The sequence below is a fragment of the Plecotus auritus genome (assembly GCF_963455305.1).
Source record: "Plecotus auritus genome assembly, chromosome: 10".
Lineage (NCBI taxonomy): Eukaryota > Metazoa > Chordata > Mammalia > Chiroptera > Vespertilionidae > Plecotus > Plecotus auritus.
Window position 1 is genome coordinate 32,124,169 of NC_137785.1, and position 144,179 is coordinate 32,268,347.

The window sequence follows — 144,179 nt, forward strand, 5'->3', positions numbered from 1 at the left end:
AGTCTCACACCTTCATTTATCCTGTTCTGGGCTATACTTCCTTCTCCCATGGAGTTGGTCCTGCAGGTGTTAGCTGCAGGTGCTTGGGGTCCTGCTGGCTTTTGCCTTGCTGCGCAGTCTGGGATAGTGCCCTGTGGCAGGGGACCCAAACTGCTGTTTCTGACTAATTAGATCAAGAAAAGACTGAAAGCCTCTAGAGAACCTCCTCTGCCTTCAGACTAACTGGCTTCAGTCTGGAGTGTCTGCAGGCAATCTTCCACCGGTGGAGTGAGAGGTTTTCCAACAGGGTGGGACAGTTGCTTCTGCCTGAAGTCTAATTGTTATTCTCAGTCTCTTAATGGACCTCAGAAACTCCACAGAGTGGGTTAGGGAATTTTCCAATAGTGTGGGTCAACTGTCTTCCCCCCAGGTAAAAACATCAGGATAGCACAGGTATGCCTGAGAAAGATGACCTCCACAGTGTGAGGGAATGACTCCACACAGGAAAGCAGGGTGTCTGCCTTCTGAACTCTAACCCCAACCCCAGAGCCTCTGATCCTGGCTTCTGCTCATATAGCTTCAGTCCACTCTGCCCTCCCTCTGCTGGAGCACAAGGTGAGTGGCTGCACACAGAATTTTGGGTGTTGGTCCTTTAAAAGGATGCCTGCATTTCCAGCCATCTCTCCCTGGCAGACAGCAACCCTGCTGCTTTTCACAGCCAGATGTTATGTGGGCACCTTTGTCAGTTCAGGTGCTCTCTGCTGGGGGACCCAGCTTGGGTATTAGATCCCAGAGTTCTCAGTGGCAACCCCCCCCAGCTGAGATATCTCTCTGGAACTTCAGCTGCTGTCTGTTGGAGTCTGGCCTGCCTTTTTGAGCCTCTGCCCGTCATACCAGACTCTATGCAGTTTCTGCTTTCTCTCCTTGGTTATCAGGGTTCTCTCACTCTAGTCCTCAGTTCATTTTTCAGAATGGTTCTTCTGTATTTTAGTTGTAATTCCAGGTTTGTTCTGGGAGTATGTCTGTGAGCTTCCATTTACTCTGCCGCCATTTTTAATCTCCCCACTTCTTTTCTTTAAATGGGCTATTATCTTTTAAAGAAATCATGTAATGAAAAATAATATATTTTTTTTATATTTACCTCCAGATTTACCATTCTGGCATTCTTCATTCCTCTGTTGATAGAAGTTTTTACCTAGTATCAATTTTTGGAGCCTGAAGAATTTTCTTTAACATTTTTTGTAGTATAGCCTTCTGGCGAAGAGTCTTCTCAGATTTTTTTGTCTCAAAACTCCCCACCCCCAACATTATTTCACCTTATTTTTAAGGATTTTAGTTGGGTATAGATTTATACCTTTCTTTCAACATTTTAAAGATATTGTTTTGTTGTCTTCTTACACATTGTTATTCATGGGAATAAATCTTTGATTATTATTGTGCAATGTAGCTTTTTAGGAGGTTGGATTGGTTACTTTTTAAAAATTTCCCCCTTAACTTTAGTATTCATCATTTTGATTATAATGAGCATAGATTTAGTTTTTGTGTGTGTGTTGATGTTATTTGGGGTTCATAGAGCTTCTTGAATATATGGATTGCAGCTTTTTCTTTTTAAAAAGTCTTTATTACTAGAGGTCTGATGCATGAAATTCGTGCAAGGGGCTCGGCCCCCACCATCACAGCGGCCACCTCTGCCTCTGCCCCTGCCCGCCATGGTGGCCATCTCTGCCTCGGCCTCCGCTGCCGTGGCTTCATCTGGAAGGTCATCTGGAAGAACATATTACACTTCTATTATTATAGATAGATATCCTCCTCCCCCCCATTACCCTCTCCATTCAGTACCTGCCCATCCCAGACCTTCACCATACTATTGTGTGTGTCCATGTATTATGCATATAACTGCTTTGGTTATTTTCTACCCATCCCCTTCCTACCCCATTCTGTCTGATATCAGTCAGTCTGTTCCATGTATCTGGACCTATTTTGATTGTCAGTTATTTTTTTCATTTGATGCCATGTATAAATGAGATCATATGATACTTGTGTTTCTCTGACTGGCTTATTTTGCTTAGCATAATACTCTCTAGGTTGGAATGACATTTCTGAAATAAAGAACACAGTATGATTCAACAGTAGACTAGAAGAAGCTGAGGACTCAATCAACAAATTAGTAGACAAGTTAGAAAAAAACACCCATTGCTTTCCGATCCACCATCTGTTGTGGAGTCATCTTCAAGATGCAGATTTTCATGAAAACCCTCATGGGGAAGACCATCACTCTTGAGGTTGAACCCTCCCAAGAAGAATAAGCATAAGGAAAAGAAGGTTAAGCTGGCTGTCCTGAAATACTACAAAATGGATGAGAAAGGCAAAATCAGTCGCCTTCATTGGGAGTGCCCTTCAAATGAATGTGGTGCTAGAGTTCTTATGGCCAGCAACTTTGACAAACATTATTGTGGCAAATGTTCTCTGACCTATTGCTTCAACAAACCAGAACACAAGTAATTGTATGTGGGTTAATAAAAGACATGAACTAAAACAAACAAACAACAACACCCATTCAGACCAGCAAATGGAAAAAAAGTTTAAAAAGCAGGAGGAGAGTCTAAGGGAGCTTTGAGGCATTATGAAGGCATGCCACAAAAAAAAAAAAAAAAAAAATGTGACAACATTCACATTATAGGGTACCAGAAGGAGCAGAGTCTGAGAAAGGAATAGAGAACCAGGTTGAAGAAATAATGGCAGAAATTTCCCCTAACCTGGTGAAGTAAAAAGTCACTCAAGTTCAGGAAACACAGAGAGTCCCAATCAAGATGAATCCCAAAAGAACACACTAGGCACATATTAATTAAAATTTCACACATAAAGCAAAGAAAGAATCTTAAAGACTGCAAAAAAGAGACAGAAAGTTACCTACAAGGGAGCTACCATGAGACTCTCAGTTGATTTCTCTATAGAAACACTTCAGGCTAGAAGGGAATGGCATGAAGTATAAAAGGTAATGAAAACCAAGGGACTGAACCCAAGACATCAAGGCTATCATTCAAAATAGAAGGTGAAATAAAGAGCTTTGCAGACAAAAATAAAAAGGCTAAAAGATTTTACCACCACCAAACCAGCACTGCAAGAAATGCTAAAGAGAGTGTTGTAAGATGAAGAAATAGAGAGAAAGAGAAGAACACAGGCATAAAAAATAAGAATGGTAATAAATAAGTACCTATCAATAATAACTGTAAATGTAAATCTCTTACATGCTTCAATCAAAAGACATAGGGTAGCTAAATGGATAAGGAACTCCTTCTTTTTTACCACAGCATAGTATTCCATTGTGTCGATGTACCACAGTTTTTTAATCCACTCATCTGCTGATGGGCACTTAGGCTGTTTCCAAATCTTAGCTATGGTAAATTGTGCTGCTATGAACATAGGGGTGCATATATCCTTTCTGATTCGTGTTTCTAGTTTCTTAGGATATATTCCTAGAAGTGGGATTACTGGGTCAAATGGGAGTTCCATTTTTAGTTTTTTGAGGAAACTCCATACTGTTCTCCACAGTGGCTGCACCAGTCTGCATTCCCACCAGCAGTGCACGAGGGTTCCTTTTTCTCCACATCCTTGCCAGCACTTGTCATTTGTTGATTTGTTGATAATAGCCATTCTGACAGGTGTGAGATGGTACCGCATTGTTGTTTTGATTTGTATCTCTCTGATGATTAGTGACTTTGAGCAGGTTTTCATATGTCTCTTGGCCTTCCTTCTGTTTTCTTTTGAAAAGTGTCTATTTAGACCAGTTGCCCATTTTTTGATTGAGTTGTTTATCTTCTTTTTGTTAAGCTGCATGAGTTCCCTCTAAATGTTGGAGATTAAACCCTTATCGTTGATATCATTGGCAAATATGTTCTCCTATGCAGTGGGCTGGACACAGACAATGAGGGGGTGGGGCATAAGTGGGGGGTGGAGGGTTATGGGGGAATAAGGGCACATATGTAAAAGATAACAATTTTAAAAAAATTATAAAAAAAATAAAAATAAAATATTAAATCTAATCCATATTAGTGGTCACCATAACCTTAAGAGAAATTGTTTCATGTGACAAAGATTTTTAAATGAAACTCTCTGTAGCCCGAAAATTATTTTGGAAGGAAACAAAGAGAAGTTTCCTTCAAAAGTCATAAGGATTGTAATTGAAAGTCAATATATTTGGCCTCTTGAACTAAAATAAGTAATTTGTGTTTTTGCCTCCCTGACAAAGTTTATATAAAGTTACAAAAAGAAATTGACAGCCAGTTTGGAATTGAATTGCCCTGGCCTAGAGCAAAGAATATCCTTACATGGCATTATTCTACAATGTTATTATAATTTTAGATATTTTACAACAGCATATTGTACAATTATCCCAAACAAACTTACAAACTAATTCTTTGTTTGGCAGCAATTAAAAAAAATGAAAGGATTTAATCCCTTTCAGAAGGAATTAAGGCGCTGGGAAGGCACTTGAGCATTCTATATTGGCCCCTCTTGCCTTTTGTGCCAAGAGAGACCCTCTTCTCACAATCCAATTGCCCTCAGCTGTTGCCTGAGCTTTCTGTTCATGCTGAGCTTGAAGCCTCGTGGTGGCTGGTACCATGGATCTGTCTCTCGCCCAATTGTGTGAGCTGGGTCCTCCCTGGAGAAGAAACCTGAGTTCCCCGAGATATGTGATCAGTGCTGGGGCCCCGCCAGCAGGCCAGGGGATCCCAAGGCAGATGCTGGGCGTGGAGGCCACGGGAGCATAGGCTACCAAGGAGACAGAACTGAACCTCACATCACCCTGCTTGGCCCCAGAGGATGACTGGTTAGCCAGAGACGGGTAAGATTCCTCAGGGAAGGAACAACCTAAGACAGGCACAGTTGCAGAGGGGCCATCAGGAGAGAACTTGGGGGTCAACAGAGGTGGGGCACAGACCCTCACCCCCCAACCTTGCAGGGGCCTGAACCCTCACCCTGTCTGAGGGAGGTCTCCTGCCCCCATGGCTGCTTTGCCCAGTTCAGATCAGGACACAGGTGACAGACAGTGACTTGGCCCAGCTCAGATTGGGACCCAGGTAACAGACAGAGACTTGGCCAACAGCAGCTGCCCTATATCTAAATCCAGCCTAGCACCAGGAATGCTCAGGGCCTACTCAAGAATGCAAATAATCCTTTCCACTAATATTTACAGGGTAAACTAAGATTGTTGGTAGAGTATTAAATTTGACAGTAAAATAATTTTCAAGTTTTCAGATTAATTTAAATAGGCTAATTGAAATAAGTGAATATTCAAGAAAATTTAATTGTACTGGACAAAAAGCTGTTCCTAAAGTGGTAACTAAAATTTCTATTGGTAGTTCATCTCATGGTAAAATTCTTGAACATGCAATGAAACTAAAGCAGTCATATTTTTGTGCAAAAAATTAAAATTTAAAGTTATCAAGACTGCATTATAAAATTTACAAAAGCCTCCATTAATCAAAAGAGGGGGGATAGTAGGGTAATATAATGTAAGGAAAAATATCCTATAAGTAAATTACATCTAGAAAATTTTTACTTAACAAAATTAATTTTCATTTGTAATGCTAACAGCAGACACCCATGAAAAACACACATGGTGTCTAAATAAGACAAAGGAAAATCGTTTGGGCAAAAATAAAAAGGATCCCAAATCAATTATATAGAAAAGATTCCTTTATTAACTTTTGGTCGAGAATATGTTTGTATATTTTCAGAAAACAACTCCAAGACCATGTGGATTCCTGCAACAGAGAGGAATTGACAGGTCTGCTCCAACCACGGGGACAAGAGGAGAAACAGTCCAGAGATGGAAGACGCTGACGACACCTTGCCACGCTAGCAGTCAGCAGCTGTGCGTTGCAGCAGGTTGCGTGGGACCAAACCAGAGAGGGTCGGACCTGCATTGCCACCATGTACCCACCATCCAGATATCATTGCTGACATGTACACATAAGGAACTGTTTGACATTGAAACGGGGACTCGGAACTGTTGGACATTGAAATTGGGACTCAGACATTTTTTGTTATTATATGTTTATTTCTAGTCTGCAGAGGCAAGATTTTTAAAGGAAAGAAATGGGGAAAAATAGATACAGAGGCAAAGAAGCATTGAACAGACTGTCAAACTACAGCGGGAAGGCAGGGGAGCTTGGGGGGGGGGCTGTAAGAGATCAACTGAAGGACTTGTACGCATGCATATAAGCATAACCAATGGATACAAGACACTGGGTCGGGGGCAGGTAAAGGCATGTACTGGGGGGTAGGGGAGGCCAGGGGGAGGTCAATGGGGGGGAAAAAAGGAGACATATGTACTACTATTTGTAATACTTCAAACAATAAAATAAATAAATAAATAAATAAATAAATAAATATGGATAAGGAAACATGACCCATATATATACTGTCCACAAGAGACCTACCGCAGAACAAAGGACTCACACAGAATAAAAGTGAAGGGATAGAGATTTTTTTACAGGCAAATGTAAATTTTTAAAAATCTGGGATAGCAATATTCATGTTTGACAAATTAGACTTCAAAGTGAAGGCCATAACAAGAGACAATGAAGGCCACTTCATAATAATAAAGGGACCAATATAAGAGGACATAACTCTGGTAAGATTATATGCACCCAATATAGGCACATGTAAATATATAAAAAAACTTCTGGAGGATTTTAAAGGAGAGATTAACAGAAATACAATCATAGTAGGGGATTTTAACAACTGACTGACATCACTGGATAGATCTTTTAGCCAAAAAATCAACAAGGAAACAGCGATCCTAAATGACACACTAGATCAGATGGAATTGACATTTTCAGAACATTTCATCCCAAAACTACAGAATTTACATTCTTCTCAAGTGCACAAGGGACATTTTCAAAGATAGACCACATGTTAGGACACAAACTAAGTCTACAAGTTCAAAAAAATTGAAATCATATCAAGAATTTTCTCAGAACACTATGGTATGAAATTAGAAATCAACTAAAATAAAAACACTCAAAAACATTAAAACACATGGAGGATAAATAACATGCTATTAAACAATGAATGTGTCACCAAAGAAATAAAAGAAAAAACAACATCCTTGGAAACAAATGAAAACGAACACACAACAACCCAAAATCTATGGGACACAGTGAAACCAATCCTGAGAGGAAAGTTTATAGCACTGCAGGCCTACCTCAAGGGGTCCCAGATTGGAGAGGGTGCAGGCTGGGCTGAGGGACACACACCACTGTGCACGAATTTCGTGCAGGCCTCTAGTCAGAAATAAAAGAGGTGAAGTATCAATGACACCACAGAAATACAAAAGATCATAAAAAAAATACTATCCTATCTAATAAAAGAGTAATATGAAAATTAACCATCACTCCGCTACACCCATAAGCTATGCCCACTGGCCATGCCCATCAGCCAATCAGGAATGAATATGCAAATAAACCCAACCAAGATGGCTACGGCCACAGAGAGCAGGAGGGAGGCTTGGGTTTCCCCGGCAATGGAGGAAGCCAAGCTTTTCACCTGCCCTTACCCGCCTAGGCCTCCACTCAAGGCTACAAAGTTTCAATGATAGAAGATACATAAATCCAAACAGAAATGGTGGCAGCCAGGGAGCTGGAAAGAGCAGGAGGGTAGGGTTGTCCCCGGCGATGGAGGAAGCCAAGCTTCTGCAGCCCTGGCCCGCCCAGGCCTCGCTTAAGGCTACAAAGTTTCAATTATAGAAGATACATAAATCCCAATAGAAATGGCTGCCACCACAGAGCAAGCAGAAGGCTTGGCTCCGCTCCAGGCTACAAAGTTTCAATTGTAGAAGATAAATAAACCCCAGATACCAGGGCCTCTGCTTGGGTCACCAGGGGGCGTGGCTGGCCTGCAAACCACCACAGGCCCCTCGCCCAGGCCGCCCCGCACCCCAAGGGAACCCCCACCCTGATCTGGGACACCATTCGGGGCAAACCAGCTGGCCCCCACCCGTGCACCAGGCCTCTATCCTATCTAATAATCTAATAAAAGAGTAATATGCAGATTGACCATCACTCCAACACACAAGATGGCTGCCCCCATGTGGTCAAAGATCCTGCCCCCATGTGGACACAAGATGGCCACTACAAGATGGCCAGCAGGGGAGGGCAGTTGGGAGGGACCAGGCCTGCAAGGGAGGGCAGTTGGGGGCGATCAAGCCTGCAGGGGAGGGCAGTTGGGGGGGGAACAGGCCTGCAGGGGAGGGCAGTTAGGGGAAAACAGGCTGGCAGGGGAGCAGTTAGGGGGTGATCAGGCTGGCAGGCAAAAGCAGTTAGGATGAATCAGGAAGGCAGGCAGGTGAGCAGTTGGGAGCCAGCAGTCCTGGATTGTGAGAGGGATGTCCGACTGCCCGTTTAAACGGGCAGTCGGACATCCTTCAAGGGGTCCCAGATTGGAGAGGGTGCAGGCTGGGCTGAGGGACAGCCCCCGCCTCGTGCACGAATTTCATGCACCGGGCCTCTAGTGAATGATAATATTCCAACAAACTGGACAACCTGGATGAAATGGACATATTCCTAGAAAAATATAATCTTCCAAAACTCAATCAGGAAGAATCAGAAAACCTGAATAGGCTGATAGCTACTGATGAAACTGAGGCAGTAATAAAAAAACTTCCAGCAAACAAAAGGTCCCAACGGCTTCACAGGAGAGTTTCACCAAATATTAAAAGAAGAACTAACACCTACCCTCCTCAAACTATTCCAAAAAATTCAAGGGGAAGAAACACTTACAAACTCTTTCCATGAGGCCAGTATTACCCTATTTCCAAAACCAGATAAGACACTACAAAGAAAGAGAATTATAGGCTAGTATCCTTGGTGAACATAGATGCTAAAATCCTCAACAAAATATTAGCAAATCGCATCCAGCAATATATTAAAAAGATCATACACCACGATCAAGTGAGATTTATTTCAGAGGTGCTAGACTGGCACAATATTTGCCAATCAATAGATGTGATACATCACATAAACAAATTGAAAGAAAAAAGTCTCATGTCCATATCAATAGATGCAGAAAAAGCATTCAACAAAATCCAGCACCCTTTTTGATAAAAAACTCTCTGCAAAGTGGGAATAAATAGAGGGATCATACACCAACATAATAAAGGCCATGTATGACAAACCTACAGCCAACATCATACTCAATGGGCAAAAACTAAAACCATTTCCTCTAAGTACAAGAACAAGACAGGGTTTTCCACTTTTACCACTCTTTAAAAAACACACACGTATATAGTATTTTTATTGATTTTAGAGAGGAAAGGACAAGGAGAGAGAGAGAGAGAAACATCAATGATGAGATCGATTGGCTACCTCCAGCATGCCCCACACTGGGATCAAGCCTGCAACCCGGGCATGTTCTCTCACTGGGAATTGAACTGTGACCTGGTTCATAGGTAGATGCTCAATCACTGAACCACGTTGGCCAGGCATAAATAACTGCAGTCAACAGGGGATAGTAGTATCTTAGGGAGTTAGTGTTTTGTTTCCTTCAGATAAGTACTCAGAAGTGGAATTGCTAGATCATATGGTAGTTCCATTTTTAATTTTTTTACGAACCTTCATACTTTTTATCCTAGTGGTTGCACCAGTTCACACCCCCAGCAAGATCACACAAAGGTTTCTTTTCTCCATATCCTCGCCAAAACTTCTTATGTCTTGTCTTTTTGATAATAGCTATTCTAACAGGTGTGAGGTGATACCTCATTGTGGTTTTAATTTGGCTTTCCCTGATGATTAGAGATGTTGAGCACCTTTTTCTGTACCTGTTGGCCATTTAAAAAATATATTTTGGCTATTAACCCCTTATCAGATATATAATTTGTAAATATTCTCCCCCATTTTGTAGGTCGAATTTTCATTTAGTTGATGGTTTCCTTTGCAAAAGCTTTGTATTTGATATAGTCCCATGTGTTTATTTTTTCTTTTGTTGCTTTCTCTTTTGGTCTCAAATTCAAAAATCATCATCACCAAGACTGATATGAAGGAGCTTACTACCTACAGTTGTTTTTTCTAGGAGTTTTATGGTATCCAATATTATGTTCTAGTCTTTAATCCATTTTGAATTGTGTGTGTATGTGGCATGAGATAGTGGTCTAGTTTCATTCTTTTGCATATGGCTGTTCAGTTTTTTCAAAACCATTTATTGTAGAGACTGTCCTTTCTCCATCATAAATTCTTGGCTCCTTTGTCATAAATTATTTGACTGTATGTGTGTGTTTATTTTTGGGCACTCTATTATGCTCCATTGAGCTTTGTGTCTGTTTTTTTTTAAAAATATATTTTATTGATATTTTACAGAGAGGAAGGGAGAGGGATAGAGAGCTAGAAACATCGATGAGAGAGAAACATCGATCAGCTGCCTCCTGCACACCTCCCACTGGAGATGTGCCCGCAACCAAGGTACATGCCCTTGACCGGAATCGAACCCGGGACCCTTCAGTCCGCAAGCCGACGCTCTTTCCACTGAGCCAAACCGGTTTTGGCCTTTGTGTCTGTTTTTATGTCAATACCATACTGTTTTTATTACTATGGCTTGAAATCAGGACTCATGGCCTCTCCAACTTTGTTCTTCTTTTTCTTAGCCATTCAGGGTATTTTGTGGTTCCATACATATTTTAGAATTGTGTGTTCTATTCCTATGAAAAATGACATTGGAATTTTGATAGGTATACATGAAATTTGTAAATCTTTTGGGGGTAGTATGGTTATTTTAATATTCTTACAGTCCATAAACACAAACTATATTTCCATTTCATTGTGTCTTCAGAGGAGAATGTGTGGCACTCAGTAGCAAAAAATCATGAATTTTCCTTATAAAAATATTCATGTAAGACTATATATGGAATGAAAAAAGCTTTTTTAATTTGAAATAATTATTGATTCACAGGAGATAAGAAAGAAACATATAGAGAAGTTCCACATACCTTTTCTCCACCATCCCTCAACTACCTTACTCAACTATAGTCTAAATATCATACCAAAACTTTGATGTTGGGAGAAACCAAGATGGCGGCATAGGTAAGCACCTAAACTGCTGCCTCGCACAACAATTTCAAAACTACAACTAAAAGACAGAACAGACACCATCCAGAACCACAGGAAAGCTGGCTGAGTGAAAATTCTACAACTAGAAGGAAAGAGAAAAGCTCACAGAGAATTGGAGGTACAGCAAACGGTCTTTGTGCGCGCAGAGAGGAAGGGTGGCTGAGAGCCTGGCTGACTTTCTCTGGCAGAAGGGGGAAGGAAGCCCCTGACCACCCTGAACCCCAGTTCTGACTGCACTGAACCCCAGTCCCGGGCGAAACCCCGTGGACCCAGGCTCATACAGGGGGAGTCTGGACTGTCAGGTAGAAAGAAAGGCACCCGGAGACTCGGAGAACCGGGGGAGACCCGGGGGAGCCCCGGCAGGCAGGCAGGGTTCTGGAGGCACGCGCGCCAGTGTGCACAAAGGCTGCGGAGGTTGCCACAGGCTTTCAATGTAGAAGGGAGTCCGAAGCTCCTGACTGCACTGAACCCCAATTCTGACTGCACTGAACCCCAGTTCCAGGCGAGTTCCTGGGGACCCGCGCTCTTACGGGGAGGAATCTGGACTCTCGGGCAGAGACTCGGGAGCCGGGGAAGGCAGAGGTCTGCAGGCACGCGCATGCCAGTGCGCACAAAGGCTGCGAGGTTGCCACAGGCTTTCCCTAGTGGAAGGGAGTCAGGAGCTCCTGACTGCACTGAGCCCCATTTCTGACTGCACTGAACCCCAGTTCCAGGCGAGCCCCTGGGGACCCACACTCTTGTGGGGGGAATCTGGACTCTCAGGCAGAGACTCGGGAGCCGGGGAAGGCAAAGGTCTGCAGGCGTGCACGTGTGCAAGGGCAAGGCTGACTGGAAGCCAAGACTGTCTACTCCACCCTGAGATTCCACCCCATCCACGCTGAGCACAGAGGCTATTGCAATTTGGCAAGTCTAATCCTATAAGGCTGTCTCCAGCACCAAACTTCTCCCAGCGTAGACACAGCTGATCCTCACAGCCAACTGGCCTGGAGGTCAATTCCTCCCAGTGATACCAACAACAATCGAGACTTAACTACAACAAGGCTGTACACACAGTCCACAAAGGGGTGCACCAAGAGTGTCCACCTCAGGTTAACTGGGGAGGCCGACCCACTGGGCCATATAGGAAACCTAGCACACAAATCTACCCTACCAACTCAGGGAAGCAGTGAAAATGCGGCATCAAAGAAACAGATCACAAATGAAAGAAATGGAGGAAAACAAACGACTGGATATAGAATTCAAAACCACGGTTATAAGGCTTTTCAAGAATATCCTAGAAAAGGCTGATAAATATAAAGAGACCCTCGAAGATATGAAAAAGGACCAACTAGAAATTAAACATACACTGACTGAAATAAAAAATATTATACAGAGACCCAACAACAGACTAGAGGAACACAAGAATCAATTCAAAGAATTGAAATATAAAGAAGCAAAAAACACTCAACCGAAAAAGCAAAAAGCAAAAAAAAAAAAAAAATCCAAAAAGTTGAAGATAGTGTAAGAAGACTCTGGGACAACTTCAAGTGTACCAACATCAGAATTATGGGGGTGGCAGAAGAAGAGAGAGAGCAAGATACTGAAAACCTATTTGAAGAAATAATGACCGAAAACTTACCCCTACCTGGTGAAAGAAATAGACTTACAAGTTCAGGAAGTGCACAGAACCCCAAACAAAAGGAATCCAAAGAGGACCACACCAAGACACATCATAATTAAAATGCCAAGAGCAAAAGACAAAGAGAGAATATTAAAAGCAGCAAGAGAAAAACAGTTAATTACCTACAAGGGAGCACCCATACGATTGTCAGCTGATTTCTCAACAGAAACTATGCAGGCCAGATGGGAGTGGCAAGAAATATTCAAAGTGATGAATAGCAAGAATCTACAACCAAGATTACTCTACCCAGCAAAGCTATCATTCAGAATTGAAGGGCAGATAAAGAGCTTCACAGATAAGAAAAAGCTAAAGGAGTTCATCACCACCAAACCAGTATTATATGAAATGCTGAAAGGTATTCTTAAAGAAGAGGAAGAAGAAAAAAGTAAAGATAAAAATTATGAACAACAAATACATATCTATCAACAAGTGAACCTAAAAATCAAGTGAATTAAAAACCTGAGGAACAGAATAATCTGGTGAATATAATAGAATCAGGGGCATAGAAAGGGAGTGGACTGATAATTCTCAGGGGGAAAGGAGAATGGGGGGGGGTTTCAGGAAGAGACTGGACAAAAATCATACACCCATGGATGAGGACAGTGCGGGGGGGGAGGTAAGGGCAGAAGGTGGGGTGGGAACCGGGTGGAGGGGAGCTATGGGGGGAAAAAAGAGAAACAATTGTAATAATCTGAATAAAGATTTATTAAAAAAAAACTTTGATGTTGGTGCAATCCATAGAACTTATTCAGATTTCACTCGTATTTGTGTGTGTGTGTGTGTGTGTGTGTGTGTATCATATACCGGTATATACTCATATCACCATTGCAATAGTCAAAATACTAGACCATAGCATTACCATAAGATTTCCCTCGTTACCTTTTTGTAGTTACACCCATCACTTTTTCCCTTATTCCTAACCTTTGGCAACTACTAATCTGTTCTACATCTGTATAGTTATGAACATTACATAAATAAAATCCTGTAGTTTTTGTCATTTTGAAATTGGCTTTTTTCTTCTACTTCACATATTTACATGTAAAAAGATATGTTTATATGAACAGCAATGTGTGTGTGTGTGTGTTTATTTATTTCTTAAATTTATGTAAAGGTTTGTATGTGAAAATAATTTTGGGGTAAAGATCAAGTATGTAATTGCTAGGTGGTGTGATAAGCTCATTTTTAGTTTGAAAATAACTGCCAAATCATTTTTCAGAATGGTCATATTATTTTATACTAGAGGCCCGGTGCACCAAATTCATGCATGGGTGCGGTCCCTAGGCCTGGTCAGTGATCAAAGCATGAGCATCTGGCATAGAAGGGGAGGTCCTAGCTGACCTCTGGGCCCTGGGCAGCACCTGGGCCCCTGGGCCCCTGCATGCCCCCCTCCACCTGAGTCATGGTGCCTGAGTCCCCACATGGAAATGCAGTTAGCACAGCATGGGCCTCTGGGCCACCCAGCGGTGCCGCACAGAAGCTGGGCAGGCAGCGCACTCTCTCCTGGCCAGCCTTGCAGACTGGCTGCTGTGCGAACCCACAGGGAGCCCAACCAGCCCCTGCAGTCCTGGAGGCTGCGGCTTGGGTCACCTGGAAGAAGGCATGCAGGTGTGGGGCAGGCTCCTCGTGGGAGCCTGGCACCTGAGTGTGGCCCAGTGTGCAAGCCCTGGTGTCCTGGGGGAGGGTAGCAGGGGGAGTGGGAGCAAGGTTGGCAGACACCCCGCATTCTCACCGCACCTCTGTCCCCGTCACCCCCACCCCCAGGTAGCTGGTGAGAGGTCACAGCATGTTGCCGACACCCGCCATGTTCTTCATCGCCTCCTGGTGGTCAGCGCACGTCACAGCGAGTGGTTGAACTCCAAGTCTCCCAGTTGAACTCCCGGTCAAACGACCGCCCGAGGGGACAATTTGCATATTAGGCTTTTATTATATAGGACTAGAGGCCCAGTGCACGAAGTTCGTGCACGGCGGGGGGGGGGGGCGTTCCTCAGCCTGTCATGTACCCTCTCCAATCTGGGAGCCCTCAGGGGATGTCCTACTGACAGCTTAGGCCTGTTCCCCATGGTTCTCTGCTCTCTGCGGGGCCTGCCTGCTCCACACCACAGCTATGGGCAAGCAGGCCCTGCTGGGTGCTGCCTGCAGGCGTGCTTGCCTGCTCCCGGTTCGCTGCGGCGATGGCCAAGGAGGCCCTGCTGGGTGCTGCCTGCGGGCCGCACTTGCCTGCTGGGCTCATGTTGCCGGGGAGATGCCACTAGCATCTTGCCCCAGCTGCTATGGGTGCTGCCATCTTTGTTGCGGAGTGATTGTTAATTTGCATATTACTCTTTTATTGGATAGGATTCCCACCGGCAATGTATGAGTGACCCAGTTTCACTGAATCCTAGCCAGCACTTGGTATTATATCTGTCATTTTAACCATTCTGATAAGTGGGTAGTAAAATCTCATTGTGCTTTTAAGTTGAATTGCCTTAGTGGAAAGTTATGTTGAACATCTTTTTATATGTTTATTTGCAATCTATGTATCCCCTTCAGCTAAATGTCTATTCATATCTTTTGTCTATTTTCTAATTCAATTGTTTTTTTTACTGTTGAATTTTTAGTTTTTTACATACTCTATATATGTGACTTAAATATTTTCTCCAAGTCTGTAATTTGTCTTTTCATCCATATAACAAGGCCATTTGCAAAGCAAATATTTTAAATCTTGACAAAGTGTAATTTATCCTTTTTTAAAAATCTTATGAATTGTGAGGGGTTTTGCTTTCTGTTTGTTTTGTTGTTGTTTTTGGTGTCAAGTCTAAGAACCCTCCACTTAGTCCTAGGTCCTAAAGATTTTCTCTTATGTTTCTTTTTTACTGTTACATTTTCATTTAAGCTTGTGATTTAAGTCCATTTTTGTAGAAGATTTGAAATGTTAGATCAAGGTTTTTTTTTTCTTTTCTTTTTGCCTATTCATGTCTAGTTGCTCCATCACCATTTATTTCAGCAGTTATCCCTCCTCCATTGAATGGCTTTTACACCCTTGTCAGAAATTAGTTGGGCACATTTGTCTGACTCTATTTCTGAGTTTTCTATTCTGTCCATTGATCTTTATCACTATCTCTGCCAGTACCATACTTATTGCAGTTACTAGTATATAGTAAGCCTTAATATTGGAGTAATGCTTTCCACTTTATTAATTTTCAATTTTTTGGCTATCCTTGGGGCCTTTTTTAAAATACAAATTTTAGAACAAGCTTGTCTGAGTCTACAAAAAGCTTGCTGAGATTTTAATGGGAATTATTAAACCTATAATTGAAGTTATAGAATGTACATCTTTAACTCTGTTGAGTCTTCCAATCCATGAACACGGCATGTTCATCCATATATTTTTCTTTAATTATTAGCATTTTATAATTAATCATACAGATTCTGTAAATATTTTGTTAGTTTTTTAAACTAAGTCTTTTTTTCTTTTGATTATTTATAAATGATACATATAGCATTTTTATTTTGGTTTCCATTTGCTTGTTGTCAGTATATAGAATTCAGTTGACTTTGTTGATTTTGTATTCTGTGACCTTACTCAACTCACTTATTTAGGTTTTTCCTTGTAGATTCATTCTTATAGACAACTAGTAGCCCATCGCGCAATATTGCGTGTGGTAGGCTGCCCGCTGCTTCTGTGGGAGCTGATGGGAACTGCAGTGTGCCGCCTGGAGCTGCACGGCTTCCGCAGGAGCCGGAAGCGAGCTGCCAGTGCCCACAGGAGCTGGGAGGGAGCTGCACAGGACCCACACCAATTCCATGGGAGGCGGGAGGGAGCCACGCTGCTTCCGTGGGAGGCGGGCCCGCCATCTCCTCTTTGGGCCTGCGCTCTGCCACAGAGGCTGCGGGCCAGCCCCCCTGTCCCTGTTTGTGTCTGCTCTGGCTCCAGGGGGCTGGCCTGAGCCAGGGCGCAGCAGCTCGCCGGCCCCCTTCTCTGTCTTTGTCTCTACTCTGGGACTCACTTGCGCGTGCAACCTCTTCCTGTTCGGTCATGACCCGTTATGGGGTCCTGGCCTAATTAGCGTATTTCCTATATATATCAATTGATATATAATTGCAGGGCTCCCGGACTGTGAGAGGTTGCAGGCTGGGCTGAAGGACCCCTCCCCCAAGTGCATGAATTTCGTGCACCAGGCCTCTAGTATGCTAATAATATGCTAAGGCAATTCAACCACTCACTATGGCATACACTGACCACCAGGGGGCAGACAGTCAACCAGTCGCTATGATGTGCACTGACCACCAGGGGGCAGTCAACTGGTTGACCAGTCGCTATGATGTGCACTGACCTCCAGGGGGCAGTCAACTGGTTGACCAGTCGCTATGATGTGCACTGACCACCAGGGGAGCGGGCCTAAGCCATCAGTCAGATATCCCCTGAGGGCTCCCGGACTGCAAGAGGGGGTAGGGAGTGTGGGAAGTTGGCCACTTGGCCTGCCCCAATCAGAGTGGAGGGAGCTGATTGGGGGTGGGGCCGGCTTGGGGGAGAGGCTGCAGGCAGTTGGCAGGCCAGTCAAGAGGACAATTTGCATATTAGCCTTTTATTATATAGGATAATTCATTAAAAAATTGATCCTTGGACAACATGGGGTTTGAACTGCATAGGTCCACTTATTCAGGGTTTTTTTTCCAATAGATATACTTCATATCCCTGGGTATTGCACCTGCAGATTTAACCATAGATGCAGAGAGTCTACTGTATGCATTGTTCTATGCCATTTTATATAAGGGACTTGAGCACCTATGGATTTTGTTATCAATGAGGGTCCTGGAATCATTTCCCTGTGGAAACCAAGGGATGACTATAGTTAATTTGCGGGGGGAGTCAAATGTTATACAGATTTTCAACTGTGCAGGGGTTGGCGCCCTAACCCCATGTTCAAAGGGCAGCTGGATTATATATCCATGTATATGAAGGATACATATATATATACATATATATATATATATATATATATATATATACACACACACATATATATGTATATGTATATATATATCCATACCCATCCTATCTAATAAGAGTAATATGCAAATTAACCATCACTCCGCTATACCCACCAGCCACACCCACCAGCCAATCAGGAGCTAGTATACAAATTAACCCAACCAAGATGGCGGTTAATTTGCATATCCAGGAATAGAGCGAAGACTGAAGACAGTGTAGAAGGAAGCCAAGTGTTGCAGAAGGGAGCGAAGCTGTGGAGAAGCAAGCAAGTGGGGCTGCAGAGAAGGGAGGGAAGCAGGTGGGGCAGGGGAGAAGGGAGGGAAGCAGGCAGGGCGGGGGAGAAGGGAGGGAAGCAGACCGCCACAGGAAGCCATATTGCAGGAATCTTCCTGCAACGGGCCTCTAAAATATATATATATATATATATATATATATATATATATATATATATATGTATATATATATATATATATATATGCATATTCTTGTAATCTTTTAAAAAAATTTTTTAGACTTTCTCTTTCACTCATGGATTATTTAGAAGTATATTATCTGGAAGTATTTGGAGATTTTCCTGTTGCTTTTCTTTTATTGATTTATAGTTTGATTCCATGTGAGGGCACAGTCCACAAAAGTCTTCCCTTATTTCTGACACCAATTGCAATTTCAGGGGTTTCCAAGACCACCATTAGGTTTGATAATTCATTAGAAAGACTCATAGACCTCACTGAAAGCTATCATATTCACAGTTTAATACAGCAAAAAGATACACATTAAAATCAGCCAAGGGAAGAAGTACATAGGGCAGAGCCCAGGAAGGAACTTCCAGTTGTCCTTTAACAGCAGAATCATAAACATTGTTAACTTTTCCTATCAACATGCATAACAATATGCATGGAGTATAGGGAAATAGGGAAGCTCATCTGAGCCCTGATGTCAAGAACTTTTATTGTGGCTCCTGGTTGCCGGCTGACTTTTAGTGCCCAACCTCCCAGGAGGTAGAACTGATACCTTAGTCTCTAGTTTCTTTAGAGGAGAACTGATGCCACATGGCTCAAAGCATCATAAATTCCACTGTTAGACTCTCTGGTGGCTGTGGTCTCCAGATAACAAAGATTCTGTAGAGATCACCTCCCTGGAGATGAATACAAAAGCCAGATCTCTCTTTGGTTAAGGTTAAGTTCTTTACTATATAACACAAGAACATACTCTATATGTTTGTTTTAAATTTAAAATTTGCTTCATGACCTAGAATATGGTCTATTTGAGAAATGTTCAATGTGTGCCTGAAAACATTATATATTCCACTGTTGTTGGGTGGCATGCTCCATAAATGTTGGTAATCCTATTGGTTGATGGTCCCATTCAGTTCTTCAATATCCTTGCTGCTTGTCAGTCAAGTAGTTCCATCAATTGCTGGGAGTAAGGTATTTGAGTCCCCAGATATAATTTTGATTTGTATATTTCTCCTTTAAATTTAAAACCAGGTTTTGCTTCTTGTATTTTGAAGTTCTGTTGGTGGTACTAATTTTCTTTACTCTGAAGTCTGATTTGATATTATTATAGCCATTTCTATTTTCTTTTACTAATTATATATTTTACTATTTATATTTACTATTTATATGTTTTTTGTTTTCAACAGACCTATATCATTATGTTTGACATGACATTTTTATAGTCACCATGTAATTGGGGTCATGTTATTTATTTATTGTGCCAATCTCTGCCTCTCACCTGGTGGTTTAGACCATTTACATTTAAAGTAATTATTGATATGTTAGCGTCATTTTATTTGTTCTTTGCTGCTTCCTTGTGTTTCTTTTTCTTCCTTTTCCTTGCCTACTTGTAAGTTGATCAAACATTTTTAGAGTTCCATTTTGATTTATTTATAATGCTTTTAAACATATCAAATTTAATTCAAAAGATGTAACCATTTTGTAGGTCAGGAATTTGAGAAAGCCTTAGCTGAGGAGTTATTGATTGGGGTCTGTCATGTGATTCCAGTTGGGTGCCAATGGGCTCCAGTCATCTGAAGAGATGGGTGATCATTTGGAACTTAGCTGGGGCTAATGACAAGGGTGACTACACGAAGACTCTAGCACTATGCTCTCAGTTGGGTGGCCTTCTTTGATGGAAACTACATTTCCCAGAGTTAGTTAAAATAGTCATCTGGTCCCCTTTTAAATTTCCTCTTTAGTATGAATTGTTTAGTGTTGTATAAGGAGTAAGATATGGCTAAAGTCATTCTTACAATAATTTCATTTGAAAAGTTCTCATCTAATGTGAACTTTCTGGTGTTGTGTAAGATTTGAACTATGGCTAACTTCCACATTCATCATTTTTATATGACCAGTAAGATATAGGCCATAGGTAAAGGTTATGCCCTACACCCTTCATTTTATTCATCGTTTTTTATCCAGTTAGAATTCTCTAATGTTGAGCAAAGAAGATGCTAGGTGCCTCCCTTTTTCTAATATAACTTTCTGATTTCATATAAGGCATTATTGTGGCTAAAGGTAATCTCACATTTGTCTGGTGTTATATTAAGATTTAGGCTGTGGTTAAAGACTTTGTACATGCATTATATTCAAATTCACAGTTTTCACAACATTCATAGAGTGTCCCTCTACTATGAATTCTCTGATTTGAACCATTACCATACTGATAATATTCAGTTTTTTTCTCTTCAGAATAAATTATCTCATACTGTGAAAGTGCTGAGTTGTTTGGTAGTATCTACCAAAGCCACCAAATATAGAAATGCCTCAGGACCCAGAAATCTCACTCCTATGTATATACACAGGGAAATACATATATGTACATCTAAAGACAAATATATTCACAAAAGCATTACTTATTATGACCCTAAGCTGTAAACAAAGAAAAAGTCCACCAACAGATTGGATGTGTTGTGATATACTTATATAATGAATAATGAAATTCTATACAGAATAAAAATACACGAATTTCTGCCACCTGCACTAATGATGAATTTAGAGACATAATAATGAATGACCAGGGTGACTACACGAAGTCAAATATGAAAAAATACATGATATATAATCCAATTTATATAAAAGTTAACAATAAGTAAAAACTATAATGTTAGAAATTAGAATGTTGGTTAACTCTGAGGAGGTAACAATTTTTATTCAATATTTGCAATGAGAAATACAATTCACACCTCCTTTCTTTTTAAAAGTTGTTTGTTCACAGTGTGGTTCACATACCAACTGTATATTACTGGTTCACAACAAGGTAGGTATTAAAATAAAAAAATAAGCAACTTTAAATATGTGTAGCAACTTGACAGAGAAGTTTTATATCTGATGAATCTAACAATAGAAAACTGGGGATTGTATTTTCAATGACTTTTGTCATTTAATTTGTCTAGTAATTATTTTGTGTGTATGTTTTATAGGCTAGCAAGCAGTAAGTAAATATGTGATATAGTACCTTAAACTGTTGACTATTATTACACTTGCAAGCAACATCATATACTGGGTTTACTATGACTTTAAAAGTTTTTTTTACTGAAAAAAGAGTCACACCCTTTACTATATCCCAATGGTTTCTACCTTGTGAGTTTTCTGATGGACAATGAGGTTTGACTTACAACTGAAGAACTTACGACATTCTTTACATTCATACAGTTTCTCTCCTATGTGAGTTTTCTGATGGCGAATGAGGTTTGATTTCCTACTAAAGGCCTTCCCACACTGAGGACATTGATTGGATTTCTCTCCTGTATGTATTCTCTGATGAACAGTGAGGATTGCCTTCTGGCGAAAGGACTTCCCACATTCACTACAACTATAGGGTTTCTCCCCTGTATGAATTCTTTGATGGAGAGTGAGGGTTGTCTTTTGGCAGAAGGACTTTCCACATTGATTACAAATATAGGGTTTCTCTCCTGTGTGAGTTCTTTGGTGTACAGTGAGGGTTGTCTTCTGGATAAATGCCTTCCCACATTCATTACATTGATATGGTTTCTCTCCTGTGTGAGTTCTCTGATGATCAATGAGGTATGACTTCTTTCTAAAAGCACTTCCACACTGAGTACAATCATAGGCTTTCTCCCCTGTATGTATTTTGTGATGCCTGGTGAGGGTTGCCTTCTGGCGGAAGGATTTCCCACAATCCATACAAATGTAGGGTTTCCCCTCTACATGTGTTTTCTCATGAAGAGTTAGGGCTGTCTTTTGACGGAAGGCTTTTCCGCATTGACTGCAAACATAAGGTTTCTCACCTGTGTGAATTCGCTGATGCTCAATGAGATATGACTTCCTTCTAAAGCTATTCCCACAATAAGAACAATGAAAAGGTTTCTCTTCTGTTTCAGATCTCTGATGTATAATAAAAATGGACTTCCTGCAGAGGAAATTCCCATATTTGCTATATGCATGGGCTTTCTTCTCCGTAAGATTTTGTAGATGGACACTGGGATTTGACTTTGCAATGAAAGGCATTCCATCTTTATTGTATTCAAAGAGTCTTTCTCTTCTATGAGTTCCAGTATGTGTAAATAACATTTCTTTCATAAGGAAGGAATTTTCACATTCATTATGTTCAAATGATTGCTCTGGAGTTTGAACCTTCTGATGTTTAATAAGCTCTTGTTTATTACTCAGACTCCTTTCTGTTTGTTTATAGAGATTTTCTGCAGTATGAATTTTCTCATGCTTTGTACTGAGAAGTGATTTCTCCCATCCATTACTCTCACCAAACTTCTCTCTTACAGGGCTTATATTTCTAATGACTGATTCTGAAATACTTTTCAAAACCTTTCCGTTAGGTTTATATTCGTGTAGTGTTGTTTTTGAAATAATATAGTTCCTGCCTACATTAAGTGTCTTCCCAAAAATATTATTTCTTTCCTTAATTGGTCTTTCATGGTTGCTGAATACAACTTGTCTAAAATGCCTATCTTGGTATTGTTTAAACTTCATTAAAACATCTTCAGCTTTCCCATCTTCTTCTAGAAAAAAATAAAATAAACAACACTAAATCTTGATATAAATGTTATGAATTAGATGTATATACAAACAATCTATTGTGGCACTATCTTTCTCACTATTGTGATCTACAGAAAGGCCAAAATAAATTAACTCTTGGTAGACAAAATGCATGGAACTTAAACACAAATCCTGCTGTACTGTTAAAATGAGGAATAATTGGCATAAGCAAAGAACACTCATATCTTTGATATGTTGTAAATATAAGTTACATCAAGCAGGTCTAATTAATATAAGGACAAGTAAGCAAAAGATGGTGAAGAGTGGCATTATTCTTGGAATGTGCAGGTTTAGAGATGATGGAGTGAGCCTATCAAGAGTACTAACCAGTAAACAAGGAAAACTGTTCAGGTGAAGATGAAAGTGTATATACTTATTTCCTCATGCATAAAAAGGTGTTATAACTTTATCAAGCACTTATTTCATTATTTTGAAAGAAACACTAATCTATATCTAGGCCCTAGCTCTCCATATAACTGATTTATTTTTTCTTGAAAGGGAAGAATTAGAAAAACATTTTCATTAGGAATTATAAAATAAACCAGAGGACAAAGCATACTTTCAAATGAACATAATCACTGATTGCTGCTATATCAGTGGGGGGATGGTCAGTAACTAAATTCTCCTGACCATCAATTCTAATTGTCCCTCCTTTCAATTTGCTGAATTACTTTTTCAGTGTTAGAAAAAGATGGGTTCAAGTTTTCCTCCCAATGCAGTAACATGCCTTAAACTCTGCTATTCCCTATTAGGACTGTGAAGGATTGGATTCTTCAGTATATGTGTATAGCACTCATTGACCTTACCTATTATCCTATACTAGAGGCCCAGTGCACATAATCGTGTGTGAGTCAGGTTCCTAGGCCTAGCCTGCAATCAGGGCCATGTCCGATGCCTTGCAACACCCCATGGCACCCCACAACGCTCGCCGCTGCCGCCCTGTGATGCTCGCTTTGCTTGCCTCTCCCGCCCCAGGACGCTCCGTGAAGCTCCCCACCCCGCAACGGTCCTCAATGCTCCACGACGCCCCGCGATGCTTGCCGCTGTGGCCCCGCGATGCTCTGCAGAGCTCCCCACCCCGTGAAGCTTTGCGACACTTGCCGCTGCCGCCCTGCAATGTGCACAGCCCCACAAAGCTCTGCAATGCTTAACTCTGCTGCCCCGTGACGCTCAACGCTCCCCACCATGCGACTGCTCTACGACGCTCCGGGAAGCTCCCCACCCCGTGATGCTCTGTGATGCCCTTCGATGCTGCCCCGCAATGTTCCTCGATGCTCTGCGATGCCCTGTGACTGCTCTGCAATGCTTCACGACACTCCACGAAGCTCCCCGCCCCACGATGCTTGTCACTGCTTGCTGCTGGACACTCACCACCACTTGCCATCTGCAGCCCGCCACCACTCAGCAGTCCCCAGTCCTGCTCTGCTGTCACCCAGCCCGGTTCCTGTGGTTCCCCGTTGGCCATCCAGTGATGGGATGCACCTCATAGTGACCGGTCATTTGGTTGTCATGGTCGTCACAGACACTGGCTTTTTATATTATAGACTAGTGGCCTGGTGCATGAAATTCATGCACGGGGGGCGGGGTGTCCCTCAGCATGGCCTGCACTCTCTCCAATCTGGGACCCCTCGAAGAATGTCCTACTGCCAGTTTACAGGGATCGGGCCTAAACTGGCAGTCGGACATCCCTCTTGCAATCCAGGACTGCTGGCTCCTAACTGCTTACCTGCCTGCCTGCCTGATTGCCCCTAACCACTCTGCCTGCTGGCCTGCTCACCCCCAACTGCCCCCCACCGGTGGCTTGCTCGCCCCCAAATGCCCCCCCGCCAGCTTGATTATCCCCAACTGCCCCCCTGCCAGCCTGCTTGCCCCCAACTTCCCCCCATGCTGGCCTGCTCACCCCTAACTGCCCCCTGCTGGCCTGCTCACTCCAAAATGCCCCCCTGCTGTCCTGATCACCCCCAACTGACCCCCACTGATGGCCTGCTTGCCCCCAACTGGCCCCCCTGCTGGTCTGCTCACCCCCAACTGCCTCCCCACACTGGCCTGATCACCCACAACTGCCCTCCCATCCTGGCCTGATCACCCACAACTGCCCTCCCCTCTTGGCCTCTAACCGCCTTTACCTCGGCCCCGCCACCATAGCTTTGTCCAGAAGAATGTCCGGAAGGTCTCCTGGAAGGTCTTCCAGTCGAATTAGCATATTACCCTTTTAATTAGTATAGATAGAGGCCTGGTGCACAGGTGGGAGCCAGCTGGTTTGCCCTGAAGAGTGTCCTGGATCAGGGTGGGGGTTCCCTTGGGGTGTGGGCAGCCTGGGCGAGGGGCCTGTGGTGGTTTGCAGGCCGGCCATTCCCCCATGGAGTGAGGGTCCCTGCTGGGGGGTCGTGGCCAGCCTGGGTGAGGGGCTAAGAACTGTTTTCAACTGGCCACACACCCTTCAGGGTTGGGGTTCCCGCTGGGGTGCCTGGCCAGCCTGAGTGAGGAGCTGATGGCTGTTTGCAGGCTGGCCACGCCCCCCAGCGGGGACTCTCACCATGGGGGTGTGGCCAGCCTGGGTAAGGGGCTGAGGGCCATTTTCAGGCTGGCCACACCCCCTGGTGACCCAGGCTCCCAGCCCGTCCTTGAGTGGAGGCCAGGGCAGGCTGGAATCCTGGGTCGCTCCCAGCCACTCCTTCAGCAGTGGCCAGGGCGGGCAGGAAGTTTGGCTTCCTCCATCGCCGTGGGCAACCCAAGCCTCCTGCTCGCTCCAGCTCCATGGCTGCCGCCATCTTTGTTGGGTTACTTTGCATACTCACTCCTGATTGGTTGGTGGGCATAGAGGAGTGACAGTCAATTTGCATGTTTCTCTTTTATTAGTGTAGATAATAAAGAACTAATGTGCTAATTAGACCGGACAGTGGAATGACCTTCCAGAATGACCTTCCGGAACAACCAGTGGACAAGGGGCAGGCTGCGGGGCCGTAAGGCAGCAGGGGCTGCGAGGGCCTACTCTTGTACGAATTTTGTGCATCAGACCTCTAGTTTTTCTTATAAATTCTTGGCAAATTTTACTACTGTTATCTTACTACAACCCACATCTGGTGGAGCAATTTTAAAGATGGGTTTATCTTACCCATAATTTTCTACCTTATTTGCAATAGCCTTAAACTGGAAACAGCCCAATTATCTATGAAAAGGTAAATAGGCAGTATTGTGTCATGTAATTATACAAGGTAATACTACTCAGCAATAAAAAAAGGGTGGGGGGAGAAAACCTACTGATGACAAAAGGGATGAAGCTAAAACATTTTCAGAGTGAAAGCTTTATGCAAAAGAGTAAATATTGCACAATTCCACTTATGTGTAATCCTAGAACATGCAAAACTAATCTGTATTGGTAACAGGAGTTACATTGCCTTCCTAAGAACCTTAATCACCTTCAGGAACATGCTACTACTCAATTTATCCAAGTCTTCACATATTCTTTCTATCCTTCAATGTCTAATTTGTCTGAAATTAGAATATAATTATAGTCTGGACTACCCATTTCAAGAAACATTTCAACAGTCGCAATGAAGGAAAAAGGAGACATATGAAACACTTTCAACAATAAAGAATTTAAATTAAAAAAAAAGACTAGTAGTATATTTCAAGGATTAAAAATGGTGGTAGAGTAGGAGGATGCTGCACAGACATGCTCCCAGGGACAAGCTGGAATTACAGCTGAAATATGGAAAGGCTTCCTGAATAATCAATGGAAAACTCACAGGAGAGAACCCTGATACCCAAGGACTGAAGGTGGAGATTGCATAGAGATTGGTAGGAGGGGAAGAGGTGTGAAAGGGCTGGCAAGGCACCCACAGATGGCAACTGAAGTCCCAGAGAGATATCTCAGCTGTGGGGTGGGGGTGGGGGGTTCCACTGAGAACTCTGGGATCTAATCCCTAAGCTGGGATCCCCAGCAGAGAGCACCAAACTGAGGAGGGTACCAACATAACATCTAGCTGTGAAAAGCAGTGGGGTGCTGTCTGCCAGGGAGTGGCAGCTGAAAGTTTTGGCACCCTCTTAAAGGGACAATGCACAAAAATTCCCTGTGGAGCCACCCACCTTATGCTCTAGCAGAGGGAGGATGAAGTGGACTGGGGCTGTGAGAGCAGAACCCAGGACTGGGGACTCGGGAGGATAAAGCTCAGCATGCAGACACCCCGAGGACATCTTTCCCAGATAGACATTTGCCTTGCCTGGGGGGAAGACAGTCAACACAAGCTATTGGAAAACACCTTGCCCTGAGTCCACTTAAGAGATTAAAAGTAACAATTAGCCTCTAGGCCAGGGGTGGGCAAACTTTTTGACTCGAGGGCCACAATGGGTTCTTAAACTGGACCGGAGGGCCGGAACAAAAGCATGGATGGAGTGTTTGTGTGAACTAATATAAATTCAAAGTAAAGGAGCGGAGGGGAGAGCAAGAGAACCGGATAGAACCGTATTTTGCCCACAGCTGCTCTAGGCAGAAGCAACTGCCACACCATGTTGAAAAACTCTTGCCACACCTGACGACGATTGCCTGGGGGCAATTCAAGTCAGAATGCTATTGGTCTGTAGACAGAGATGGTCTCTGGAGGCTTTGAGTCTTTGCCAGATCCAATTTGTAAGAAACAGCCTTTATCATTGTCCTGCACTAGTGATTGAGAGGTATAGAGGATCTACATAAAACAGTCACAAACCCAAACAGACAACCAAAATGAGGCAACAAAGGAACAACCCCCAAATGAAATAACTAGCAAATTCTCCAGAAGCAGAGATAAATGAAGCAGAGATAAGGAATTTATCTGAAACAGAGTTCAGAGTAATGATGGTAAAAATGCACATCAGCATGAAAAAAGATATAGCAACTAGGAAAAAAGAACACTCTCGAGATAATGACATAATAGAAATAAAAAACACATTGGAAGGAATATACAGCAGAAAAGGGGAAGCTGAGGATCAAATCAGTGAATTAGAAGACAGAGTTGAAAATATCACTCAATCAGAGAACCAAAAAGAAGAAAAAAGTAAAAAACAGGAGAACAGTTTTAATGGAGTTGGGGGACAATGTGAAATGTAACAATATTAGAATAGCAGGTGTGCCAGAAGAGGCAGAAAGGGAGAAAGGAATAGAGAAGGTGTTTGAAGAAATAATGGTAGAAAACTTCCCTTACTTGGCAAAGGAAAAAGTCATACAAGTTCAGGAGGCACAGAGAACCCCAAACAAGAAGAACCCACACAGACCCATGTCCGGTCACATCATAATTAAAATTCCAAAAATTAAGGACAAAAAGAGACTCTTAAAGGCAGCAAGAGAAAAAAACCTGTTACCTACAAAGAAACTCCCATAAGGCTGACACCTGATTTCTCATCAGAAACTCTATAGGCCAGAAGGGAAGGCATGAAGTACTCAAGGTAATGGAAAGCAAGGATCTGAGACCAACATTACTATATCTAGCAAGGCTATCATTCAAAATAGATGGTCAAATAAAGAGCTTCCCAGACAAAAAAAAGGCTAAAGGAGTTCATCACCACCAAGCCAGCATTACAAGAAATGCTAAAGGGATTGCTGTAAGGGATTGCTGAGGAGAAGAAACAGAGAGAGAAACCTAGCCATACAGAATTAAGATGACTATAAATAAGTACCTTTCAATAATAACCCTAAATGTAAATGGATTAAATGCTCCAATCAAAAGGTGTAGGGTAGCTGAATAGATACAAAAACATGACCCAACTATATGCTGTCTACAAGAGATCCACCACAAAACAAAAGTCACACACAGGATGAAAGTGAAGGGAAGGAAAAAATTTTTCCATGCAAATGGAAAAGAAATATAAAGCTGGAGTAGCAATACTCATATCCAACAAAATAGACTTTTAAAAAAATTTATTGATTAAGGTGTTACATGTGTCCTTATTCCCCCATTACCCCCTCACCCCCCTGACTCATGCCCTCACTTGCCCTGTTGTCTGTGTCCATTGGACAAAACAGACTTTAAAAGCATCATGCTAAGTGAAATAACCCAGTTGGAGAAAGATAAATATCATATGATCTCACTCATTTGCAGAATATAATGAACAACATAAATTGATGAACAAAAATAGAGCCAGAGGGGGGGAAATATACTAGAAGATAATAGAAGTAATCCCATTATTTGCAGATTTTTAATATTTCCTACAACTTTTGTGATATCATACTACGTTAGTACAGTTTTGGTAATATTATTATACTTAAAATCCTCTTATTCTTAAAATATTAATGTTTATTGCATGTAATATTATTATATGTAAGATAATTTTTCTTGAATAATTGGAGTTTATTGCATGTGACATTTCATATTTAAAATCGTTTTTCTTGAAAAAAAAAAGACTATATTTCAAATTAGAATTATCAGGGTTAGAGTTGATTGGTTTCATTTTATTGGATTCATGAGCTCCAGGTCTCCTGATTGGTTCAATTTCACTTATTATGGAGTTATCTCTTTTCAAAAATTATATTATTTCACTACTGATTGTATAATTTAATAAAGCAAATGTTTTCATTTGAAAAAAAAATATTTCAACAATCTGCTATTTCAACATGAACATTCTATGTAAAATTCTTAACTTGAAAATATTGTCTTCCCAACTGTAACCTATGCTCTCAAAAGTCATTACTTTATTATCTTCTTTGAAACCTCTGAGTATACATTAACACACTTGTTAAGTGAAGTAAAGGGATGTGATCTTGGCATGAATGTCTAAAAAGAACTTACCATTAAATGATATCTGAATGGATGAGAAAGATGTTTTCCTTGCATGGTACCATAAATAATCAGGTAACTCTGAATGTCTAGCCTTTGTTACAAGATACAGTAAGGAAAAGCAAAAGGGAGGACCTTATTTAATCAGATGGGACAAAGAAGCCTCAGATAAAACATGTTGAATAATGTATCACATTATTAGACCATATCAGAGGATATGTCTATTTGTATGTTACATATAATCAGTAGAATGAATGTGAGTGCAGAAAAAAAGGTACTGACATGGTTTGGAGTAGTCAAGGAACATTTCATGCAGGAAGTGAAACCTGATCTTTTAACTAAAGGATATGTAGCATTGTGTGGTAAAAAATATAACCTTGCCCAATGAAAGTCTTGACACTTGCCTTTGGCTTCTGGAAGGTAATCTCTAAGCCTATGGAATGTCATGCTTGACAGAAGTGTATTAGTTTGCTTGGGAGCCTGTTGGCCAGCCAGAAAGTAACAGTGTGATTTAGGGTGGGGTCTGTGAGCCACATCAACAGTGTGATTTAGGATGGGAGCTTTGGGTCACACAGTATCAGCGTGACTGCTCAAGGGGCTGAAAACTGAGATCAGCCATATGAATAATCAGTCAAGCCTATGTGATGGAGCCCCAATATAAACACTGCATACGATGCTTGGGTGAAGCCTCCCTGGTTGGTGATATTCTGTAATGCTGTCCATAAATCCACAGAGAGAGGGCTACTAAATGGTCCATGTTTGGTACTTTCCCAGATTCTGCCCCATGTGCTTGGCTTGATTTTAATCTTTAGGCTTCCTCTGTAACAAACTATAACTGTGAGTGTTACAGCTTTCAGGAAGTTCTGTGAGTCCTTCTAGCAAATTACTGATACTAAAGTAGTTCTGGGGACTTGTGAACTTGCAATTGGTGTCAGAAATGAGGGTGGCCTTATGTGTACTGTAGTATCCTCTAATTCTGTATTTGGCTAACTGCAAGTATCCACATGGGCACAGAAAAGCTGTCACATAATGAAAGACCCAGTTGTAAAGAATAAAATCAATTGCATAAAGTATATTTGGAAGACTAAAATAAATAGGGATTAGCAAAAGTTCTTAGTCACAGAGAGAAATACACCTGGAATGACCAGATAGGATATTATTCTTTCAGCCCTTGAATAAAAGAGATTTAAAATTTTTATATGGTATCATTTTAGTATATTGACAATTATATGCTGAAAGAACTGGGAGGAAATGATGGCAAATCCATCATGATGGCGGTCCATACTTTGAATAAAATAGCTTTCATTTTGGAAGATGTCAGTGGCAAATGAGAATATGAATCTGTAAAGATATTTCATAGAGTAAAATAACAACACAAATTGTGGAGAGATCATTAAGAAAAATATAATAGAGATGATGGAATCAACCTGCTACTATAAGGGGCTGATTATAGGAACAAAAGGATATAGAAAAAAATCAGAGTAAGGTAAAGAATGACTATTATTTCTGATATATCAATAAACAAAAGGATGAGACAACTGATTATGTATTGTTGTAGGCAGATTAAAATATACCACTAAAGTTCAGGTGGGAGAAATGGGCTAAAAAATGTCTATTTGAAAGACATTCACATAAAACAAGGGAATCACAACTTGAGATGGATAAAATTATTATAGCTTATGGGATCTTTATACTAATAAGAAATGAGGATGAAGAAAAACACTTCACACCAATGAGAGCCTATAGAAATAAAATCCATTTATTCAACAAATATTTATTTTCCCCGGCAATGCAAATAAAGGGAAGAACAGCAACCAAGATGTGAATGGGCATTTAGGGAAACAGAATAAGAATGAGTTAGTATTATTCACTCAAGGTGGGTAGATATTAGGAATCTGACCATTATGATATGATACATGGAAAAAAAGTGGCCTATGAAATCTGATGGCAGGTTATGGTGAGAACAAGATGTGGGATTGAGTGTAGGAAGCAAGAATAAGGTATTGTACAGGGAAAGGAAGGAAAAATGAAAACTAAGAGCAAAATAAAAATTAGACAATTATTTCCTTTTATCTTTATCTTTCAGATATATTTAAGAATTCCTATAAACAGGAGACTATAAATAATACTGAAATGTTAAAGAAACAGATGATAAGAAAGGCCTAAACCACCAAAGTGTGATTCATGAACTTTGTACTACCTGAGACCCTTATGGGAGATCCACAAAGTCAAAACTATTTTTGCTAATAATAACAATACTTTAATTGTCTTTTTAACTGTGTTCTAATTTGCACTAATGAAGCAAAAGCAATAGTGAATGCCTTATTTGTACTCATGGAATTTTAACTTATGCAGGTGAATAAATGATGACAAAGAGAGGCTAATGCCATTAAAGGAAGATTGTTATTATTTTCATTTCTTGCATGGCCACATGAGGTCAGGAGACAGACAGGAGTGAGGGGAAAGTCTAGGCCAGGGGTGGGCAAACTTTTTGACTCGAGGGCCACAATGGGTTCTTAAACTGGACCGGAGGGCCGGAACAAAAGCATGGATGGAGTGTTTGTGTGAACTAATATAAATTCAAAGTAAATGAGCAAAGGGGAAAGCAAGAAAATCCTCCGCTCTTTCGGCTCCGCAGGCCAGATAGAACAGCCGAACGGGCCGGATCCGGCCCGCGGGCCGTAGTTTGCCCACGGCCGGTCTAGGCCAAAGTCATTATTGGGGCTTGCTTCTACAAAAATGGCAACTTCAGATAGGCTAGTTTGAACACTGTTGGCAGGCTATGGGTCATAGGATTGGTCTCTAGTTGACTAGTACCTGGTCTTGGATAATTTAGGACAGGGGATATATTGGTTTGGTGTGTGAGAGTTAGATAAAGAAGGTGGTTGAGGGTATGGGCTTGGGATTCATTGGTTTGTATATAAAAGGTGGGCTCGCCAATAAGTTGCTTACTGTCTCTAAGAATTAGCTCTGGGAGGGGCAGTCTCTCCCAACCATCAAGGACCCCCATAGATGTCAAAACATCATAAAATATAGAAAATAAAAAACATGATTAATACAGTGGATAAAATGTTAACACATTAGCAAAAACCAAAGCACTGGCACCAAACAATAACAGTAATCACTCCATTTCTAACTGGCACATACAAGAAAAAATTTAAGACTGTTGACAGAGCAGAAATATATTATTAATTTTACTAGAGGCCTGGTGCACGAAATTCATGCACGGGAGTGGGGGGTGTCCCTCAGCCCAGCCTGCACCCTCTCCAATCTGGGACCCCTTGAGGGATGTCCGACCGCCCGTTTAGGCCCGATCCCACTGGGATCCCTCTCACAATCCAGGACTGCTGACACCCAAATGCTCTCCCCTGCAGGCCTGGTCCCCCCCAACAGCCCTCCCCTGCAGGCCTGGGTCCCCCCCAACTGCCCTCCCGTGAAGGCCTGGTCCCCCCAAACTGCTCTCCCCTGAAGGCCTTTACCCCCCAAACTGCCCTCCCCTGCAGGCCTGGTCCCCCCCCAACTGCCCTCCCCTGCAGGCCTGCCCCCCCCAACTGCCCTCCCCTGCAGGCCTGGTCCCCCCCCAACTGCCCACCCCTGCAGGCCTGGTGCCCCCTAACTGCCCTCCCCTGCAGGCCTGGTCCCCCCCCAACTGCCCTCTCCTGCAGGCCTGGTCCCCCCCAACTGCCCTCTCCTACAGGCCTGGTCCCCCCCAACTGCCCTCCCTTGCAGTCCTGGTACCCCCAAACTGCCCTCCCCTGCAGGCTTGGCCCCCCCCCCAGCTGCCCTCCCCTGCAGGCCTGGTCCCCCCACAACTGCCCTCCCCTGCAGGCTGGTTCCCCCCCAACTGCCCTCCCCTGAAGGCCTGGTCCCCCCAACTGCCCTCCCCTGCAGGCCTGGTCCCCCCAACTGCCCTCCCCTGCATGCCTGGTTCCCCAACTACTACTCTCCCCTGCAGGCCTGCCCCCCCAACTGCCCTCCCCTGCAGGCCTGGTGCCCCCTAACTGCCCTCCCCTGCTGACCTGGTCTCCCCCAACTGCCCTCCTCTGCCGGCTTGGTCCACCCCAACTGCCCTCCCCTGCAGGCCTGGTCCCCCCCAACTGTCCTCCCCTTCATGCCTGGTTCCCCAACTACTACTCTCCCCTGCAGGTCTGCCCCCCAACTGCCCTCCCCTGCAGGCCTGGTCCCCCGCAACTGTCCTCCACTGCAGGCCTGGTCCCCCCAACTGCCCTCCCCTGCAGGCCTGGGTCCCCCCCAACTGCCCTTCTCTGTTGGCCTGGTCACCCCTAACTTCCCACAACTGCCCTCCCCTGCAGGCCATCTTGTGGTGGCCATCTTGTGTCCACATGGGGGCAGCCATCTTGTGTCTTGGTGTGATGGTCAATTTGCATTTTACTCTTTTATTAGATAGGATTATATCTTCACTGTTATTGTATTTTCAATATTCAGTGTGATAATTAAAGAAGTATGCCTAAAGCACTTCTGTTGTATACCAGAGTATAATGTTTTTTGTGAGGAAGAGGGCTGGTGTAATTGCTGAGTACAGAACTGAATAACTTTTTGCGGAAAAACTTTTTTACTTGAAAGTACAATAGACTACTCAGAGTATCTGGTAGGTATTTCTTGAACAATGTGAGCCTGTCAATTCAAAGAAAACATCTGCCAACATTTGTTACCAATGATAAAATTCAAGTTTCAACTAAAGGTCATTATATTGGAAAGCTCATATTTGCCATTGTGTCAGCTTCCTCTTGTTTAAAATACTTTTCTGATGAGATTTCAGATGATATTAACAAATATGGGTTTGGGTTTAAAAAAATGTTGTATATGGAAATGTGGCAAAATTTGGAAGATATGTACATGTCAGATGACCAATGCATAATATTACCCAAAAATGCCTTGGTAAAAAAATTTATTTTAGTGGACCATTGGATTTTATGTAATAGTGTACAAAAATCAGTATTATGATTTCAGATTCTATATTGCACTGTTTAGGAACTATAAATTAAGCTTGACTGTAGTATTAATGAAAAATATTCACAACAATCTTAAAAGGCTATTAAAATACTTATTTTTCAAACTATTCATAAGCATGAAGATTTTTTTCTTCATATATTTCAATTAAAACAACAATTGAAACAGATTGAGTGCAGAATCATTTTTGAAAATTAGCGGTCTTTTATTAAGGAAGACACTATAAATTTCAATTATGCAAAAATGCCACTTTTCTCATCATTTTTTCCCTTTTGGAGAACAGTTATTTTTTTGTAAAAATAGGATTTTCTTGTTATCATGTAATGAATTTATTATTATTATATATTTTTAAAATGAATAGATAAATGAATATTTAAAATGTTTAATTTCTAATAGGGTATACACACACACACATGAGTGCACACACAGGGAGTTCTTTTAATTTTTAACAATTTTAAGAATATATAAGCAAGTTTCAAGACTAAAAAGTTGATCTGGACATCCAGATTCCAGCAATGTAAAAGAAATTTGTATCAAAGCAACCTTCCAGTTGATGAAGTTATAAACTCTGGGCGAACTAGAAAAAACAACAATTCATTTGATAAAGAGTGATCAAAAGCAGGCATAAACTGGAGTGGATACAATCTTTGAAAGAAAGAAAACGCACTGCATAAGATTTATATCAGGTTTTCCACTGTGTGCCTGGTAATTCATCTCAAGGAGAAAGCAGGAGTCACATGTGCAGAAAAATCAGAGATTATAGGTCTGGGCTATGAGAGTGGCTGTAAATTGAGAACTAAATCTTAGAATGGAGAAGTAATAGAAGGAGAGCACAAAAGTTAGCATACCCCCCTCCTCAATACCTTGGTTAATTGCTTTTCTGCAGGGTAGACTGCAAGGAACATAAAAGGGAAAAGAAAGCTGGAGCTCTGAAAGAATTAAGCAAAAATTTTAGCAGTTACTTGACTCTGGAAAAACAGAGTATTTAGTTCCAGTCCTGTGCCAAGTTAGAGAAACCTGGTTAAACCTTTGATCTTTCTATTGAAACCCCAGAACAGTCATGTATTAGGAGTGAAGGCTGCATTCCAGGAATCAGAGAACATCATAAAACCAAAGGAAAACCTGAAAATGAAACAGAAATCATCTAAAAAAACTTAAAAGCAATTTGACAAAAGAATCAACATGAACTTCCAGTAACTTAACCAAATACCAGATTAAAAACTCAGCAATCTTCAGAGGAAGAAAAAGGATCCAGCATCTTCACAATATATTATCTACAAGGTTTTTCTGAGAAGAAACAGGAAATTGTGGCCAACAGAAAAGATAAAAAACAGTCAACAGAAAAAGAACTGATAGATGTCCCCTATGTTAAAATTGGGAAATAAGGAATTTAAAGTAACTGTGATAAATATAAATCTACAAGAAAAAAAAAGCAATATTGGTAAAGAGATTTTTCAGAAGAGATAAGAAAATGCTAACTAAAAAAACCCAACAATATCTGAAATACAAAATTCACTGGATGGGTTTAACAGCAAATGAACACAAGAGAATTAGAAAATTGGAAACCTGGTTAGCAGGAATTACCCAAACTAAAAGAATAGCCCAGGCTGGGTGGTTCAGTTGGTTGAGGCATCGTCCTATGCACCAAAAAGGTTGCAGGTTTGATTCCCAGTCAGGGCACGTACTGGAGGCAATATTTCTCTCTCTCTAAAAATCAATAAACATATCCTTGGGTAAGGATTAAAAAATAAATAAAAGAATAAAAAAATCCTCACCCTGGCCAGTGTGGCTCAGTTGGTTGGTACCTAAAGGTTGCCGGTTTGATTTCATGTCAGGGCACATGCCCGGGTTGCAGCTTGATCCCTGGAGGGGGTGGCAGCTGACCAGTGTTTTTCACTATCACATCAATGTTTCTCTCTCTCTCTCCTTTCTTCTCTCTCAAAAAAAATCAATTAAAAATATTTATTAAAATCCTTAATGAACTGGAGAATAGGATTACATAATTTAAAATATAATTGAGAAAGAGCAGAAAAAATAATTGGCCAAAGTTTTCCCAAATATTGGATAAAATGTTCCCTAATTTTAAACAAGAACCCTATGAACTCACTATATTGACGTATTAGTTTTAATAGTTCTTTTCTTTTAGATTCCTTGGGAGAGATTTACTATGTACACAATCATGACATCTATAAATGAAGATAGTTCACTTTCTAATCTGTTGCCTTTTAACTTGGTTTTCTAATCTTATTGCAGTGATTTGTATCCAATTCAGTGTTTAATACAAGGGGTGATAGTGGGCATTCTTCCTTTGTTTTTGATCACAGAGGAGCATTCAGGCTTCACCACTGAGTGTATTGGTAGCTACAAGTTTTCCAAAAATATCCTTTATGAGGTTGCTAATCTGCTCTAAGTTTTTATAATAAACTAGAGGCCCAGTGCACAGAGGGGGGGGGGTCCCTCAGCCCAGCCTGCAGCCTCTCCAATTGGGGACCCCTTGGGAGATGTCTGACTGCTGGTTTAGGCCCGATCAAACCAGCAGTTGGACATCCCTCTCACAATCTGGGATCACTGGCTCCTAGCTGCTCACCTGCCTGCCTTCCAGATCGCCCCTAACTGCCTCTGCCTGCCAGCCTGATCACCCCTACCTGCCCTCCCCTGCCGGCCTGGTTGCCCCCAACTGCACTCCCCTGCAGGCCTGATCTCACCCCCAACTGCCCCCCTCTGCTGGCCAATTTGGTTCTGATTGGTCGGTTTCTATGTCAGTCAGCATCAGAAGCTCTGCCTCCTAGGCATCCATTGATTCTTCACAGCACCCACATTTGGTTCTGATTGGTTGGTTCCTATGCCAACCAATCAGCAGCCTGATCAGCAGCCCCGATGGAGGCCTGGAGAGAAATGGAGGCGTGACTGCTGGCCAGACTGGAAAAGAGAGAGAGAGAGAGGCAAGTGCTGATCAAAAGCTGCCATAAAGGCAATGGATCAGTCCCTGCTTCTCTCTTCAGACCTCTCTCTGGTCTCGATTTGCAGCCTCCTCAGCAGTCAGTGCTGGGGCACTGTGTCTGCAGTGGAAGCAGTCAGCGCTGGGTTGCCACGGCAACCCAGTGCTGACTGCAGGACTGACTTCCGGTTGGTCGAGCCTCGGTTGTTACAACCCATGGTTTTTATATATTAGGACAGGAATGGAATTTAATTATTTTCCTGCATCTACTGACATGATTACATGGCTTTCTCCTTTATTTCTAGTTACTTTTTTTTTTAATCCTCACCTGAGGATATTTTTTTCCATTGATTTTTAGAGAGTGGAAGGGAGAGGGAGAGACAGAGAGAAACAGCAATGTAAGAGAGACACATTGATTGGTTGCCTCCAGCATGCCTCAGACCAGGGCCAGGAGCCTGAAACTGAGGTACATGCCCTTGACCGGAATTGAACCAGGGACCCTTCAGTCCGCAAGCCGACACTCTATCCACTGAGCTGAACCAGCTAGAACTCTAGTTACTTTTAGAACTCTTTTCACCCTTATAAGGTGAATGATGTTTGCTTTTTGAATACCAAATCAAATTGTTTTCCTGGGATAAATACTTTTTGGTCATGAGGTATTATACTTTTTATTTTTAATTGATTTCAGAGAGGAAGGGAGAGGGAGAGAAAGAGAGAGAAATATCAATGAGAATCATTGATTGGCTGCCTCCTGCATGCGCCCTGACCGGGAATCAAACTGTGGCCTGCTGGCTCATAGGTCAACACTCAACCACTGAGAGACACTGGCCGGGCAAGGTATTATCCTTTTTAAATATTGCTAGATTTAGCTTTAAAATAGTTTGTTAAGGATTTTATATCTAGTTTCAGGAGAGATGTTGGTGTATAGTTTTCTATTTGTGCCTTTGGTTGAGGATAATGCTGGCCTTATAAAACGAGTTAACTATAAAACAGGAGTCCGTACCTTTTGTGACAGCATTATGCTGAGTGAAACAAGCCAGTCAGAGAAAGACAAATACCATATGATCTCACGTATATGTAGAATATAATGAATATAATAAACTGACAAATAGAACTAGAGGCATGAATTCATGGAACAAACTGACAACTGTCAGAGGGGAGGTAGGGTGGGGAGAACTGGATGAAAGAAGGTGAAGAGATAAGCCAAAGAATATATATGCATAGCCCATGTACACAGACAATAGTATGGTGAAGGCAAGGGGGAGCAGGTGGTGGGGACTGGGCAGAGGTGGTAAAAGTGAGGGAAAAGGGGGGTCATCTATAATAGTGTAAACAATGAAAAATAAAAGTTGGGAAGTGTCCACTCCTACTCTATTTGTTGGCATAAAATTGTTTGTATATTCCTTTTAATGTCTGTAGGATTTGCAGTGATATAGCCACTTTAATTTTTGATATTGGTAGTATGTCTTCTTTCTGTTTTTCCTGTGCTTTACTGATTTTATTAAAAATAAATCGGCTTTTGGCTTCACACATTTTCTCTATTATTCTGTTGTGTATTTCATGGTTTCTGCTTTAGTCTTTTATTATTTTTCTATTCCTACCCTTTGAGTTTAATTTACCTTTCTTTTCCTAGCTGCTTAGGCTGAGAGTTTAAATCCATGATTTGATGAAATAATTTTTTAAATGCTGTTTATTTGCATCCATAAAATTTTGATATGTTTTGTCATTCAGATCAAAATTTAATTTTACATTTCTTCCTTAATTCATGAGTTATTTTGGAAGTTTGGTGATTAATTTTCAAATATTTGGGGACTTAGAGGTATCTTTTTAATTTTTAAATTAATTCTATTGTGGGCAGAGACCATGCTCTTTGATTTCAGGTCTTTTTAATTTGTTGACACTGTTTTGTGGTCCAACATATAGGGTTTATCTTGCTAATTGACCATCACACCCTCCCAAAGATGGTGGTGCCCACCCAATAAGGAGGGAATACGCTAATTGACTGCCACACCCTCAAAGATGGAAATACCCACAGCCACAAGATGGTGGCGCCCAGTCCCCTCAGCCCCACTGGGGCGGCAGGCGTGCGGCATGGCCAGGCCTGCCCCCAGGTGGGTCTGGCCACTCTGTGAACCTGCCTCCAGAGTCCCCCAGTCCCCTCAGCCCCCCAGGGCTGGCCTGAGGCACAGGCAAGCCTCAGATGTCGGCTGCCCAGCCTCCCAGGGACGAGCCCAAGGCACAGGCAAACCTTGAATGGCATCTACTCAGCTGCCCAGGGCCGCCCGAGGCTCAGGTAATCAGGGCCGGCTGAGGCTTGCACTGCTGGCAGTGCAGCAACAGAGGTATGATGAGGGCGTTGCCTTTCCCTGATTGTTGGGTCACCTCCTGCCCCTGAGGGCTCCCGGACTGTGAGAGGGGGTAGGCCGGGCTGAGGGATCCACCTTCCAGTGCATGAGTTTTCATGCACTGGACCTCTGGTAGATTAACTAGGCACAATTGATTGCATTTTCAAGCCTTCCTTACCTTATTGATTTCCTTTGTCTTTATTCTGTCAATTACTGAGGGAGGGGTGTTTATATCTCAAGCTATAATTATACTGCCTCTTTCAGGTGTATCAATGTTGCGTTGGTATTTCCTGCCTTCTCAATAGGGGTGATATTACTCCCTATGGAGCAAAACTAGTTCTTGGGAAAATGGGGAAAAATTGTAGACCTCCAAGGGGCAATGAAACATAGATTATGGTATTAAAATGTCATGGGGCTGGTAGCAATCTATCTACACTAATAGAAGAGAAATATGCAAATTGACTGTCACTCTGCAATGCCCACCAGCCAATCAGGAGTGAGTATGCAAATTAACCCAACAAAGATGGTGGCAGCCATGGAGCTGGAGCGAGCAGGAGGCTTGGGTTGCCCACGGCGATGAAGGAAGCTAAGTTTCCCACCCGCCCTGGCCACTCCTGAAGGAGTGGCTGGGAGCCTGGGTCGCTGGGGGGGTGTGGCCAGCCTGAAAACGGCCCTTAGCCCCTTACCCAGGCTGGCCACACCCCCATGTCTCTTAGCCTTCTTTATGTCCTCTTTCGAAAACTGTCTATTTAGGTCCTTTGCCCATTTTTTATTGCATTGTTTATCTTCCTTTTGTTAAGATGTATGAGTTCCCTGTACATTTTGAAGATTAAACGCTTATCAGAGATAACATTGGCAAATACAGTATGTTCTCCCATGCAATGGACTTCCTTGTTGTTTTGTTGATGGTTTCTTTTGCTGTGCAGGAGCTTTTTATTTTGATGTGGTCCCATTTATTTTCTCTTTAGTTTCCATTGCCCTAGGAGCTGTATCGGTAAAGATATTGCTACAACATATGTCTGATATTTTTGCTGCTTATAGATTCTTCTAAGATTTTTATGGTTACCCATCTTACACTTAAGTCCTTTATCCATTTTGAGTTTATTTTTGTGTATGGTGTAAGTTGGTGATCTAGTTTCGTTTTTTTGCATGTATGTGTCCAATTTTCCAGACTCCATTGTATGCTCTTGCCTCCTTTGTCAAATATTAATTGAGCATAATTGCTTGGGTAGATTTCTGGATTCTCTGTTTGGTTCCATTGGTCTATATATATGTTCTTGTGCTAATCCAGGCAGTGTTGAGAACAGCAGCTTTGTAATATAGCTTGATACCTGGTATTGTGATCCCTACAACTTTGTTCTTCTTTCTCAGGATTGCTGCAGCTATTCGGGGTGTTCTTTTCATTCCAGATGAATTTTTGGAGAGTTTTCTCTAGGTCTGTGAAATATTCCATTGGTATCTTAATTGGAATTGCATTGAATCTATAGATTGCTTTGGGTAGTATGGACATTTTAATGATGTTGATTCTTCCAATCCATGAACATGGTATATTGTTCCATTTGTTAATGTCTTCCTCTATCTCTTTTATTCAATGTCCTGTAGTTTTCCAAGTATAGGTATTTTACGCCCTTAGTTAAGCTTATTCTTAGGTTTCTTAATTTTTTTTGTTGCATTGGTAAAGATGATTGTTTGTTTAGTTTATCTTTCTGTGAGTTATTGGTGTGTAAAAAAGCCAAAGATTTCTGGGTGTTAATTTTCTATCCTGCTACATTGCCAAATTCATTTAATAGGTCTACTAGTTTTTTGATGGAGTCTTTCGGGTTTTCTATGTACAATATCATGCCATATGCGAATAATGAGTTTTACTTCTTCTTTTCCAATTTGGATGCCTCTTATTTCTTCTTCTTGTCTAATCGCTATGGCTAGCACTTCCAGAACTATGTCGAACAGGAATGGTGAAAATGGGCATCCCTGTCTTATTCCTGTTCTTAGGGGAAATGGTTTTAATTTTTTCCTACTGAATATGATGTGCCCTGTAGGTTTGTCATGTATGGCCTTTATCATATTGAGATATGCTCCCTTTATTCCAACTTTGCTGAGATTTTTTTTTTTTAATCAAAAATGGGTGTTGGATTTTTTCAAATGCTTTTTCTGTCCATTGATATGATCATGTGATTTTTGTTTTTCAATTTGTTTAAGTGATGTATCACATTTAGTGATTTGTGAATATTGTACCAGCCTTGCATCTCTGGAGTAAATCTCACTTGATCATGGTGTATGATCTCTTTAATATATTGCTGGCTGCGATCTGCTAATATTTTGTTGAGGATTTTAGCATCTATGTTCATCAGGGATATTGGACTGCAATTCTCTTTCTGTGTAGTGTCTTTTGGAATTAGGATAATGCTGGCCTCATAAAAAGAGTTTGGAAGTGTTCCTTCCTCTTGGATTTTCTGAAAGTTTGAGGAGCATAGGTGTTAGTTCTTCTTTGAATATTTGGGAAAACTCCCCTGTGAAGCTGTCCGGACCTGGCTTTTGTTTTGGGGAAGGAGGGGAGTTTTTTATTACTGCTTCTATTTCATCAGTGTTTATTGACCTGTCCAGGTTTTTTGATTCTTCCTGATTCATTTTTGTGAGATTGTATTTTTCTATTTCATCCACATTGTCCAGCCCGTTGGCATATAGTTGTTCATAGTATTTTTTAACAATCTTTTGTATTTCTGTGGTGTCCATAGTTACTTCTCCATTTTTATTTTTGATTTTATTTATTTAGGTCCCCTCTCTTTGTTTCTTGATGAGTTTGGCTAATGGTTTATCAATTTCGTTTATCCTTTCAAAGAACCAGCTCTCAGTTTCATTGATTTTTTTTTTTTAGTCTCTATGTTATTTATTTCTGATCTAATCTTTATTATTTCCTTCCTTCTACTTACTCTGGGCTTTTCTTGTTGTTCTCTTTTTAGTTCTTTAAGTTGTAGGTTTAATAGTTTATTGCTGATTTTTCTTGTTTTTTTTTGTTTGTTTGTTTTTGTTTTTTTGAGGTATGCCTGTAGTGCTATGAACTTCCCTCTCAGGACTTCTTTTGCTGTGTCCCAGAGATTTTTGGTTGTTGTGTGTTCAGTTTATTTATTTCCAGGAAGTTTTTGATTTCTTTCTTGACCTCATTGATAACCCATTCATTGTTTAATAACATGCTATTTAGCCTCCATGTGTTTGAATGTTTTGGGGTGTTTTTACTGTAGTTGATTTCTAATTTCATTCCATAGTGATCTGAGAAGATGCTTGATATGATTTCAATCTTCTTGAACTTGTAGAGACTTGTTTTGTGTCCTAACATGTGGTCTGTCTTTGTGAATGATCCATGTGCACTTGAGAAGAATGTATATTCTGCTGTGTTGGGATGAAATGTTTTATAAATGTCTATTAAATCCATCTGATCCAGTGTGTCCTGTTTAGAGTCCCTCTTTCCTTGTTAAGTTGTTGTCTAGAAGATCTGTCCAGTGACATCAGAGGGGTGTTAAAGTCCCCTACTATGACTGTATTGTTGTCAATATTTCTGTTAAAGTCCTCTAGAAGTTTTTTTAAAAAATGTATTTGATGCACCTATATTGAGTGCATATACACTGAGTGGCCAGATTATTATGACCACCCCATCAGTACTTCGTTGGGCCACCTTTTGCCTTCAATACTGTGGCAATTCTTCTTGGCATTGACTCTACAAGATGTTGAAAGGTGATATGAGGAATCTGACACCATGCCTGATGAATAGCACTGTACAGTTCTGTGAGATTTGATGGTTGTGGAACTAGCTGCCTGATGGCTCTTTTAACTTCGCCCCACAAATGCTCAATTGGATTGAGATGTGGTGATTGTGGGGGCCACCTAAACAAGGTAAAGTCTCCCTCATGTTCTTGAAACCACTCCTGCACAATACAAGCACTGTGGCATGGCGCATTGTCTTGTTGGAAGAAGCCATCTCCATTGTGATATGCCATCAACATGATAGGATGAACTTGATCACAATGTGTGTTGTGCTATTCAGACATTGTTCCACACGAATTAAAGGGCCCAAATCATGCCAGGAAAACATGTCCCAAACCATAACACTGCCCCCACCAGCTTGAAGAGTTGTACTCATGTATGTGGGGTGCATGCTTTCATGCTGTTTCCGCCAAATTCTCACTCTGCCATCTGCATGATGCAACTGGAAATGTGATTCATTGGACCACGTGACTTTTCCAATGCTCGACTATCCAATCCTTGTGTTCCTGTGCAAATTGGAGACGTTTTATCTTGGTAACTGCAGACAGCCAAGGTGTTTGAACAGGCCTTTGGCTTCCATATCCTATATGATGCAGTGTATGGCTAATTTGCCTTGCCTGGGGGCAAGACAGTCAACACTCAGTGTATGTTTACCAGGGTTATATCCTCTTGTTAGATCCATCCCTTTAGTATTATGTAGTGACCTTTATTGTCTCTTGTGATGGCCTTCATTTTAAAGTCTATTTTGTCAGATATGAGTGTTACTACTCCAGCTTTTTTTTTTCTTTTCCATTTGCATGGAACTTTTTTCCATCCCTTCATTTTCATCCTGTGTGTGTCTTTTATTTTTAGGTGGCTCTCTTGTAGACAACATATAGTTGGGTCAAGTTTTTGTATCCATTCAGCTACCCTACACCTTTTGATTGGAGCATTTAATGCATTTACATTTAGGGTTATTATTGAGAGGTACTTATTTATAGCCATTTTAATTCTGTATGGCTACGTTTCTCTCTATGTTTCTTCTCAGAAATCCCTTTAGCATTTCTTGTAATGCTGGCTTGATGGTGATGAACTCCTTTAGCCTTTTTTTTTTGGTCTGGGAAGCTTTTTATTTGACCATCTATTTCAGGGGTCCTCAAACTACGGCCCACAGGCCACATGCGGCCCGCCGAGGACATTTACCCAGCCCGCCGGGTGCTGCTGCCTGTCCTGCTTAGCAGCCAACTCGTCCCGGGCCCGCAGTGTGCATAGGAATTTGTTCATAGTTTTTTTTTTTTTAAACTATAGTCTGGCCCTCCAACGGTCTGAGGGACAGTGAACTGGCCCCCCATTTAAAAAGTTTGAGGACCCCTGATCTATTTTGAATGATAGCCTTGCTGGATATAGTAATGTTGGTCTCAGATCCTTGCTTTCCATTACCTTGAGTACTTCATGCCATTCCCTTCTGGCCTGTAGAGTTTCTAATGAGAAATCAGGTGTCAGCCTTATGGGAACTCCTTTGTAGGTAACAGGGTGTTGTTTTTTCTCTTGCTGCCTTTAAGCTTCTCTCTGTCTTTAATTTTTGGCATTTTACTTATGATATGTCTGGGAATGGGTCTGTTTGGGTTCTTCTTGTTTGGGATTCTCTGTGCCTCCTGAACATGTGTGACTTTTTCCTTTACCAGGTTAGGAAAGGTTTTTGCCATTATTTATTCAAATACCTTCTCTATTTCTTTCTCCCTTTCTGCTTCTTCTGGCACACCTGCTATTCTAATATTGTTATATTTCACATTGTCCTACAGCTCCCTTAAGCTGCCCTCCTGGTTTTTACTTGATTTTTCTTTTTGGTTCTTTGATTGAGTGATATTTTCAACTCTGTCTTCTAATTCACCGATTTGATCCTCAGCTTCCCCTAATCTGCTGTGTATTCCTTCCAATGTATTATTTTTGTTATGTCATTCTTTTATCTGAGACTGTTCTTTTTTCATAGTTACTATATCTTTTTTCATAATGTTGAGCATTTTTACCATCATTCCTCTGAACTCTGTTTCAGATAAATTCCTTATCTCTGCTTCATTTATATCTTCTTCTGGAGAATTTGCTAGTTCTTTCATTAGAGGGTTGTTTCTTTGTCTCCTCATTTTGGTTGTCTGTTTGGGTTTGTGACTATGTTTTAGGTAGATCCTCTATACCTCTTAATCACTAGTGCAGGACAGTGCTAAAGGCCGTTTCTTACAAATTGGATCTGGCAAAGACTCAAAGCCTCAGAGACCACCTCTATCTACAGACTAGTGGGATTCTGACTTGAATTGCCCCAGGCAATCGTCCTCAGGTGTGGCAAGAGTTTTTTCAACAGTGGGGCAGTTGCTTCTGCCTAGAGGCTAATTGTTACTTTTAATCTCTTAAGTGGACTCAGGGCAAGGTGTTTTCCAATAGCTTGTGTTGACTGTCTTCCCCCCAGGCAAGGCAAATATCTATCTGGGAAAGATGTCCTCCTGAGGGGATGACTCAGCCCAGGAAACTTGGGGTGTCTGCATGCTGAGCTTTATCCTCCCAAGTCCCCAGTCCTCTCACAGCTCTAGTCCACTTTACCCTCCCTCTGCCAGAGCATAAGGTGGGTGGCTCCACAAGGAATTTTTATGCACTGGCCCTTCAAGAGGTTGCCCGAACTTTCAGCTGCCACTCCCTGGCAGGCAACACCCTGCTGCTTTTCACAGCTAGATGTTATGTGGATACCCTCCTCAGTTTGGTGCTCTCTGCTGGGGATCCCAGCTTAGGGATTAGATCCCAGAGTTCTCAGGAGCACCCCCCCCCACACACACACAGTCTGTCCGGGACTTCAGATGCTGTCTGTCAGCGCCTGGCCAGCGTGCCTCTGCCCCACCTACCAGTTTCCATGCAGTCTCCACCTTCATTCCTTGGGTATCAGGGTTCTCTCCTGTGAGTTTTCCATTGATTATTCAGGAAGCCTTTCCATTTTTCAGCTGTAATTCCAGCTTGTACCTGGGAACATGTCCATGTAGCATCCACCTACTTGCCGCCATTTTTAATCCTTTTCCACTGGTGTATTTTGAATCTCTGTTAGAACTGTTAGAACTTCTGATGAATTAACCCTCTTTATCATGGTAATATTCTGTGCTCTGAAATCTACTTTGATGTGCACCTACTCCCATTTTCTTCTGCTTAGTGTTTGCATGTGTTAATAGAGTCTGATTCTATTTATGTCTTACTGCTGACAACTTCCTTAAATCCACTCCTCATTTCCCCTCTTGCTCTACACCTGATCAAGCCAATAAGAAAGCTTGCATGTTCTCTCTCATTGGTGCTCGTGGGAAGTTTAAACGATGCAAGCCCTAGCCCACAAGTAGAACTTCCACCTGGCCCACCCTCTAATCACAATAATCATCAAAGAAAAATACCTCTCCTTTCTTACTCAGGTCATTCTAGGAATAGCTTGGGAATCTTTCCTGCTCTCCCCACAGTCTTATATCAGATTTCATCTTGACATTTGGACCATATTTGGGGTGAGTAGGGGCAGTGATCTTATCTTCACATGGGATAACCTATAAGACAGCATGGTATCTATATTTTTCATCTTTTTATATTTCTCCTGCCTGTGATTTTACATTTAATATGTGTTTTTTACACACAGTACATAGTTGGATATTCCTTTTCATTTCAGTTATTGAATAGGCAACATTAGATGTTTCATTTGGTTTTTATTTCTATGGTTAACACCTTGAAGAGATACGTTATATTCATTTTTGTTTTATACCGTGACTAGAGGCTCGGTGCATGAAAATTCATGCACTGGAGGGGGTGGTCCCTCAGCCCAGCCTGCCCCCTCTCAGTCCAGGAGCCCTCAGGGGTGGGAGGCGACCTGCAAATCAAGGAAGGCAACGCCCCATCACACTTCTGCTGCTGCCACTGCCAGCAGCGTAAGCCTTGGCCGGCCCTGGTTACCTGAGCCTCAGGCAGCCCTGGGCAGCTAGGAGGCTGAGGGGACTGGTGGACTCTCGAGGCAGGTGCACAGAGCGGCTGGGCCCGCCTGGGGGTGGGCGCAGCCTTGCTGCACGCCTGCCGCCCCAGCAGGGCTGAGGGTCTGGGCACCGCCATCTTTGAGGGCGGGGCAGTCAATTAGCATATTCCCTCATTGGCTGTGGGCGCCATCATCTTTGTGATGGTGTGAGGGTCAATTCGCATATTCCCTCTTTACTAGATAGGATGATACTGAGGCCATTTATATTAACTGTTTTAAAGTCCTTACCTGCAAATTCACCACATCTTTCTTTTTTAGATCTGTTTTTATTGACTTATTTTTACTATAGACTATGAGTTTTTTCCTGTTTATAGGTCATTTTTCTTGTTTCTTCACATGTTCACTAATTTTTTATTGGACATCAGATATTATCAATTTAATGTTGTTGAGTTTATATATGGTTGTATTTTCATAAAGAGTATTGGTCTTTTTATGAAAGACTGTGTTGTGGCAGCCATAGAATCGCACCACTAAGATCTCCTTTCAAAAATAACTTGACATTCATGTGCAAGCAGTGTAGTACCTTGACAGCCTCCAATTGTTAGCATCTTCAGGATGCTCTTTGAATTTTGAACCAAACTAGGGTCTCTCAAGGGAATCTCCATCCAGTGTCTGAACACTGAGGGGATAGGCCATTTCTGTCCACATGGGATACCTTTGATGGACAATCCTTGCTTCAGATTGCTCTGTTACGTTAGTTCTTGGTCACCTCTGCATAATGGTCTGAGGCTCTCCCTTCCCAATCCTGTTAGCATCTGTCTTTCTTTCTGCATGTCCCTTCTGTACCATGATCTGATAAATTTCTATGTCCAATCTTACTTTTGTCTTTTAAAAAATATATATTTTTATTGATTTCAGAGAGGAAGGAAGAGATAGAAACATCAGTGATGTGAGAGAATCATCAATTGGCTGCCTCCTGCACGTCCCTTACTGGGGATAGAACCTGCAACCTGGGCATGTGCCCTGACCAGGAATCGAACTGTGATCTCCTGATTCATAGATCTAAGTTTGATCACTGAGCCATGCCAGCTGGGCCTTACTTTTTCTCTTATTGTCCATAGATGTCACCTTTAACAAATCTATTATACTCCTAACTCCATCTTAGCTTTTCTATCCTGGAGAACCCAACAGATATACAGCAATTATATGTGGATTGGCTTCATCCTTTCTATGCTTTTTGTTTACATTCTTTTATGGCAAATCTTACAAAGTTTTTCATCTATGGCAAATCCAACCTCATTTATTAAGTGTGGCCTTTCTATGGCGTCTATTTAATGTCTGTCCTATATATTAACAATTTCTCTCCACTCAGGCTGGAGGAAAATAAATTATTTCATGTACAGTAGGCTATGGGAATTGTCTTAAAACACTATGATAATAGTGTTTTCCTTAGAACATGTCCTTGTCTAGTTTTATGGAGTTCTACTTACATAGGTGCAGACTTATATTTTAGCTAAAGACTCAAGGGGAAGCTTTTCCAGATTTTGGAAACTCTTTTCTCTGCATAGTTCCCTTTTTGGGGAAAGTGTGTTTTATATATTCTAGCCACCTTACTCTTCTTGAGTGACAATGTTGGTCCCCTCAAGTCAGTAAATTGCTAAGTTCTTTTTGGAGTCATCTCTCTGTACTAAAATCTGGACTAGGCCTTCAGATGAAATACTGGAATGAAATAGAGTTAATCTCATTTGTCTTTATTCTCTCTAGAATACAGATCTGTGCTGCCTGTTGTTCAATATCTGAAAATAGTTTTATTCAGTTTTCTAGTTGTTTCCTGTAGAAATATAATTCCAGCCTCTGTTATTTCCTCAGGGCTGTAAGTAGAAGTCTTAAATTATACAAATGAAGGCAAGGCTCAGATGGCTTGATAATGACTTTCATGAAACATTTAAGGAAACAATAGTACCAATCTTACAAAAATTCTGTAAGAAAACAGATGAAGATGAAATATCCCATTTGTTTGATATGGCTGACAACAATTCTGATAAAAACTTTTCAAGGACATTTCAATAAAACTACAGACTGCTTTCTTTGGTAAAATTATGCATAGCTTGGCTCAGTGGCTGAGCATCAACCTATGAACCAGGAGGTCACGGTTTGATTCCCAGTCAGAGCACATCCCCAGGTTGCTGGCTCGGTTCCCTGTGTGGGGCATGCAGGAGGCAGCCAATCAATGATTCTCTCTTATCACTGATGTTTCTATCTCTCTCTCCCTCTCCCTTCCTCTCTGAAATCAATAAAAATATTTTAAAAAATCACCCATAATAGCTTACTAAAATATTAGCAAACCAATTTCAGCAATCTGATGTGCTTTGTTAAACTGGCGTTCAAATCAGGAGTCTGAAGTTGATTTAAAATTCAAATTAATCAATGAGATACATACAGTAACAGATTTAAAAAGAAATATAATATGGTCATTTTAACAGATACAGAAAGAGTATATGTTAATATTAACACTCATTCATAAAAAAACTGTCGGGAAACTCGGAAAAGGAGAGAACTTCCAGAATCTAATTAAGAGCACTTATAGAGACCCAAGATGTTGGAAGAGTAGGTGGAAGCTACACAACTCCTCCAAGGAACAAACTGGAAATACAACCAAATTATAAAACAATCGTCCTGAATAACCAACTAAAAACTAGCTAGAGATGAGTCTTATAATGAAAGATCTACATAAGAAACCATATTGAGATTGATAGGAAGGGTGGAGAAGCAAAAAGGGCTGGTCCTGTTACCATGGCTGGCAGCTGAAGATCCAGAGGGATATCTAACTTGCAGGAGTTTCCACCTGAGAAGCTGGGGTCTCAATCTAAAGCCATATGCTTCAACCAAGAGCATTAGAACCTGGAAGAGGTGGCCATTTTACATCAGTCTTTGAAAAGCAGAGGGGTTTCTGTCCAGCAGAAAGAGATGGGAGTCCACTAAAGACAATGGTATCCTCTTAAAGGGCCAACACAAAATTTTGTTCACAGCCACTTACCCTGGGCTCTGGTGGAGGGAGGACAGAGTGGACAAGAGTCACATGAGGAGAGACTGAGGTTCGTGGCTCTAAGGAGAAAGCCGAAGGGAAAGCTCCAAAGATCCTTGTGCTGAGTCATTCTCTCATACTGCAGATGCCATCTACCTTGGGTGGACTACTTCTCTCTTTGCAGCATCAGCCTGGTTGAAAGCAATAGCCCCACTCTAGATTCCCTCTCACCATACCCTGTGGAGCTTATACCCTGCTGATGAGTACAGCAGAAGCTCTTTCAGTGATGAGCCTAACAGGCAGGCAGAAACCAGCAGAGGCAGATCTCAGGGTGCCTTGGGACTTTTGCTAACCTGCCCTCAGGCCTGATGTTGATAATAGCTGGCCTTAGTGTGCAGCTTGGTCTTTCCCACATGCACTCAGGACCGGAAGAGACAACCACAAACTGTGGATCACTTGTAGCTCTAAACAGGTTTCTGAGAGCAGTCATAGGCAGTGTCATATATTAGCCTGCACCACAGTCCCCTGCAAGAGACCCAGAACCAACAACCCAGTGGCCAGTTTCAGGCAACACCAGAGAAGGATCCAATAAGCTTCACAAGCAGAATATCCAAAGGGAGATCTTGGAGGGCACCAAAACCTGCTAAGATGAAGTCTGCTTCATTTGGTCAGCATCTGCACAGCAGCTTGCATGCCTTGGTCAGGGCTGAGTCTCAACCCCACTAACAAATAGGCTAATAGCCATCAAGACTCAATTAAAACTGAAGGATCCACATAACTCACACAAGGGACATTCCTGAAGCACTCAGATCAGGTGATCAAGGAGACTGAACCAGTGGATCCCACAAGATACCTATTACATAAGGTCATTCCATGAAGACTGGGAATTGTAGCAGATCTATCTAATACATATAACAAATGAAAAGAGGCAACCAAAATGGGGAGACAAAGAAACAGGCCCCAAATGACAGAACAGGGGAAATCTTCATAAAAAAAATAGCTAAATGAAATAAAGGTAAGCAATTTATCAGATATAGAATTCAAAGTAATGAATATAAGGATGCTCAATAGCATGAGCAGGGACATAGAAACCATAAAAAAAGAACAGTCAGAAATGAAGAATACAATATCTGAAATAAAGAATTACTGGAAAAAATGAACAGTAGGCTAGATGAAGCAGAGGACTGAATCAACAATTGGGAAGACAAGGTAGAATAAAGCAACTAATCAGACCAGCAAAAAAGAAAAAAAAATTTGAGAAACAGTATTTGGGTCCCTGCTGCAGACACCACTCCAGACATACAGTGAGGCAAATGTCAGAGGGACCTCAAGCACATCCCCCCCACGCTCCCCCTTCCCCCACCCACTGCAGACACCATCCCAGACCACCAAGTGAGGCAAAAGCCAGTGGGAACTCAAGCACCTGTAGATGACACCTGTGGGACCAGCTCCATGGGGAAAGGAAATACAGCTCAGAACAGGGACAATCAAGGTATGAGACTCAAGGCAGACCCAGCCTCTGTGCTAAGAAGTTTCCAACCACTGAACTACTAAGGGTGCTTCAACCTCTCAGACATAAATCAGGTTACCCAAGTTCAGAAAGGGACAGTGATTCACATTCACCTGCATTAAAGAAGCTCCTAGGAGATCCAAGACAGACACACCAAGGGTCCAGATTCAACAACATCAGAGAAAATCCAGTGAACCCCACAAATAGGGACCCAAAGCACATGTATAACAGCTGAAAAAAATGACATTGGGATTGAACCTCTCTGCTTCCAGTCAAGATGGCAGAGTAAGACAATGCTGTGCTTGCCTCCTCCCATGACCACACATCAAAATTACAACTAAATTATGTATTAACCATCACTGAGAATCACTTGAAGTCTAGCTGAACGGAAGTTTTATAACTAGGGATATACAGAAGTCATGTGGAGACTGGCAGGATGGGCAGAGATGCATAATGGGCCGGTGCCTCACCCATGTCTGATGATTAAAAATTGGGAGGGATATCTCAACTGCAGAAAAAAAAATCTCCAGAAAAAGAACTAAACAAAATGGGAGACAAGCAATCTACCAGATACAGAGTTCAAAACACTGGTTATGGGATGCTCAACGAATCTCAGTGAGAAATTCAATAAAGAGACAGGAAATATAAAAATGTAGATAGAAAATATAAAAAGGAACCAGTCAGAAATGAAAAATACAATAACTGAAATGAAGACTATATTAGAGGAAGTGAACAGATTAGATCAGGGGTGGGCAAACTTTTTGACTCGAGGGCCACAATGGGTTCTTAAACTGGACCGAAGGGCCGGAACAAAAGCATGGATGGAGTGTTTGTGTGAACTAATATAAATTCAAAGTAAAGGAGCAGAGGGGAGAGCAAGAGAACCCTTCGCTCTTTCGGCTCCGCGGGCCAGATAGAACAGCCGAACAGGCCGGATCCAGCCCGCGGGCCGTAGTTTGCCCATGGCTGGATTAGGTTAAGCAGAGGATCAGATCAGCAATTTAAAAAATGAGGTAGAGACGACCAAGATGGCAGCATAGGTAAACACCTGAACTTGCTGCCGTGCACAACCGCATTAAAACTACAACTAAAAGACAAAATGAATATCATCCAGAACCATGGGAAGGGTGGCTGAGTGGAAATTCTACAAGTAGAAGGAAGAGAAAAGCGCATTGAGTCTGGAAGGAGGTGCAGAGGTGTGGAAGTGTGGAGGTATGGAGGTGCTCGCGAAAGGGGCTGGCAACTGGGTACGCAGTTGTCTTTTTCAATCAGGAGGGAGATACAAGCTCTTGAGTGCTCTGAACTCCAGTTCTGGGCAAGACTCTGGGGACCCAGACTCATACGGAGAGAAACTGGACTGTCTGGCATCAGGCGGAACATGAGGGTGACTTTCTCTCAGAGGTGCTTGCAGCGATCACTGTTCCAGCACGGTGCCGTGGGACACAGAGACCTGGGGACAGCCATTGCTATTTGCTCCACCCTGGTGATTCCCTGAGACCCTGCCCCACCCAATTTACAACCCCACCAAAGCTGTGCTCAGAGGCTTTTGCATATGAATGGCCTGGCCTTTTGCAATCTAAAACCTAACAAACTGCAGCTGGGTCAGAGAGCCTCAGAGCTTCCAAAAGAAGGACCAAGGCTCGACAACAGCTTGCATTGCTTCACAGCTGAGCCTCATCTGGGCACCTCCAAACCCCAAACAAAGAGGAGGCATCTGCAGATCTCTCTGTAGCTCCTGCTGGGTGGCCTCAGGCAGTAGCTGTCTTTGCACCTCCTTAGAGATCCAAGAGCCAGTGTACCCAGTGGTCAGAGTGAGACCATCCAGATTACAACTTTTCACATCCATAAGAGACACACTCAGGGGGGCAGACTCAGTGAGTGCCAAAGCCCCACGGAAGCAAGTTCTGCCCCATAGGGTGTCTCCAGCACAGAAGTTCTCCCATTGTAGACACAACTGGTCCTCACAGCCAATAGGCCTGAAGGTCATTTCCTCCCAGTAATACCAACAGCAATCAAGGCTTAACTACAACAAGACTGTGCACACAGCCCACAAAGGTGTGCACCAGTGTCCACATCAGGTAATTAGGGAGGCTAAGCCACTGCGCCCTATAGGACACCTAGCACACAAAGCCACTCTATCAACACAGGGAAGCAGCCAAAATGTGGAAACAAAGAAACAGGTCACAAATGAAAGAAATGGAGGAAAGCAAACGACTGGATATAGAGTTCAAAACCACGGTTATAAGGTTTTTCAAGAATATTCTAGAAACCTCTGAGAAATATAGTGATACCCTCAAGAACATGAAAGAGGACCAATTAGAAATTAAGCATACACTTACTGAAATAAAGAATAATATACAGAGATCTAACAGCAGACTAGAGGATCCCAAGAATCAAGTCAAAGATTTGAAATAAAAAGAAGCAAAAAACACCCAACCGGAAAAGAAAAAAGAATCCAAAAATATGAAGATAGTTCAAGAAGCCTCTGGGACAACTTCAAGTGTACCAACATTCGAATTATAGGGGTGCCAGAAGAAGAGAGAGAGCAAGATATTGAAAACCTATTTAAAGAAATAATGACAGAAAACTTCCCCAACCTGGTGAAAGAAACAGACTTACAAGTCCAGGAAGTGCAGAGAACCCCAAACAAGAGGAAACCAAAGAGGCCTACACCAAGACACATCATAATTAAAATGCCAAGGGCAAAAGACAAAGAGAGAATATTAAAGCAGCAAGAGAAAAACAGTTAGTTACCTACAAGGGAGTACCCATACGACTGTCAGCTGATTTCTCAACAGAAACTATGCAGGCCAGATGGGAGTGGCAAGAAATATTCAAAGTGATGAATAGCAAGAACCTACAATCAAGATTACTCTACCCAGCAAAGCTATCATTTAGAATTGAAGGTCAGATAAAGAGCTTCACAGACAAGAAAAAGCTAAAGGAGTTCATCACCACCAAACCAGTATTATATTAAATGCTGAAGGGTATTCTTTAAGAAGAGGAAGAAGAAAAAAAAGGTAAAGATAAAAATTATGAACAACAAAGTGACAACAAATACATATCTATCAACAAGTGAATCTAAAAATCAAGTGAATAAAAAATCTGACGAACAGAATAAACTGGTGAATAGAATAGAATCATGGGCATAGAAAGGAATTGGACTGACAATTCTCAGGGGGGAAGCGGGTGTGGAGGGTGCGGGGAGAGACTGGACAAAAATCGTACACCTATGGACGAGGACAGTGCCGGGGAGCAGAGTAAGGGCAGGGGATGGGGTGGGAACCGGGAGGAGGGGAGCTATGGGGGGAAAATGAGGAACAACTGTAATAATCTGAACAATAAAGATTTATTTAAAAAATAAATAAATAAGAGTGAAAAAAAATGAGGTATCAGAAAACACCCAATCAAAACAAGAAGAAAAGAAAATTAAGCAAAATGAGGATAAAGGGCTTCTGGGGCAACATCAAGCAAAAAAACATTCACATCATAGGAGTACCAGAAGGAGGAGAGAGAGAGCAAGGGGTGGAAAAATTGTTTGAAGAAATAATTATGGAAAACTTCCATAACCTGGTGAAGGAAATAGATATACAAGGCCAGGAAGCACAGGGAGTCCCAAACAAGATGAACCCAAAGAGGCCCACATTAAGACACATCATAATTTAAACACCAAAGTTTAAAGACAAAGAGAGAATCTTAAAAGCAGCAAGAGAAAAGAAGTTAGTAACCAACAAGGCTGCTTACATAAGACTGTCAGTTGATTTCTCAAGAGAAGCTTTGGAGGCCAGCAGCAATTGGCAAAAAATATTCAGTGATGAAAAGCCTACAACCAAGATTACTCTACCCAGCAAAGCTATCATTTAGAATCAAAGATAAAGAATTCCACAGAGAAGAAAAAGCTAAAGGAGTTCACCACCACCAAACAAGTATAAGAAATGTTAAGGGGACTTCTTTAAGAAGAAGGAAGAAAACTAAAAAATATGAATAATAAAATGGCAATAATTACATACCTATCAATAATCACTTTAAATGTAAATGACACAGGGTGGCTTAATTGATAAGAAAACAAGAACCTTAAATATGTTGCCTTATAAGATATTTACCTGAGATCGAAAGACACACAGACTGAAAGTAAAGGGATGGAAAAAGATATTTAAAGAAAATGGAAATGAGAAGAAAAAGCTGGAGTAGCAATACTTACACCAGACAAAATAGACTTTAAAACAAAGGCTATATCCAGCAATTCCACTTCTGGGTATTTCTTCCAAGAAATACAAAATATTAATTTAAAAAGACATGTGCATCCATATGTTCACTGCAGCATTATTTACAATAGCCAATATATGGAAGCAAGTGTCCATCAATAGATAAATGTATTAAAAAGAAGTGCTACATATATTTAATGAAATATTACTCGGCCATATAAAAGAATAAAATCTTGCCATCTGGAATAATATGGATGGACCTAGAGGGTATTATACTATGTGAAATAAGTCAGAAAGAGAAAAGACAAACACCAAATGATTTACTACTATATGTAGATTTTTAAAAACAAAGGAATAAACAAAACAGACTTATAGGCACAGAGAACAGACTGATGGTTGCCAGAGAGGGGAGGTGGTGGATGGGTGAAAAAGGGGAAGGGATTAAGATGTAATCTTCTATCTTTCTCTCCCTCTCCTTTCCTCTCTGACAACAATGAAAATATATTTAAATAAAAAGAAGTACAGCCCTAGCCAGTTTGGCTCAATGGATAGAGCATTGGCCTGTGGACCCAAGGGTACCAAGTTCAATTCTAGAAAAGAGCATGTACCGTGGTTGCAGGCTTCTCCCTGGCCCAGACCCTAGTCAGGGTGCATGCAGCAGGCAACCAATTGATGTGTTTCTCTCACATGGATGTTTCTCTCTGTCTTTCCCTCTGTCTTCCACTCTCTCTCTAAAAAAAAAAAAAAAAAAAAAAAGATAAATGGAAAAATATCCTCAGTGAGGATATTTTGATGAACAAAAAATAATTTAAAAAAAAGTGCAAATTGGTAGTTACAAAATAGTCATGGGGATATACAGTACAACATAGGAAATGTAAATAATCCTATATAATAAAAGGCTAATATGCAAATCGACCAAATGGCAAATGACTGGTTGCTATGACATGCACTGACCACCAGGGGGAAGACGCTCAACACAGGAGCTGCCCCATGGTGGTCAGTGTGCTCAGCCAGAAGCTGGGCTCACAGATGGTGAGTGCAGCAGTGGTGGCGGGAGTCTATCCCGCCTCTGCGGCAGCGCTATGGATGTCCGAATGCCAGCTTAGTCCTGCTCAGTTCCAAGGGCTCCAGGACTGTGAGAGGGCGCAGGCCCAGCTGAGGCATTCCCCCACCCCATGAGTGCACGAATTTCATGCACTAGGCCTCTAGTACTGTAATAACTATGTATAGTGTCAGATGGGTACTAAATTTATTGGGAAGTTTGTTTTGCAAGTTATATAAATGTTTAATCACTATGTTGCACACCTGAAACTAATGTAATGTTGAATGTCAACTGTAACTTAAAAATAAAAGATTAAGTAATACAAATAAATAATATTTTTATTTTAAAAATAAGTAATATTATAATCCTACTAGAGGCCCAGTGCATGAAATTTGTGCACGGGGGGGAGGGGTGTCCCTCAGTCCAGCCTGCACCTTCTCCAATTGGGGACCTCTTGGGGGTATCCGACTGCTGGTTTAGACATGAGCCCTAAACCAGCAGTCGGACATCCCTCTCACAATCTGAGACTGCTGGCTCCTAACCGCTCACCTGCCTGCCTGCCTGATTGCCCCTAACCACTCTGCATGCCTGCCTGCCTGATCGCCCCTAACTGCCTCTGTCTTGGCCCCCACCACCATGGCTTTGTCCAAAAGGAAGGTGGACTCGAAGATAGTCGGTCAACCCAGTCTAATTAGCATATTACCCTTTTATTAGTATAGATATAATAAAGATGTATATGCAAATTGACCCTCATACCTTCACGTCACAAGAGGGCCACCTCCACGTTGTCACAAGATGGCCGTCCCCATGTCATCACAAGATGGCCACCCCTATGTCATCACAAGATGGCCGCCCCCACATAATCACAAGATGGCCGTTTCCACATTGTCACAAGATGGCCACCACAAAGATGGCCACCCCCCATGTCATCACAAGATGGCCACCACAAGATGGTTGCCCCCATATCATCACAATATGGCTGCCCCACATCAACACAAGATGGCCACCACAAGATGGCCGCCCACACATTGTCACAAGATGGCTGGCAGGGGAGGGCAGTTTGGGGCAATCAGGTCTGCAGGGAGGGCAGTTGGGGGGGACCAGGCCTGCAGGGGAGGGCAGTTGGGGGCAATTGGGCCAGCAGGGGAGCAGTTAGGTGTCAATCAGGCTGGCAGGGGAGTAGTTAGGAGGCTACCAGGCTGGCAGGCAGAGTGGTTAGGGGCAATCAGGCAGCAGGCAGGTGAGCGGTTAGGAGCCAGCAGTCCCGAATTGTGAGAGGGTGCAGGCTGGTCTGAGGGACACCCCCAGTGCATGAATTTCGTGCACCGGGCCTCTAGTCTATATATATAAAAAGCCAGCGACCTTAACGCCATAACAACCATAATGACCAGTTGCTATGATGCCCCCGGTGGCCAGAGAACTGGCCCGATCAGGTACATATGTCTCTTTTTTTCCCCATTGACCCAAGAGCTCTCTATGTGGTTCGCTGAGGCTGTTCCCTGGCCAGCATTGCAGCTTTACTTATTCCTCTGCTCAAGCCTGCTCTTTTCCCATTCTTTCCAGTTACTATTCTAAAAGTATCCTTTAATAAGTACTGCCCACTACTGAACTCTCCCACCCTGATCAGGGGCGGGGCCAGCCAGCAAAATGCCCCGCCCCATTCCCCCTGACCAGCCCCACCCCCGATTGGCTTGACCCACTACCACAGGACCACAGCCCCTTCCCCAGCCACCCCGCCCCTGATTGCTCCCCCACCCTAACAGGGGGCAGGGCTGGCCAGCCTACCTCCCACAGCCCCTCCCGCCGGCCGACCCCCCCACTTATAGGCCCCCACCACACTGATCGGCCTGCAGTCTCTCCCCCTGGCCAGCCCCGCCCCTGATGGCCCCCCCCAGCCTGATCAGGGGCAGGGCCGGCTGGCCAACCACCCATGGCTCCTTCCCCAGGCTTCTGGCCCCTTATTGGCACCCCCCACCCCATTCGGGGGTGGGGCCAGCTCACCGCCCACAGCACCTCCCCATGGACAGCCACACCCCAATTGTCACCCCAACCCCAACTGAAGCAGAGCCCGCCAGCCAATTGTCCGCAGCCCCTCCCCCCAGCTGGCCCAGCCCTGATTGCCCCGATTGGGGCCGGGCCGCCGAACCCCACCCATGCATGAATTTATGCACTAGGCCTCTGGTAACTTTATATTATGTCAAATGGGTACTAGACTTATCAGGTTGATTCCTTTGCACCTTACATAAATGTCTAACCTTGTACACCTGAAATGAATATAATATTGTTTGTCAACTGTAATTGAAAAATAAACAATAAATAAAAAAATTTAAAAAATATTAAAAGCTTTGAGATAAACTTAATGAAAGATACAAAAGACTAATACACTAAAAATAATAAACCACTGTACAAGAATTAGAGAATTAACACAAATGGAAAGGTATAATCATGGACTGAAAGACAATATTGCTATAATGTTAGTTTTCACCAATAAAAATCTCAGCACACTTATTTAAAGGAATCTAGAAATTGATTTTAAAATGTATTTTAAAAAGAAAATGACCTAGAATAGCCAAAACAGTTTTTAAAAAGAAGAAAGTTAGAGGACTTATGCTGACTTCAAGACTTATTATAGCTTGGCTGGTGTGGCTCAATGGTTGAGTGCCAACCCATGAACCAGGAAGTCATGGTTCAATTCCTGGTCAGGGCACATGCCCAGGTTTCAGGCTCTATTCCCAGTAGGGGGCATGCAGGAGGCAGCTGATTAATGATTCTCTCTCATCATTGATGTTTCTATTTCTCTCTCCCTCTCCCTTCCTCTCTGAAATCATGAAAAACATATTTTTAACAAAGACGTATCATTATGCTAAAATAATCAAAGACCACATGGCAATGGCAATAGGATTTAAAACATATCAAAGGAAAGAATAGTCTAAAAATAGACTGACACAATCGTATACAATACAGAGGGAATATGCAAATTGACCATCACTCCGCCACAAAGATGATGGCGCCCACAGCCGAGGTGGGTGTTTCCATAATGCAAGATGGCTACGCCCACAGTGGAAGTGGGGGTTTCTGTAATACAAGATGGCTGCAACCACAGCGGAGGCCGAGTTCCCTAATGAACCTTAATGAGCAATCAGCAGGGACCTGAGGCTGAATCCCACCCTCGCCCCCATGGGGCTTGACAGGGGACCTCCAGCCACACCCCCCACCCTGGCACCAGGCCGGGGGACCTCAGGCCGCACCCCCCACCTGGCAGGGCTTGACGGGGGATCTCAGGCTGTGCCCCCCACCCCAGCGCCAGGCCAAGAGACCTCAGGCTGTGCCTCCACCCGGCAGGGCTTGACAGGGGACCTCAGGCCATGCCCCCCGCCTGGTGGGGCTTGACAGGGGACCTCAGGCCACATCCCCCACCCGGCAGGGCTTGATGGGGGACCTCATGGCTCGGCCCCCGCCCTGGCACTGGGCCAGGGGACCTGAGGCTGCGCTCCCTGCCCCAGTGGGACTTGACAGAAAACCTCAAGGTGTGCCCCCCAACCCAGTGCAGGGCCAGGGGACCTCAGGTCACACCTCCCACCCAGCGGGGCTTGACAGGGGAACCTGAAGCGGCACCCCCCTCCTGGTGGGGCTTGACGGGGGACCTGAGGCTGCACCCTCCACCTGGCGGGGCTTGACGGGGGACCACAAGGTGTACCCCCCACCCCAGTGGTGGCCGGGGGACCTCAGGCTGTTCCCCTTGCTCTGGGCCGGGGGACCTCAGGCCGCGCCCCCACCCAGTGGGGCTTGACAGGGGACCTCAGGCTGCGCCCCCCTCCTGGTGGGGCTTGACGGGGGACCTCAGGTCATGCCCCCCGCTCGGCAGGGCTTAACAGGGGATCTCAAGCCACATCCCCCACCAGGCAGGGATTGACGGGGGAACCTCATGGCGCGGCACCCGCCCCGGCCCGGGCTGGGGGACCTCATGCAGCACCCTCTGCCCTGGCGCTGGGCCAGGGGACCTGAGGCTGTGCCCCCTGCCTGGCGGGGCTTGACAAGGGTGGGACCAGCTGGGTCTGGATCTAGCCCTTTGCGGGGGAGGTGGCCAGGTCTGGGTCTTGCGCGATTTTGAGGCACATGTGGGTGGGCAGGGACTTGACTCTGGGTCCCGTGGTGCGCCCCAGACTCTGACAGGAGGAAGATTTTCATATACATTTTACTAATTTTCTTTCATCTCTGACACTTCTATTATAGAGAAAGGGCAAACAGCAATTCTATATCCTATATAATAAAAGGCTAATATGCAAATAGACCGAACAGTGGAACAACCAGAACAACCGAACAACCGGTCGCTATGATGTATGCTGACCACCAAGGGGCATGTGTGGAACATGGTGGGCATTGGCTGCAGCGGGATGGTGGAGCAGGTGAGTGGGGGTGCCAGACCAAGGCGGGGCACTGGTCGCTGTCATCAGGGTGAGCCTCTGGTGATTAATGAAATTTCTTTGCTCCTACATGCCGTGATCCCACCTGGCGCTCGCAACTGCTGCTGGCGCCGGCCCCACTCGCACCTGAAGCCGGTCCCGATCACTCAGCGCCATCAGTGGGTGTGAGCAGCGGCTGCTGGCCCCCATCGCCCCTGAGGGCTTCTCCACCTCCCCCTGCTCCCGAGGGGCAATCAGGATAGCAGCCATTGCTTGCACCCACTGACGGCACCAGCCCCGCTTGCATCCACTGCTGGTGCCAGCCCCAATCGCTCCACTCTGTCAGCGGGTGCGAATGGGGCCAGCACTTTCAGCATGTGGGAGCGGAGGCAGTTGAAGCGGGGATGCTGGCAGACAGGGAACCAGAGCTATGCAGGAGGGGCTGGGCAGGGGTGCGGTGGATGAGCCAAGACCTGCCTCTGTGCCTACCACAGCCTCGCGGCCCATAGTTCCTTTCAAGGTGCACGGATTTGTGCACTGGGCCCTAGTATTAAAATATTTCCTCTAATTAATCCCCTTTTAATGTGCACAAATTTCGTGCACTGGGCCACTAGTTTATGATCAACAGAGCAATTTCATTCAACAAGTGATGAGACAAATTGATATCCATATGAAAGAAAACAGACTATCTACCCTTACTTTACATTATAACATGAGATGGGCCACAGAACTAACATTTCTAGAAGAAAATACAGAGAACTATCTTCACAACCCTGGAGAAGGCAAATATTTGTTTGATAGGTCAAAGAAATAATTATAAATGAAAGAATAATAAACTGGACTTCTTCAAAGTTAAAAACTTATGCTCATTGAAAGGCACCATTAAAATGAATAGGCAAGCTTCAGACTAGAGGAATTTTTGCAACACCTATAACAAACAAAAGACTTCTATCCAGACTACATAAAAAATTCCTCTTACTCAAGGGAAAAATATATTAACCAATAAGAAGTGGGTAAAACATTTAAATAGGCACCTCTGAAGAAAATATAAAAAGTACTTGAAAAGGTTTCAATATAAACTAAAACTGCAAAAATATACTTCCATACCTTTCAGAATGACCAAAATGAAAATATTGATAACAATCAAAATTCTCATATATTGCTGGTAAAAGTTTAAAATGGTGTAGTAACTTAAAAACTGACTGTTTCTTAAAAAAGTGAAATTTATACTGCCTTTTGAATGAGCAATATCAACTGCAAGGTTTCTACTGAGAAGCACATACATGTCCATAGAAGTGCATTAGAATATGTTCATAGTAGTTTATTCACAATAGCCCCAAACTGGAACATTTCAAATGTCTATTATTAGGAAAGGCATAAATAAACTGGTGAATTCATATAATTGAATACTATTTTACTATTAAAATAAAATACTTATAAATGCAAAAACATGTATAAATCTCTCAGACATTAAGCAGAGTGAAAGAAAGTATACATGAAAAAGGTCTAAAATAGACAAAACTAACTTATGCTGGTAGAAATCACAACTGTGATTGTCCTAGTGGGAGGGACTAACTTGGAAGAGGCTTGACGGAACTTAATAGGTTAATGGAAGTGTCCTTTATTTTGACTGGGGCGTGAGATACATAGCTTTTATTTCTGTCAGAACTCAAAGAGCTTTACACTTACGATCTCTATGTACTTTATATCTACAAAACATGAATTCTTGGTAAGGTAATGGCAACTAATATCTCTATGCACTAAGGCAACAAAGAAAGCACTTACATGGGGGATGATATTCAAACTAAATTTAGACTATAGAGCTATGGAAGTCAATCATGAATAGGCTCTTCAAAGATCTCAAGCCTTTAGTAAGATGGCTACTATAATAGATGTTGGTGAAGATGTGGAGAAACTGGAACCCTTATACATTGCTGGTGGGAATGTTTAGTTGTGCAGCCACTATGCAAAACAGCATTGCAGTTCCTCAAAAAATTAAACAGAATTACTGTATAATCCAGAAATTCTACTTCTGGTTATATATTCAAGAGAACTGAAAACAGTGACTCAAATAGATATGTGTACACCCATGTTTGTAGCAGTATTATTCACAGAAGCCAAAAGGTGGAAGCCATCCAAATGAGCACTGACAGATGAATGGATAAACAAATTGTGGTATGTACATACAAAGGAATGTTATTCAGCCTTCAAAAGGAAGGACATACATATTACAACATGGGTGAACCCTGAGGACATTATCTATACTAATAATAATCTATACTAATAAAAAGGGTACTATGCTAATTAGACCAGGTCGACCAGCCATCTTCTGGACATCTGACTTCCTTCCAGACAAAGCCATGGTGGTGGGGGCCAAGGCAGAGGTAGTTAGGGGCCATGAGGCAGCAGGGGAGAGCAGTAAGGGGCGAGATCAAGCTGGCAGGGGGTTAGGGACGACCAGGCCAGCAGGGAAGGGCAGTTGTGGGCAACCAGGCCAGCAGGGGAGGGCCGTTGGGTGCGACCAGGCTGGCAGGGGAGGGCAGTTGGGGGCATTAGGCAGGCAGGCAAGTGAGTGGTTAGGAACCAGTGTTCCTGGATTGTGAGAGGGATGTCTGACTGCTGGTTTAGGCCCAATCCCAATTGGGCCTAAACCGGCAGTCGGACATCCCCCGAGGGGTCCCGGATTGGAGAGGGTGCAGGCCAGGCTGAGGGACACCTCCCCCCCAACCCGTGCACAAATTTCATGCACTGAGCCTCTAGTGTTAAATTAAATAAGTCAGTCACAAAAAAGGACAAATATCATATGATTCCTCTTATATGAAATACCTACAAGTAGTCAGATCCACAGAGATAGAAAGTAAAATGATGGTTGTCAGGGCCAAAGGGGAGGGAGAAATGGGAGTTATTGTTTAATGAGTACAGAGTTTCCGTTCTGCAAGATGAAAATATTTCTGGAGATAGATGGTAGTAATAATTGCACTAATGCCACTGAACTCTATGCTTAAAAATAGTTAAGATGGTAAACTTTATGTATTTTACCACAATTAAAAAACATATATATCTCTAAAAACCATTTAAAGGTGTCAATACCTGAGTTCACTGGTCTTTATCTGTACAGACTCACCTAAATAACTCTGACTTGAAAAAATTCTCTCTGTTGTCCATAGTTCTTTTCCTTCTTCCAACTTGCAGATCATATCAGGTTTAGTCATGTGAAACCCTGATAATAAAAAAATGAGACTTATTTCCAGGCTCTTTATTCTGTTCCATTAATCTACATGTCTGTTTTTTATGCCAGTACCATGCTGTTTTGATTACTGTATCTTTGTAGCATAGTTTGATATCAGTTAGCATGATTCCTGCCTTATGATCCAGCAATTCCACTTCTGGGAATATATCCAAAGAAATCTGAAACACTAATTCAAAAGAATATATGCACCCCTATGTTCATAGCAGCATTATTTACAACCAGAGGCCAAGCGCACGAAATTTGTGCACTTGGGGAGGGTCCCTTAGCCTGGCCTGCACTCTCTTGCAGTCTGGGAGCCCTCGGGGATGTCGTCAGTCAGACATCCTTAGTGCTGCTGCAGAGGTGGGAGAGGCTCCCGCCACCGCCACTGCACTCCTTAGCCGTGAGCCCAGGTTCTGGCTGAGTGGAGCTCCCCCTGTAGGAGTGCACTGACCACAAGGGGGCAGTTCCTGCATTGAGCGTATGCCCCCTGGTGGTCAGTGCGTGTCAAAGCGACGGGTCATTCCACCATTTGGTCAATTTGCATATTAGCCTTTTATTATATAGGACTAGAGGATGCACGGGGCGGGGGGCGGGGAGGGTGTCCCTCAGCCCAGCCTGCACCCTCTCCAATCTGGGACCCCATGAGGAATGTCCGACTGCCCGTTTAGGCCCAATCCTGGTGGGATCGGGCCTAAACGGGCAGTCGGACATCCCTCTCACAATCCAGGACTGCTGGCTCCCAACTGCTCGCCTGCCTGCCTTCCTGATTGCCCCTAATCGCTTCTGCCTGCCAGCATGATCACCCCCTAACCACTCCCCTGCCAGCCTGATTGATGCCTAACTGCTCCCCTGCCAGCTTGCTTGCCCCTAACTGCCCTCCCCTGCAGGCCTGTTCACCCCTAATGCCCTCCCCTGCAGGCCTGGTCACCCCTAACTGCCCTCCCCTGCTGGCCATCTTGTGGTGGCCATCTTGTGTCCACATGGGGGCAGGATCTTTGACCACATGGGGGCAGCCATCTTGTGTGTTGGAGTGATGGTCAATCTGCATATTACTCTTTTTTTAGATAGAATAGAGGCCTGGTGCGTGGGTGGGGGCCAGCTGGTTTGCCCTGAAGGGTGTCCCAGATCAGGGTGGGGGTTCCCTTGGGGCATGGGGCAGCCTGGGTGAGGGGCCTGTGGTGCTTTGCAGGCCGGCCACACCCCCTGGCGACCCAAGTGGAGGCCCTGGTATCTGGGATTTATTTATCTTCTACAATTGAAACTTTGTAGCCTGGAGCAGAGCCAAGCCTTCTGCTCGCTCCATGGTGGCAGCCATTTCTGTTGGGATTTATTTATCTTCTATAATTGAAACTTTGTAGCCTGGAGTGGGCCGGCCAGGGTGTTTGGAAAGCTTGGCTTCCTCCATTGCCAGGGAAACCCAAGCCTCCCTTCTGCTCTCTCCGTGGCCACAGCCATCTTGGTTGAGTTAATTTGCATACTCGCTCCTGATTGGCTGGTGGGTGTGGCTTGTGGGTGTAACAGAGTGATGGTTAATTTGCATATTACTCTTTTATTAGATAGGATAGTCAAGATGTGAAAGCAGCCCAAGTGCTCATCAGTAGATGAGTGGATAAAAAAGCTGTGGTACATCTACACAATGGACTACTACTCAGCTGTAAAAAAGAAGGAAATCTTACCTTTTTGCAACAGCATGGATGGACCTGAAGAGTATTATACTAAGTGAAATAAGCCAGTCAGGAAAAGATAAGTACCATATGATTTCACTTATACACTGAGTGGCTAGATTATTTATGCATTCAGAGATAATAATAATCTGGCCACTCAGAGTGTGTGTGTGTGTGTGTGTGTGTGTGTCACACACACACACACACACACACACACACTCTGAGTGGCCAGATTATTATTGTGTGTTCAGAGATCATTTGAGAGGGTCCCTGATTAAGATCTTCAGTAATTTGATGCACTGTTACCCTTCTGTTGTCTTGTACCTGTCTTGCCACTCTCTGTTCTGCCCTAACATTGACTAGTCGCTGACGGCCACAATTCGCACGTTCAGACCCAGATTTTCAGCTGACAGTCTCGTCTTTAAACACTTTAACAACAGCTGCTCTTGAACATTTAACGAATTCAGCTGTTTTGCTGATACTCGCTCCATGGTTCCGAGCGCCAACAATCATCCCACGTTCAAAGGCTGTTAAATCGCGTTGTTTACCCATATCTTCAGAAAAAAAAAAATCACTTCTGTTGTGGTAAACGACCTGATTCCCTATTTATAATGGTCTGGTCCTCTAGCAACTTCAGCGTGAAATTATAGCTAATTATGCCTACAAATGTCAGGTGATCATAATAATCTGGCCACTTAGTGTATATGGACTCTAACAAACAAAATAAACTAACAAAATAGAAACAGACTCACAGATATGGAGAACACACTGACAACTGTCAGTGGGAAAAGGGGTTGGGGCTGGGTAAAAAAGGTGAAGGGATTAAGCAAAGAAAAACACTCAAAGACACAGATAACAGTATGGTGATTACAAGAGGGAATGTGGGATGGGAGGAGGCAGAAGAAGGTAAAGGGGAGATTAAATGGTGATGGAAGGAAACTTAACTTGGGATGGTGAACAAACAATATAAGATACAGATGATGTACTATAGAATTGTATACCTAAAACCTATATAATTGTATTAACCAGTGTGACCCCAATAAATTCAATAAATTTTTAAAAAATGAGACTTAACCTAATGTCCTTGGGCTTCAAAATAATTAAAAGAAGAGAAAGATATAGCTTCAAGGCAGCAAACAAGGTATACATTAACATCTTACCAAAGTTAACACCTTGCACCAGGCAAGTGAGAACATACCAGACTTTCTGCTAACAGAAAGGGATTCACCAACTATGTTCCCTAAAATTCAAAGTTCCATTAAGTTTCAGAAACTCTTGAAAGGAGATGCATGACACTGAAAGATTCAAGGAGTTCTCCTTACCCACAGAGATAAGGTGGTAATAGTTTTCCAACATGACATCCCTGTAGAGGGCCTTCTGATCAGTGTCCAGTTGCTCCCACTCCTCCTGGGTGAAGTCCACAGTCACATCCTTGAATGACACTGATCCCTGTAAGGGCATACTCTAGTTCATCCAAAAGTGATTGCAACTAGTGAAAACTAGATATTGCAGGCCTGGTCCCTCCCAACTGCCCTCCCCTGCTGGCCTGATAGCCCACAACTGCCCTCGCCTGCTGGTCATCTTGTGGCGGCCATCTTGTGTCCTGGAGTGATGGTCAATTTGCATATTACCTCTTTATTATATAGGCATCTATAACAGCATTGACATACTGGAAAGGTTTTCACTGGCAGGCCACAGTTTGTAGAAATTGCTGGCAGACATGGATAAAATAGGGGAATCAAAGAGGAGAAATGCAAAATCTCAGTTTTCTGATAAGCTTGCAAGTAAATCTATATCCTGAAAACTTCACAAAACAGGACATCTTATCACAAACTCATAATGCTATCCATAACTGCAAAACCTAGGTCAATGGGTATGATCAAGGTTTTTCCATGTCTGCACCTTTACTCCTCACAACTTAGATCTCAAATCCGTGTCTAGACTAGATTCATTCAAGTAATATATCCCCATTTAGATCAAGATAATACATTTCTGTTTCAGCAGTAACTTTTGTGAGAAGACAGAAATGATGATGATATACTCAATCTATGTGTGAACATTGGCTTCAACTAGAAAGTGCACTTGGGGAAGGCTTAAATTTATCTGGTTGGAATAAGAGAAACTCGGAACAGGGCTGTAACTAGGATGAGGCAGGCAAGGTAGCCATGATGTAAAATTTAGGGATGCACAGCTCTGAGAGTACTCCTTCAGTTTTGTACCTAGGCTACCCAATCTAAGCCCTACTAGAGACTAATTTCACGGAAGCCAACCCCCATATCCAGGAAATTTAGAATAGGGAAATAAATGTTCATATAACCTGAAAACAAGTTTTTCAGAAAGAGAGGAAACATCATCTCACCTGAGGCATAGCTGTGAGATTTGCAAGAAATGAACCTTCTCTTTTGAGCTCTTTTTTTGGAAAGGGAAGAGTCCTGAAAAGGCAGAGATGGGAAGATACAAGAAACCAAATGAAACCATATTTGACTTAGATTTCCCAGAATAACTCAGTTAAATCTACATCAATTTTCACTGTTTCAGCACTTGTCCACTCTGTATCCCATATAAATCTTGCTGCCTCACCAACACCAGAAACCTAATCTCTTGGTGGAGTAGAATAAATTCTGGGGAATCTGTTGTGGCTTGGAGAGGGGGAACATTCCCTCTACAGATCTACTTTCATCTTCCATAGAGGATGGGTTTATTATATATTTCCAGGTTTTTTTTTTCATGAACTTTCTACCAATTTATACCACCACCAGTAGTGCATAAGAATACCTTCTCATACCTTGATGAATGCAGCTAGCTGACAATAATTTTTCAATCTCTGCTATCAATATTATAATTCTATTATACATATTCCTATTATGAGTGAGAATAAGCTCCTTTTAATAAGTTTAAAGAAGACCCTGGCTGGGTAGCTCAGTTGGTTAGAGCGTTGTCCTGATACGCCAAGGTTGAGGGTTTGATTCCTAGTCAGGGCTCATAAAAGAATCAACCAAAATAAGTAGAACAACAAATCAATGTTTCTCTCTCTCTGTTTTTCCCTCCCCATTCCCTTCTCTCTAAAATCAATAAATAAAAATTTAAAAAAAGTTTAAAGAAGCTTTTATTTCTTTTATGTGATGGCATTTTCTTATAATATGTCTCTTTTTTTCCATGGGTTTTTACTTCCTAATTTGTTGATATTATCTTTTTAAATTTAGTAAATTAACCCTTTACCTACTTAAAGTTGCAAATACATTTTCTTAGTTATTCATATAGCTATTAAAGTGTTTTTGCTTTGTGAAGATTTTATCCAGTGTTTTGTTGTTTAGCAATACTACATAACATATAATCCATATTTTCTCTATTTATGTGAAATGCCATCTCTATCATATATTCCATATCCCTATCTGCTTGAGAATATCTGGACTTTCTATTTCTCTACTTCATCTCTTTATTGATTCATGTTTCACACTATGTAATAAGCACAGTTATTAATAATAACTATTTATTATTAATTTCCTAATAGCTAATTTAAATGTTAATAGTAAGCAACACTTTTTAGTAGTATAGGTATGGAAATAGAAAAGAAATGTAGCTTTCCACTTTATAGGCTTCTAGACAGAAAGCATAGTATTTTGCTAAGTAAAGTCAGAAGTATAGACTGATACAGTGAATATTTTAATTCACAAAATAACTATTTTAATTACTAAAACAAGATTGGCCTTGTGATTAAAAGTGTACCAAATACTCTTTATTATCTTAGAATGCCCGAAGAAGCTATTAACCTTGTCATCACTTTCACTCAGAAGCAGGAAATCTCACAGATATCAGCGTTGAAAGCACTAATTATGGAACACTTCATTTTAACACATTACTTTTAGTTCATACAGTGTTTCCCTGCAATGAATCTTACCATCTAGAAATTATAAAACTGTTACCTCTTCCTTTCCAATATTTATCTCTATTTTATTTGCTAAATAGCTATTGAGTTACAATTTTGGAGGCAGACTTAATGAATGCTACTCAGATAATCACATCTTACATACCCAACGAGACAGCGGTCATGCAGAGTTTCTCCATCACAAAAAATAACAGTGGTTTACAAACACATGCATAGTTTACAGTCAATCAAACTTACCTCAGCAAACCAGCATCCCATATATATCACAATCTCAGACAGCACATTCATTACATAATTCCAGGCAAAGTCTCAAAATCATATTGCAAATCACTTTCGCTTCTCCATCATCACCTACAGCCTCAAACACGACTCACACCTGATCTCTAAATAGACAAAGGCAGAAGAAATCCCAGGTAGAAACATTACGCCGTCCACTTTTCACACAATCCTCCCTAACTTCTCGCAAACTAGCACACACCCAATATGCAGCGGTCTGGGGCAGGAGGCCGCCTCGTTTGGTGTACACACACACACACACACACACACACACACACACACACACACAGAGCCCAGCCCTCCGGTGCGGCTTCTTCGCTGCCATGCGCTTCCTCAGAGTCAAACAGACACAATCCCCCCTCTCGGAGCTCATTCCAGGTCACACGCGATTGTCACCCTCACGGTCACGCCCACGGACCACGCCCGAGGTACCCCCCCGCCCCCCACAGATCTGAGTGTCTAGTTACCACGGGCCCAGTTCCAGCACCCTTCTCTGAATAACCAGGACCGGCTTTGACCCCGGTTTCTCCTTGGCCTCTCCGCTGGGCCGCGCTTCCCTAGTGTGACCTCCTGGCCCCGAGCTTCCCGGTCTCTCCTTCTCCAGAGCCCCCAGGACTCACACGCCTAGGACCCAAACGCATCACCCCGGCCCAGGGTTGGTCGTCTGCGCCTGCGCACTCCCGCGTGCGTCGGAGCTCCCAGGAGCCCCCGGGGCTTCCCGTCTGGAGCCCGAGATCCCAGCTGCCGCAGCGCAGGTCGGCTTGGGTCTCGGTCCGCGCTTTTCCGGCTTGGGCTACGTTTCTCACAGGCCCCTTGGGGGACCTAATGGACTTCGACCTCTGGTTCACTTCACGCCAGCCCTGCGGTCACCATGATCTGTGTGGTGAGTGGAGGGGATGCGGGGTCGGGGTTGTGGAAGGACGCAGGAGGCCCGGAGGTTTGGGGGTGCGGGTGCGGGTGCGGGTGGAGGCAGCTGGCTTCGGCCTGTGTGAATCACCTGCTGAGGAAGGTGATGGGGCGGCGGGGGGTGGGGGGGTGCATGATTATGTGGCTGTGTCAGGTTGGGATGTAATTATGAGACTGCATGTCTGTGTGTGTAAGAGAGAGCGTGTGTGTTGTGCGTGCCTGTGCGTGCCATGCCCGGGATGTCCGCGTGGTAGGGAAGCCTTGATCTGCCCTGATTAGGCTTCTGGGACCGTGAGTCGGGTGGGGTGGACCCTTCTATACAACCAGGGTTGGCTGTGACTGTGAGGTGCGTTATACGGTGACCAAGTGATGCTGTGACTGGAGACTAATCAAAATTGTCCTAATCTAGCTTTCATTACTTTTAGGAGGGTAGAGCTTCATTTTTAAAAATTCCTTATTGCTTAAAGTATTACATATAGTATTACATATGTCTCCTTTTTCCCTCCATTGACCTCTCCCCGGCCACCTCCAACCCCCAGCACATGCCTTCACCCCACTAGTGTTATGCTTACATGCATGCATACAAGTCCTTTGGTTGATCTCTAACCACCCCACCCACCTCCGCTTTCCCTCTGAGGTTGGACAGTCTATTGGATGCTTCTCTGTCTCTGGATCTATTTTTCTTCATCAGTTTATGTTGTTTATTATATTCCACAAATGAGTGAGATCATGTGGTATTTATCTTTCTCCACTGGCTTATTTCACTTAGCATAATGCTCTCCAGTTCCATCCATGTTGTTGCAAATGGTAGGAATTCCTTCTTTTTTAACACAGCATAGTATTCCATTGTGTAGATGTACCACAGTTTTTTAATCCACTCATCTGCTGATGGGCACTTAGGCTGTTTCCAAATCTTAGCTATTGTAAATTGTGCTAATATGAACATAGGAGTGCATATGTCCTTTCTAATTGGTGTTTTTGATTTCTTGGGATATATTTCTAGAAGTGGGATTACTGGGTCAAATGGAAGTTCCATTTTTTAATTTTATGAGGTAATGCCATACTGTTTTCCACAATGGCTGCACCAGTCTGCATTCCGCAAGCATTGCATGAGGGCTCCTTTTTATCCGCATCCTCTCCAGCACTTGTCCTTTGTTGATGATAGCCATTCTGACAGGTATGAGATGGTACCTCATTATTGTTTTGATTTGCATCTCTCAGATGATTAGTGACTTTGAGCATGTTTTCATACGTCTCTTGGCCTTCTGTATGTCCACTTTTGAAAAGTGTCTATTTAAGTCCTTTGCCCATTTTTTATTGGATTGTTTATCTTCCTTTTGTTAAGATGTATGAGTTCCCTGTAAATTTTGGAGATTAGGCCCTTATCTGAGATAACATTGGCAAATATATTCTCCCATATAGTGAGCTCCATTTTCATTTTATTGATGGTTTCTTTTGCTGTGCAGAAGCTTTTTAGTTTGGTGTAGTCTCATTTGTTTATTTTTTCCTTACTTTCCATTGCCCTAGGAGCTATATCGTAAAGATGTTGCTATGACATATGTCTGATATTTTGCTGCCTGTGGATTCCTCTTAGATTTTTATGGTGACTTGTCTTACATTTAAGTCCTTTATCCATTTTGAGTTAATTTTTGTGTATGGTGTAAGTTGGTGGTCTAGTTTTGTTTTCGTTTGCATGTATCTGTCCAATTTTCCCAACACCATTTATTGAAGAGACTGTCTTGACTCCATTGTATGCTCTTGCCTCCTTTGTCAAATATTAATTGAGCATAGTGGCTTGTGTCGATTTCTGGGTTCTCTGTTCTGTTCCATTGGTCAATATGTGTGTTCTTACGCCAGTACTAGGCAGCTTTGAGAACAGTGTCTTTGTAATATAGCTTGATATCTGGTATTGTGATCCCTCCTACTTTATTGTTCTTTCTCAAGATTGCTGCAGCTTTTTGGGGTCTTATTTATTTATTTATTTATTTATTGCTTAAGGTATTACAAATAGTAGTACATATGTCTCCTTTTTCCTGCCTCTCCCCCCACATTGACCTCCCCTGGGCCTCCCCTACCCCCTGGCACTTGCCCTCCTCCCAGTTTCTTGTGTCTATTGGTTATGCTTATATGCATGCATACAAGTCCTTCAGTTGATCTCTTACCCCTCCCAACCCTCCCCTCCTTCCCGCTGTAGTTTGACAGTCTGTTCTATGCTTCTTTGCCTCTATTTTTGTTCAACAGTTTGTAATGTTCTTTATTATCAATAAATGAGTGAGATCATGTAGTACTTATCTTTCACTGACTGGCTTATTTCACTCAGCATAATGCTCTCCAGTTCCATCCATGCTGTTGCAAATGGTAAGAATTCCTTTTTTAAAGCAGTGTAGTATTCCATTGTGTAGATGTACCACAATTTTCTAATCCTCTCATCTGCTAATGGGCATTTAGGCTGTTTCCAATTCTTAGCTATTGTAAATTGTGCTGCTATGAATATAGGGGTGCACATATCCTTTCTGATTGGTGTTTCTGTTTTCTTTGGATATATTCCTAGAAGTGGGATTACTGGGTCAAATGGCAGTTCCATTTTTTTAATTGTCTAAAGTTTTACATATGTCTCCTTTTCCCCCACTTGACCCCCCTACCCCCAGCCATTCCCACCCTGGGCAAAGCCCCACCACCCACCCCAGTGTCTGTGTCTATTGGTTATGCTAATATGCATGCATACAAGTCCATTGGTTGCTCTCTAACCCCCCATCCCCTACCATTTGTCTCTGGATCTATTCTTGTTCATCGAATTATGTTGATCATTATATCCCACATATGAGTGAGATCATGTGATATTTATCTTTCTCTGACTGGCTTATTTTGCTTAGTGTAATGCTCTCCAGTTCCATCCATGCTGTTGCAAATGGTAAAAGTTCCTTCTTTTTTATAGCGGCATAGTATTCCATTGTGTAGATGTACCACAATTTTCTAATCCTCTCATCTGCTAATGGGCATTTAGGCTGTTTCCAAATCTTAGCTATTGTAAATTCTGCTGCTATGAACATAGGGGTGCATATATCCTTTCTGATAGATGTTTCTAGCTTCTTGGGATATATTCCTAAAAGTGGGATCACTGGGTCAAATGGCAGTTCCATTTTTAGTTTTTTGAGGAAACTCCATGCTGTTTTCCACAGTGGCTGCACCAGTCTGCATTCCCACCAGCAGTGCACGAGAGTTTCTTTTTCTCTGCATCCTCTCCAGCACTTGTCATTTGTTGATTTGTTGATGATTGCCATTCTGACAGGTATGAGGTGGTACCTCATTGTTGTTTTGATTTACATCTCTCGGATGATTAGTGACTTTGAGCATGTTTTCTTATGTCTCTTAGCTTTCTGTATGCCCTCTTTTGAAAACTGTCTATTTAAGTCATTTGCCCATTATTTATTGGATTGTTTATCTTCCTTTTGTTAAGTTGTATGAGTTCCCTGTAAATGTTGGAGATTAAACCCTTATCAGAGACAACATTGGCAAATATGTTCTCCCATGCAGTGGGCTTTCTTGTTGTTTTGTTGATGGTTTCTTTTGCTGTGCACAAGCTTTTTATTTTGATGTAGTCCCATTTGTTTATTTTCCCTTTATTTTCCATTGCCCTAGGAGTTGTATCGGTGAAGATATTGCTATGACAAATGTCTGCTATTTTGCTGCCTATGGCTGCTTCTAAGATTTTTATGGTTTCCCATCTTACGTTAAAGTCCTTTATCCATTTTGAATTTACACTGAATGGCCAGATTATTATGATCTCTGAACGCATAATAATCTGGCCACTCAGTGTATTTGTATCTCAAATGGGTACCAAAAGTATTCTAGACTTTTGCTGGAGATCAACCACCTATTTGCCCTGAACTTTCTATCAGCCAGTGCAAAGGGGAAAACTGATCAGGTGCACGATTTATATTATCTTTGATATAAAATAAATGAGGTACTCAAGAGAAGTACACTGAGTGGACAGATTATTATGCATTCAGAGATCATAATAATCTGGCCACTCAGTGTATTTGTGTGTATGGTGTAAGTTGATGGTCTAGTTTCATTTTTTTTGCAAGTATCTGTCCAATTTTCCCAACACCATTTATTGAAGAGACTGTCTTGTCTCCATTATATGCTCTTGCCTCCTTTGTCAAATATTAATTGAGCTTACTGGCTTGTGTTGATTTCTGGGTTCGCTGTTCTGTTCCACTGGTCTTATATGTCTGTTCTTGTGCCATTACCAGGCAGTTTTGAGAACAGTGGCTTTGTAGTATAGCTTGATATCTGGTATTGTGATCCCTCCAACATTGTTCTTCTTTCTCAAGATTGCTGCAGCTATTCAGGGTCTTTTTTTTAAATTCCAGATGAATTTTTGGAGAATTTGTTCTAGGTCTTTGAAGTATGTCATTGGTATTTTATTGGGGATAGCATTGAATTTATAGATTGCTTTGGGTAGTATGGACATTTTAATGATGTTGATTCTACCAATCCATGAACATGGTATGTTCTTCCATTTGTTTATGTCTTCCTCTATCTCTTTTTTCAGCATCCTGAAATTTTGTGAGTACAGGTCCTTTGTCTCCTTGGTTAAGTTTATTCCTAGGTTTCTTAATTTTTTTGTTGCAATGGTAAGTGGGATTGCTTTTTAAATTTCTCTTTCTCTGAGTTTATTATTGGTGTACAGAAAAGCCATAGACTTCTGGGTATTAATTTTGTATCCTGCTACATTGCCAAATTCATATATTAAGTCTCGTAGTTTTTTGATGGAGTCTTCGGGGTTTTCTATGTATAATATCATGTCATCTGTGAATAAAAACAGTTTTACTTCTTCTTTTCCAAATTGGATGCCTTTTATTTCTTCTTGTTGTCTGATTGCAATGGCTAGTACTTCCGGTACTATGTCAAATAGGAGTGGTGAGAGTGGGCATCTCTGTCTTGTTCCTATTCTTAGGGGAAATGGTTTTAGTTTTTGCCAATTGAGTATGATGTTGACTGTGGGTTTGTCATATATGGCTTTTATTATGTTGAGGTTTGATCCTTCTATTCCCACCTTGCTGAGAGTTTTTATCAAGAAAGGGTGTTGGATTTTGTTAAATGCTTTTTCTGCATCAATGGATATGATTATATGGTTTTTATCTCTCAGTTATTTTATGTGGTGTATCACATTTATTGATGTGCAAATGTTGTACCATCCCCGGAATAAATCCCACTTGGTCATGGTGTATGATTTTTCTAATGTAACGCTGGATTCGATTTGCTAGAATTTTGTTGAGGATTTTGGCGTCTATGTTCATGAGGGATATTGGCCTGTAATTCTCTTTCATTGTTTTGTCTTTATCTGGTTTTGGATTAGAGAAATGCTGGCTTCATAGAAGGAGCTTGGACTTGCTCCTTCCTCTTGAATTTTTTGGAATAGTCTGAGGAAGATAGATTTTATTTCTTCTTTGAATGTTTGATAAAACTCCCCTGTGAAGCCGTCTGGCCCAGGGCTTTTGTTTGTTTGAAGTTCTTTTTTATTACTGCTTCAATTTCCTCCATAGTTATAGGCCTATTCAGCTTTTTTTATTCCTCCTGGTTGAGTTTTGGAAGGTCATATTTTTCTAGGATTATGTCCATTTCTTCTAGGTTGACCAGTTTGTTGGAGTAGAGTTGCTCATAGTTATTTTTTTTAACAATCCTTTGTATTTCTGTGGGGTCTGTTGTTATTTCACCTCTTTCATTTCTGATTTTGTTTATTTGGGTCTTCTTGCTTTGCTTCTTGGTGAGCCTGGCTAGAGGTTCATCAGTCTTGTTTATCCTTTCAGAGAACCAGCTCTTGGTTTCATTGATCTTTTGTATTTTTTTTTTTTTTTGGTCACTATGTCATTTATTTCCGCTCTGGTCTTTGTTATTTCCTTCTTTCTGCTCACACTGGGCTTTTCTTGTTGCTCTCTTTCTAATTCTTCAATTTGCAGTGTTAGATGTTTTATTACCAGTTTTTCTTGTTTTTTTGAGGTAGGCCTGTAATGCTATGAACTTCCCTCTCAGGATTGCTTTTACTGTGTCCCAAAGATTTTGGATTGTTGTGTTTTCATTGTCGTTTGTTTTCAGGATGTTTTTTATTTTTTCTTTCATCTCTTTGGTAACCCCCTCATTGTTTAATAGCATGTTATTCAGCCTCCAAGTGTTTGAATTTTTGTGATTGTTTTTATTGTAGTTGATTTCTAATTTTATGCCATTGTGATCTGAGAAGATACTTGATTTCGGTCTTCTTGAATTTGGAGAGACTTTGCCTGTGTTCCAATACATGGTCTATCTTTGAAAATATCCCTTTTGCTCTTGAGAAGAATGTATATTCCGTAGTTTGGGGATGGAATGTTCTAAAGATGTCTTTTAAGTCCATCTGATCTAGTGAGTCGTTTAGGATTGAAGTTTCTTTGCTAATTTTTTGTGTAGAGGATTTATCCAGTGATTTTATGGGGTATTAAAGTCTCCTACTATGATTGTGTTGCTGTCATTCTCTACCCTGATATCATTCAGAAGTTTTTTTTATGTATTTAGGTGCTTCTGCATTGGGTGCATAAATGTTTACCAGAGTTATATTCTCTTGTTGTATCGATCCTTTTAGAATTATGAAGTGGCCTTTCTTGTTTCTTGTTATGGTCTTCATTTTGAGGTCTGTTTTGTCAGATATAAGTATTGCTACTCCAGCTTTTTTTTTTTTTTTTCATTTTCATTTGCCTGGTAGATATTTTTCTATCCCTTCACTTTCAGTCCTTGTGAGTCCCTTGTTCTGAGATGGTTCTCCTGTAGACAGCATATATAGGGGTCATGTTTTCTTATCCATTCAGTCACTCAATGTCTTTTGATTGGAGCATTTAATCCATTTACGTTTAATGTTATTATTAATAGGTACTTGTTTGTAGCCATTTCTGTATTTTATGCCTGTGTTCCTTACTCCCTTTCTATTTCTTCTTTTTACAGCATCCCCTTTAGCATTTCTTGCATTGCTGGCTTGGTAGTGATAAACTCCCTTAGCCTTTTTCATCTGTGAAGCTCCTGATTTCCCCTTCAATTTTGATTGATAGTCTTGCTGGATAAAGCATTATTGGACTCAGTCCTTTGCTTTGCATCACTTTGTATACTTCCTTCCATTCCCTTCTAGCTTGTGTTTCTGTTGAGAAATCATTTGATAATCTGATGGGGGTCCTTTGTCAGTAACTCTCTGTCTCTCTCTTGCAACCTTTAAGATTCTCTCTTTGTCGTTAACATTTGCCATTGTAATTATGATTGTAATTATGATGTGTCCTCCCTGCTTGTTTTTGGTGGCAGCGGGGTTTTGCCTTCCAAGACTGCCTGGTTTGGCAACCCCCTGGAAGACCCGCAGGATCTGACTGTCCCTATCTCTCTCACAAACACACCACACACGTCCACACACTCCTCTATCGCTCTCTCATTCTCTCACACTCACTCCCTCCCTACCATCTTGCTGGTCGCCATCCCCAATCATTTGATTCTTTTTCATCACTGATGTTTCTATCGCTCTCTCCTTCTCCCTTCCTCTCTGAAATCAATTAAAAATATGTATATTTTTAAAAAGAGTCTCTTTCCTACACATTTCCCAAAAGGAGAAAAAAAAAAAGAGTCTCTGGTTGAGGATGTTGCAGGCCCCACCCTGAGGAGGGGGCCAAGCACTTTTTTCAGTTCCAAGAAAATAGCCTCTGAGGGTCTCACATTTGCAATGTCCTGCTCTGAGCTGCTCTACCATTCCCCACAGAGCTGCACCCAGCATGGTTATCCAGGACTTCACAGAGCTGAAACAACCAGTCTTTTGTTAAGAGTGGTGTTTATGGCCTGCAGGAGGGGAGACAGGCTCTACTTCTCCTTCCCGGGGAACTTCTCCTGCCTGTGGGAACTCACATCAGCCTCCCCACCATGCATTCACAGAACCCAGCATTCTTCCAGCTGTATCCCCAATAGGAGCCTCCCTGGGGGATACAGTCCAACAATCCAAGCATTGCATGGAACCAATGCCCTCACACCATCAGTCCAAGCCAGAGTGTTTAGAAAGTTAGCCTGGCCCAGGACTGTGATCTCTCCACACAGCTGGTGTTCACTAAGTGGGAGCCAAAATTCTCAGCTCAGTTGGTGCTCTCAACTCTCCTCAGTGTGGGTCAAAAATCCCCCAACTGTGCTGCTACGTTTTGCAGCCAATTCAGCAGAAGGGAGCAGCCTGGGAAGCTCTACAGGTATGGGGAAGGGTTCTCACCCAGCATTTGAGGTGGGTCCTTTTGCCCTTCCCCACGCCAAACAGTTTAGTCACTGACTGGGGTTCTACCTAATGCCTTTCAAGAAAGAAGAGGGTCCCTCAGAGTCACTGCTGGATGTAGCCTGCAGACGACTCTGCTGGACCCAACACCACAGAGCAGCCTTTTCAGCAGTCAGAGTCCCTGCAAACTTCTCAAGCTGGCACTGCTAACAAAAAGGAACCCTCCTGCCCTGGAAAGGTATGGTCCCAGTCTCCCAGTCAGACAGAATTCCCCTTGTTCCCTCTACCTAATGCTATGTGGGATTTTTCCATATCTGCTGCTCTGGGTTTAGGATCCCTGCATGAAGTTGAGACTCTATACTCCCAAAGGGAGGGCACTTTGCATCTGATATTTCTAAGGCTGAGGCCTGCTGCACCTGCTCCAGGGGGCCTCCCCTCTCCTCAAACCCCTCCCCCATTCACCAGTCTCTATGTGCTTTCTTCGGTGCTCCTTAGATAGGATATGTCCAATCAGCTGTACTTCACCTGGTTTTACAAGTTGATTGCACAATATTTTAGCTGTAAATCTGGTCCCTGGCTGGGAGGAAGGGCCCTCAGCCTCTGGTTATGCTGTAGCATTCTCAGGGAGTCTAAATAAAAAGTTTTTAAAAAAGAAACTACCATACCCATACAAAAGGAAAGGCAGCAGTCATAAAAAATGATAAAGAAATTACATCCTATATAATAAAGATGTAATATGCAAATGGTCATTACTCCGTGAAGCGTAACAACCGACCACGTAATGACCGGATCACGGATCAGCAGGACGGTGGGGAAGGGAGCTACAAGCAGGCAGCAGAGAGCTACAGGAGGGGGCAGGGCAGCAAGCTATGAGGGCGGGCAGGGAGGCAGAGGGAGCTACAGGAGGGCAGGACAGCAGGCGGAGAGCTACAGGAGGGTAGCAGTGAGCTACTGGTGAACTACTGGTGCATGGATTCATGCGCAGGACTACTAGTCTTCAAATGAAAAGACAATACTTAAGAGTTTGTATCATTCTATGATTCTCCTTGGTATTCGTTTCTTAGAGTCAATATAACAAAGTACCATAAAATGGGTGACTTAAAACCACCAAAATACACTTTCTCACAGTTCTGGAGCACTAGAATGAGTCACAGACACTGTCAAAGACTTCTAACCTATAGAATGGACCTCCTAGAATGACTTACCTAGATGACCTCCTTCCTTCCCATTCCCTTTGCCATCTCTACCTCCTCAATGTAGTCTTTTTCTTTAATTTTCCCAATTTCTACTCAATCTTAATTTTTCCTGACTATTCTATTAGAACATCTATTCATATGTCCTTGATCCACTACTAGATTGAAAATGTCTTTATAACACATAAAAAATGTATTCCCATCACCTAGCAGGAAGCATTTTTTTAAACGTATGCATTTTTTAAAAAAATTTAAAAACACTGTGTTGAGTGTCCTTTTTTTTTGCAATCACACCTGTAATTCTTACCTGTTATCATCCAGCATTCCTCCATTCCTTCTTGTACACTTTCATGTTCCTCAGTAAAGAATACTGATGTAGAATAATTCAGACTCACATAGATGTAGCCTAGGTCTAGCATATCCAGTTCAATCTAAAATTTGATTTTGAATCTCGTGCTTATCTATTTCCTGGCAAGACCTTTGATCTTTCTATATGCAAACACAAATCATACCTCCGCCAAATCACCCCACACATAATGTCTAATTGGAAATCTCAAAACAATGGAGAATTTCAAATATTTCCCACAACTACCATTTTCTCCGGAGGACACCATTTCCTGGGTGAACTTCTCAAGTGGGTGGCTTTTTTTTTCTCCTACAGTCTTCATACCACTGTCCTCCCTGCTCCTTATTGCTGTTGGCAGGCAACTGTCCCTCCTTTTCGGAAATATAATGTTATCATTTCATCAGACTATGCCACACAATATCTATTCCTGTTTTAGTGATTTGTGGACAACCATATTTCTTACCCTCAGGAATTTTAGCTCCTGGATCAGTGTCATTATATCCAATACTCCTATCTTAATTCTCAGTGATTCCAAATATCCACATTCCTATTCCTAATATTATCCTAGGCTCCCAATTCCCTGACCTGTCTGCTTCAAGGATCTTGTCTTCCACTGTAAGTTCACTCTCCTTCTCATTTCACTCCCCTAGACCAGTAACTGCAACATCTCCAAACTACCAAGTGTCCTTCTCTCTGGTCATCTTTACATTGTCACCAAACTCACACCCCTTCCCCTTCCCTTCCCCTTTCCCTTCCTTCTCTTCTTACCCAGCTGCTCCCCCCACCCCGCCATCCTGGTCGCCCATAACTGCCCCCACCTGCTGGCCTGGTTGCCCCTCACAGCCCCCCTGCATGCCTGGTCACCCCAACTGCCCCCCCTACTGGCCTGGTTACCCCCAACTGCCCCCTGTCAGCCTGGTCGCCCTCACTTGCCCCCCTCTGCCGACCGGGTCGCCCACAACTGCCCCCCCTGCTGGCCTGATCACCACTGACTGCCCCCCCTGCCAGACTGGTCACCCCTCATGGCACCCCCTGCCAGCCTGGTTTCCTCTAGCTGCCCCCCTGCCAGCCTGGTCACCCCTCATTGACCCCTCTGCCAGCCTGGTCACCCCTCACTGCCACCCTGCCAGCTTGATCATCCCTAACTGCCTCTGCCTCCTGGCCTGATCACCCTCAACTGCCCCCCTGCCATCCTGGTCGCCCCTCACTGCCCCCCCTGCCGGCCTGGTTGCCCTATGCAGCCTGCTGTTCAGTCGTTTGGTTGTCCCTCACTAACCCCCATGCTGGCCTGGTCACCCCACGCAGCTGCTGTTCAGTTGTTTGGTTGTCCCTCACTAACCCCCTGCCGGCCTTGTCGCCCCACGCAGCCTGCTGTTCGGTCATTACTGTGAGGGCGTCCTGACCAATTTGCATATTACCCTTTTATTAGTATAGATTTTTCTTCTTAAATGGATCAGGCCTAAGAAGATACATATTCAGATGTCTTATTCCCATCCTTGTCCTGTCCATTTTTTTTCCTCCCACCTCCTAACCTTTACAGATGAGCAATTTTATGTTTCTTGTATGTCTTCCCAGTGTTTTAAAGCAAATACAAGTATATACCTATATATTACTTTCCACACTTTACACAAATGGTAACATATATACACTGTCCTATACTTGTTTTTTAAATTCTAAGGCTAGTGGTTTCCTTATTTTTCTATAGGTGCACATCATTTTATTCTATTTATCATAGTTTATTTAGGCAGACTTCAATAGATGGTTTCAATATATTACTATAACAAACAATGATGCAATGAATACTCATGAAAATACATAATTTCATACACACACACACACACACACACACACACACACACACACACACAGTTTGTCCCATAAGTCTCAGAAGTCAGATTGCTGAGTCAAAATAAAAAGTGCATGTGTAATTTTGATAGATGCTTATCAAATTATCCTCCACAGAAGGTGGCCCATTTACTAGATACCAGCAGTATATGAGAGTACTTGTTTGATAGGTACTTGTTTGTCGCCATTTTTTATTCTTTAAACCTATGTTCCTTCTTCACTTCCTATTTCTTCTTTTTACAGCAGACCCTTTAGCATTTCTTGCATTGCTGGTTTGGTGGTAATAAACTCCCTTAGTCCTTTTTTGTCTGTGAAGCTCCTGATTTCACCCTCAATTTTTATTGATAGCCTTGCTGGGTATAGTATTCTAGGATTCAGACCCTTCCTTTGAATGACTTTGTACATTTCATTCCATTCCCTTCTGGCCTGATGTGTTTCTGTTGCGAAATCAGTTGCTAGTCTGATGGGGGATCCTTTGTAGGTAACTTTCTGTCTCTCTCTGGCCGCTTTTAAGATTCTTACTTTGTCGTGGGTGTTTGCCAATTTAATTATAATGTGCCTTGGCATCGGTCTTTTGGGGTTCATTTTGTTTGGGACTCTGTGAAGTTCTTGACTTGTGTGAGTTTTTTTCTTCCCTATATCAGGGAAGTTTTCTGTCACTATTTCTTCAAACAGGTTTTCTATTCCTTGCTCAGTTTCCTCTCCTTCTGGAACACCTATTATGCGGATGTTGTTTTGTTTCGTGTTGTCCCAAGTTCCCTTAGGCTCTCCTCCTGTTTTTTAAGTTTTTTTTTCCCTAGATGCTGTTCTACTTGGGTCTTTTTTCCTACCTTGTCTTCTAGCTCACTGATGCGGTCCTCTGCTTCTTCTCGTCTACTCTTGATGCTTTCTATTGAGTTCTTTATAACAGCGATGTCATTTTTCATTTCTTCTTGGTTCTTCCTCATTTCCTCTTGGTTTTTACACATATTGTTGAATTTGTCCTTCATTCTTTTCAGCGACCTTATGACCATTTCTCTGAATTCTTTCTCTGACATATTGTTTGCCTCCATTTCGTTTACTTCCTTTTCTGGTGATGCCTACTTTTCTTTTGTATGTGGGCTGTTTCTTTGTCTCCCCATGATCTCTCCGGGTGTCTGGTTATGTAGCTCTCTCTCCCCTCCGTTGATTTAAAGGCACAAAATACAACACAACAAGGCACAGCACACAAGGCACTGAATACAAATGTATTCACGTTACTAATAACCCCAAATAAAGGTGACCACCAGAGAAAAGAGAATTAGGGGATAAGAAAAAAAAAAGAGTGCAAAAATGATATTGAGAAAAGGAAAAAAAGTAAGAGAGAAAAGAGTAAAAAAGTAGGGGGGAAAAACTATATGGGGAGAAAACTCCAATAGAACAACCACTAATCCCAAAAAATGCAAACAACAAACACCCAGAGAATAATGCAAACTACAAACAACAACTAATAACAAGCGAGGAGAGGAAAAACAGAATCAAAAAACAAACAAAAACAAAAACAAAACACACAAAAAAAGAGACAGTCTCACAAACAAGCACACAAAAAAACAATCTAATCAACAATCAAGCAAACAATAACAATAGGAGAGAGAGAAAGCAGAGCAAAATAAAATAAAAAAACCTAGAACAAAAAACAAAACAAGAAAACAACAACAAAAAACAAACAAAAAAAAAGGAAGAGAGAAATTTGGATAGTGAAGAAAGAGAAGAGGGAGGTGTGTATGGACTTAGAGCAGGGGATCAGAAATTGGATGTGAATATTTAACGGGGTAAAAAGAAGGAATAGGGAAAATCTAAAGCAGGAATAGGGTAAGAGAAACAGGACAATAAAATGGGAAAAGTGAGGAAGAGAGTGTTGGCATAAAGGTAAAGTTGAGATAGAGTAAAATGATGCTAAAGGAAAAATGGAAATAGAATGTAGAACACTAATTCCAAAATAAAATAAAGAGAAAATAAAATGACACTTTTAAAAAAGAAAATGTAAAATAGTAGTAGTAATAATACTGATTAAAAATAAAAATATAATAATTAAAAAGGTAAAATCAAGTGAGGAAAAAAGAAAAAAAATTAGTTTCTTAAGTAAAAGATGGAAAAATAAAAATGTGCAGTAGTGAAGGTCATTCACTTCCTCTACTGTTCTGTTTGGCACACCTGTTTCCTGTAGGTAGTCAGGACAGTATTGAAGTTCCCTGCTTTCCACTGCTCCTCAGTGTTGTAAGCCACAGTCCTGGTTTTCAAGCAGACAGTACTTCTTTCTCAGCTTGCCTTTATTTGTGTTTACACAAGAGTAAATTTGTGATTCATCCCCTGGGTGGCAGTGTTTCTGGGTTGACCTCCAGGGCTATAAGTCCACTCTAGCCTGTATTTAGATTTTGTTTTCCCTGTTGCACTTAATACAGGTTTGGGAGAATGGACTGCCCCAGAGCTGGTTCTCTGATGGTTATTCCCCGCTCTGATCCACCGGTTCCACAGAAACAACTTTCCCCTGCAGTCTCTTAGAGTGTCCCCAATTGGGTGATCCTATGTACTGGGCTTAGTAATCAAAAGCAAGGCTTTAAAGAGAAAAAAAGAGCCATAGGAAGCGCGTGAACTCGCGACTTTTACCCTCTGGCACTGCGCGCAAGTCTCTGTGCAGTCTTTTTTCCCCCGGCACTAAGTAGCTGGCACACTGGTAAAATTTCAGGTGGCTTTTTGCGCCCAGTCCAGCTATGGGTTGATTTTTAGAGTTCCCTCTGCCAGCAGCCCTGTGGATCCCCTTCCACATTTGCAGATCATGCTAGCCTCAACCGCCGCAGATTTTGTGGGGCGCAGACTACCCCGGAACCTCTAGCTCCTGTTTGCGCATTTTTCTCTCTCCTGCCTGGGTCACAGACCTCACCTTTTCCTAGGTGAATCTGACCTTTCTTTTTTTTTTTTAAAAAAAAAATATATTTTTATTGATTTTTTTACAGAGAGGAAGGGAGAGGGATAGAGAGTTAGAAATATCGATGAGAGAGAAACATCGATCAGCTGCCTCCTGCATACCTCCTACCGGGGATGTGCCCGCAACCAAGGTACGTGCCCTTGACCGGAATCGAACCCGGGACCCTTCAGTCCGCAGGCCGACCCTCTATCCACTGAGCCAAACCGGCCAGGGCTGAATCTGACCTTTCTGTGAGAAGGTGCAGAGCTCATCTGAGTCTGCATATTCGCACTGCTTGAGATCCGGTGTTCCTGGCTTCGCAGCTAGTCCCTGGGTGTTGATAACAGCCACTCTCCCCTTCAAGATGGCGTGGTCTCCATGGTAGAGCCCGTCGCTCCGGGAGAGATTTCAACAGCAGTGGAGGCTGCCCAGTCAGGGGAGCCCAGTTCAGCAGTCCCCAACAGTCTCTTGGAGTATAGCTGTCCCTCACTCACAAATATACACTCCCCGTACGTGCACACACTCTCCTTTCATTCTCTCACTCACACACTATCATGCAGTCTGCCTTCCTGTCGGCAGCCATCTTCCTATAAACATTAGTACTTGTTTCCTTATACCCAAATCAGCAAAGCATTTTGTCAAAACATTTTATTTTTACCAATTTAATAAGGGAGAAATGGCATGTTGGTAGACTTTTCATTGTTATTTCTTGAGTTATTGAGTATTTTTCTTTTTATAAGAGCCTTTTATATTTATTTTTCTGTAAACTTTAATTCATGTCCTTTAACCCTTTTCCTACTGGGCTGTTGGTCTTTATTTTTGAATTTTTAAAAATTCTTTATAAATTAGAGAAATAATAAATTCCTTGTCTGTATATAAGTTTTAAATACTTTCCCCATTTGTCATCTCTCTTCTGCTTTGCTTACCAATGTTTCTTGTCATGCAAAAGTTTTTTATATTTACACAGATAAATTTGTTAATCTTTTCTCTTTTAGTTTCTTGATTGTGAGTCCTAGTTACAGAGGCCTTCCTCACATCAAATATATGAAGTAATTCTCCCATGTTTTAGTCCAATAAATGTTATGGTTGCATTTTAATAATTAAATCACTCAACTTATTTGAGATATAGATGTATGAGATATAGATGAGATTTATATGTTTGAGATATAGATGAGATTTATATGTTTTTCCAAAATGGCTACCTAGCTACCTAACACATGAGTCCATCAGGAGTCCACCTTTATTTAACCAAGGAGGTAAAAGACCTGTATAATGAAAGCTATATGACATTGATGAATGAGAATACACAGAGAAATGGAAATAAAGTTTATGTTGGTGGATTGCAAGGATATTATTAAAATACCCACATTACCCCAAAAGATTTACAGATTTAACACATTCCCAAATGCAATTATATCTCAAATTCCAATTGCATTTTTCAAAGAAATAGAACACACAATCCTAAAATATGTATGTAACAACAAAAGACCTTGAATAGCCAATGAAATCTTGAAAAAGAAGAACAACGTTGGAAGGGATCCTGATTTCAAACTATACTACAAGTTGTAGTAAACAAAACAGTATGGTATTGGCATAAAAACAAACACAAAGATCAATGGAACAGAATAGAGTGCCCAGAAATAATAAACACACATACATATAGTCAAATAACTTATGACAAAGGAGGCAAGAATGGGAAAAGGACAGTCTCTACAACAAATGGTGTTGAAAAAACTGATCAGCTATATGCAAAAGAATGAAACTGGCCCACTATCTCATAACACACACACACAAACACTAAACAATTAAAAATGGATTAAAGACTAGAACATAATACTGGACACCTTAAAACTCCTAGGAAAAAAAGCATAAAGCGCCTTCATATCTGTCTTGGTGATGATTTTTTTACATTTGATATCAAAAGTGAAGGCAACAAAAGAAAAAATAAACACATGGGACTATATCAAACTACAAAGCTTCTGCACAGCAAAGGAAACCATCAACTAAATGAAAAGGCAATGTACAGAATGGGGGGGGAATATTTGCAAATCATATATCTAATAAGGGGTTAATAGCCAAAACAAAATACAGTACAACTCAACAGATAAAAAATTCCAAATAATCTGATTGCAATATGAACACATGATCTGAATAGACATTAAAAAAACAACAACAACATATAGATGGCCAATAGGTACATGAAAAGGTGCTCAACAACTCTAATCATCAGGGAAAGCCAAATTGAAACTACAATGAGATATCACCTCACACCTGTTAGAATGGCTATTATAAAAAAGACAAGACATAAGAAATGTTGGTAAGGATGTGGAGAAAAGAAACCCTCATGCACTCTTGCTGCGAGTGTGAACTGGTGCAACCACTAGGATAAAAAGTATGAAGGTTCTTTAAAAAATAGAACTACCACACGATCGAGCAATTCCACTTCTGGATATTTATCTGAAGGAAACAAAACACTAACTCAAAAAGATATTGTCATCCCCATGATCACTACAATTAGTATTTACAATAGCCACAATATGGAAACAACCTAAGTATCCTCCGATGGATGAGTGGATAAAGAAAGTGTGGTACATATACACAATGGACTATTATTTAGCCATAAAAACAAAGGAAATCCTGCCATTTGTGACAACATGGATGGACCTTGGGGGCATTATGTTAGGTGAAATAAGTTAGAGAAAGACAAATACCATATGATCTCACTTATATGTGGAATCTAAAAACAGGAAACAAAAAAATCAAACTCATAGATACAGAGAACAGGGTAGGTACCAGAGTTGGAGGAAGGTACGTGGGCAAAATGGATGAAGGTAGTCAAAAAGTATAAACTTTCAGTTATAAAATTAATAAGCCCTTGGTATGTAATATACAGCATGGTAACTATAACTAATAATACTGCATATATTTGAAAGTTAGTAAGAGTAAATCTTAAAAGTTCTCATCACAAGAAAAAAAATTACAAATATGTGTGGTGATAAATGCTGACTAGACTTATTGTGATCATTTAATAATATATACATATAAAATCACTATGTTGTACACATGAAACTAACATCATGTGATATGTCAATTATATCTCAATTAAAAAAAAACAAGACTTTATCTTTAGCCTTTCATCATAGGTGAATTACCATTTATAATATATAGATTTTCTATTCTGTTCTCTTGATATATTTATGCAGCAATACCATGATGTTTTAAATATCTTGCTCTACATGATATATAATTACTAGAGGCCTGATGAATGAAATTTGCGCAAGAGTAGGCCTTCCTTACCCTGGCTGCCAGCACTGGCTTCCCTCCAGCACCGGGACCTGGGCTTCCCTCCGGCTGCTGGAACCCGGGACCCGTGTTTCCCTCTGGCCTCCGGCACCTGGGTCCTGGGCTTCCCTCTGGCCGCCAGCACCCAGGACCCGGGCTTCCCTCTGGCCACCAGCACCCGGGACCCAGGCTTGCCTCACAGAGGTAGGCCCCACCCACCTGCTGCAGCCCACTGGTGGGTGGCCTGGGCCTCCCTCTTTGGGGCAATCATGACGCCCCCTGATTGATCACCCCGCTGGCCGGTGGCCTGGGCCTCCCTCTGCAGAGCAATCATGGGGTGATGGCCGGGCTGCTGACCAATCACATCGCACCTGCCTTGGCTGGCCTGGTGCCAGTGAGTATCATAGCGTGGTCCTGGATGGTCATCCAGATGGTCGTCCGGATGGTTGTTCCACTGTTCGGCCATTCAGTCGATTTTATTATATAGGGTAAGTAACTAGAGGCCTGGTGCACAAATTCATGCATGGGTGGGGTCCAGCTGGCCTGCCGTGATGGGGGCCCATCAGGCTGGGCCGGCAGGGGAGAGGGGCAGTGGGAGGTCTGCCAGCCCCACCCCTGATTGGGGTGGTGGGCTGATTGGAGGCAGGGCTGGCTGGGGGAGGGGCCACGGGAGGTTGGCCATCTGGACCCACCCCCAGTCAGGTTAGGGGGCCGATCATGGGTGGGGCTGTCCAGGGGAGGGACTGTGGGCATTTGGCTGGCCAGCCCCACCCCCAATCATGGGGGGCCCGATCGGGGCCGGGTTGGCCAGGGGGAGGGGCTGCAGGAGGTTGGGGGGTCCGATCGGGGCCCCAGTTGGGCAGGTTGGCTGCCACAGTGCACGTCATAGCAACCAGTCATTCTGGTCATTCCGTTGTTCTAGTCACTTGACTTTTATATATAGATTACCTGGTGGGACTAATTTCTTTTCAGAAGACGTAACAGAATTCAGTCAACTATATATAATATGTAATATTGAGTATGTAATAACTAAAAATGATTACTATTAAAAGATAGCTAGAAATGTAAAAAAAAAAAAATAGAAGAAATCTTAGCCCATACTCAAGAGAAAAATCACTTAATAGAAACACACCCACAAATGATTCAGATGTTGACATTAGAAGACAAAGACTTGAGACAAAGGCAAGTCCAGAAATTTAAAAATGAACTATCTGGAATATTTTTTTAAATTGATGGATGAGATCTATGGAAGATTAAACACAATAGAAGAAAAGATCAGCAAACTTCAGAACAAGTCAACAGAAATTAGACACTGAAGCCCAGGATGGAGAAAAAAGATGGAAAAAATAAGTAAATAGAGCCATAATGATTTTTGAGACACTGTCAATCCAGCATACATGTAATTGGAGATTCAGAAGAAGAAATAATCAATAGGGCAAAAGAAAAATTTACAAATATTGGCCAAAATATTTTCCAAATTTGATTTAAAAAGAAAAAGTAAGTCATGAAACCATAAAAATCTTAGAAGAAAATATAGGCAGAAAAATCTTAGATAATTCATGTGGCAGAATTTTCACAGGTACATCTAGGGAAAGAGAAACAAAGTAAAAAATAAATGAGACTACATCAAATTAAAAATCTTCTGCACAGCAACAGAAACCATCCTCAAAATACAAATGGAACCCACTGTGTGGGAGAACATATTTGCCAATGATACATAGGATAAGGGGATAATTTCCAAAATATATAAATACTAGAGGCCCGTTGCAGGAAGATTCCTGCAAGAACAGGGCTTCCAGCGGGCTTCCCTCCTGCCACCACCACCCCTCCTGCCCCCCGCGCTTTCCCTCCCACTGCTGCCCTGTGCTTTCCCTTCTCTCCCGCCGCCTCTGCCCCCGACCCTGCGCTTTCCCTCCTGCCATCGCTGCTACCCTGTGCTTTCCCTCCCACTGCCGCCCCACACTTTTCCTCCTACCACTGCCGCCTCCCCACCCCCTGTGCTTTCCCTCCTGCAGCTGCCATCCCCCCCGCACTTTCCCTCCAGCCACCACCACCGCCTCGCTTTCCCTCCCTCTTCCTTCTATGCTGTCTTCAGTCTTCATTCCGTCTACGTATGCAAATTAACCTCCATCTTTTGTTGGGTTAATTTGCATGCTCGCTCTGATTGGCTGGTGGGCGTATCGGAGTGATGGTTAATTTGCATGTTTCTCTTTTATAAGTATAGATCTCATACAACTCAACAAAAGGAAGACTAACAGCCCTATTCAAAAATGGACAAAGGACTTAAATAGACACTTCAGAGAGGACATACAGATGGTCAACAAACATGAAAAAATGCTCAAAGTCACTATCAAAGAGACTAAAATGACAATGAGGTATCACCTCACATCTGCCGGATTGGATGCCATCTATAAACAAACAACAGTGTTGGAGAGGATGTAGAGAAAAGAGAACCCTAGTACACTACTGGTGGGAATGCAGACTGTTAAAAGTACTATGGAAAAGAGTATGGAATTTCCTCAAGCAATTAAAAATGGAACTGCCATTTGACCAGGTGATCCCACTCTAGGACTATATCCTAAGAATCCCAAAACACCAATCAGAAAGAATATATGCACCCCTATGTTCATAGCAGCGCTATTTACAATAGCTAAGATCTGAAAACAGCCCAAGTGCCTATCAGTAGATGAGTGGATTAAGAAAAGCTGTGGTACATTTACACCATGGAATACTATGCAGCTGTAAAAAAGGAAGGATCTTTTACCCTTCAAGACAGCATGGAGGGACCTGGAGAGTATCATGCTAAGTGAAATAAGCCAGTCAGAGAAACACAAGTATCATGTGATCGCACTTATACATGGAATTTAATAAACATAAATTGATGAACAAAATAGGCCCAGAGGCATGGAAGCATGGCAGAGACTGACAGATATTAAAGGGAATGGGGAGAGGGCAGACAGAGAATTACCAAAGAACTTATATGCATACTAGCGCCCCGATGCACAAATTCGTGCACATTGAAAGGAAATTAGAAGAAATATTTTAATATTGCTATTAGCCCTTTCTCTATAATACAAGTGTCAATCAACCAAATTCATGATCAACAATGACAGATGGAAACATGGGTGTGATTGGCGCCAGTGAGAGCTTTATATGTATCGCACATGCACGAGTCAACTTAGCCTTTTAGAGATATAGAACAAACTTGCTTAATTAGAACTCCTTTCTGATTTAGCTAAACTTTTTCCAGCCCAGCGAAGCACCCCAGATTCTCTTTCAGGTGATTGTCAGCAACACAGCAGTAAATATCAACATGAAGCAGATTATTGTTATAGATCATGCAAGGAGAACAAAGGGTAAAATATTTAACTGCAGCAGTGTGAAAACATGAAGTCATTTTCAAGGTTCACCATTTCTTCTTTTCAGTCAGGTCAAGTCTCTAAACAATCGAAATCTCCGTTTTCCAGCTGATGAAAAGAAAATATTCCACCAAGTCTCCTATCTACCTACTCCAGGACTTCTGTGAGGATCAAATGAGAAAATGCTTCACAGACATTTGGTTACAGTGTAAATTGTTTCCACCCAGCTAAAGTGTTCTTGGGCTGAAGAAACTGCAAGGAGGCTAGTTGTCACTAGGGAGAGGAAGCTGGGCTTTGCTACATGACATAATTACCCTGATGGAGGGAAGGACACTTAGCATATTAGCCTTTTAGGTAGAATATGCATAATCCATGGACACAGACAATAGCGTGGGAAAGGCCTGGGGTGGGGCAAGAACCGATTGGAAGGGGGCAGTGGAGAGACATCTGTAATAAAGAATTTTTAAAAAGAAAAAGCACCAACCCATATATTCAGGAAGCTCAATGAACCTCAAGTAACATCAGCACACACGCACAAAAAACTAAATCTATGCTCCTTATAATCAAACTGATGAACACTAAGGTTAAAAGGGAAAAATCTTAAAAGTAACCAACCCAAACCCTTAAAAAAGATACATTGCACAATAATAATCAAAGATTTATTCCCATTAATAACAATGGGTAAGAAGATAACAAAACAATATCTTTAAAATGTTGAAAGAAAGCTATAAATCTATACCCACCTAAAATCCTTCAAAATAAGGGAAATAAAGTTGGAGGGGTGTTGTCTTGTTTTGAGACAAACAAATGCTGAGAGGATTCTTTACCTGAAGGCCATACTACAAAAAATATTAAAGCAAGTTCTTCAGGCACCAAAAATTGACACTAGGTAAAACCTATCCACAGAGGAATGAAGAATGCCAGAATGGTAAATCTGGAGGTAAATATAAAAAGATATCATTTTCAGTTCATCATTTCTTTAAAAGATATTAGACAATTTAAAGAAAAAAGAAGCATGTGTGGTTTAAACATATTTAGAAATAAAATATATCAAAATAGCAAAAGGGAAATGGAAGTATCCAGTTTCAATATTTTTGCATTATATATGAAGTTGTATAACAATTATTGGAAGACTCTAATAAGTTTTTAAAAATATATTTTTATTGATGTCAGAGAGAGGAAGGGATAGGGAGAGAGAGATAGAAAAACCAAGGATGAGAGAATCATTGATCGGCTGCCTCCTACACACCCCATACTGGGGCTCGAGCCCACAACCTGGATGTGTGCCCTGACTGGGAATTGAACTGTGCCCCCTGGTTCATAGGTTGATGCAAAACCACTGAAAACACAGGCCAGGCTAATAAGTTTTTTTTTTTTAAATAAGCACATTAAAAACTTTAGAACAACCCCCCAAACAGCAAAACAATAGAAACAGTTCAGCTAATAATTCTATAATGGAAATAAATGGAATACTGAAAAACAGTGGAGATAAATGGAATACTAAAAATGCAAATTAGTCCAAAAAGAAGGGAATACAAAACAAAAGAGCAGATCACAAGATGATAGATTAAAACCTAATAGTTATATTCAATTTAAATGGTCAATATAGGGTTCAACAAACTGTTTCTGAAAAGGGTCAGATAGTAAATATATTAGACTCTGTGGGTCACATACAGTCCCTATCACATATTCTTTTTTGTTTTATTTATAAGCCTTCATAAATGGAAAGTCATTCTTAGCTTGAAGGCCATACAAAACTAGGCTGTGGGCTGAATTTGGCCTGCATGCTATAGTTGGCCAACCCTAGGTCTAGAGACTTGAAGGCAATATGGTCTGACTGGATTTAAAAAAAAGGGGGGGGGGTGCTATACTATATAGACAAAATTAAAATAGCTTAAAATACAAGGATGGAAAAAAGATATTCCACAAAACAATTGTAAAAGAAAGCAGAAGGAGTTACATTTAAAAAGAAAATAGAATCCAAGAAAAAGAATATTGCCAAAAGGAACATTTCATGATAAAGGGGTCTATTAATCAAGAGGATATAGCAATCCTAAATATGTATGCACCTAATAACAGAGCTTAAAAATACATAAAGCAAAAACTGAGACAATTGTAATAGACAAATCCACAATCGTAGGTGGTTTCAGCAGTCCTCTCTCAATACTTGTTAGGCCAAGTGACAAAAAAAATAAAATAAAATAAAATAGCAAAGATATAGAGGAGTTGATCAGCACTACAAACAAGTTGACCTGACACTCTACCCCAAAACAGTATAATACCCATTTTTTTTCCAAGTGCATAGGGAGTATTCACCAATACAGTCCACGTTTTGGGCAATAAAACAAATTGAGAAGGCTTGAAATTACAGAGATGTTCTCTGACCACAAAATAAATTAAAACTGAATCATCAGAAGATCTGAAAAAGTCCTCAAAAATTTGGAAATTAAAGAACACTCTTCTAAATAACACATGGGCAAAACCTATGGGAATTTTAAGCTAGAATAAAAGAAGATTAAATCTAAATTATGCAGAAGAAAGGAAAGAACAAATAAGACCAGTAATCAATGAAATACCAAGGGCGAACTGAGAGAAAATCAATAGAACTAAAAGCTAGTTCTTTGAAAAGATCATTAAAATTGTTAAACTATTAGTATATTGACCAAGAAAAGAAGATATAAATTATCAATATCAAGAATTCAAATGGGAGCATCATTATAGATCTATCATAAAAAAAAAAAAAATAAGGGAACCCTGGCTGGTTTGGGTAGAGTGTCGGCCCACAGACAGAAGGGTTTCGGGTTTGATATTCTCTCTCTCTCTCTCTCTCTCTCTCTCTCTCTCTCTCTCTCTCCCTCCCTCCCTCCCTCCCTCCCTCCTTCCCTCCCTCCCTCCCTCTCTCTCCCTCCCCCTAACCACCTCCCTCCCTTCTGCTCTGTCTGAAAATTAATGGGAAAAAATATCCTTGGATGAGGAATTTAAAAAAAAAAGGGAAAGAAGGAAATACTATGAACAATTTTATTCCAATAAATATTACATCTAAGTTGAGATAGATTCCTTGAAAAACACAATTTACTACACTGATTTAAGAAGAAATACGCCCCCCCCCCCTCCAAAAAAAGCTCTATATTAAGGAAATTGAAAGTTCTTCATGGAGAAAACTCCAAACTCAGATGGCATATAAGTTTTCTACTGCTGCTGAAACAAATCACCACAAATATCATAGCTTAAAACAGCAAATGTATTACCTTACAGTTCTATAGAAGTCGAACAAGGGTTTTTCTAGACTAAATCAAGGTCCCTTTTTGGAAGCTCTAGTTTATAGAGGCCACTTACCATTTCTTGGCTGGTGGTCCCCTTCCTCCAAATTCAGCAATGTTGCATTTCTCTAATAGAAGTATGCGTATTCCATACTTACATTTCTCTCTGACTCTGACTCTTCAGATAATCCAAGATAATCTCCCCATCTCAAAGCTGTTAATCATATCTGCAAAATCTCTTTTGCCACGTAAGGTACAGTTCCAGGATTAGCAAGTAGATGTCTTTTATTGGGAGGTGGGGTGGCTCATTATTCTCTCTTCCGCAGATGACTTCACTGGTGAATTGAGGAGGGGGGTGCCTTTCATGACTTACTATATAAGTTATGGTGTAATAAAGACATGTTCATGTAAAGAGCAATTGAAAATAGTATATATGTGGATAAACAAAATATATTTGCAAAGAATCAAATAAAGTATTTTTCCAAGATTCTTTTTAATTTTCTTTCTGTTGATTTTCCCCTTTACATTTTTTTTTTTTTTGTGATCTCTCTTTTCTTTCCTGATTCGAGGGCTGGTGGTTTGTCCTATTGATTTATCATATTAGTTATAATTTTTGCCCATATTCCGATACATATAATTTATATCTTTGTAAAGTCCTATATTTCCTTCTAGTTTCTTTTAACTTACATTTTTTCATTATTTTTTGTGCAAAGCATTTAAAGCTATGACCTTTCTCTTAGAGACCTGCTTTAACTAAGTCCTATGTGTGCCAATATGTAGTGCTATTGCTGATTATTATAAATTCTTCATTTTTAGGTTATATTTCTTCTTTGATCCAGGAATGATTAAGACAGATTTTACAAACTGCTGCTAAAAGTAACTTTATTTTTCTGATTTTGCTATTAAATGCCACCTCTATTTCACTGTGTTCGAAGAACATTGTTTAATCATTTCTACTCTTGGACTTTACTGTGGCCTAATGTTGTTTTTTTTTTGTGTGTGTATGTTTTTAAGAATGGTCCATGACACTTGAAAACAACGCATATTCACTATTATTAGGATACAGAATTGAATCTATGTTAATAAGGAATATTTTAGGGAGTACGTGATTTAGGACTTCTACATTCTCACTAAATTGTGTCCACTTGGCCTGACTTTGAATGAGTGAATTAATGTCCCCTAATGCTGGCAAGTGTCTATTTCTTCCTCTGAGTGTCTGTCCATTTACTTTTGGAAAGTTGTTGCTGTAATATTTTATACATGTGTATTCATAACTATTATATCTTCATTTTGAAATTTAAACTGTAGAATTATATAGTGCCCCTTCTTTGCCTTGTTTAATGGTATGTGTGGCCTGAATTTTAGTCTGCTTTTTTTAGTTTCTATTTGCTTGATATAATTTATCCATCCTTTTAAGTAACATTTGTAAGTTACAGAATCACTTAAATGTCAGATATAGAGTTGGGTTTTATTTGTGACTCATTCTGAAAGCCTTTTTCTTTTAATAGGTGAGCTAAAGCTCATATACATTTATTCATAAGGTACATATTTGCTCATTGGTCTTAGGTTTACCATATAATTATACACACACACACACACACACACACTTATAATAGGGTAATATGCAAATTGGTCAGGACACCATCATGTAATCACCGATCAGCAGGCTGCACATGCTTCAGGCACAGGTGGGTGGGGACTTGCAGCATTGGGGATGGGGGCGGGGACTTGTTCCGCCCGGGATGTGAGGCTGCCTCATTGGCTCCTCATGTGAAAGGTGAGCTAGGATCCTCATTCTTATTCAGTGTAGTGGAGTGTGGGAATTGGTTTATAGGATCCAGTCCCACTTGGGGAAATGTTACTACAGTCTGAGAGTAGATGTGAAATGGAGATCATTTATTTATTCACTCACAGGCTTGCTGTAGAACAGACAGAGTCAACATCCTCACAGAATTCAGGATGCCCCATGTGCAAACCTAGGATGAAAAGTAAGCAACACCCCACATGGCCAAGAACTAGAAACTGCCCTTTGAAAGGAGCATATGCAACAGAACTGTGAGTCCCAGGAGGGTGAAGAGGAAAGCTGTCCTTGCGGTTAATTTAAAGTGCAAAACTGGCATCAGAAAGTAGTGGCATAACACAGAGGCCATGCAGTCATGTGGCAATACTGAGACCATGGGACTCTTGGGACGAGTGGTTTCCGACACCATGGGAACCCCCTGCCCCCACCCCGGCCTCTGGGTGCCAGTTACAGACGACCACATGCACAGGTATGAGGGCTCCAGGCCTGCAGTGGTGGGGTTAGGGGACAGAGGACCTCCTCCCATAAAGTCTCCCCCAGCCCGCACAGCATCAGTCTGTGTAGCGTGTGCCCGCTGATGGCATCACCAGGGGATGTCACCTAGAGGGGCTGCTCAGGTGGTTTCCCTGAAGAGGGGTGTGCACCCAGCTCAGAGGTGAGGAGGTACAGGCTTGGGGGCCATGTGACTCCCCACAGCCCCTGTAGCGTGGCTGGAGCTGAAGCTGGAGGTCCGTCTGGCTGTCACAGGGCCTGGACAGTGCAGTGGCCCCAGTGCTGGTGGTGAGTGCTGGGCGCCAGACCCACGGGCCTTTCCAGCTAGACTACTCCCCTCCTGCATCCCTCACCAAACCTGGGTCTGACCCTCATCCTCCCATCAGACCCCAGGGGCCCAACCTCCCAAATGGTGACCTTTGACTGCGCCCTCACCCTAACACTTCAGTCTCAGAACCTAACACCTTCCTTCACCCCCTCACCTCTGATCTAACCTTTAACAGGAGCCATTGCCAACCACATCTGGTCCAGCACCACTCTCCCCCTTGTTGCCCCCCACCTTCCTCCCTGGAAGCTGCTATGGCTTCCCATGAACTCAAACACTCAAACGAAATAGGATTAATCATAGAAGAATATGTCTGAGCAAAGACCTTGAACTAAAGAATAAAGTAACTACATGAGAAAAGTTAACTTCAAAGGTAATCAAGTAATTGCAAAGGAAAGATACCTGGAATATTTAAAAAATCACAATATTCAATACTGAAGAGGGTATGATGAAACAGACACCTGACAGCACTGCTCCGGAGTACAGGGGACAGCATTTCTGGAGACAGTTTGACAGGATGTAGCAAATATTCAGGCTCCTGGGCAGGATGATTACATTTCCAGGAATTTATCACACATAATAATCAAAAAATTGGGCCAGATATCATCCTATATGATAAAGAGGACTATGCAAATTAACCGTCACACCCTCTCAAGATGGCTGAACAGCAGGCTGCGTGGGGTGACCAGGCCAGCAGGGGGGTTAGTGAGGGGCGAACAGGCTGGCAGGGGGGGCAGTTGAGGGCGATCAGGCCAGCAGGGGGTGGCAGTTGGGGGCAATTAAGCTGGGAGGGGGGGTTAGTGAGTGACGACGATGACTGAACAAGCAGGCTGTGTGGGGCGACCAGGCCGGCAGGGGGTTAGTGAGGGATGACCAAACAACTGAACAAGCAGGCTGCATGGGGCGACCACAGGGGGTTAGTGAGGGATGACCAAACGACTGAACAAACAGGCTGCGTGGGGTGACCAGGCCAGCAGGGGGGTTAGTGAGGGGCGACCAAATGACTGAACAGCAGGCTGCGTGGGGTGACCAGGCCAGCAGGGGGGTTCGTGAGGGGCGACTAGGCTGGCAGGGGGGGCAGTTGAGGGTGATCAAACCAGCAGGGGGTGGCAGTTGGGGGTAATTAAGCTGGCGGGGGGGGGCAGCATATACATATGTATACATACATACATACTAGTGGCCCAGTTCATGAAATTTGTGCACTGGGATGGGGGTCCCACAGCCCAGCCTTCGTTCTCTTATTCCGGGACCCCTCACTCCTTACTGCCTGCCTGCTTGCTGTTCCTTACCGCTCATCTTGCTGCTCCTTAGCGCTGCTGCGGAGGCAAGAGAGGCTCCCACCACTGCTGCTGTGCTCGCCAGCTGTGAGTCTGGTTTCTGGCTGAGCAGCGCTCCCCCTGTGAGAGTGCACTGACCACCAAGGGGCAGCTCCTGTGTTGAGCGTCTGCCCCCTGGTGGTCAGTGCACATCATAGGGACCAGTCATTCCACCGGTTGTTCTGCCATTTGGTCAATTTGCATAATTAGGCTTTTATACAGGGGTCCTCAAACTACGGCCCGCGGGCCACATGCGGCCCGCCGAGGACATTTATCCGGCCCGCTGGGTGCTGCTGCCTATCCTGCTTAGCAGCCGACTTGTCCTGGGCCCACAGTGCGCATCGGAATTTGTTCATAGTTTTTTTTTTAAACTATAGTCCGGCCCTCCAACGGTCTGAGGGACAGTGAACTGGCCCCCTGTTTAAAAAGTTTGAGGACCCCTGAATTATAGGATATGTGTGTGTGTGTGTGTGTGTGTGTGTATACACAATATTGTATACATATATATTGTATATCCTAAGAATCCAGAAACATTCATTTGAAAGAATATATGCACCCTTATATTCATAGCAGCATTATTTACAATAGCCAAGATCTGGAAATAGCCCAAGTGCCCATCAGTAGAGGAGTGGATAAGAAAGCTGTGGTACATTTACACACTGAAATACTAAGTTGCTATAAAAAAGGAAATCTTACCTCTTGCAACAGCATGGATGGATCTGGATATTATTATTATAAATGAAATAAGCCAGTCAGAGAAAGACAAATACCACGTGATCTCACTTATATGTGGAAGCTAATGGAAAAAATAAACTGACAAAATAGAACCAGAGACATGGATACATGGAACGTCTAGACTGACAGCTGTCAGAGGGGAACCAGCATAGGTGATTGGGTGAAAGAAGGTGAACAGAGTAGCCAAAGAATATATATCCATAACACATAGACACAGACAACAGTGTAGTGATGGACAGAGGTAAGGAAGGGAGGATTGGAGACTGGGTGGAGGTGGGCAAAGGTGAGGAATGGGGACATCTATAATAGTGTCAACAAGAAAAATAAAGTTAAAAAATTAAGATAAAAAAATTTAAATTCATCTTATCAAACAAAAGTTTTGACAAGAGAAACACTAATATTTCCCTCAAAAATACTATTTTTCTTCTCCCCTTGTTTCTGGTAGAAGACTGAGCATATGTGAAATGAAGAACAATTTACTAATGAGTATATGAACACTGGTTAGAGATGAGAGGAACAAAAAAGGACAAGCCTAAAGTTTTGGCATCATCACTTAGTCACTCATTTGGCATCATTATATAATGGAAATCATCTAATAGCTTTGTAAGTTATTACATGATTTCAATTAGGTAACAATATCATGATAAATAATGCAAGTATTCATATGACCTATATGAAAAAATGACTTCAATTAGGGACAAGAAAACACCAACTTACATGGGTCATGACCTTTTTAGAAATCAACGTATTTATTCTCTTCTTGGTTACACTTTAGAAGAAACTCAAGAGTTCAAAGAAAATGTTGGATGTGAGGGGTTGAAAAACAAAGACATGAGGTGATCTTGACTCTGAGCTCCCAAAGTGCTACTTCAGAATATTTTTCTTGTCCTTTCATGTCTCCTACTCCCTAGTCCCAATCATACATACATGAAAGATTAGAGGAAAGTTGGACAAATCCTGACCTTACTCAAAACAAGGAGGACATCCAACTATAGCAGGATGGAGTCAAGAAAGACTGGAGGAGAACCAAGATGGTGGTGAAAATAAATTAGGTACTCACCGCCTCCTACAACCACATTAAAACTACAACTAAAATATAGATCAACCATCATTCAGAACTAGAGAAGAAGAAAGCACATTGAGATATGTTGGAGTTGCAGAATGAGCTGGTCCAACACCCATATGTGGCTTTTTTAAATTGGGAGAGATATTGTGGCTGCAGAGGCCTCCCTCCCATGAGGAGCAAGGGATCCAAGCTCCACACCAGACACCCAGCCTAGGTTACCAGAGCTGGGAAGAGAAGTACCTGTAACTTCAGGTTGTAAAAACCAGCCGGATTATGGCTGAATGACACAGAGGCTGTTGGGAGTCCCAGGTGTCCCTCTTAAAGGGATGGTGCATGAACTTAAGCTCCAGTGCCGCCAGGCTGGCAGCTTTAGGGGATCCAGGGACATATGAGAAGGAAGTGGATGGTCTGGCATTAGGCCAGGAAGTCAGGGTTGGCTTTCTCAAAGACAGGGGTGCTCACAGGGGTCGTTGTTCCTGTTCTGGGACCTCTCCCATTATAGGGCTGACTGGCAACCTTATCTGAGTTACCATCAGCATGGCCCACACTGTTCGCTCCATCCTGGTGATTTCTGGAGACCCCACCCCATTCAATTTTCAGCCCCACCCAAGCTGTTTGCAGCAGCTTTTAGATACGAATAGCCTGTTCAGGCTCTGGCTTCAGACTCTCCTGAAATCTCTCAAACATGCACCAACTGGAGTCAGAGTACCTTCAATAAGAGTCCCAAGACCCAGCACTAGCATCAGTCTGCCTTGCTACAGAGCTGGGCATCACCTGGGCACTTCCAAGCCCAATACAAGTAGCAGCCATCTGCAGATCTTTCTATAGCTCCTGTTGGGTGGCCCCAGGCAGTGGCTGACATTGCACATTCCGGGAAGCACCAGAACCATTGCCCCCGGTGGACAGCTTCAGACCATACCAGATTACAACTCTACATATCCACAAGTGACACACTCAAGGGGCACTCTCAGTGAGCACCAAAGCACCACTGAAGCAAGTCATGCTCCATTGGGGTGTCTTCCATTGTAGATGCAGCTGGTCCTCACAGCCAATTGTCCTGAAGGTCAATTCCTCTCAGTGACACCAAGAGCAATCAAGGCTCAACTACTACAAGACTGTGAACACAGCCCACTCAGGGGTGCACCTAGAAGAGCCCAACTCAGGTGACTGGGTAGCCAGAACCACTGGGCCCTACAGGACACCTACTACACAAGGCCACTCTACCAATTCAAGGAGACATATCAGCTATACCTAATACATAGAAACAAAAACAGGAAAGCAGCCAAAATATGAAGACAAGAAATATGTCACAAATGAAAGAAATAGAAGCAAACAAACTACTGGATACAGAGTTTAAAACCATGGTTATAAGGTTGCTCAAGGGAATTAATGAGAGCTTCAAGGGACTTAGTGAGAATTTCAAGGAAATTAGAGCATCAACAACATAAAAAAAGGACCAGTCAGAAATAAAGCATACACTAACTGAAATAAAGAATAATTTACAGGGATTCAACGGTCGAGTAGAGGATTCTGAGAATCAAATCAACAATTGGAAAATGGGGAAGCAAAAAAGACCCAATCAGAAGAGTAAAAAGAAAAAAAGAATCTAAAAATAGGAAGATATTGTAAGGAGCCTCTGGGACAACTTCAGGCATACCAACATTCGCATTATGGAGGTGTCAGAAGTAGAAGAGAGAGAGCAAGGTATTGAAACCCTATTTGAAGAAATATTGACAGAAAACTTCCCCTACTTGGTGAAAGAAATAGACTTACAAGTCCAGAAAGCACAGAGAGACACAAACAATAGGAATGCAAAGAGGCCCACATCAAGACACATCATAATTAAAATGCCAAGGATCAAAGACAAAGAGACGATTTTAAAAGCAGCAAGAGAAAAGCCATTACTTACCTAAAAGGGCGCTCCCATACAACTGTCAGCTGATTTCTCAACAGAAACTTTGCAGGCCAGAAGAGAGTGGCAAGAAATATTCAAAGTGATGAATAGCAAGAACTTACAACCAAGACTGCCCAGCAGTTATTTAGAATTAAAGGTCAGCCCTGGCCGGCTTGGCTTGGGGGATGGAGCATTGGCCTGCGGACTGGGGGGTCCTGGGTTCGATTCCGGCCAAGGGCACATGCCTGGGTTGTGGGCTTGGTCCCCAGTGGGGGGGTGTGTGGGAGGCAGCCGATCAATGATTCTCTCTCATCATTGATGTTTCTATCTCTCTCTCCTTCTCCCTTACTCTCTGCAATCAATAAAGAAATATATTTTTTTTTTAAAAAAAGAATTAAAGGTCAGATAAAGAGCTTCACAGACAAGAAAATGCTAAAAGGAATCCATAACCACCAAACCAGTATTACAGGTTAATTTTGAAGGGTATTTTTTAAGAAGAGGAAGAGGAAGAGGAAGAAGAAGAAGAAGAAGGAGAAGAAGGAGGAGAAGGAGGAGAAAAAATGATAAAAAATATGAACAATAAAATAGCAAAATGGCAATAATACATATCAACAACTGAATCTAAAAATCAAAATAAATGAACAAGAAATCTAATGAACAAAATAAACTGATAAATAAAATAGAATCAGAGGCGTGGGAACATGGAACAGACTGACCAATCTCAGGGGGAAGGGGGAAGTGGGGCAGGAATAGATTAACCAAAGATTATATATACGTATATGTATTACCTATGGAAACAGACAATAGGGTTGTGAAGGCCTGCGGCAGGGCAGGAACGAGGTGGAAGGGGGCAATGGGGGTGAAAAGGAAGGCATCTGTAATACTCCTTACAATGAAGATTTTTAAAAAGAAAAAGAAAAAAGAAAGATGGGCCCAGGGTCTTTAGTAGGGGGAATTTAGAGAGGCAGGCCAGTGTCCCAATGTTACAATGATACGAACCAAACTGACCTGCTCAGACCTACCTTGACCATATTAACACTGAAGAAGACGGAAAGGGAAATGGACATTAAGAAAAGATCAAGGAAATAGTAAATGATCCAGATGAAGCCCAACTGTGAAGCAATGCAGGCTGCTGCTGCAGGGCCTTAGACCTTCTTTTGGACGCTTTGGGCTCTCTGACCAGCTGCAGTTTGTTAGGTTTTAGGTTGCAAGAGGGACAGGCCATTCATATGCATAAGCTGCTGCCCACAGCTTGGGTGGGGTTGTAAATTGGGTGGGGTGGGGTCTCAGGGAATCACCAGGGTGGAGCAAACAGCAATGGCTGCCAGTCAGCCCTGTCCTGGAGAAGTCCCCGGGTCTCTGTGTACCCACAGCCCCGTGCAGGAACAATGATCACTGCGAGCACCTCTGAGAGAAAGCTGCCCTCACGTTCCTGCCTGATGCCAGACAATACAGTTTCTCCCCGTATGAGTCTGGGTCCCCAGAGTCTCACCCAGAACTGGAGTTCAGAGCAATCGAGAGCTTGTATCTCCCTCCCGATTGAAAACAACAGTGCACCCAGTTGCCAGCCCGTTTCCCAAGCGCCTCCGCGCCTCTGCACCTCCGCACTTCTGCACCCCCGCACCTCCTACCAGTCTCAATGCGCTTTTTTCTTTCCTTCTAGTTGTAGAACTTCCACTCAACCAGGTTTCCCGTGGTTCTGGATAATATTTGTTTTGTCTTTATTTGGAGTTTTGATGTGGTTGTGAGAGGCAGCAAATACAGGTGTTTACCTATGCCACTGTCTTGGTTGTTCTCCAGAGATATTCCTTCTAAGGTGAAAGATACGTTGTTGCATCTGGCCCTACCAACACCCCCCCAGAAGAGGCACAAAGCCCAGTGGGCCTCTGGATTATGAAGGTATATTCCTCATTTGGGTGTTACTTCAGCCTGTTTACCGAGTGACCTGAAAAGCTGCTAGTTTTGAGAAGGGCCCAGAACAAGAAGATTCTGCAACATGTCCAGACTTTGTGTTAGCTGCTTTGCCACTTGGGCCACATGGCCCAGCGGATCACTGGAAGTATTAGTGGCAGATAGGGATGCTGCCTGGAGCCTTTGGCAGCCCCCTATAGGTGAATCACAACACAAGCCTTTGGGATTTTTAAGCCAAGCCCTGTCTTCCTCTGTGGTTAACTAATCTCTCTTTGAGAAACGGGTTTTGGCTTGATACTGGGCCTTAGCAGACATTGAACACTTACCCACAGGCTAATTACCAAGCCTTTTTTAACCAAGTCCTCTGTTCAGCTTCTATATCCATTATTTAATTGGATTGTTTGTTTTGTTGCTTGAATCATTTATATATTTTGGATATTATTCCTTTGTTGGAGCTGTTGTTTGCAAATATTATCTCCTATTCGGGTGGTTGTCTTTTGTTTTGTTGTTTGTTTCTTTTTCAGAAAACAATTTAAACAAATTTTGGAGAGGGAGGGAGAGGTAGAAACTTCAATGATGAGAGAAAATCATTGATCGGCTGCTTCTTGCATGCCCCACACTGTGGATTGAGCCCCCAACCTGGGCATGTGCCCTGACCAGTAATTGAATTGGTGAAGGGATTAAGCAACAAAAACCAAAAACAACTCATAGACAGATAACAGTATGTTGAATACCAGAGGGAAAGGGGTGGGGTGGGAGTAGATAGAAGAAGGTAAAGGGGGGATAAATGGTGACAGAAGGAGACTTGACTTGGGGTGGTCAACACACAATACAATATATGGATGAAATATTATAGAATTGAACCCTGGAAACCTATATATGTTACTAACCAATGTTGCCCTAGCAAATTCAATTAAAAATAAATAAAACACAATGATTCCATAATTAAGTGAGCAAAGGATGAGGACAGATGATTCACTTGAAACAAGATAAAGTTCAACAACATTTTTAGTAAAAAATATGCAATTTTTAAAAATTGTATCTTTATTTTTGAAAATATTACAGTTTTCTCCCTTTTTTTCTCCATTGGCCATTTTTCCATCAAAATAACAAAAATTTAGAGTGATAGCCAAGACTATAAATTAATACAATACTTTGGAAAGCCATCCTATCTAATAAACAGGGAATATGCTAATTGTCCCTTATGCTATTGCAAATATGGCAGCACCCACACCCAATAAGGAGGGAACATGCTAATTGACTGCCATGCCCTCAAAGATGGCAGTGCCCACAGCCACAAGATGATGGCACCCAGACCCCTCAGCCCCGCTGGGGCGCCTGCCTCCGGAGTTCCCCAGACCCCTCAGCCCCCCAGCTGCCCAGAGCTGGACTGAGGTGCAGGCAAACCTCAGATGGCAGCTGCCCAGCCTCCCAGGGCTTCCCGAGGCTCAGGTAACCAGGGCCGGCCAAGCCTTGTGCTGCCTGCAGTGGCAGCAGCAGAGGTGTGATGGGGGCGTCGCCTTCTCCTGATTGCCGGGTTGCCTCCTGCCCCTGAGGGCTCCCGGACTGTGAGAGGGGGCAGGCTGGGCTGTACACCCACCTCCAGTGCCTGAATTTTCATGCACCAGGCCTTTAGTTTGATAATATTATCAAGAGCTTTAAATTCATTCATTTCCTGTGATCACACAATTTTATCTTTAGAAATCTATAATAAGGCAATTATGCTGAACACAGAAAAAAATCAGAATTTACAACTATCTTGCCCATTTGCAGCATTATAATACCAAGAAATAGGGAGTATTATCTTCTAACAAGAGGATGCTAAAGCGAATTACAACCTGTTAAAGGATATTTATCAAAGCTTCACAGTAATTCGATCATAAAATCATATGAAATAAAAAAGCAGAAAACAAAATTATATATATGATTCAGTCAAATTATGTAGGAAGAAAAGAAATGCATGTATAAAAGTTTGAAGAAATAAACTGTTAACAGACATTGTCTTAGAGCAATGATGTAATACCTCCCTCCCTCTCTCTCTCTCTCTCTCTCTCTATATATATATATATATATATGTGTGTGTGTGTGTGTGTGTGTGTGTATACACACACACACACTAGAGGCCCAGTGCACAAATTCGTGCATGGGTGGGGTCTGGTCGGCCCACCCTGATGGGGGCCTATTGGGGGTGGGGCCAGCGGGGGGGGGGGCGGCGCAGGAGGGTGGCTGGCTCTGCCCCAGATTGGCATGGGGGGCCGATTGGGAGTGGAGCTTGCTGGGGGAAGGGGCCCCTGCAGGAGGTTGGGGGAGCCAATTGGGGCCCCAATCGGGCTGGTTGGCCACCACAGTGGGCATCATAGCGACCAGTCGTCCAGTCGTTCTGGTCGTTCCGGTCATTCCGGCATTCAGGTCACTTGGCTTTTATATACATACATACATATATATATATATATATATATATATATATATATACATACATATATATATATATATATATATATACATACACACACACACACATATATATATATATGTGTAAATATATGTGTATATATATATATATATACACACACACATACACACACACACATACACACTGAGTGGCCAGATTATTATGATCTCTGAACGCATAATAATCTGGCCACTCAGTGTATATCCTATATAATAAAAGGCTAATATGCAAATTGTCCCCTTGACCAGAAGTTCGACCAGCAGGCAGGCCGGCCAACCGCCCATGTCCCCTCCCTCTGGCCAGGCTGGCCGGACCTCACCCATGCACGAATTCATGCACCGGGCCTCTAATATATATATATATATATACATACATACACACACACACACACACACACACACGCTGAGTGGCCAGGTTATTATGCATTCAGAGATCATAATAAACTGGCCACTCAGTATATCCTATCTAATAAAAGAGTAATATGCATATTGACCATCACACCAAGACACAAGATGGCCGCTCCCAAGTGGCCAAAGATGGCCACCACAAGATGGCTGGCAGGGGAGGGAAGTAGTGGGCAGTTAAGGGTGACCAGGCCAGCAAGGGAGGGCAGTTGGGGGGGACCAGGCCTGCAGGGGAGGGCAGTTGTGGGGGGACCAGGCCTGCAGGGGAGGACAGTTGTGGGGGACAAGGCCTGCAGAGGAGGGCAGATGGGGGGGACCAGGTTAGCAGGGATGGCAGTTGGGGGGACCCAGGCCAGCAGGGGATGGTAGTTGGGGGGGACCAGGCTTCAGGGGAGGGCAGTTGGGAGGGACCTAGGCTTGCAGGGGAGGGTAGTTGGGGGGGACCAGGCCAGCAGGGGAGGGCAGTTGGGGGTGGTCAGGCCAGCAGGGAGGGCAGTTAGGGGTGACCAGGCCGGCAGAGGAGGGCAGTTGGGGGAGGCCAGGTCTGCAGAGGAGGGCAGTTGGGGGGGGGGACCCAGGCCTGCAGGGGAGGACAATTGGAGGGGGACCAGGGCAGTTGGGGGTGCCAGGCTGGCAGGAGAGGGCATTTAGGGGTGACCGGGCCAGCAGGGAAGGGCAGTTGGGGGCGACCAGGCCAGCAGGGGAGGGCAGTTAGGGGCAACCAGACTGGCAGGGGAGGGCAGTTAGGGGTGACCAGGCCGGCAGGGGAGGGCAGTTAGGGGCAATCGGGCTGGCTGGGCAGCAGTTAGGCATCAATCAGGCTGCCAGTGGAGTGGTTAGGGGTGATCAGGCTGGCAGGCAGAAGCGGTTAGGGGCAATCAGTCAGAAGCAGGCAAGTGGTTGGGAGCCAGCAGTCCTGGATTGTGAGAGGCATGTCCCACCGCACCTTTAGGCCCAATCCCGGTGGGTCACACATCCCTCAAGGGGTCCCAGATTGGAGAGGGTGCAGGCTGGGCTTAGGGACACCTCCTCCCCATCCCCCCTCCCATGAACGAATTTCATGCACCGGGCCTCTAACATATATATATATATATATATATATTGTGTGTGTGTGTGTGTATATATATACACACACACATACACACACACACACACACACACACATATATTTAGCTCACCTTTTTTTCTTGTATAAAATGATGTGGTGGCCACAGCTGGAGCCTGGATCCTCTGCACAGAACTCTGGTGTGACTCTTTACAAGAGGGTCAGTGAATTCTTGATAGGGAGGCTTTGGTGGACACAGTGTCTTTCCAGAGATCTGAGGTGAGATAACTGTAGGTCTTAGAGATGGCAGCAAAGGTGGCCTTGGCAAAGTTGCCAGGGTGGCAGTGCAGATACCAAGCCATGAGCAGCAGCTTCTTGGGCACAGGGGCCGAGACAATGCCAGTGCCCCTGGGAGCAGGAATGAGGCACACTAGTACAGATCCACTGCGACCAGTCACCTTGCAAGGAACTGTGTGGGGCTTGCTGATCTTGTTTCCCCTATAGCCTCGCCACAGGGACAATAGAGAGGTTGGTTGGGATGATGGCTCCACAGAATGTAGTGGCTACTTCTTTGAGCACTTAACACCCAGACCAACATGTCCATTGTAGTCCCCAATGGCGACAAATACCTTGAACCAGTTCCTCTGGCCAGTATGTGTCTGCTTTTGCATGAGCATAATCTTCAAGACCTCATCCTTGATGGATGCCCCAAGAAAACGTCAGTGATCTCCAATTCCTTGATGGGCAAGGAGAATAGATCAATCTCCTCTAGGGACTTGATCTTCATGTCCTTGACCAAGCGGCCCAGCTAGGTGATGGAGATCTACTACTTGGCCTTGGCCTTGCCTCCGCAAGCTCCGTGGCTTTGGCCCCTGCCCTGACCCCAGATGCAACCTCAGCCCTGGATGCCACTGCCAAATCCTCCACAGGAGCCACCATGGCCTCCTATTCCAGAGCCCCCGGGGTCTCTAGGCCCTTCCGCAGCATGGGCATCATCCACCATTTGGTGTTTACTCAGAAAAGAAGCCCTTTCTATATTTTTAAAATGTTTTACAATAAGTACATACCTAATGAGAAATTTTAACTTTTATTACTTATTTTAAAAACAAGTTGTCAGAGCCAGCAGGAGCACCACACAGCTCTGCTAGTCTGACTGGCTTTGAGTCCATGTATTCTTCTAAATTCTCCCATTTGACTACGCCAGGGCAGGTTCCTCCTCGAACCCTGCCCACTGTACTAACTGTTGGGAACTTAGTCCAAGTTCCTCCTTTACCAAGTGTCAGAGACACAGGTCAATTCTGGTGGTGGGGTAGATGGAGAAGCCATGACAGGTTGTGGGTTTATAAGAATGAGTCTATTGCAGAAGCCAGTGGCCACATAGCCATCAGATAAGAACAGTCCTTACATCAAAGTTCATACAGGCAAGCAGCTGGACACCGGCTGGTGAATACATATCTTTCTCACATAGTAGCATTAATCTCTGTACCCAGAGTTAGTATCTGAACAGCCACATGCTGCGTCTAAACTCACCGTCTTACATTGTAGTAGTAGTACTTGAGCTCTCTGGCTCAGCAGCTTCTCCTGGCTCTCCTGCCCAGCTGCTCTCTCTCTAGCAGACTTCACACACCCTTGGTCAATAACCTGTCTATTACTCCAGAGACAAAGAAGGCTGGTTGCCAACAGTGACATCAATCATTTGGTTTACAGAAGGGCACAGTGTACCATGTGTCCTTGCACCCACTCATGGTATCTTGGCCTGATTACAGTTCCCAGGCTCAGAGTCCTTAGACATCCTGATTAGGCTCATGCTCAGAGCGGCCTTTGGCCATTCTGGTATATTGATAACAAGGCCTCTTTGCTCCTATTGGCCTTGACTATCCAGAGACCTGGCATGCTTCTCACACAGGTTATTAGTTTAAAAGTGCACATATATGGTGAAGACTAAAACCATATAAAAATGTCTGCCTGTGGACAAATATTAGGAAAAACACAAAAATATAAATGGTGTTGCATTCATATCTGAGAACCAGAGTGATTTTTATTATGTCACAGTCCTCAAGACTTTGTTACCCCTTCATACTACACACATACATAATGAGATAATGTTGGTATTGATTTGAAGATGGCTGAATGCTCCCTCTGCTCTGAAGAGATGAGTCCTATATGCTAACCTGACAAGCTCAGGGAAGGCCTACACGATGGCCTTGCAAACTAAGAGACCTAAAGCAACCACAAAGAATGGTCTGTATATAAACTTTTTAATTAAGAAGTTTACTATGTTGGGTAATAATGTCCTATGCTGGTAAATTCCCTGACAAGGATCAACTTTGATCTTAACTGAGCCTATTGTCTTTTTGCATCTACGATAACATTACCTTTGGAATGTTGGGATAACTTGTAATTTCCCTTTTTCTGGACCCTTCAGAGAACAACCAATGTACCAGGCCACCAGCATGGAGACCATGGATTCCCTCATTGTTATTGTTACCTTGTTAATTGTTGACTGTTAACTATCCGGTACCCACCTATGTAAAAGAAGCATGTGTCTATCATTTTACCTTTTATCCAATCCCAGAGGTTCCCCTGCTTTGCTTTCTCCCACCTCCCTAATCTATTACCAATAAATTTTATGTAACCAACTTACGTCTCCTTCTTTGTTGGTAATTTATAAAAATAGATGGAACACCACCATTCTTTGGAGCATTATCTCAATCCATTGAGATTGTGCTTCCTGGCAATTGTTGACAGTTTAATTGTCAAATAAACTCACAAAAATACTTTACAGGTTCGCATGTTTCTTACATTAACAATCCTAAGGCAAGAACTAAGTCATGGCCTTAGAAATTATGAACAATTAATGCTCAGGAATGTAAAATCAAGCAAGTCTTCTCCGAAGTCTGAGTTAAGGTTGGTCCAGACAGTTAGGAACTTCATTTCTGATCACTCTCCAAAAATTTAAAAGCATAGCCTTTTTTACTATCAGAATCTATTACTACACTGAAAGTGTTAGACAGACATGAGCAGAGCAAGGATGATAGGCCAGGTACAGAAACTCACAAGGGCAGAACATTCCAGATGCCCAGCAAGGAGCAAAACTGGGAAAACAAGAATCTTGCCCTTAGGGTAACCTGGCCTCCCATAGCATATCATTGGTCATGCAGTTTGGACCCCTGATCTTTCATATCGCTGGTCAGGCAGTGTAGACTCCCTAACCTTTTCCTCCCTAAAGATAACATCAAGGCCTCAGTTGTATTTTAGCACCAGGCCCAGAAAAGCAGCAAAACCAGACAAGTGACGCCATGGCTGCCTCAGGACCAGCTACATTGACTAATGACCCCCTGCCTGGCACCGACCAATCAGTGCAGACCAGGATCCTGAAAGAGCACACCTCTAGAGCTGATGAATATTCTAAGACCCTCCCCTGAGACTTCCCCTAAGATTTCCTCCTTCAAGAAAGAGATAAATAAGCTCAGGACAAAGGACCCAGTGCCTTCTCTCCCTCCAAGGAGCATGCCTGTGCCATTCCCCCACAGGCATGTGTCCCCTAATTTCTAAGGTACCCCATGATACTTGCAACCATGGGGGCAATGGGCAATGGCAGCTCATCCAAAGCAGTCTAGCTTAGACTTTCCTGTTGCTTCTTCTGTGCCCTTTCTTGTTTCACTGTCCTAAGTATATTGTTGCTGCCATCATAGACCCAATAACCTTTGGCTCAGTGCTGTATAACCCTTCCCTTTGGATATCCCCATCTCCCATCCCCTTTTTCTTAAATAAATTCAAGTTTTCTTTAATCACCGTCTGAGATGGCTATTTAGTCTGCCTGTGGCACCACCGACTTTAACCTTTCAGAAAGGACCCTCAAGAAGCCAAAGAAAGAAAAGTCCCAACAAATATAAACACATTCCCATGCATAAAAACATGTATTCTCAGATTATAGGATCAACTGGGTTTGCTGCAGCAAGGACATGACCATCTTAGAAAGTGCTGGCTTTCTTCCTTTTGAACCAGGTGAACAATAGTAGCTACTTGCAATTTTTGAATAATGAAATTTTGCCAACCTAAAGTTGCCTTTGATTTTTAGCTGGTTATTAAGAAACAAAAGATTCTAAAACTAAAAATGGAACTCCCATTTGACCCAGTGATCCCACTTCTAGGAATACACTGAGTGGCCAGATTATTATGATCTCTGAATGCATAATAATCTGGCCACTCAGTGTATATCCTATATAATAAAAGGCTAATATGCAAATTGTCCCCTCGACCAGGAGTTTGACCAGCAGGCAGGTCAATCAACCGCCCATGTCCCCTCCCCCTGGCCAGGCTGGCCAGACCCCACCCATGCACGAATTCATGCACCGGGCCTCTAATACACACACACACACACACACACACACACACACACACACACACACACACACTGAGTGGCCAGATTATTATGCATTCAGAGATCATAACAATCTGGCCATTTAGTGTATATCCCAAGAAACTAGAAACACCAATCAGAAAGGATATATGCACCCCTATGTTCATAGCAGCACAATTTACAATAGCTAAGATTTGGAAACAGCCTAAGTGCCCATCAGCAGATAAGGGAATTAAAAAACTGGTACATCTACACAATGGAATACTATGCTGCTGTAAAAAGGAAGGAAGTCTTACCATTTGCAACAGCATGGATGGACCTGGAGAGCATTATGCTAAGCAAAATAAGTCAGTCAGAGAAAAATAAATATCACATGATCTCACTCACTTGTGGAATATAATGAACAACATAAACTGATGAACAGAAACAGATCCAGAGACAGAGAATCATCGATCAGACCATCGAACCTCAGAGGGAGGGCAGGTGAGGATGGGCAGAAGGGAGAGAGATCAACCAAAGGACTTGTATGCATGCATATAAGCATAATCAATGGACACAGACACTAGGGGGGTGAGGGCATGAGTGGGGGGAGAGGGGGCAATGGGGAGATAAGGACACATATGTAATCCTAATATATAAAAACCCAGGGTCTGTAACATCCACAATGACTAGAGGCTTGACCAACCGGAAGTCAGTGCTGGGTTGCTGTGGTGATCTAGCACTGACTGCCTCAGCTGCGGGAGCCCAGACCCAGCACTGACTGCAGAGGGGGCTGTGGATCAGGCCTGGAGAGAGGGCTGGGGAGAGAGAAGCAGGGTCTGACCTGTAGCCTCAGTGGCAGCTCTTGATCAGCACTTGCCTCTCTCTTTTGCTCCAGGCCTGGCCAGCAGCCCTGCCTCTCTTTCTCTATGGCCTCTGTTGGGGCTGCTGATCAGCCCCGCCTCTCTGATCAGGTCCATTGATAGGCCTGGATATGCTGATTGGCATAGAAACCGACCATTCAGAACCAAATCTGGGTGAAGTGTGAGGAGCCAATGGCTGCCTAGGAGGTGGAGCTTTTGACACTGACTGGCATAGCAACCGACCAATCAGACCCTAATCTGGGTGAACTGCAAAGGCAGAACCTAAGGTGGGGGCTGAGGAGGGGTTTTAAGGGCAACAGCTGTTTGGTGTAAGGTGTAAGAAAGCAGTTCAATTTTTTAATGACTGGTTTGATATAGGGATTATGTATTTTTGTCTGCCAAGAGCATCTCCTCCTGATGAAAAAGGCCCCCCCCCCGCCCCCATTTAAGCAATCCTATCCTATATAATCTATCTATACTACTAAAAGGGTAATATGATTATTAGACCTGGTCGACCAGCCATCTTCCAGACATCTGACTTCCTTCCAGACAAAGCCATGGTGGTGGGGGCCAAGGCAGAGGCCCTTAGGGGGAGGGCAGTTGGGGGTGATCAGGCAGGCAGGCAGAGCCAGTTAGGAGTGATCAGGCAGGCAGGCAGGCAGAGAGGTTAGGAGCAATCAGGCAGGCAGGGGCGATCAGGCAGGCAGGCAGTTAGGAGCCAGAAGTCCCAGATTGCAAGAGGGATGTGCGACCACCGGTCAGACATCCCTCAAGGGGTCCCCGATTGGAGAGGGTGCAGGCTGGGCCGCCCCCCACCCCATGCATGAATATCATGCACCGGGCCACTAGTACCTTAACAAAGAAAAAAAAAGAAACAAAAGATTCAGAAATAACCTTTGACTCTTTCTCCTTTCCTGCCTAAGCAATTCATAGGGAGAAAACCTGCTTCAGGAAGAAAACTTAATCACCTTAGCATTAGACTGGAAGCTCCAAGCATGTTTACTAGATTCCCACTTTGTCCCATTGTTCCTAAGTCACCTAGCCTCAGAACCAGCTTTTACCTCCCAAGTCACTCAAGAGGACCACTTTCAAACCTTCATCAACCAGTTTCTTGGGGAAATCAGGCTGCTATGCCCCATCGATCCAAGCATGAGAAATCTATACAGTGCTCCAGCGATTACTATCAAAGTCCATCTCCCTATGATGTTGACATCCCCCCTCCGCAGGCAGTAACTACAGAAGATATGACCTTCATCTCTATTCCATAAAAAGCTGGAATATTAGGTCTGATCAAATAATTGAATCAATATCCCCTCCCTGGGTAACTGACCTCTAGACCACACACTACTTGCTAATGCTATTATCATTCCCCTCCGGACCCACCCAGACAATTCTCCACCCAGAAAAAGCCACCTACTTTTAAATCTCCAATTCCCCGTCCCTGGGTGCTGGTACCATTTTAGGTCTCAGCCCATATGGTTTTCCAGATGACCTCATAAATTTGTAATCCCTTACCACTTTGGCCTTGTGTGTTCCTCCTTCAGCAATATATACCTAGTATTGCCTTACTGTCTTTGTAATTTTCATGCTTATGCAAATTCTCATGCATATGTATTAAAAGTTTGATTTTCGGTCAACAGTCTATGCCTGGGTTGTGGGCTTGGTCTCCGGTAGGGGGTGTGCAGAAGGCGTCCAATCAGTGATTCTCTCTCATCATTGATGTTTCTACCCCTCTCTCCCTCTTCCTTCCTCTCTGAAATTATATATATATATATATATATATATATATATATATATATATATATATAATGTTTTTATTTTCTCCTGTTTCAAAAAAATGGGCAGAGGACCTGAACAGACACTTCTCCCCAAAAGACATACAAATGACCAACAGATACTGGTATATGAAGATGTGCAACTTCACTAGCTCTTAGGAATATGCAAATCAAACCTACAATGAAATACCACCGCACACCTATTAAAATGTCTGTTATTGTTGCCTATGGAATTTGTGTTCTTCCACGGGATCACAAAAAATGCATTCCATGGACACACACATGGGGAGACTGTAGTGTGGCAAGATTTATTCTGGTGGAAAATATTTAATAGTAAAACGATTTTGAGAGAGAGAACCAAGATGGTGGCATAGGTAAATGCCTGTAATCTCTGCCTCCCACAGTCACATCAAAATTACAATTAAAATATAGAACCACCATCATTCAGAACCACCTGAAAGCTAGCTGAATGGAAGTCCTACAATTAGAGAAGTAAAGAAGAAAGCACATTGAGGTAGAAGGGGCAGAGTTGAAGAACAGGCTGATCCAATACCCACCTGTGCCATTTTTTTGTTTTGTTTTGTTTTGTTTAATTTGGGAGAGAGATCATCTCTATGGAGACTGCCAGTAAGGAGCAAGGGGCCCCAGCCCCACACCAGCCCCCCAGCCCAGGGTTCCAGAGCTGGGAAGAGAAGTCCCCGCAACTACAAGCTGTAAAAACCAGTGGGGATTGTGGCTGAAGGACACAAAGGCTGCTGGAGACCCAGGTGTTCCATTTAAAGGGCCGGTGCACAAACATGGACTCCCAGCATTGGGCAGCTTTGGGGGACCCAGACACATATGGAAGGAACTAGATTATCTGTCATTGGGGCAGGAACTTGGGGGCAGCTTTCTCTCAGAGATGCTTGCAAGGGTCATTTTTCCTGTGCTGGGACTTCCACTGTTGCAGGGCTGACTCACAGCCATATTTGAGTTTCCATCAGTGTGACTCACACTGTTCGCTCTGCCCTGGTAATTCCCTGAGACCCCAGCCCATCCAATTTGCAGCCCCACCCAAGCTATTTGCAGCAGCTTTATCATATGAATGGCCTGCCTTGGCTCAGGCTTCCTACTTTGCTAAAATCTCTCAAACAAACTTCAACTGGTGATAGCATGTCCCAAACCTATCAATCAAAAGGCCCAAGACCCAGCACTTGCACCAGCCTGCCTTGCTTCACAGCTGGGCACCTCCAAGCCCAATACAAATAGCAAATAGTAGCCATCTGCAATTTCTTTGTAGCTCCTGCTGGGTGCCCCCAGGCAGTGGCTGACTTTGCACCTCCCTGGAGGCTCCAGAGCCAGTGCATCCAGTGGACAGTTTCAGACCATAGCAGATTACAACTCCACACATCCACAAGTGACACACTCAAGAGGCAGACTCAATCAGCACCAAAGCCCCACTAAAGCAAGTCCTGCTCCACAGAGGTATCTCCTGCACAGCAGCTCTCCTACTGTAGTTGCAGCTGGTCCTCATGGCCAGTTAGCCTGAAGGTCAATTCCTCTCAGTGATGCCAATAGTAATCAAGGCTCAACTATAAGACTGTGCACACAGCCCACACAGGGGCACACCAGGACACTTACTACACAAGGCCACTCTACCAATTCCAGGAGACAAAGCAGCTCTGCCTAATACATAGAAACAAACATGGGGAAGCAGGCAAAATGTGGAGACAAAGAAATATGTCACAAATTAAAGAAATAGAAGCAAGCAAACTACAGAGTTCAAAACCATGATTATTAGCTTACTCAAGGATCTGAAGGAGACTTTCAAGGATCTTAGTGAGGATGTCAAAGGCATAAAAAAGGATCAGTCAGAAATGAAGTATACACTGACTGAAATAAGTAATAATTTACAGGGATTCAACAGTAGAGTAGAAGATTCTGAGACTCAAATCAATAATTTGGAATATAAGGAAGCAAAAAGTACCCAATCAGAGAGCAAATAGAAAAAATCCAAAAAAATGAAGACAGTTTAAGGAGCCTCTGGGACAACTTGAAATGTACCAACATTCACATCATGGGGATGCCAGAAGGAAAAGAGAAAGCAAGATATTGGAAACCTATTTGAAGAAATAATGACAGAGAACTTCCCCTACCTGGTGAAAGAAATAGACTTACAAGTTTAGGAAGCACAAAACAATAGGAATCCAAAGAGGCCCACACCAAGACACACCATAATTAAAATGCTAAGGGTGTTATGCCCAGATTTCGTGATCCCCAAAGACCACCAGGGAGCTGAGTCTGATGCAAAAGCAAAGAGCCTTTAATCAAGCTAGCTCGAGCTCCCCATCCACCACACTCACCGACATAGCGGCAGGAGGCAGAGAGAGAGCCCCAGGCCCCAGATGCGCTGATTTATAGGGGGCCTGGGAGAGGTAGGAGTGGTGAGGTAGTGTGGCCTCAGCTGATTGGTCGGGGTCAGGTTGCACATGGGGGCAGGGCACGGCTTACTTTCCTCTTGCATTTCTATTGGCTAATTCAAAAGTGTGGGTTGGGCTCTTGGAGAGGTTCTAGGGCGGGAACCTGACTCCACGAGGTGGAAGACATGGAACAAAGGGAACATGGAGTCGGTCTCGCCCTGCCCTTTCAAGAGTTAAAGACAAAGAGAGAATCTTAAAAGCAGTAAGAGAAAAGCAGTTATCAATAAGGGAGCATCCATATGACTGTCAGCTGATTTCTCAACAGAAACTTTGCAGGCCAGAAGGGAGTGGCAAGAAATACGCAAAGTGATGAATATTTAGGATCTATAACCAAGATTACCCTATCCAGCAAAGCTCTCATTTAGAATTGAGAGTCAAATAATGATCGTCACAAGAAAAAGCTAAAGGAGTTCACCACCACCAAACCAGTATTACATGAAATGTTGAAGAGTATTCTTTAAGAAGAGAAGAGGAAGAATAAGAAGAGATTTAAAAATATATATGAACATCGCCGAAACCGGTTTGGCTCAGTGGATAGAGCGTCGGCCTGCGGACTGAAGGGTCCCGGGTTCGATTCCGGTCAAGGGCATGTACCTTGGTTGCGGGCGCATCCCCAGTGGGGGGTGTGCAGGAGGCAGCTGGTCGGTGTTTCTCTCTCATTGATGTTTCTAGCTCTCTATCCCTCTCCCTTCCTCTCTGTAACATATCGATAGAATATATTTTTAAAAAAAATAAAATAAAATAAAAATATATATGAACAATAAAATGGCAACAAATAGCTAACATTTGAATCTAAAAATCAAAATAAACAAGAAATCTAATGAACAAAATAAACGTGAATAAAATAGAATCAGAAGCATGAAAGCATGGAACAGAATGATGAATCTTAGGGAAGGAGGAGGGGGGCCAGAAGAGATTAACTAAAGATCTTACCTGTGGTCATAGACAGAAGGGTGGTGAAGGCCTGGGGTGAAGCGGGAACTGGGTAGAGGGGTCCCATGTGGGGAGAAAGGGAACATCTGTAATCAACAATAAAGATTTTTTTAAAAAAAGATTTATTCTGATGGAAATAGAAGGCTGCCCCTGGGTTTTCAATGTCCCATCTCTCTCCATCCTGCCATGTAAAGAATCCAAACTTGTCTTCATCAAGGCCAAATAAAAGGCCAGTGTCTAGAGTTTCTGTTTCATATTAAAGCTTAGTCCTTTGGAGCCTGTGTGGTCTGCCATGGGTCCACACAGCTGCTAGATCTGCTTGTTTGCAAGTGTTTCCTAGTGATAGCACATGAAGGAATGGGGTGAGGGAGGGAGACAGAGAGAGTGTCCTTCTTCATTCCCCTGGGGTTATATTATCTCAGGCTTGGAAATGACTAGGAGCTTTTTCAAAATAAGCAGTCAACTTCCCAAGCTCTCCTGGGCCTGCACAAGGCTTACCGTGGCTTCTATTGTGTGCCTCATAGAAGCATCTACACCTGTGCCATTTTGAGTTCTGTGCATGTGCTTACCTGCCTAATCCAGTACAGAAGGTGGGGGAAGGGTAGTGTTAATCCCCTTTGGAAGAACAATGCTGGGATCCCCTGGGGCGTGTGTGAAGTTGTAGCTTCCTGGTGAAACCAGCAAGTTGTAGGATTCAGCTCCCCAGCCCATTAGGCTCAACAATGTCCAATTCCTTTTGCTTCCTTCCTTATTAATATCTAGCTACCTATGGTACCATTATCAACAAGACAAGTAATAACAAGTGTTGGAGCGATTGTGGGTGGGAAAAAAAGGAACCCTTACTCACTGCTGGTGGGAATGTAAACTGATACAGCCAGTATGGGAAACAGTATGAGGTTCCTCAAAAAATTAAGAATAGAGTTACCATATAACCCAGCAACCCCTCTTCTGGATATCTACACAAAAAATTTGAAAACATTTATTCACATAGATATATGCACCCCGATGATCACTTCAGCATTATTCAAGGTTGCCAAGAAATGGAAACACCAAAATGTTCTTTGATAGATGATTCAATAAAGATGTGGTACATAGTGTACTACAATGGAATACTACTGTGGATGAAAGGGGCCACGTGCTAACCTGACAAGCTCAGGGAAGGCCTGCATGGAGGTCTTGCAAACTCAGAGACCTAAAGTAACCACAAAGGATGGTCTGAAATTAAACTTTAACTAAAAGCAGTTATGGTGGGTAGTGACATCCTAGGCCAGTATCTTCACTGACAAAGTCAACCTTTACCTTAATTGAGTCTATCTGTCTTTTTGCATCTATAATAACATATCCTTGAGTAACTTGTAACTTCCCTTTTTCTGGACCCCTTGGGGCACAGCCTAAGGTGCCTGGGCGCCAGGACTGATGTTGGGCGCCATTAATGCCGGGGTTCTTGTTCCAGCATTAAGAAGCGTTCAGCAATCTGGAGAGAGGCAGTGCGTAGATTAAGTAGGAGTGCAAAGACGAAAGATAATTTTGAAAGGCATTGGGGGTCAGAGGAGCCTGGCTGAAGAAGCCAAGTTCTCCTTGTCTCAGGACCCTTGCTTTTTATTAACACAATTTGTCCTAAGGCAAGGTGGAGATAATACACTTCAAAGGGTAGGGTTTCATACAGAAGCATTGTCAGATTGGGGAATCGCCTACAGCTGTTCAGGTGTTTGGCCAGTAGGAGGCAATAACATGTAGATTAAGATGCCCTGAGCTGTCTGGCAGTAAAAAATAACCCTATTCAGGTTTGGGGGAAATGCCTTTCAGCCATTCCAACAGGTGATTACATATGTGACTCAGCCCTTGTTGAGTCCCCAAGTTCCATCAACCTTTTGATGAAACTCTTGCAATTATGACACGCTGGAACTGGCTCCCGGCAGACAGATACCACAAATGCTTTCATTGTTATCATGTTAATTATTCCTGCACCCACCTAAGTATGTGTCTATCATTTTACTTTTTATCCAGTCCCAGGGGTTTCCCCTGTTTTGCTTTCTCCTGCCTCTCTGGTCTATCACCAGTGGATTTTATGTAACCCACTGCTGTATCGCAAATCAGTGAGCTGGACAAGAGGCCTAATGAGCCAATTAGTTAGGAGCCATCTTTATTGTGCACAGGTTCAGAGCAGATTACCTCTGTCAAATTCTGAACCAACACAAGAGGGAGTATTTCCTTTTTATATCCTCCTAGTTCTTTGTGTAAGACAGCTTGTAACCTTGAATACATATGATATCTAATCAAACACCTGTAATATCTATACAGACAATTTGTAACTTTGGGCACATATCATATCTATATAGACACCTGTAACCTTGGATGAACAAACACTTGGCAGAATTATGTGAATTAATATCAGTATCAGTGTATCAGCCCCTTTAGATGGCTAGCTTGCAAAGTCAGACAATTAAGTTTATCTTTTCTATTCAAGCAAAAAACAAAGTTATTTTACAGTCTAAAAATAACAGAGTTGACTTATAGAATAAGAGACTGTCTAAGAATAACAGAGTAGTTCAAACAGCAGTTTCAAACAGCAGTTTTTCCAAAGGAGGGACCACTGTGCTTCACCACCTACGTCCCTTCCTTTGATTGCAATGTGTAAATAGACACTGAGTGGCCAGATTATTATGATCCCTGAATGCATAATAATCTGGCCACTCAGTGTATATCCTATATAATAAAAGGCTAATATGCAAATTGTCCCCTTGACCAGTAGTTCGACCAGCAGGCAGGCCAGCCAACTGTCCATGTCCCCTCCCCCTGGCCAGGCTGGCTAGACCCCACCCATGCACGAATTCATGCACCGGGCCCCTTATATGTGTGTGTGTGTGTGTGTGTGTGTGTGTGTGTGTGTTGTATACACATACACTGAGTGGCCAGATTATTATGCGTTCAGAGATCATAATAATCTGGCCACTCACCATTATAATCTGGCCACTCAGTGTAGATGTAACTTGCCATTCTCCAGAGCATTATCTCAATTAGTTGAGGTTCTGCTTCCCAGCATATGTTGACAGTTTGGCTCAAATAAACTCAAAAAAATTCTTTACACGTTTGTATGTTTTTATGTTAACACTACTCAGCTATAAAATGAAATACTGCCATTTGCAACAACATGGATGGAGCTTGAGAATCATGCTAAACCAAAAAAGTCAGGAAAAAATTAAGAACCATATGATTTCACTAATATTTGGGATATAAAACTGAAAGCAACAAATGAATAAACAAGGAAAACAAACAGAAACTCATAGACACAGACAACAGTATGGTGGTTACGAGAGGGAAGGGTGATGGAAGGGTAGTAAAGGGAAAAGGGATCAAACATGGTGATGTAAAATGATTTGACTGGGTGGTGGGCACACAGTGCAATATAAAGATCATAGAAATGTACACTTGAAACCTATGTACTTATTAACCAATGTCACTCCAATAATTGTTTTTTTAAAGGGAGAGAAACGCCCTAGCTGGTTTGGCTCAGTGGATAGAGCATCGGCCTGCAGACCAAAGGGTCCTAGGTTTGATTCTGGTCAAGGGCATGTACTTCAGTTGTAGGCTCCTCCAGGGGCCGGGCCCTGGTCAAGGCGTGTGCAGGAGACAACCAACTGATGTTTCTCTCACATCGATATTTCCGTCTTTCTCTCTCTCTTCCACTCTCTCTAAAAATCAATGGAAAAATATCCTTGGGTGAGGATTAAAATAAATAGTCTCCTTAAAAAGAGACAAAACAACTAACAGTATTTAATAGTAAAAATACCCTCATCCTGGCTGGTGTGGCTCAGTTGGAGTGTCATTCAATATACCAGAAGGTGGCAAATTTGATTCCCAGTCAGGGCACATGCTCAGGTTGTGGGTTTGGTCCCTGTGTGGGGTGCATGCAAGAGGCAACTGATTGATGTTTCTCTCTCACATTGATGTCTCTCTCTCCCTCTTTTTCTCAAATCAATAAAAAACATGTCATCAGGTGAAGATTTTAAAAAATATTCACAAAGGTCTTTTAATTATGTGAGATGTTACAATATCACTTAAATGAAAATATAATAAAAATATATGTATGCAGAAATGTGTATATGTATCTACATTTTTATATTTGTGGATACATGTAAAACCAAAATACTCAGCCCATAAGATAACTTGAATAATTTGCTAGATTAATAAGAGAAAATTAGGGAGTGCAAGGAAGATATTTCCAAAGAGAAATATAGTAGGTTCCAGGTCACTTGAAGTCTTTGTTAGTCGTTTGCCAATAAAGAAAATCATTTGCTGAAAAAAAAAATAAAGTATTTTGGAAACAAATAAAAAATTCCAAAGCATCTTGAATATGACTTATTTTTAATGTTACATCTGCTTTTTAAAAAATATTTTTATTGATTTCAGAGAGGAAAGGAGAGGGAGAGAAACACCAGTGATGAGAGAGTCATTTATCCGCTGCTTCCTGCATCTCTTACTGGGAATCCAGCCAGAAACTGGCTCAAATCCAACTCTGGCCTCCTGGTTCATAGGTCGAGGCTCAATCACTGAGCCACACGGGTGGGGCTTAAATACTGTATAACTTTTAGTCGTCACAACTATTATTTCCTCCTCCTCTGAGCTCACTGGGAGGATAGAGATGGGGAGCGAGACAACAGACCTTTTTTGAGACCCAGATGCTCTGCTTTCCCTTCCCAGACCAGGGGAGTGATATCAGAGGAGACTAGGGCTTCGAATTCAACTCCAGTGTCATAGTCTTTACTGGCCAGGGGCAGAGCCCTCCGGTGCTCCCACATATGACTATGTGACACACAGTCTACAACACAAATGAACAGTCTTCCCAAATCCACACATACACTGCTGCAGTCACACACCCACCATCAGACACAGAGTAACACCTTCAGTCACACTCTCTCTCCCCTCCCCATACAGTACAGCTGAGTCACAATCCCCAAAGGGCATCAGTCACCAAAGAACAGCCACAAAGCTCTCTATACCTACACAAAGAGGAAGACATGGTCACATAGTCAGTCACACACCCACCCAGGGACACAGCCACAGGTAACCCACACCCGCACATAGTTACAGACCGTCAAACATTAGCAATCATACTGTGTGGACTCAAAGCCACACCAAAGTTCCTCACCTCCGCACCTCCGCACACACAGTATCATATAAAATCACAAACACATCATTGGGGCACACAGTCTCACACATAATTTCACAATTAACCCTTCTCAGACCGTTCTGCCCGAACAAACAATACTCAGTCACTGTCCCTGACTCTGTACTTTTCACCTGTCTCCCCCGAATCGCATTAGCCACAAGGCCAAATCACTCAGGCTACTGAGTACAGCTCTGCCCAAATATTCCACCTCCCGGCGGCGAGCAGCGGCAGGCGGTGCGCCCTCTGGGAGATGTAGTTCAGCGAAGCCCTCGCGATAAACTAGGTGGCGCCCGGCTTAAGTCCGGCCAAGAGCACAGACCCGCGTCCCGCCGGCTTCTGGCGCTTCTCGCAGGGCCTCGCACTGTGGCTCGGACTTGGGGACAGCCCTGCGTGCTAGAACCGTAGAACCGCGCTTACCAGGCACACCACCGCCTCTCCCAGAGGTACAGTTAACACAGCGTTGCGTTCCGAGTCTCCAGCCTCTGAACCTTCTGGGAAATGTAGTCCACAGTCAGAAAAGTGGAAGACGGGCCAGTATCAACTGTTTTCCATCCGATCCTGAGCCCCTGCTCCGCGGAGCCCGGGAGACCTCTGGGAGCCCAAGGAAAGCGCAGGCGCAGACTTTCCGGCTCGCCATCGTAGTCTTTGTTTGCTGGTGAGTATGCTTTTGGTTCCGTTAAACGCGAATCTGGCTGTGGGACCTGAATTTCTGGGCTCAATATCCGGCTGGGAGGCTGTAAGGGAGCATTCGCGGTGTCTGCGACGGGACTGGGGAGACAGGGAAGAATTGCCTACAGTGACCTGTAGTGTTCAAAGCTTATCTGGAGATATAGGGGTACTAGAGGAAAAGGGAGGACTCGCGGGTGGGTGACCAAAGGTGTACGGGGGTGTGAGGGGGTTGTAGTTACAACTTGTGTGAGACAGTGTGTAGTTCCAAGTTTGTGAGGGTGAGTGGCATGTGAGTTTTGTGTGGTAATAACCTCTAAACCTCACTTTTCCCATTTCTAAAATAATGACTGCAAGGATGCATCTTTCTGGAGCATCCGTTTTTCTGAAAGATAAGAAAAAGGCTAAGCAATTGAGCGATAAGTAATTTTTAAAGCAATTTTACATAAAGCAAGCTCGTTGTGGTGTAGAAACGAAATCAACATTAATTTTCTTTTAAGAGGAAAGATTCCCGAAAAACTTTTTACTGACTTAATTCTTTGAAGGAACTTTGGTGAGTGTGCTTTGAGAAGCTCTGGACTAAGGAATAGCTTTAATTGGTCATTTACACTTGTACAGACAGCTCAGAATTAGGAAGCAAGTTGTTCTGTCTTTGGTGCACAGAAATCAGGTTGTTAACATAAGTAACATTCAAACCTGTGAAGAATTTTTGTGAGTTTATTTGAGCCAAACTATCGACAGTTGTCGGGAAGCAGAATCTCAATGGATTGAGATAATGCTCCTGAAAATGGCAGTTTTGCACCCTGATTTATACATTACAATCAAAAGAGGAGATGTAAGTGGGTTACATGAAATCCATTGGTGATAGATTAGGGAGGTGGGAGAAAGCAAAGTGGGGAAACATCTGGGACTGGATAAAAAGTAAAATGATACACATACTTATTTTACTGAGGTGGGTGGATAGTTAACAGTCAATTAACTCAGTAACAATGAGATTTGTGGTCTCCCCAGAGCAGTGTCTGTGCTTTGAGGGGTCTAGAAAAAAGGAAAATTACTTTGACATTCTAAAGAGATCCTATATAATAAAAGGGTAATATGCAAATAGACCAAACAGCTGAACAACCAATCAAAGCGTAATATGCTAATGATATGCTAAGGCTGCTCAACTGCTCACTATGATGTGCACTGCCCACCAGGGGGCAGACAGTTGACTGGTGGACCAGTTGCTATGATGTGCACCAGGGGGCAGATGCTCCGACAGGTAGGTTAGCTTGCTGCTGGGGTCTGCCAATCAGGACTGAGTGAGATGGGCCAGACACACCCTGGAGCCCTCCCTGGCCCAATCATGCACCGGTGGGGTCCCTCAGCCTGGCCTGTGCCCTCTCACAATCCGGGACCCCTCGTGGTATTAGAGAGCTGGTTTCAGCCTGATCCTGCAGACGCTAGGCTCATGGCTGGTGAGCGCTGCTGTGGCAGTGTGAGCCTCTCCCTATCTGGACTGATTGGGCACAAGCCCACGGCAGGCACAGTGGGGCCAGGATGAGCGGGAGCGGCAGGTAGGAGCTACAGGCAGCGTTGGACTGCGGGTTTTGGCTTGATCCCTGTAGGCCACCCAGAGCGACCCCACCCATGCACGAATTTGTGCAGCAGGCCTCTAGTATTATTATAAATGCAAAAAGACAATGGGCTCAGTTAAGGTAAAGATTAGCCTTTGTCAGGGAAGATACTGGCCTAGGACATAACTACCCACTATAAACTACTTTTAGTTTAAAAAGTTGTAATTTCAGACCATCCTTTGTGGTTATTTTAGATCTCTGAGTTTGCAAGCCCACCATGCAGGCCTTCCCTGAGCTAGTCAGGTTAGCGTGTGGCCCCTTTTCGTCAACAAAGTAAACCGTTGAAGTCTGTCTTGTTTGTGAATGAGCATGGCAATCTGACTATTTGACCAGGTTTTCCCCAGACCAAATGGCTTTTGTAAATGTAGTGAAACAATTTTCTTCTATCTACAAAGACGCTTTCTTCCAGCATTTTATCATGAAACATATTTTTCAACAAAACGAAAAAATAAAGTACTACAATACAAAAATTCATATACAGAGTAATAGCTTTGATATATACAAAAAATAGTTATAGAAAAGATGGAACTTCATTTACAAAAGCAACAAATTAGATAAAATACCTACGGATAAATAAGAACTGTTTAAAACCTATATTTAGATTGTTTTTAAATGTTAATGAAGGACCTAAAAGAAGAGTTGAACAAATGGAAATATGTATCATATTTTAGATAGATTTTAAAAGTCTGCAATGTATTCTCTTATGTGAAGCAAAATACACAATGTTTGGTATAATATACTACTTTTTTGAGTAAATGGAGATAAGAATGTATATTTGTAGTTGCATAAAGAAACTTTGGAGGTTTACACAGAAAATAAAAATAGTTGTTGGGTAGGGAGATGCAGCATCCATTAGTGACTTAGGTTTCTGTTTGTCCGTTGACTATTAGCATAACTGCGTTTCTGACTTTGATCATCATTTTCCACCTCAAAGAACTCTATGAGCAATAGCATTCCATTTTTGGCTTCAGCTGACAAATGAATAGCAAGTGTCCACTCCTATTTGAGGTTTGTCCTAAGCTCCTCATCCATATATCCAACTGCCTAATGGAGGAACTTCAAATTCTTTTATGTTCAAAATGTCATACTGATATTTCTTTCCTACTACAGTTTGCCTCCATCCATTATCCCTTCTGTATTACCTGTTTCATCAGTGCATAGCACTATCCAACCAGATGCTAAGCCTCTTACTTCTGAGTAATGGAAGGGCTTCTGAGTAAGTTTGACCCTTTTATCTGACATCCTATTAAAAATTGGAGACCCTGGTCTATTTATCACAATAAATGATAAAAACGTGTATTTGCTAAATCCATGAATGACCATATAATTGTAGGACACTTACAATATTTAACTTCTAGAATTGCATAACCTAGGTAAAATATTAGGCTTCTAAAAATTTAAGAACTCTGAGCCATGAACAATACCAAAATAACTTCCTTTGTATTTTATTCATATCACTCAAGGTTCGTGACTTCACATTTATGAAAAAAGTGTTGTTATATTCAAAATTATATTAAAATCTGTAACTGTTCAATAAGTAGCAAGGCCATAAGTGACACCTACTTAAAACTACCTGTATGGGTTGTGATTCTGGAGAACTCTGGGAACTCAGTTTTAGAGTTTCTCTGTTTAAACTAAATTATGAAAATAAGTTACTTTCTGTGTCCCATTTCTGAAAGTGCAGCCTTTAAATTGTATGATGGGTTTGGCCTGAGATGCAAAGTACAAATATTTTTTTTCTATGTGCTCATATGTATGTGTATGTTCTAGCTTCTAAGCTAAAGGGTCATCATCACTTTGTTCTTTTTTCATAAACAAGTTTTCTTGTGCATTCCCCAGGAGCTGCACTTTTCTTATCCTTTAAAACCTGACAGTCCTAAAGACTCAGCCTGAAATCTGGGATGCTGCTTTGATCCTCAACAATAACTTCCAGTTCCTTTTTTGGTCACATAACAGATATGTGGTGAGTAGTAAATTTCCTGGTAGCTTTGGTCTTTGTGGTGGTCCTTTAAGGATCCATATTTCTTTTTATTAATACGCTTTTATTGATTTTTAGAAAGAGAGCAAGGGAGAGGGATAGAGAGAGAGAGAGAAACATTGATGAGAGAGAAATATCAGTCAACTGCCTCCTGTACGTCCCTCACTAGGGTTGGAGCCAGCAACCCGGGCATGTGGCCTGACCGGGAATCAAACTGGCAACCTCTTGGTTCATGGGTCGACACTCAACCACTGAGCCACACTAGCTGGGCAAGGATCCATATTTCTTGCAAGTTGGCTATTTAGTTGTGGTTGGAGCTGGAGCAACAATACATCCTAATTCTAATCAGGTAGAAGAAGGAATTACCACTCTAGGGCAGGGGGTCAGTAAACTTTCTATAAAAACCCAGGTAGTAAATATTTTAGACTTGGTAGATGGTAGAATCTCTGTTCAACTACTCAACTCAGGGATTATAGCACAAAAGTAGTTGCTTGACATTAGAGCATTTTGATTTATATTTTGAAAATATTTTTTAAACCACAGATAAATTTTGTTGAAAGGACCATTTTGGCCCTAGCCAGTTTGGCTTAGTGGCTAGCATCGGCCTGCGGACTGAAGGGTCCCAGGTTCGATTCTGGCCAAGGGCATATGCCCAGGCTGTGAGCTTGATCCCCAGTAGGGGGTGTGGAGGAGGCAGCCGATCAATGATTCTCTCTCATCATTCTCCCTCTCCATTCCTTTCTGAAATCAGTAAAGATATATTAAAAAAAAAAAAAAAAAAGAAAGAAAGGACCATTTTGCCTGGTATTCAGATGATGTTTCCTAGTTCAGTTCAGGGCTGTCATTTTATAGGTTGAAAAATTCAATTTTGATAAGTATGTGTGAAGGATGTTGACATAAATCCTATAAAAATATGAGGGGCTTTAATTATGAAGGAGATATAATTTTTGGGTTTTCTTTTGGCTTATTAAGAATTTAGTAGCTTAAGTCCCAGACATGCTTTTGCAAATTTAATGAATTACAGAGTTGGAAATTTTTAAATAAATAGTATTACCGTAATTTGTTAAAAGTTTTGCAAAATCTGTGGGCTTTACGATTATGAAACATCTTAACAAGTCTCTCTTTTTTTCCCTTATGTTTATTTTTCTGTTTAGGTTTTGTCTTTTCTGGTTTCAGTTTTCATAGGTTGTATTTGCTAGATTTTCAAATTTATTTGCATAGGGTTGATCAAAATAATCTCGACTTTATTTTCTTATTATTAAAATAAGAAAATCCTTATTTTCTATCTATGAGTATTTCCAAATAGTCATTTTTTATTTTTGTAGTTTTGCTTTTATTCCCTTTTAGTTTTTCCTAATAATCAACTCACAACTTTATTATTATTTCTGTTTTGTTTGTTTATAATACATTAATTTGTTTTCTTTACTAATGTGTCTGTTTTGATTATTCCTTAACCTGAATGCTTACTATATTATTTTATGTCTTTTAAAAATAATGTAAGCACTAAAACTTCAACAAGCACTTTTCAAATGTGTTCTGTGGATTTTGATATACAGTTTTCTGACTAATATTTCTGAATATTCTGCAGTTTATTTAAATTTTCTCTTTGACCAAAGAGTTTGTTCAAGCCAGTAAATTTTGAAATTTACAAATGAAAGATTTTTGTTTTCCTACTTTAGGGTGTGTTTTTCAGTTGTTACTTTTTTGTTGTTTTTATTATTTTTTTTGTCTCTTTGGAATATTTAAAGTTTTATATTACTGTTATATGGGCCAATTTTGAGACTTGTTCTTTAAGCATTTGAAAAGATGGTTTACTGGTACTATCTATTTTCAAGATACAGAATAAACTGATTAGCTGTAAGTTGTAAATTAGTATAAATTCTTATTTTCTTATATATTCACATATGTATATATAGGGTGTCCCAAAAAACGTATACACACACTTTGAATAATTATAAAGGCAGTGTTTATAAATCTGTAGTTAACAAGCTCTCCAGGTATTTTTGAGGCATGATAAAGTTTAACATTTATATAGCAAAACCTATGTAAACTTTATACAGATTATCCCCCCAAAAATGTATACACACTTTAACAGCCGATAGCTCAATTTTGAAAATGAAATGTATTTTAATAAACACTGCCTTTATAATTATTCAAAGTGTGTGTGTATACATTTTTTTGGATACCCTATATATGCAATTCATTGCATCTTTGCCTTTTTGCAATGATCCATCTATCAAAGTTCTGTCCATTGTTTATCTTGAGCTTCATTTTTATTAATATATCTCTTATCGCTCTCAGCCTTCCAAAATCTGTACTTCCATCCCATGTTGTAGTTTACAAGCAACTTGGATTCTAAGTAAATACTTTTTCTTATTTGTATTTTTCACTTTGATGTCTAAGATATACATTGAAGCTCATTAGCAGAAAAGCTAGTATTTTATCTTTCTAGCCTGCAGTCTTCAGAACAAACAAGATAATTATTAAATAATTTATAATTGTTATAGCGCTTCAGTGGAAATATTTATTTTTCAGCTTTATTGAGGTAAACTTACATAAAATAAAAGTCACCCTCTTTAAGTATATGATAAATTTTGATAATTGTATACAGTTGGCTCTTCATATCTGGGTTCTACATCCAAGGATTCAACCAACCTTGGATCAAAAATATTTGGTAAAAAATATATTGTTGCATATGTGTACTATTCATACCTCACAGTATGCATAGTACATGTTTATTGTGCTTTGCTTTATTGCACTTTGTACATAATGCAACTTCTACAAATTAAAGGTTTGTGGCAACTCTGCATTGAGCAAATCTATCATAATCGTTTTTCCAACAGGCTCATATAATAGCATTTTTTAGCAATAAAGTATTTTTTAATTATGTACATTTTGTTTACACATAATGCTTTAGTACACCTAATAGACTACAGCAGCAATTTTTAACCGGTGTGCCATAAGAGGCACACTGGTATACCACAAGAATTTTTAAAACATGCTATACCTGACTCTTTAGTCAGGGGCACTGATGTCTTTTCCCTTAGATTGTCAAATAAAAATATGACAACAGCCAACACAACAATAGCCATCCGGTGTGAATGAATCAAAATTATACTTATTTTTTTAGTCAAATATATTATATATGCAAAATATATTTTTTGGTGTACTGCAGAATTTTCGTAATTAGTTTATATGTGCCATGAGATGAAAAAGGTTGAAAATTGCTGGACTACCGTATAGTGTAAGCATAACTTTTATATGCACTGGGAAACAACTTGTGTGCCTAGCTTTACTGTGATATTTACTTTATTGTGGTGGTCTGGAACTGAACCTGCAATATGTTTGAAGTATATCTATAGTTAGGTTTACAATGGTTGTGTCTCTATGAACATGTACAGACTTTTTTTCTTGTCATTATTCCCTAAACAATTCAGTGTAGCAACTATTTACATAGCATTTACATTGTATCCTATCTAATAAAAGAGTAATATGCAAATTGACCGTACCTTTGATACACCCACAAGCCACACCCACCAGCCACGCCCACCAGCCCATCAGGAGCAAATATGCAAATAAACCCAACCAAGATGGCTGCAGCCACGGAGAGCAGGAGGGAGGCTTGGGTTTCCCTGGCAATGGAGGAAGCCAAGCTTTCCGCCTGCCCTTGCCGGCCTAGGCCTCCATTCAATGCTACAAAGTTTCAATGATGGAAGATACATAAATCCAAACAGAAATGGCGGCAGCCATGGAGCTGGAGAGAGCAGGAGGCTAGGGTTGCCCCCGGCGATGGAGGAAGCCAAGCTTCTGCAGCCCTGGCCAGCCTAGGCCTCCACTCTAGGCTACAAAGTTTCAATTATAGAAGATAAATAAGTCCCAACAGAAATGGCTGCCGCCACGGAGCGAGCAGAAAGCTTGGCTCCGCTCCAGGCTACAAAGTTTCAATTGTAGAAGATAAATAAACCCCAGATACCAGGGCCTCAGCTTGCCTCGCCGGGGTATGTGGCTGGCCTGCAAACCACCACAGGTCCCTCACCCAGGCCGCCCCATGCCCCAAGGGAACCCCCACCCTGATCCGGGACACCCTTCAGGGCAAACCAGCTGGCCCCCACCCATGCACCAGGCCTCTATCCTATCTAATAAAAGAGTAATATGCAGATTGACCATCACTCCAACACACGAGATGGCTGCCCCCATGTGGTCAAAGATCCTGCCCCCATGTGGACACAAGATGGCCACCACAAGATGGCCAGCAATGAAGGGCAGTTGGGAGGGACCAGGCCTGCAAGGGAGGGCAGTTGTGGGGGACCCAGGCCTGCAGTGGAGAGCAGTTGGGGGGACCAGGCCTGCAGGGGAGGGCAGTTAGGGGTGACCAGGCCTGCAGGGGAGGGCAGTTAGGAGCAAACAGGCTGGCAGGGGAGCAGTTAGGCATCAATCAGGCTGGCAGGGGAGTGGTTAAGGGATGATCAGGCTGGCAGGCAGAAGCGGTTAGGGGCAATCAGGAAGGCAGGCAGGCGAGCAGTTGGGAGCCAGTAGTCCTGGATTGTGAGAGGGCAGTCGGACATCCCTCGAGGGGTCCCAGATTGGAGAGGGTGCAGGCTGGGCTGAGGGACACCCCCCCTCTGGGCACGAATTTCATGCACCGGGCCTCTAGTTAGGTATTACAATAATCTAGAGACAATTTAAAGTGTATGGGAGGATATGCATATGTTATATGCAAATACTATGCCATTTTATTTAAGGAACTTGAGCTTTGAGCATCCATAGATTTTGGTATCCATGGGGTGGGGAACAGGAATACCAAGGGATGATCATAGAATCATATAACCCACACAAAAGTCAAGATATAGAACAGTTCCAGCCAGTCAGGTGGCTCAGTTGGTTGGAGCATTGTCCCATACACCAAATAGGTTGTGGGTTCAATTCCCAGTCAGGGCACATCCCTAGCTTGCAGGTTTCATCCCTGGTTGGGGCATTTACAGAAGGCAACTAATCCATATTTCTCTCACATCAGTGTTTTTCTCTCGCTTGCTCACTCCGTGTCTCTGTCTCTCTCTCTCAAATCAGTAAACATGTCTTCAGGTGAGGATTAAAAAAAAAACACAAACCTTGGCCAGCATGGCTCAGTGGTTGAGTGTGGACCTATGAAACAGGAGGTCATGGTTCAGTTCCCAGTCAGGGCACATACCTGGGTTGCAGTCCACCGATCGTGCAGGAGGCAGCCAATCAGTGATTCTCTTTCATCATTGATCTTTCTATCTCTCTCTCTACCTTCCTCTCTGAAATCAATTTTTTACAAAAAGATACAGAACAGCTCCATCATCAATTTCTTGTGCCCTTTTGCAGTTGAATGGCACCCCCTCCCCCATCCCTGGTGAGACTAATCAGCTTTATGTCACTACTAGAGGCCCAGTGAATGAAATTCGTGCACGGGTTGGGGGTTGTCCCTCAACCTGGCCTGCACCCTCTCCAATCTGGGACAGTTGGCTCCTAGCCTCTCGCCTGTCTGCCTGCCTGATCACCCCCTAACCACTCCCCTGCCGGCCTGATTGCCCCCAACTGCCCTCCCCTGCTGGCCTGATCACCTCCAACTGCCCTCCTCTGCCAGGGCCTGATCGCCCACAACTGCCCTCCCCTGCTGGCCTGATCACCTGCAACTGTCCTGGATGACCCCCAACTGCCCTCCCCTGCCAGGGCCTGATCACCCCCAACTGCCCTCCCCTGCTGGCCTGATGGCCCCCAACTGCCCTCCCCTGCTGGCTTGATCGCCCCCAACTGCTCTCCCCTGCCGGCCTGATCACCCACAGCTGCCCTCCCCTGCTGGCCTGATGGCCCCCAACTGCCCTCCCCTGCCGCGCCCCGCCTCCTCCACCGGGACCTGCCTCCTCTGCACGAGAAGGTGGAGATGCCAGGACCAGCCTCCTCTGCGCCATGCAGAGCCGCGGGACCTCCAGGCCTGACTGCGCCTAGCGGCCACAGCGTGGCTGCCAGGCCCCGCCTCCACTGTGCATGCAGCCATCTTGTGGTGGCCATCTTGTGGCGATGTCGCACGAGGGCATGATGCCACCTAGGCTTTTATTATATAGGATAGCTTTGCCTTTTCTAGCATTTAATATAAATATAGTCATATAGTGTATAATCTTTTGCATTTAATATATTTGACTTTTATATTTTGAGATTAATTCATGCTTTATATATTAATATTTCATTTCTCCTTATTACTGATTAGTATTACATAGTATGGACATAATTTGTATACTCACCAGCTGATACACATTTGGATATTTTTTCATTTTTGATTATTACAAATAATGTTAGTATGAATATTCACATACTAGTCTTTGTGAACATATGTAATATTTTTCTTGAATAAAGGTCTAGGAGTGGGATTGCTGGGTAGAATAGTAAATGTATATTTAACTTTATAAAATACTAGAGGCCCAGTGCATGAAATTCGTGCACAGCAGGGAGGGGGTGTCCCTCAGCCCAGCCTGCACCCTCTCCAATCTGGGACCCCTCGAGGGATGTCCGACTGCCCTAAACGGGCAGTCGGACATCCCTAACCACTCCCCTGCCAGCCTGATTGATGCCTAACTGCTCTCCTGCCAGCCTGTTTGCCCCTAACTGCCCTCCCCTGCAGGCCCGGTCACCCCCAACTTCCCTCCTCTGCCGGCCTGGTCACCTCTAACTGCCCTCCCCTGCAGGCTTGATCGCCCCCAATGGCCCTCCCTTGCAGGCCTGGTACCTCCCAACTGCCCTCCCTTGCTGGCCATCTTGTGGCAGCTATCTTGTGTCCACATGGGGGCAGGATCTTTGACCACATGGGGGCAGCCATCTTGTGTGTTGGAGTGATTGTCAATCTGCATATTACTCTTTAATTAGATAGGATTATCAAATAGTGTTCCAAAATGGCTGTACCATTTTTCATTCCAACCAACAATGTATGAGAGCTACAGTGACTTCACTCTAACACACCTGGATTGGCAGTTCTTTTAACTTTAGACATTTTAAAGCGTGTGTAGTGTGTCTCATTGGGGTTTTAATATCCATTTTTTTCTGATTACTAATAAAGATAAACTTTTTAAATGTGCTTACTGGCCATTCATATATCTTTGTGAATGTATATTCTAGTCTTTTGCCAATTTTAAAAACAAATTGTTTATCTTTTTATTATTGAGTTTCAAGGATTCTATATATCTTGGATACAAGCCCTTTATGAGTTTCTCCCAGTCTGTGGCATTCCCTTTGTGTGTGTGTGTGTGTGTGTGTGTGTGTGTGTGTGTGTGTGTGTTTAAAATATATTTTTATTGACTTCAGTGGGGAAGGGAGAAGGATAGGGGGAGAGAGGTAGAAATATCAATGATAAGAGTGAATCATTGATTGGCTGCCTCCTGCATGCCCCCTGCTGGGCAGTGAGCCTGTAACCCAGGCATGTGCCCTGAATGGGAATCAAATCGTGACCTGCTCAACCACTGAGCCACACCGGCCAGCCTGATTTGTTTTTTAAAGGGCATTAGTTTTTAATTTTGATAAAGTCTATTTTACCATTTTTCTTTTATTTTAATAGTTCTAACACTTATATTGTGTTTTTTTCTTAGTTTTAGAAATTATAGCATTGTTATGAGAGATAGCAGAGTCTTTTCTTATAATGATTTATACGAAAATGAGGATACAATTTTGAGAGATATAGATCAGGACAAAGTTGATGTTTTCAAGCTAGAGGATGGAAAACAATTATAAAAGAAAGGATTTAGAGAGAGGACATGAAAAGGGCTCTTTATAAGAGAAGTGCTTGGGAGGGCTGCACGCGGGGAATATGTGCTGGACGCGCTCCCAGCCTGGCTGGAACCTGGCGCCACGCTCGCTTGGCGGCCCGGGTCGCGGGCTTGGGCCTGGGTGGGCCTCCACAGGCTCAGGTGCTCTCCCGAGATTCCCATGAGCGGCGGGAGCGGTGCTGGCGGTTCTGGAAGCCAGACGCCCCCAATATGGTCTGCGGCATTGCTAAACCCGGTCTAGGCTTCGGGAGTTTTCCCTGCAGGTCTGCGTCCGCCCCTTTGCGGCCCGGATCCTGGGAGGAACGGCCTGCGAGGCCTTCGGCTGCCGGGCTCAACTCTGCGGTCTCAGACTGTCCTCCCCTTTGCCTCCTGCACCAGACCCGACCCAGTCGCCCTCAGCCTCCTTTGCACTTGATCCTTCCTGAACCTCCTTTGGGGCCCACGGTTGGAAAATGTGTTTTGCTCTAAACTTCTTGGCCTGTCAGAAATAATAACTGGCCCTAAAATCGCACTTACTTTGTGCCAGACACATTTGAAGGTGCTTTGCACCATGTTAACTCCAGTATAATCCTCACAACACCTGTAGAGGAAGGCTTAGCTGGTCCTCTACTAACATTTTGTTCAATTTCATTTCTTTGTTATAATGTTGATGAGATGTATAGGAACTGACCTCCTGTTTATATCAATTAGCCTTTATGGTAAAATCGGTTTTGTTATCGAGTAAGTTGAGGACCTACTGTATTTATTACAGCAAGTGCCCTGTACCTGTTTGTAGTGCCACCCCTTGCAAGGACACAGGGAACCGCCTGCTGCTTGTGAAGGTGCTCAGGAAAAGTTAGTTTAAACGGAAAGGAATCGGGTAGCTCAGAGTCTGTAGGAACACAGCAGTGGGGTCCTGGCCCTTTGCCTGTACTTATCCTGTGTTCATTGTGAGCAAGTTCTTTAGACATCTGTCTTCTAACCATTTAGTCCAGGTTTCTAGCAGTCTGCCCTTCCCAACTGCCTTCCTTAACTAAAAAGCCACTACTGACAAATACTCTAGCAGCGGTCACCAACCCGTGGTCCTTGAGGAGCGAAAGGTTGGCGATCGCTGGTTTAAGGAAACCTTTGGAGTCTGTAACACCTTCCACATCCCAATCTTGCTAGCCTACCTCCCTTCCTCCCTTTCTTCCCCATAGGAAAAAAAAAGAGAGAGAGAGAGAGAAGTGCTTGGATAACAGGCATAATCAGAGAAGAAAACTAAGTAAAAACTGAAATTGATAGCAATGACAGCTTCTGTATCCAGACATGATAGCATCAATAATCAGAACACTACAGTATGATAGGGAAGCAAAGATGGCTGTTTTATGGCCTATTTTTTTTTTGTATTAAATATATGTATACTTTGCTTTTTAGCCCAAGTGAAATTCTATTGCAACTAGATATAAAGAGCACTGTCTATAGTTATTTTACAGTTATAGATTGGTTTAAGTTAAAAGGCTTAAGTCAGCCCTGGCTGGGTAGCTCAGTTGTGTGGAGTGTCATCCTTGTGTGCAGAGGTGCAGGTTCATCCCTGGTTGGAGCACATACAAGAATCAATCAATGAATGCATAAGTGGGTGGAGCAATGAGTTGATGTTTCTCTCTCTTTCTCCCTCTCCCTTTCTCTCTCTGTGCTTTTCTCTCTCTTTAAAACCAATAAATAAAAAATTTTAAAAAGGCTCAAATCTTCAAGACCATCTCTATAGGTATAACGAATAGTGGCTTTTAAATTTTTAAAGGTCAAATAAGATTATAGCTATTTTTAAAAATATATATTTTATTGATTTTTTACAGAGAGGAAGGGAGAGGGATAGAGAGTTAGAAACATCGATGAGAGAGAAACATTGATCAGCTGCCTCCTGCACACCCCCTACTGGGGATGTGCCTGCAACCAAGGTACATGCCCTTGACTAGAATCAAACCTGGGACCCTTGAGTCCGCAGGCCGACACTATCCACTGAGCCAAACTGGTTAGGGCAGATTATAGCTAATTTCGCTCCATCATTCCTCAACCACAGTTCCTAAACTACAGAGTTATCACACTAATTTAACTGTGTTCACTGGTGTTTATTTCCATATTTTCTATGACTATTTTACCTAATTTTATTTAATTTTAAATATTACCAACATGTTAATATGAAAGATGTGGTTCATAAAATTTCCTGCCTTTATTTTTCTTCATATTTTCTCTGGAACTTCTTTACTAGATGTTGAAAATCTTGGGTTCCTCCACAAGTAAGTACACTAATTTTCCAATCATTATTCCTTTTCTTTGTTCATTTCTCCCCTCCTTCCTGCTATTCTTTCTTTGCTTTTTTTTTTTTTTAAATATATTTTATTTATTTCAGAGAGGAAGAGAGAGGGAGAGAGAGAGAGAGGAACATTAATGATGAGACAGAATCATTGATCGGCTGCCTCCTGCATACCCCACACTGGGGACCAAGCCTGCAACCCCAGTATCTGCTGTGACCGGAAATCGTTCAGCAGCCTCCTGGTTCATAGGCTGATGCTCAACTCCTGAGCCATCCAGGCTATTCTTCCTTTTTTTTTTTTTTTAATTCCGGGAGATTTCCTGTAATTTTTTTTTTTTTCTGAATCTATTGGATTTTTAAGGTCAACAGCATGTTATTTCCAAAAGCACTTCTTTATAGAACTCTGTTAATATTTCATTGCTATATAATCTCTTTGTTTCTGTGATACTAGTTATAGTATTATATCATTTGTATGTGTGTGCTCTTCTATTTCTTGCCTTGATTTTTGTTTTGATCTACCTTTCATGCTAGGGCTTTCATCAAATTTTTTGTGATCTTCAGGTCTACATTAAGATGAACATTATGACCAGAAAGATTATTGCAATCTGTGTGCAAGTGTGAGCTTGTGAGATGGTGGGCTTCACTGTACAGCATTAAGTCAGATATCTATGTGTTTCCTTGATGTGACTCCAAGATCTCATTTTTTTCACAAAAGAACCTTTCTGTCATATGACACCTGGCAACCATCAGCACCTCTAGACTTCAGTAGTAGAAAGGGATTGGGACCCTCTTCTGTATATAAACTTTTATTCATCCTCTTCTTTTCTGTATGGTACTCTCATCTACTTTTCCTGTCATTACTAAATTTGGAGTCTCTCCATTATACTTTGTCTGGATAATAAATTCCCATTTTCTTCCAACTAGGAGAGTTGGGTGCATCAACTGCTCTTTTTATAATCATTTTATTTAAGCTTCACCTTTCACTTCACCCATAAAGCCTTTCTGTTGACAGTTGTATTACAAATTACCTTGCTTTTAGGTGTCATCCTCATCTGCTGGCTTTTCACTTAAGCCACTGAGTTCTGTAATTAATTTACAGTACTTTATTTTTTTCCTTTCAGATTTTCCTAAAACTTTTTATCTCCTGATGTCTCCTCAACCTTTTAGTTTTTATGATTATGTGCTCCCTTTCACCCCCTTACTATCATTTTAATGGAGTAGAAGGGAAGTGTGGAAATAAATGCAGTCATGTGCCACTTAATGATGGACATACATTATGAGAAATGCTTCAGGCGGTTTCATCACTGTGCAAACCTCATAGAGTATATTTACACAATCCTACATGGTATGGCCTATTATACACCTAGGTTATATATACTGTATATAAACTATGGGACCACTGTCATATATGCGGTCCATCGTTGACCAAAATGTCATTATACAAGGCATAGCTGTATCTTATTTAACCACACATCCTCTTTAATAATATTTCTATTTCATTTTTTTTATCTCTTCACCCTAGGCTCTTTCAATTTTATATTTGTCCTTTCATCCTATACCTGCCACATAAAGATATTTCTCTTATTTTACTAATTTATGAAGTGTGCAACGTTACATTTAAAAGCAGTTTAAACTACATGCATCCATGACTGTCTTTGTATTTGAGCTTTCTTTTATATGTAGGGTAGGTTTGAAATAGAGTTTATTTATAGTAGCATATTTTTAAATTTTATTAGTGTGGAGAAATTGACAAGTGATACTGATGTTGATGATGACAATAGCTGCTTTATTGGATGTAAACTACATGCCAGGCACTAAATATTTTATAGTTATTAACTCTTCAATGATGATTTTTTTATACCCCCTTTTAGAAGAGACCTGGGAAATTTATAAATAAAGACACATCATGAAAGACTTGTGAGTTAAGTCTCATCCTTCTCCATGAAAATACAGCTAAGGAAGTACTCAGAAAACATAGGAAACAGAAAAATATTTCCTCTGATCACAGACATTGATTCTTAAGATATGCCTGCTTTGCCTAACCTCAGGATAATCAATGTGAAAAGATTTCCATAATAAATTCAACTTCCTTAGATATCTGAGAATTGATATTGGAGAGAAACCATATGAATTTAGTGAATGTGGAAAAGCTTTCATCTATGTGACACATCAAGAGATACTAAAGAAGTCTTATTGGATAAAATATCTGCATGATAACAATGTTGAAGAGCCTTCAGACTGAATCAGATCTCCTTCACTATAACCAAATTCACATTAGAGAGAAACCTTGTGAGTGTAATGAATGTGGAAAATTCTCTAGCCTGAAGCAAAACCTCATAGAGCATAAGAAAATGCACCCAAGAGAGAAATCGCATGAATGTCATGAATGTGGTAAAGTATTCTCTCAAGTCTCATCCCTTACTTTACATTTGAGAAGTCATACAAGAAAGAAACTATATAAATGCAGTAAATGTGAAAAGGCCTTTAGCCAGAAGAGAAACTTCCTTTCTCATCAGAAACATCATACTGAAGAGAAACCTTATGAAAATGGAGGAGCTTCTATTCAGATGCCAGGTCTTATTAAGCACCAGAGACGACATTCTCAAAACAAATCGCATGCATGTAAGGAGTGCGGGAAAGCCTTCAATGCCAAATCATATCTCATTGAGCATGAGAAAATTCATACAGGGGAGAAACCATTTATATGTGATCAATGTGGAAGGGCCTTTAGCCAGAAACAATACCTCATTAAACATCAGAATATTCATAGTGGAAAGAAACCCTTTAAATGTAATGAGTGTGGAAAAGCCTTTAGCCAGAAGGAAAACCTCATTATCCATCAAAGAATACATACTGGAGAGAAACCTTATGAATGTAAAGGGTGTGGGAAAGCTTTCATCCAGAAATCAAGCCTCATTAGACACCAGAGAAGTCATACAGGAGAGAAACCCTATGTATGTAAGGAATGTGGGAAAGCCTTCAGTGGTAAATCAAATCTCACTGAGCATGAGAAAATTCATATTGGAGAGAAACCCTATAAATGTAATGAATGTGGAACAATCTTTAGGCAGAAGCAATACCTCATTAAACATCACAATATTCATACAGGAGAGAAACCCTATGAATGTAATAAATGTGGAAAAGCCTTCTCTCGAATTACATCACTTATTGTACACGTGAGAATCCACACAGGCGATAAACCTTATGAATGTAAAGTATGTGGGAAAGCCTTCTGTCAAAGCTCATCTCTTACTGTGCATATGAGAAGCCATACAGGTGAGAAGCCCTATGGTTGTAATGAATGTGGAAAAGCCTTCTCTCAGTTCTCAACTCTTGCTCTTCATATGAGAATCCATACTGGAGAAAAGCCTTATCAGTGTAGTGAATGTGGGAAAGCTTTCAGCCAGAAGTCACACCATATTAGACACCAGAGAATTCATACTCATTAAAATTCTATGAATGCCCTGAACTTAGAAAACCTTCAACAGAATTCATATTTGTAGTCTATCAGAAAATCCATCTTATAATAAAGTGACATGAACATGGAAAATCCTTCAGCACTCAAACTTAAAATACTGAGATTTTAAATAAAAAGTATAGTGTTATGAAAACTTATACCTCCAGAGCCAACACAATAAACATTGTTAATGCTGTACTTCTTAGGAGCATTCTCATTGAAGTAAAGATTCAGTCATGGACACCAATCAGCATGGTTCTGGAAGGCCTACCTGATGCATTAAGAGGAAAAATTGTCATGTTACATGTTTTGCTGTGTGGGTAATTATCAATTATTTGCTCTTTTCCAGTCATTAAAAAATAGATTATGACAAAATATTGTATCCTGAAATATATGCATGCCTTTATGAAGGAATTGGTAATTGACAGATGTGTATCACAGGTTGGTAGGGAAATAATGCGTGAGTCAAAAGTGGACTTGGTAATTGGCTCTTCATATGGAAAAGTATTAAGATATTTGCTGTCATCATACATTAAAATATTTACTTATTATGAAATCCAATAATATTGAAGACTAGAATGCAAAATGTGAAACAGTAATATAAGAGTTTTATAGGAGAATGTTTTTAAAACCTTGGAGTAGGAAAGAATATCTAAAATTTATTCCAGAATACTCACTCTTGAGTATATATACATATATCCAAGCAACATAATATGTACCCAGGAAGTCATGTACCTTAATATTCATCGGATCATCAATTATATTAGCAAAATATTGGAAACAAATGTCTGTCTCTTGTGAAATGGTTGAATAAAATGATATAGTCACACAGTAGAATATTTTCTACTATTTAAGTACAAGTTAAATATATTTAACAAGGAAGCATCTGAAAAAGTATGTAGAGTGAAGAAAAAAATATCTGTGTAAATTTGAATTAAGTCACCACTAACCAACACCAGTAGTAAGCATTGGTTATGGATGGATTTTTTTTTAATTTAATAAATCTTTATTGTTCAGATTATTACAATTGTTCCTCTTTTTCCCCCCAGAGCTCCCCTCACCTGGTTCCCACCCCACCCTCTGACCTTACCTTCCCCCGACTGTCCTCATCCATAGGTGTACGATTTTTGTCTAGTCTCTTCCCGCACCCCCCACACCCCTTTCCCCCCAAGAATTGTCAGTCCACTCCCTTTCTATGCCCCTGATTCTATTATATTCACCAGATTATTCTGTTCATCAGATTTTTTATTCACTTGATTTTTAGATTCACTTGTTGATAGATATGTATTTGTTGTTCATAATTTTTATCTTTACCTTTTTCTTCTTCTTCCTCTTCTTAAAGAATACCTTTCAGCATTTCATAT

General features: G+C 42.4%; 1 protein-coding gene, 1 long non-coding RNA gene and 1 pseudogene across 8 annotated transcripts; 1 reads left to right on the forward strand and 2 right to left on the reverse strand.

The window, feature by feature from the left end:
* Nucleotides 1-1,589: 1,589 nt before the first annotated feature.
* Nucleotides 1,590-71,414, reverse strand: ZNF382 (zinc finger protein 382). Of its 6 annotated transcripts, none has more exons than XM_080644791.1 (6): nucleotides 71,315-71,414; nucleotides 68,892-68,964; nucleotides 67,855-67,981; nucleotides 64,761-64,856; nucleotides 7,193-7,271; nucleotides 1,590-1,743 (listed from the first exon to the last, which is right to left on the reverse strand). In XM_080644791.1, exons 2-6 carry the CDS (start codon nucleotides 68,898-68,900, stop codon nucleotides 1,740-1,742), a joined length of 315 nt encoding a protein of 104 aa, XP_080500917.1. In that variant the 5' UTR covers nucleotides 68,901-68,964; nucleotides 71,315-71,414; the 3' UTR covers nucleotides 1,590-1,739. The 6 variants fall into 6 exon arrangements, with proteins under 6 accessions (XP_080500917.1, XP_080500916.1, XP_080500918.1 ...); XM_080644790.1 differs by having other exon boundaries at nucleotides 71,162-71,370; XM_080644792.1 differs by lacking the exon at nucleotides 71,315-71,414 and adding an exon at nucleotides 70,656-71,094.
* A 34,239-nt stretch (nucleotides 71,415-105,653) lies between these two features.
* On the reverse strand, nucleotides 105,654-110,512 carry LOC308235249 (small ribosomal subunit protein uS5-like; annotated as a pseudogene). Its single transcript has 2 exons — nucleotides 109,643-110,512; nucleotides 105,654-105,802 (listed from the first exon to the last, which is right to left on the reverse strand). The product of its transcript is annotated as a small ribosomal subunit protein uS5-like (transcript).
* A 14,880-nt stretch (nucleotides 110,513-125,392) lies between these two features.
* LOC308235735 lies at nucleotides 125,393-130,074 on the forward strand. The gene is made up of 3 exons (XR_013959210.1): nucleotides 125,393-125,706; nucleotides 128,444-128,549; nucleotides 129,173-130,074. It is a non-coding gene; the product is annotated as an uncharacterized lncRNA (long non-coding RNA).
* Nucleotides 130,075-144,179: the final 14,105 nt, after the last annotated feature.

Coding starts and splice junctions, on each gene's coding strand:
- ZNF382 (XM_080644788.1), bottom strand. Junction 64,857..67,854: donor TTACCACCTTATCTCTGTGG/GTAAGGAGAACT, acceptor TTTTATTATCAG/GGTTTCACATGACTAAACCT. Junction 22,695..64,760: donor TTCAAGTCAGAGTTATTTAG/GTGAGTCTGTAC, acceptor ATTTTTTTCTAG/AAGAAGATGGGAAAGCTGAA.